The 129,094-nt window shown below is 42.6% G+C and overlaps 4 protein-coding genes and 2 long non-coding RNA genes across 17 annotated transcripts; all 6 read right to left on the bottom strand.

Moving 5' to 3' along the window:
* Positions 1 to 2,287: 2,287 nt before the first annotated feature.
* Positions 2,288 to 10,595, bottom strand: LOC128084057 (uncharacterized). Of its 2 annotated transcripts, none has more exons than XR_008208317.1 (5): positions 10,265 to 10,595; positions 8,657 to 8,769; positions 4,703 to 7,806; positions 4,393 to 4,539; positions 2,288 to 3,550 (listed from the first exon to the last, which is right to left on the bottom strand). It is a non-coding gene; the product is annotated as an uncharacterized LOC128084057 (long non-coding RNA). The 2 variants fall into 2 exon arrangements; XR_008208318.1 differs by having other exon boundaries at positions 4,393 to 4,554; positions 7,625 to 7,806; positions 10,265 to 10,535.
* Positions 10,596 to 12,166: 1,571 nt separating this feature from the next.
* EGR1 (early growth response 1) lies at positions 12,167 to 15,183 on the bottom strand. The gene is made up of 2 exons (XM_052689845.1): positions 14,824 to 15,183; positions 12,167 to 14,502 (listed from the first exon to the last, which is right to left on the bottom strand). Exons 1-2 carry the CDS (start codon positions 15,053 to 15,055, stop codon positions 13,205 to 13,207), a joined length of 1,530 nt encoding a protein of 509 aa, XP_052545805.1. The 5' UTR covers positions 15,056 to 15,183; the 3' UTR covers positions 12,167 to 13,204.
* A 25,060-nt stretch (positions 15,184 to 40,243) lies between these two features.
* On the bottom strand, positions 40,244 to 54,201 carry REEP2 (receptor accessory protein 2). Of its 8 annotated transcripts, XM_052689779.1 has the most exons (10): positions 54,019 to 54,066; positions 53,580 to 53,652; positions 52,978 to 53,341; positions 51,244 to 51,351; positions 49,421 to 49,497; positions 47,970 to 48,090; positions 47,266 to 47,379; positions 46,740 to 46,887; positions 46,265 to 46,422; positions 40,244 to 45,377 (listed from the first exon to the last, which is right to left on the bottom strand). In XM_052689779.1, exons 4-10 carry the CDS (start codon positions 51,247 to 51,249, stop codon positions 45,303 to 45,305), a joined length of 699 nt encoding a protein of 232 aa, XP_052545739.1. In that variant the 5' UTR covers positions 51,250 to 51,351; positions 52,978 to 53,341; positions 53,580 to 53,652; positions 54,019 to 54,066; the 3' UTR covers positions 40,244 to 45,302. The 8 variants fall into 8 exon arrangements, with proteins under 8 accessions (XP_052545739.1, XP_052545738.1, XP_052545742.1 ...); XM_052689778.1 differs by having other exon boundaries at positions 51,244 to 53,341; XM_052689782.1 differs by having other exon boundaries at positions 47,970 to 48,026; positions 51,244 to 53,341.
* Positions 54,202 to 58,284: 4,083 nt separating this feature from the next.
* KDM3B (lysine demethylase 3B) lies at positions 58,285 to 107,887 on the bottom strand. Of its 4 annotated transcripts, none has more exons than XM_052689348.1 (24): positions 107,617 to 107,887; positions 97,447 to 97,614; positions 95,016 to 95,129; positions 94,519 to 94,624; positions 90,757 to 90,881; positions 89,610 to 89,678; positions 88,119 to 88,697; positions 82,980 to 84,207; positions 82,096 to 82,297; positions 79,914 to 80,128; positions 78,733 to 78,885; positions 77,054 to 77,107; positions 76,337 to 76,464; positions 75,404 to 75,683; positions 74,177 to 74,433; positions 73,241 to 73,507; positions 67,863 to 68,034; positions 64,948 to 65,038; positions 64,711 to 64,841; positions 63,074 to 63,193; positions 62,458 to 62,597; positions 61,938 to 62,114; positions 61,263 to 61,397; positions 58,285 to 59,614 (listed from the first exon to the last, which is right to left on the bottom strand). In XM_052689348.1, the coding sequence occupies exons 1-24, from the start codon at positions 107,785 to 107,787 to the stop codon at positions 59,534 to 59,536; spliced, it is 5,163 nt and encodes a 1,720-aa protein (XP_052545308.1). In that variant the 5' UTR covers positions 107,788 to 107,887; the 3' UTR covers positions 58,285 to 59,533. The 4 variants fall into 4 exon arrangements, with proteins under 4 accessions (XP_052545308.1, XP_052545307.1, XP_052545309.1 ...); XM_052689347.1 differs by having other exon boundaries at positions 77,000 to 77,107; positions 107,617 to 107,886; XM_052689349.1 differs by lacking the exon at positions 107,617 to 107,887 and adding an exon at positions 96,243 to 96,371 and having other exon boundaries at positions 77,000 to 77,107.
* A 3,427-nt stretch (positions 107,888 to 111,314) lies between these two features.
* On the bottom strand, positions 111,315 to 122,485 carry LOC128083801 (C-terminal-binding protein 2). The gene is made up of 9 exons (XM_052689351.1): positions 122,305 to 122,485; positions 121,573 to 121,727; positions 121,337 to 121,481; positions 118,587 to 118,793; positions 117,779 to 117,993; positions 116,856 to 116,986; positions 116,578 to 116,705; positions 115,885 to 116,005; positions 111,315 to 114,854 (listed from the first exon to the last, which is right to left on the bottom strand). The coding sequence occupies exons 1-9, from the start codon at positions 122,351 to 122,353 to the stop codon at positions 114,683 to 114,685; spliced, it is 1,323 nt and encodes a 440-aa protein (XP_052545311.1). The 5' UTR covers positions 122,354 to 122,485; the 3' UTR covers positions 111,315 to 114,682.
* A 4,021-nt stretch (positions 122,486 to 126,506) lies between these two features.
* On the bottom strand, positions 126,507 to 127,201 carry LOC128084066 (uncharacterized). Its single transcript, XR_008208319.1, has 2 exons — positions 127,010 to 127,201; positions 126,507 to 126,799 (listed from the first exon to the last, which is right to left on the bottom strand). It is a non-coding gene; the product is annotated as an uncharacterized LOC128084066 (long non-coding RNA).
* Between the last annotated feature and the right edge of the window lie 1,893 nt (positions 127,202 to 129,094).

Raw genomic sequence — 129,094 nt, 5'->3', positions numbered from 1 at the left:
CGTGGCCAATGCGCGAAACGGCCGCTGCGTCCCACAAGCAGCACAACGCATGCGCGTACAAAATGCGGAAGTGGCATTCTAACCGCTCTGCGCAGCTAATCCGCCACTCTCTACGGTGATCAGTCCTCCAGCTAATAGCGAAGATGCGCCCGGCAACTTAAAAACAGCAACTGTCTCGAAAAACCACTACGGCTACGGGCAAGCAGCCGATTCTTGGACTGCCGGCTGAGCGATATTTTCCCCTTCTAATCCAGGATGGCCCTCATCTATTTCCACTGTTTTATGCCCGGGCCCACCCGGGAATGGGTGGGTTTGACTCACACATGCTCCTCAGCGCCTCGCGGCATCCAATTTGCTCGCCGCAGCATTGGAATAGCAGGCTTCCCCTTCCACTCCAAGCCGTGCACCATCCCCCAGCCATTTAAAAGCATTGTCAGCAGGAGTGAAACACGATCAGCTCAGAGGTTCGCAGTCGCACTAGTGGCGTGCAGCACGGCACAGCACCACAAGTGTCAAGAAACCAATACACATGTATGAATCTAGAGACTACACTGCGCATGCAGCGGTTTCTGTACTGCACTATGCAGGCTCAATTCTCGAGACAACAGTACGCATGCACCAGGCTCGGTCCCGCACTGAGCATGAGCAGGTTCTATATGCACAGCGCATGCGACATTCACGACACAGTGCTACGCATGCGCCTGTCCTTATTAAAAAAAGGCACTACGCACAGGATTCTGCACAGCACGGTGCATGCGCTCGTCTCAACCCCGCAATGCGCATGCCTGAGCATCGACCCAGCACTGCGTACACCCCATCCTCGGCCTCGCAGTGAGTATGCGCTGGCCTTGGCACTGCAATTGCACATAAGCCCATTGCATGGTACAGTGCATGCACCAGCTTAGGCACAATAATGCGCGTGTGCGAATATTGGGACCAGAGAATGCATGAGCCATCTTTTACACTGTACTGTGCATGCAGCTGTCGCATCACCATGCTGCACATGTGCCGGTATTCGCACGACACTGTGCATGTGCCTGTCTCATCACTGCCAGCTATGACAGCATTGCATATGCACTGCTCTTGGCCCTGCACTGCGCACGTGCCTATCGCAGGAGAGCATTGTGCATGCGCCATTGATCGCACTGCACTGAGCATGTGCCACCTTCCTGCATTGACGTGTCAGCCTTTGTAGCTCACTGTGCATGTGGCAGCGTTCGCTCTGCACTCCGCATGTGCCATCCGCTGTCCCGCAATGCCCACACGTCGTAGTCTGCACATGCGCCAGTCCCAGCACTGCACGGCGCATGCAACACACTGGGCACCGTACGATGCTTGTGCCATTGTTAGCGCTGTACTGGGCACGTGCCAGCCTTGGCTCCGCACTGCGCATATGTCAGTTTTCACACCGCACTGCACTTGTGCCATTTTTGGTACTGGAGTGCACACGTGCCAGTCCCAGCACAGTACTGTGCATGCACCTGCCTCAGCACTGGACTAAGCACGCGCCAGCATACTCCCATGATTATGTATTCTCATTTTCGGATACACACCTATGCATTCAGTTTTTTCAGTGCCTCATTACGCATGCGTCAGATGCATGGTCCGCTGGGAGCCTAAATAGTCCGTTCTCGAAATAGACTCAGGCATAAAACCACCCAAGAAAATAGACAAGGAGCACTGCGGGTTGGAAGAGATAAAACCATTGCTAAGCCAGAGGTCCAAGAATAGACTGTTCGCCCACATCTCAGCGCTTTGAAAACATGTACGCTATTGAAAACTTTCTAGCGCATGCGCATTGCTGCCTGGAGAACTAAGCAAAACCAAGATCGGCGGATCGGCTGCGCAGAAGGACGAGAAGGTGCGCACGCCACCTCCACGCGCCTAGGCGCACGCGTCCTGCTCCCTGCGGCAACATAAAAAAAGCTGCCGCAATTCCCCCGATTGGCCACGTAAGGACACCAGAGAGCGTGGAAACAGCTTCGTCGCTGTTCCTCCAAGTGACCACGAGGGGGCACCACAGACCGCGGAAATAATTTGGACGTAGTTCTGCCGATTGGCCACGCGGTGGCATCGGAGACCGTGAAAATCATTTCACCTGTAGGACTGATGGGCATCTGCAGCACGGCACCCAGCAACCCTTTCTCTTTTAATGGCAGTGGAAAAACACAGGAGAGAAAGGGGGGGAAGAAGAGACGACACAGAAAATGAAGGACATCTTCGACAAACCCACTGAACCTGCGCTACGTGCTTACAAATATCTGCCAATAAATAAATAACCAGCACATTGATGTTGTCATGCTTTTTATTATTTGGCTTTTTTCCAGACAGAGCCTGAGGCAATAAAAAAAAAAAAAATGGTATCAATCGGACAGATGTGTGCAGCCAAGCCCAGGATGGCTTGGAACAATTAACCAAACCTGATTTTTGTTACACGTTTGTGAGAAACACTGCAAGTCAAAAATTTCAGGTTAGACAAGGATCTTACTGATAGCAACAAGGTTCATTTATTATTGCAGTAACGGGCGCACACCCCCGTTAGCAAGGGAGTAATTGCACACCAGTCTTCAAAATTCATTCTGTTCTATACACTTGAACCCGACGCAGGCAATGCTCTCCTGGCGCTCGCATCTCAGGTTCACAAGCTCTCCAACGCTGCTGCTGTGACTCATTTCCACATAAGGTCCATTACCAACCTGTTGTTTCTTGGGTATGTTTTGTACTCTTCCATGGAGGGCAACAATTCCAAGAATGAGCACGTTTGTTCTGTCCTGCTCTCTCCACCCTGCGTATTTGCCTTATTTTGTGCCTGGCTCAGTTCTACCCCCATCAGAATGCCCCAGATCTTAACTTTTTACTCTGTTTAGCAACTTACTTAGCGGAAGGAAAACTGCTATTTCACAAAAGGGTTGTAAGTTCAGCATAGACCTATACTACATACAGAAAATACTGGAAGCTTCTACTACAAAACCACAATCTACCTCTCATAAGAGCAATGCAAAAGAGCTGAGCAACACTTAGAAGAAACACTGTAGTAGCAGCTTCCAGACCTGGCCTCACCACTCTGAGATCCTGTCTGGATCCCCCAAGGCTTGTAAATATCCACCAGATCGGTCGTGATATCAAGCAATTTGTCATCAATTCTTTCATTCACAAGTGGTGCCAGGAGCTGCCACAGGGCATTCTGACCACAGGAACCACAGCCAAACTATTTTAATAACAGTGAGACAGTTACTCAGTTTTATTTCAGCCTCCTTTCAAGGATTTGGTCTGCTTTTGACCCAAAGGAAGAATTAATACAAAACGTGAGGTATGCATGAGACGTGTTTCTCAGCATCACCTTTGGGAAACAGATAATGGAGTTGTCATAAAAGTCTCGGTACAGCAGTAACATGCAATGCTGTTTAAGAAAAATACAAGAACACTTTGCGAGAAGGCAAGGAGCTCGATGACCTCCCTCTGGGAAATGCAGCACCGTTTGTCCGCAGACTCCTCTTTGGCAACTGTTCTAGATCCAGCTGTACATTCTGTTCCAGAGCACAGCTCAGATCTAGGAAGGAAACAAAGGGAGTCTTACATAAGCAGAAGAAAAAGAATGGTATACTTCCTTCAGCATTTAAAATAAGAAAGTAAGCAATCAACAGTAGAAACCATCCCTACAATACCACTATAGGAAACATAGCAGCAGGGAAGAAAGCATCCACATTTCTCTGAACCACTGCTCAAGAAAAGAAAAAAAGAACAAAAAAATACATTTCTTTTAGACACTACTTGTTTGAAGGCATATACCACCCTCACACTTTAAAAGCATTAAAAATATACATATATAATGCATAGAGTAATCTCCTCCAACAATATCTGTATTTGGTCTAGGCAGCAAGAGGTGCAGCTCTGTATCATAAGAACTGAAGTCATAAGCACCAAGCCGACGTGCCTATGGACCAACAGAATCTTGAAGTAGGACAGCCAGTGAAAACATCAAACAAAGCACCTGATTCTCAGCCTTCTGATTCCTTTTTTAAAACCCAGACGCCTCCTTGTTAGCTTCATCACTGGCCTGTAACGCCCCAGCCTGCAATCTGTGGGCAGTCCTTCTTACTAGACAGCAGAGAATTTAGATTGAACTGAATTTCAGAAAGGCATTAAGTTAGATCAAAAATAGTGCCTTCCTGAGCAACAAAGTAGGGGCTAAAGACAAACAGATTAATTCCTAAAGAACAAAGTTAATTTCTCCTTTCCAGATTACAGAAAGGACTAATGTGAAACGGGATAAGCAGAATGCAGGAAATTATCTGCAAATTAGCACAGGACGTCACACAAGAATGGTTTCCATTCTAGAAACTGTCCAAACTGAGGCAACACAGCAAGGCTGTGTCCTATGCTACAACATACCTGATCTCCTCCAGAAGCGCTGTTTGGGAAAGCTGACACAGCAGATATTCCTCTCTTCGTCTGGACACACAGTTACACAGCGTGAAGATGACCAAATCCATGAGCTCTGCATTTGCTTTTAGGCATCTGAAAAAGTCAGCTTGCCAACTACCCTGGGCTAGTCTACAACAAGAAGAAAAATGCTTCATGCATGCATCCACAAAGGCCAGCGCCACAAAGAATTACGATGCTGCAACGCTGCAGCGCACTGCCAAGACTGCACCGGCACAGGGAAGCCTCTATGACAGGAGGTGTGCTCTAGGAGCAGCACGAGAAGCTGCGTACCTACTAAGGAAGTAGAAAAGATGTTGACAGGCTTCCAGCTTTCTTCCCCCCCCTTCTCTTTGCTCAAAGCTTTCAAGTCTCCCTTTTGCTTGTTCAGCGTCATCATGTCAGAGCTGCTGCTTGTTCTCCTTAGAAAGCTTTTTGCTGTGAGAAATGACATCATGCAAAGGACAGAGAGGGACAGATTCCACACTTACACATTCCAAAGTAAGCAACACTGGAAAAAGTTGCACCAGAGAGGCTGCTTTCTTACATGTAGAAAAGACAGAGGTAAGGTACGTCTGGGCTGATGAAGAGGAATGTCATTCGTTGGAGTAGGGAGTTCTCCATGCTGTCCCCAAATTCCTGAGTTTGTTGAGAACCCTAGGAGGACTGACCACTCTGAGCAGTGATTACTATCAGAGCTGGTAGCGTCCTGACGATGCTTGAAAACCCCTTTCTTTCTGAACTGAGCTTCAAGCCCCAACACCTGTTTTCTATTTTGCTGCCTCACTGCCTCTACATACTCAGAACGATGGCACTTGTTGCTGCCAGCACCAGCCTGAGAGTTGGAGCCTCCTTCAGAACTGAACTTCACTGCCACAGCTCAGAATGCCACTCCAGGTTAAGCCTAGCGCCGTGCTATTCAGAGCAAAGGAAAAGGAGACCGGATCTCCAGCCTGAATGAAAAAAGGAACCGCTGCATCAGCGATGCCACTGAGCTTTGGTGAAATTAATCGTCAGCAAAGTGACAGAGGGGGCCTCCATCAGCCAACCAACACCAAGCGGCCAGAGTACTTTTCCTGCTCTGAAATCTCCCCTCCACCCTCTGCTACAGCATCCAAAGTGTGAGAAATTAAGGTGTGCAAGTTCATGACCAATGTAACCACAAGTGAACAACAAAACAATTCTCAAGGCCTTCCACCATTCAGTCTGCTGCCTTCATTGGGTCAGCGCAGTTTGGTGTGAGTTTTCCTTTATGCTCCTTTGTTTGCTTTTAAAATGCTTCAGATCTTGTTCCTTTTCCTTCTACAACCATCTCCTAGGGATACATGCTAAGTAAGTGTAACAGAGTATGAATTCAGTGGGAGGAAAACCACCAAGTCTGGAGGAACATTCTCCAGCAAGTCTGAGCAGGTGAGATCCGAGGCCAGGAACTCTGCACTGACTAACTGCCACTGGCCTCAATTCATTCTGCTCATCTCCTAATAGTACACTTTGATCCTGCAGCATTATTTTGTTCTTCCACTAGCAGCCATTTTGCTGTCCATTAAACTGAAATCATTTTCAAGTTGCTGATTGTACAGTGCAGCTTACAACTTCCTCGCAGAGTTACATCAGCTCAAGGTCCTCCTGAAGATGTTGGTCAGTGATTTCAGCAAGTGGACAGATTTCCGAACCATACCCATTGGTGGGTTTTCAGCATTAAGTAAAAATAAGTGACCAAACTTCAGAAAATAGATTATTACCTTGAGAATCATAGAACTGCTCATGTTGGAAAAGGCCTTAAAGATCAAGTCCTAACACAACCTAACCATACTACCCTACCTCTAACAACCCTCTGCTAAATCACGTCCCTTAGCACCGCATCCAGATGGTTTTTAAACACATTCAGGGATGGTGACCCAACCACCTCCCCGGGGACCCCATTCCAGTGCTTAACAGCCCTTTCTGTATAGAAGTTTCTTCCCGATATCAAACCTAAACTTACCCTGGCACAACTTGAGGCCATTTCCCCTCATCCTGTCACCACTGAGAAGAGACCAGCCCCACTCTCACTGTAAGCACCTTACAGGTATTGGAAGAGCAATCAGGTCTCCCCTCAGCCTCCTCTTCCCCAGACTGAACAGCCCCAGTTCCTTCAGTCTCTCCTCGTAGGCCATATTCTCCAAGCCCTTCACAGCCTTGTTGCCCTTCTTTGGACCTGCTGCAGCACCTGCATGTCCTTTCCAAACTGAAGTGCACAACACTGAACACAGTACTCGAGGTGAGACCTCACCAGTGCTGAGCACAGGAGCAGGATGACTTCCCCAGTCCTGCTCACCACACCATTCCTGATAAAAGCCAGAAGCCATTGGCCTTCTTGGCCACATGGACACACTGCTGGCTCACACTCAGCCAGCTGTCCATCAGCACACCAACGTCCCTTTCCATCAGGCAGCTTTTCAGCCACTCCTCCCCAAGCCTGTAGGGTTGCCTGGAGTTGTTGTGACCAAAATGCAGGACCCAACACCTGGCCCTCTTGAAACTCATACAGTTTACCTTGGCCCATTGATCCATTCCATCCAGGTCCCTCTGTTGAGCTTTTCTCCCCTCTGGCAGATCAACACTCCCTCCCAACCGGGTGCCATATGTAAACTTACTGAGAGTGAACTCAACCCCCTCATCAAGATCATTAATAACGATACTAAACAGAAGCGGCCTCAGGTAGGCAGAGACCTCCAGCAAGAGAAGCCCTCACCTCCACTGCCAACCCTTAAACGAGGTCTGGGAAGAGGTGGATCCTGGCTCCGCTCCTTCCAGTCACTCAGATACACTGCTTGCACCTGAGCTCTCCTGTTAGCCTTGCCTTCCCACCAGGTGCTCAAATCACTGTTTCAGGCCATAACTTAGCATTTCCACTACATAAACTTCATATTGTCCTAGTTCCAAAACACCAAATGAGATAGTGAAATGACAGGTGAACATTTCTCAGATGTGCTTTCTCTCTCTCTCTCTGTTCTGCTTGAGAAGAAATTATGGCTCATATATCATTAAGAGAAGTAACTTACACAAAGATTTTTTGGGAGAAGGAAATGCCTTTCAGTAATCCACAAAATGAGAAGATATCTAATTGTGTGGCAACTCTTTGTGTTGAACAAAACTAGTCAATAAGTGTGCATATAGAGAGCAACTAACAATTTTCTAACCAAATTAAAGGATTTCATACCTGGATGTGACTGATTGCTGGAACTTCCTTCTTCAAAAAACTCACTCTGGAGACAAATTCCTGACAAACAAGACAGCCTCAACAGCAAGCCTAAAGCTTCACAATCAGGTTATCATTGGACAGCCACAAATGCTCTTGGTTGCATGCCATAGTGACTCCAAACACTGTGCTCTGGATTAGCACTATGGTACGAAAAAGACAGGAAGAGAGAACAGAGATGCAAGAAATGGGATGTTATACAGTGGTTTCTGTATGGTGCTCAAGAGGAACTTACAACATGTCTTCTAATAGACAGCAACACCACAGTCCTTTATCCAATAGAATAAATTTTGTGAAATAAGACAGAGGTTTGACATGCAAAGGTAGGTGACACACAGCAAAATAACTTTAAAAGCTTGTTTAACAGTACTATTGTGGTGAAACACTATCTCTTAAAGTTGTGATAAGAACTGAAACGGTGGCAACTTCATCTTTAGAGAAAAAGAGCATGTACTCTGTCTGTATCTCCTGCCATGACAACTCTGTCACTGTGCACAAATTCAGACAGAGCATTCCATCCTCCCTCTTTGGTCTCCTGGTTATGATAACCATGACAGTCTCCTCTCACCCAGTGTTTCACCTATTCACTGCCATTGCTTTTCAAAAACAGAAACTGCAGCATGTTGAAAAAAAGACAGATGTCTGTCCTTCCCATATAAAAATGCTGCAATAAGGAAATACATTCACAGAGGTGCCTTCCTCCAAGCAAGAAAAGGAACACGTGAGACCCAGTGAACTACTACAAGAACTACCTAAACACAACACATTCTACAAGTGGGGAATGTTTTACTGTTAACTTTTTTTTTTTTTTTTTTTTTAACATAAAGACTTTAGTTTACAAGGCAGCCTCAATTTCCTGTAACACAAGATTCCAACAAGACACCCCATAATGCACAAGACTTCTCCCCAGAGGCTTTTTTTCCTCTCTGGTTTCCATTATACGTGCAACAATCTTGAATTTACTGCACTAATATTTAGTTATTTGAGGTTCACCTGTTGCCATATTTCCTCTCTTCTGCCGACTCTTGCTGCTTTGTCTCCACATTCTGGAGTGACTGGAGCGATCAGATCACTGCTCAAAAGCCAGATGGAATGTTTGGAAATATCTGACAAGTAATAAAGAACATAGGAGGCAAAAATATATACTTCAATTAATCTATATTCATCCTACATCAGAGAATCACAAAACGGTTTAGGTTAGAAGGAACCTCTGGGGGTCATCTGGCCAAACCTGCTCAAGCAGGGACATGCTGAATACTGCAGATAGTGCAGGCCTCTACTTATCAGAAACAACAAAGGAGAATGACACGAGGTACAGGAAAGGATGACAGGAGGTACAAACCACTCACTTTACAAAACAGACACAGAAGCTACAAAACTTGGTTTCCCCTATCACAGAAACTTTATTATCTTCACATTCTGCAGTAAGTCTTAATAGCAATCAAACTAAATTATGAAGTAGAGAGTTTAAGCACACAGAAGTTTCTACTTCTGACAGCACCTGGATACACTAATACTCACCCTTCAGTCAAATACCATGAATACTGTGACCTTGCCCAACTCCATAAATCATCTGGATAGAGTCACACAAAAAAAAACCACCAAGAGAGGCTCCAGCTCATGAAATTTATTAGCCACAGGTCACAACTGCTAGAAGAATATTCCAGGACTACCTCTGACAACAGACCAGAAACTGAATTTCTTTTGATCAATTACAACAGTTTTCTTAGCAAGTTTTTATCAACATTTGCTTACTTATTAGCTATTCCATTTTCATGCTGACACATTTTAAAAAATAAAGATCTTTGTGTGTTCATTTTATGACACCACAGGCCTCTGGCATGTTACAGCCACAGCTGCAACTCCTGGGACCTGGTTTTGTTCACAAAACGTCCTCATCCTTGAGAAGAATGTCAGAATTACAGAAAGCTTCTGCCACTAAATTCATGACTCAGAGCTGCTTTCCAGTTCACCTGAGTACACCTGGAGTTTCTCACCACCTCAAGCTTATTTACACAAAAATAAGAATCACAGCTGAAACCTTTAACCAATAGAATCAACCAAAATGCTGCTGTGCTTTCCTGAACTTTATGTCAGATTTCTGACTACATATGAGCCGCCATCAGAAGTGCTAGAACTAAACTCATTCTCTACAGAGTGTTTGTCTTTCAATCCACAGCTGCAACTAAAATTGCTTTACAGTTGTATTTCACAACTGTTATCTCTAGTAGCATTTCCAGAACAAAACAAGGCACAAAGCAACAAGGCCACATAGCACACAAGGGGAAGGTGGGTTCTTCAGAATCACCAGAGCCGGCCTACAGCCCAGAAACACATTTCTGAAGGAAAAGCGACTGAAGAATCTATTCATCTAGAAAGATTCTGAGGCCACACAGCGCAATTAAAGAGCAAAACAGCCTCCTAGGCAAGGACCGCCCCCACTTCCCCAGGTGAACAGCAGCTTATGAAAAGGCTCTACAGAAGAAAAGCCTGTCTGAACGCGGGCAACGGCCTTTTCAGCACTCCTCGGGTTAAACTGCACCGAACCTATTTCTGACGGACGTACACAAAGCGACAAAGCTTCTACGAAAGAAACCGCACCGGAACGCGGAGCGAGGAACGGCCCGGGGCCCTCAGCCGCAGATCCCCCGGGTTGGGCGTCCGAAAGGCTCCGGGCCTACTGGTGGGCCCTGGGCGAAGCAGACGCTGCCCAAACCCAGAGCCGCCCGCAGCCAATTCAGGGCCCGCTGCGTGCAAGGAACCAGCCAGGTCGCCCCCGGGGTGAGGGCGGAACCGCGCCCAGGCAGCGGCGGCTCTCAGGCCAGCGGGCTCCCGGAAAATCTACCGCGCAATCCCGGGAGGGTGGAAGCAGGAAGCGCCTTTTTTGGGCCTCGGAAGTACCATAAAAGGAGAGGTGGAAACGCCAAATATGGTGGTCCTGCTTCCGGCCGCCACTGAAGCGGCGTTTCCGTTCGGCCTTGGCGGCCCCGTGCCTCCGTGACGCGGCTCAGTCCGCCGCTGGCGGCGCGCTCCCAGCAGTGGCGCGGTGTGCCGCTGCCCGGCCCGGCCCCGGCGGCGCGGTGCCGTTCCGCGAGCAGTCGCTGTGGGTTCCCGCGGCGCCCCCAAGACCAGCTGGGCTGCTGCTAGCGGTGACGCACGTTTTGTTTCTCTGTCGCTAATGATCACAGCTGAAGCTAGTCACAGATCACAAACCGCTGAGGTTTAAATCAGCCAAACGAATTTTCTGACAGTGGCCTGTGCTACCCCTAGTGTGCTTCTTGTCCAGCTCCAGCTGGCATTTACTCACAAGGGGTGAAGTTTCCCAGCTCCTGGTAATGCCTGCTGCTTCCCTGGGAACAGCCTCCTTGGGAGAGAATCCTAACTGTGCTGCGGCCTCCTCAAAAGAAAATTCTCACGCTCCCAATAAAACTAGGGAGTAAACTTCATAAGGCTTGTCCTCTTCAGACCAGCGTGAAAAAAGAGAGCTTCACAGAATATGCACAGAAACCCTGAAATATACTTTCCTGTTACTGGACAAAGGCCACAAAAAGACCAGGCACAGAAGGCCATGTGTTTTCTTTCATTCCTGTCATGCATGTGGACAGACAATTCAAAGTAAAAGTTGCCACAGTTGAGACCAAAATCTAAGGACTGCATTCAAGAGGAACTAGCCAGGGAATTCAGCTTGTTGCACTCCTGAGCCTGTGGACTTGACTTTGGCAAGTATTAGTGTGTGCCATCTGCTACAGAAACTGCTTCCTGTTGAACATCATGCCAGATACAGGCATCAACTCCTGTGTTTGCTTCTCAGCTCCTCACAACTCCAGATATCAAGTACTTTGTAAAGAACCTACTTGGAAAGACTGACACTAGACCCCTCCTTTAAATTTGTACTGCTACTTTTCACAGCTGCAAACTCCTCTGAATTCACTCTGTAGAGAGCTTGTGCACTCTGAAATATATTTAAGCCATCAAATAAGGATGCACTTTCCTTCTCCAAACACTAAAACATTTGTACTATAGGCCATCAAGTACATGCACTTCTTATGCCATGCGCTGTGTAACAGAAGCTATGACAATTCTCATCTCCCTGCCTCCCGTCCATCAGCCACGTGTACTGAGCTTATTTTATTTTCAGCTGGAAACTATGCCATTGCCTTAACATACACTTTTTACTACCCAGTAAGGTCTTTGCATATTTGAGATTCTGACTTTTAAGCCTCACCTTCGGCACTGGGAGCATTGTTTTGCTTTCTGGAGAAGCCAGAAAACAGGAATTGTGATTACTTCCAAACAGTAGATGATGCAGCCAATGCAAGGGCATTTGCTGTATCCACACCTTTGACAGCACTCCTGGACACAGTCAGGAGTGACTGATACTCCTTCCTTTCTTCATGCAGATACTTCTCCAGGAAACAAATAGCACCCATTACTTCCTAGCAGTCAGGTTTGCTGCAGCAGTCTTCTTATGTGGCAGCTTAAAGGAAAATGTGAAAACTTACATGATTTGATTTTGCTTTTTTATTACATTTTCTGAAGGGTATTGGTACACCAAATATCCCATTTGCAGGAAAGCGCATTCAATGTATTTAGAAGCCAAACAGTCACTTTCATTTTAACAAACACAATTACAAAGTAAAAATAAATCACAAAATAATGAACTGCATGTTCATAACATACAAAAAAATTGCTGCCTACTCAGTAGGTAACTACAACATTCCAACTCCTGAATATACATACTTATAAATTTACATTTTTGTAACAAAAATAGACTTTGAGAAGTGGGATTTTGTTGTTGTTCTTCTTAATTTGTTTCCTATTTGTTTCTGTGGGGTTTTTTGCTTACATTCTGTCTCCCAGGGCATACCAGTGTTCCCTTCCCCACACATTACCTGCTTTCTCTTACATTCTTTGCATAACATCCCTTTTGCTTTAAGGCAAGATGCAAAGCATCTATTCACACAAATGCATGACATCAGCAAGGCTTCACAAAAAGGCACCAAGACTTGTAACTTTAAAAGCAAAACTTCTGCCACATTTGAGTGTCTTATCAGGTGTTTTTTACATAACATCACTCTTACATGCTCAAATACAGTAAGTGCTGTACCCAAAGAAGTTTTAAACTCATTACAGCATTGCCACTAAAATAGAATTAACATTTACAAAATATGGCCCTGCAAACTCCAAATAATACAACGTGGATATGCAAAACTTTTTCAACATCAACAGTACCTAAAGGAAAGCAAAACCATGGCACACATACAATTTACATCAGCTATGTGCTTAATTAAAGGTCCTTTCCTCTTAATAAAATACTATCGTTTGTTTATGGGGAAAATTATACTGAACTTATATCCACAGTCCATGCAAATTAAGTTAATCAACAGTGGTGGAAAACTTAAACAGCAGTTTTTTCAGGCAGCTGAATTTTAAAGAAATATTAGATAGCCTTGCAACATACAGTGTTGGGGGAGTAACTGAAGACTCCATGTCTCATAGTGCCAGTGGAAGAGGTGAACGCTCCTGTTCCAGAAGGTGATCTTAGCAAATCTCAATTGTCCTTGGAGAAAAGGTTGTTGTCATGTCTGAAAGTGCTGAAGTTACCTGTGAGCTGAAACTATTGGTAACCCCAGGAGATGGGAAGGAAGTGGCCACTTGGGTCTGAAACGTGGCAGTGACAGAGGGGTAAGTGGTTGCTATCGATGGGGATGGGAATGCTGTGTGTGCAGGGGAGGGATAGGAAGAGGAAGCAGGGGAGGAATACACTGTGCGCACTGGTGAGGGGTAAGTGGTGGCTACGGAGGAAGAGTAGGACGTAGCCACAGAGGATGAGTAGGCAGCAACAGGGGAAGAAGTAGTTGAGGCTGAAGCTGCCTTTTCCACTTTCTTGTCCTTCTGCCTAAGATGGATTTTAGTGTGTCTCTTCCTCTCGTCACTTCTGGCAAACTTTCTGCCACAAATGTCACAAGCAAATGGCTTCTCTCCTGTATGTGTGCGGATGTGTGTGGTCAAGTGGTCACTCCTGCTGAAGTTCCGCATGCAAATGCGGCATTGGAAAGGTTTCTGTCCAGTGTGGATGCGAATGTGACGAGTTAGTTCATCAGACCGTGAAAATCGCCGGTCACAGGACTCCACTGGGCAAGCATAGGGCCGTTCATGAGGAGGTGTCTTGCTGGGACGATTAGGGTATTTCCTCATCCTGCTGGGCTTGATCAGCTGGGACTGATAGTTAGTGTTGAGGGTCTTCAACTCCTGAGAGCCAGTCTGTGTGGCAAATGCCTTGATAGTGGACAGCGGTGTGAGGGAAGGCTGCTGTGCTCTGGTCTCAAGGGCTGAGAAGGGCTTCTGATCAGCTGAGATAAGGTTGAGCTCACTCTGTTGCTGAGAGAACAGGTAATCCGGGATCATTGGTACCTGGAAGTTGGTTTTAGCAGTCGGATAAGCTGGAGGTGGATATTGGATGGGAACTCCAGACGGGCTGGGAAAGGACTGGGTCTGCGGTTCGGGGAAAATATCAGAGGTGGAAGTGGGGAAAGTTGGTGCAGCTGAATAAATCGGACTGTTCTCACTGGCTTGGACAGAACAGCTCAGGGGAGTGCTCTGTGAAGAGGAAGGAGAAGATGAAGAGGATGTAGAGGTGGGAGGTGCATTAGCCATGCTCACCAGCCCACTGACAAGGCTGAAGAGGGGCTCTGGCCATAAAGAGTTGCTACTGTTTGGGGCCGGCTCTAGGGAGAAGCGCCCCGTGTAGGTAATTGGTGGTAGCCGTGTCGTTTGGTTGGAATAGCTGGTTTCTGGCATGGCTTTCTCGTTGTTCAGGGAGATCTCAGGAAAAGTGTCTGAAAATAGAAGAGAAGTGATTACTTCTAGCAGCCACTGCAGCTCTGGAGCTGCTGCCAGTGCTTCACGAGCCATCCCCACGCAGTGCAGCCCCAGATCTTTGCTTCTGGTTAATTAATAATTGAGTGCAACATATTGCAGCGCCGCTGGCAGGTCTCCAGCAGCAACGAGCCCAGAGCCGCTGACGCACAGCATAGGAGATACCCCCGCGCAGCCGCCGGGTCAGAGGCATCGCTGCGTCTCGGAGCTCCCGTGGGCGCTGCCGCCTCCGCGGTTGACCAGGACTCCCCTGCCCGCCCGGGCGAGGCCATCACGCTTACCTGCCGCGAGGTGCTCAAAATGTTGCTCGCCGGGCTCCCCGGCCACGCCGAAGCCCGCACTCTCGGGCGCCCCGGAAGGCGCAAGAAACTGTCCCCCGCCACTGAGCAGCATCATCTCCTCCAGTTTGGGATAGTGGCCGTCCATGGCGGGAGGCGAGTGCGGAAAGACGCCGAAGGGGTCGGAGATCTGCAGCGAGGGCAGGAGCTGCATCTCTGCCTTGGCCGCAGCCATGAGGGAGCCGGGTTCGGGCTCTGACGGGTGATGCCGCCGCCGCGGGCCCGATGGATGGGCCGGCTGCGGCGAGGCGGCCGTTGCCTGCTGCCTGCCCTTGCGCCTCGTCCACCCAGCGCTGCCCGCTGGAAGCGATCACCTTCCGCCCACCGGACGGCCCGGGGCTTCCCCCCGCTGCCCGCTGGAAGCGCTCGGCTCCTCGCCCACTCCGGAGCCGCCTCTATATATCGGATCCCACCAGCCGCAGCCCGCCCCGGCCCTGACGTACATGGCCATATATGGGAAGCAGGAAGCCCTTATTTGGAGGCGAGCCGGAGGACCCCGCCTGGCGTCAGCGCCTGGCACCGGGGAAAGCCGGGCTGTGGGGGCCCCACCCGCCCTTGACTGAGAGACCCGCGCCCGCCACGGCCCTCACACCCGCAGCGGCCCGGTGTCCCGCCGCGAGCAGCATCACCTCTGCTATGCCTGCCCTGAGGCCCGCGCCGTCCGGCCCCCGCCTGCCCCGTCCTGCCCGCCGGAAGCCTCGGCCGCCCTTTCCATATAAGGAAGCGGCCATATAAGTCTCGGTTCCGGCGGAGACATCCCTCTCCTTATTTGGCGATTCCGGTCCCGGCGAGGCGGGGTCGGGGAGCCCTGGCGCGGGAGCCGGGTTGCCGCCGGGACGTGCGCGCTCCCGCCCGCCTCCGGGCCGCGAAAGTGCGCGGCTCCGCCGCCGGGAGGACAACGCGGAGGCACCGGGGACCTCCCGGGTTGTCTCAGCCCCGCCGTCGGCAGCAGGCTCCAGGCAGGGCTTTCGCTGCCGCCTCCTTCTCGGCTCGCCCTGCTCGCTTCCCCGGTGCCCGTGGAGGGGCCGCGCGCCGGCAGCCGCGATGCGGCGTTTCCCGGGTGCTGGCCGTTCCCTGAAAAGGGAACCTCCGGCACTTCGTAGCTCTGCCGAGATCGAAGGAGCTCTGTACGCCGCCCCGGGCCAGGACTCTCTGCGTCGCCCTCACGCAACGGAGAGCAGGCACCGCACGGCTGCGGCACCCGCTGTGCTGTGCGTGCTGTGAAGCGACACCGCTCGGGACTCCGCTCACATTCCCCCAGGGTATAAACCGTGAGGACGCGCCTTATTACGGCCGCGGCTGCTTGCCGCCCCGCAGCTGGCTCTCACTCTGGCTCCGCACGGAACCGCGGCTGTTTACCAAGGGGCTGAGAGCTTCAGCTTCCGCCCGAAAAGGCGCACAAGAGAACGCTCCGCGGGCAGCAGGGAGGCTCCCGTGTTATAAATAGGCGGTCGACGCGGCCGCCGCTCCGCCCCGCTGCCGGCGCGGGGCTCCCCTGGCGCCGGGCCAAGCGGCACCGGCGACGCAGTGCGGTCGCAGTACGCATGCGCAGTGTGGCGGAGAGGGTTTCCCCGCATTGCGCGGGGTTTCTGTCGGCCCGCGAGCGGGGGGGGAGATGTTGCCGCGGGCGAGTCACACAGCGCTCCCCGCTGGGGTATCTGTGCCGGCGTGCTGCGGCCGGCCCGATCGGGTTGCGTTGGGCCTGTGACGCTGCGGGAAACCTGGCTGCGCCGGTTCCCTACCGCTCCCGTCTCCGTGCTCTGTTAGATCTCGTTTCGCCGCATAGATGGAGGGGTGCGGAGGGCAGTTCGCAAGCGCTCGCTTTTGGCACGGCCCGCAGCCCGGCCCGCAGCGCTACGCGGCCAGCATCAGAGCTGGTGTTTCCCCGCCGAAATCCTGGCGCCGAGCAGCGCGGATGCTAGGGAGCCCTCCTGCGCCACGGGAAGGCTGTTGGGTAACTCAGCACCAGGCGCTGCTGCCTTTTTGATTTATATTCAAGGTGCGAGCGACAACAAGGCTCAGTCTGCCCACTATTATGGAAGGTTTACACCTCTCTCGTGCACTATTTTATCTGAGTTGCTATTTGTAGAGCCAACTGGTCTGCAAGACTGCATTGCCTCCTCCACTTGTGCGTTCCTACTCCTAAAATCAGCTATGGATTGCAGCCAAGCAGTGCCTCCAGGAAGCGCATGAAAATCTCCCTCTCATCCGCACCCTCTGTCTGAAAGGTAGTTAACATGCATTTGTTCTCTGATATCGACTCTTTAGGGAGATAAATCGCATTGTTTTTCAAATGTCATTTCACCAGTCCAGACCTTTACTTTAAATGTGATTCAGAGATCATCCTTTTCTAACAGATTCAACTTTCTGCTGCAAGACTTTTGAGAAGTCTCATACATGATGATTGCAGCTTGTCTCGGGTTTCCACTAGCACACTGCGGTTTAGAGTCCTGTTAGAAAGGATCATTCTAATGCTATAGGTCTTACGCAGAATCAAGTTTGGAAGTGTCATCTGTAGATCATCTATTCTACTGACCTCCTCAAAACAGGACCAACTACAGCAAGCTGAACAGGGCCTTGTCCGATTGAATTTTAAATAACTCCAAGGATGAGGCCTTCACAACTTCTCTGGGCAACCTGTCAAGCATTCAGTCATCTCCATAGGAAAAGAAAAAATAAAAATAACAAAAATCCACACCTTTTATTTTAAATTGTTTTTTATTATTTTTTTTTTCCAGTTTGTGTGCATTGCTTTTCACTAGACACCGCTGAAAAAAATTTGGCTCTGTCTTTTTTATATCCTCTTGTAGGATATTTGTGTGTGCTGATGTCAGTCTCTTCTGAGCCCTCTCTTGTCCAGACTGAAGAGACTTGTCTCTCAGCCACTCATATAACAGTCTTATAACGTTAAAGACTGGACTACTCAGCAGATAAGGAATTGGTTGGAAGGTCATAGCCAAAGTGATACAGCCAATGGCTCTGTTTCCAGATGGAGACCAGTGATGAGTGGTGTCCCCCAAGGGCTCAGTTTTGGGACCAGTACTGTTTAACATCTTAATCAGTTTTACAGATGATGGGATTGAGTGTACCGTCAGCAAGTTCGCAGATGACACCAAGTGCAGTTGATATGGCAAAAGGAAGGGATGGCATCCAGAGGAACCTTGACAAAATCAAAAGGTGGGCCAAAATAGACCTAATGATGTTCAGTAAAGCCAATTTAAAAAGTGCTGCTCTTGGGTCACGGCAATCCCGGATACACATAATGACTGGGAGCAGCCCTGCCAAGAAGGACTTCGGTGCTTGCGGCCCAGAAGGCTAACAGTATCCTGGGCTGCACCATAAGAGGGGTGGCAGCAGAGCGATGGAGGGGATTGTCCCTGTCTTTGCCCTTATGAGGCCCCACGCAGAGCATTGCATCCAGGTCAGCGGCCCCCAGCACAAGAAAGATGTGGAGCTGTTGGACAGAGTCCAAGAGGAAGGGCACAAAGATGATCTGAGGGCTGGAGCACCTCTCCTGCATTGACCAGACTGAAGGAGCTCGGCTTGTTCAGTCTGGAGAGGAGAGGGCTCCAGGGACACCTCATTACAGCCTTCAAATATATGGGGAGATTATAAATAGGAAGGAAATAAACATTTCACACAGGTAGATAGTGATAGAACAAAGAGGAATGGTTTTAAACTAAAAGAGGGGAGACTTAGATTAGATATTGGGGAAGTTTTTAGCTGAGAGGGCGGTGAGGTGCTGGAACAGGCTGCCATGCTGATGCTCCATCCCTGGACATGTTCAAGGCCAGTACCTAATCTAGTGCTTGATCTAGAGATTGGCAACCCTGGCCATGGCAGGGTGTTTGGAACTAGATGATCTTTGAGTTCCCTTCCAATGCAAACTGTTCTAGAATATGCTCCTGTCATATAATTGTGCTAGCAGCCCTTTGCTGGAGTTGCTCCAATATGCCCACGTGCCGTGTTCTGGGGAAGAGAACTTCAGAACTGCAGACAGAGTTGTATGAACAGCTTGAGCTACACGTAAACTATTGTTTAAAAAAAACAAAACAAAACTACTTTGCTATGTGACCCCTACCATTCTGGTGAGGCTTTCTGGGTTCACTGAAGCACTGAAGAGACAGCTACATTTGGTCAGTTGTTGTTCTCAGAAGTCCTATATGGGGGAAAAAAGGGTTTTGATTGGTAAAACTCAAATTTCAACTATATCTTTCTGATCAATAATCATTATGTTCCCATTACCTTTTTTTTTTTTTTTTTTTTACTAAATGAAAGAATCTTTTGCATTGCCTTGTTGAGGTTTTATGATATATCAGCTGAGTCATCTTTTCTTTCAAAGATGTTGTGTTTCTCTAGATATGTAGTAATATAACAGCAGTGTTGATAATTTTGCTGGGTCTCTATCTAGTCATTCAAATTCACACGCCTTTGATTTCCGTTATCCCAAGCCTCTGATGACCTCATTCATTTCTCTGTTTTATTTCTATTCGGTACTGTATTTAATATTCCAAACTGTGCAAGTTTTCATAGGCACCCCCTTAAAAATTTGTATTATTCTCTATCATTGTATATTATATTGTATACCCGAGGAGTTAAAAACAGGAATGAGAATTCCAGCTTTTTAAATGAATACTGTAGAATTGTTTTCACTCCCTTCTACCTCCCGGAAGCAAGCCTTAAAAAGCTGTTACAAAGTTGTGCTGTAACATATTCTATATGTCTATATATAGATAGATATTTTAAATGTATGTGTTGTTTTGTTTTACTTGAAGTTAAAATCATTACAAGAAAAGGCTTTTGGATGGAGGCTCAAAAAGAAGATAATTTAAAATTTAACACTACTTAAATTTAAGTAGTCTTTTCAATACTATGAGAGTGAGAAACAGATTTGATCTTTACTTTTGGATGTATGGCTTTGCTCTGAAATGGAAATCCCCATGTTCGCTGCAAATTCTTACTGCTTTCAGGTGTGTCATTTCCTTCATTGTGTAAGTAGGTCTGAAAAGCACTATGCACCTCCTTTGTAGCGGTGTATCTAACCACAGGAGGGAAGTCTTCCCAGTTACTGTTTCAGGACATGGACCTGGTCTGCGGAGTGAAGTAAAGCACTGCTCACGTGAGAATCGGTTTATGTAGGTATTGGTTTTTTTGTTTATCTGTTCGTTTTTCCTTGCTCCTCAGACGTTATATATGAGCAGAAAGTTGGAATCACAGATTTTCCTTGGAAATCTGGAAAATCTGAAGAGATTTCCCTCAAGTTTTGATGCTTCAATTTAAACAAATCCTTGAAGATCTTTTAGGATGCATGACTCAGTAGACTTCAAAAGCCCATGAAGCTTGTGTCACTGAAAAAAAAAAATTGCTATACAGTACTTGAAGTATTCAAACCTCTGTCCCCCACTGCCTGAGAGGACCTCTGCTCTGCTAAGTTGTGCTCTTCAATTCTGATAGCTTGATCAAGGTTGCTAAGAGACACTGCATACCTTTGTTCACCATTTGCCCTGTGACAAATGGTGTTAGGTCTCCTATGGACATCAGAACAATTATTGTTACCCACACATAAGCCTCTTCTCTTTTGTCCCTGCAGAATTATTATATGAGAAATATTGCTCAAAGTAAAGGTAAGTAGTAAAAGAAAAGCAAAGCAGTCATGAGCACTGTAAGATTCAAAAGCTGCAATCAATAAGCAGAGAAGATAGATGAGTATAGCAGTGCTGGGATCTCACTGTTACTGTGGCACAGTCATTTTCCAGCTGAGTTGTCCTCAAATCAAGAGGTTCTAGTGAAGCACTGTGAATATTAGGTTAAGTAACAGAAAGCATGTGCTAGCAGCATTTAAAAAGCAAGGGCAGTAAGAGTTGTGTGCCTATGCACTACTTCAGGGTTTTTTTCCTAATAATTTTTTTAATTCTGTATTTTATGCATCTTTACGTCACAGATGTGATTCTGAGGAAGAATCAGAAGCTGAATGGTATGGGATTCTTTTAATTGTTCTGCTTAGCTGAAGAAACACCAAGTTCTCAAAGTCTGTTCTTTGTTCTGCAACTTGTATTCATGGATGAAACTTGCAAAACTGCCCTTGTTGAGTTTCTTTTTAGACTTCTTGTCTGCTACTGTAATCAATTACTATTTTGGTTCCAGGCTTTAGAAGATATTTTCAGTTAATAACTGTCTTAACCATAGCCTATTTTAAGCTCCTGGATGCATTTCCGAACAAGTGAAGTACAGTTTGGGATACAGTAACTTTGAATTCCAACAGCAGCATTTTTCTTTCATGTTTGTTTCCTCCCAAAACAAACATGGTATTATTTTTCTCTGCCTATGAAGCTGAATATATAATATATACCAGAATATATAAATAACAATATAAATAGGTTGGCATGAGAAGCTAATGAAAGTTTTAATAAAGGCTGATAGGAAGAGGTGCTCTGCAGCTTGCAGGAGCAGGAGCAGCAGAGCACAGCTCCAGGTGTTGAAACAGATTCTGCTCAGAAACACTCGCAGTTACACCATTTGTCTTCATAGATATTATTAGAGTTGTTCAGCCTGTAATTGGAGGACTGGTGCATGGACTAAATAAGGTGATGAGTTTTCCCAAATCTCCAGAGTAGAGCAACTAAAAATCCAATGCTAGCTACTGCTTTGAGTCAAATGAATTTAAAACTGCACACAATCACCAAATATTGTTCCTCTTTTTCTATATCCTACGTGTTTTTAAATTAGAGTCCACAGTCATCAGCATGTTTTGCACTTAACTTCTAAGGACTAGAACTAGAATTTGGCTTTTCTGTATTAAATTTTTAACTGACAAACATTTCCACCGCATTTGCTCCGTGTTAGTAAATGCATTGCTACAGTCACCTGGATGAACAGTCGCTACATTTAAACAATGTGAACCCTTGCTGTCATCATAAGAGATTGTCAGAAGCTCTGGTTTCAGCCTCTTCCCAAGTTTCAATCCGGCTTGTTTTACTTATAATCATAGCTTAAATTTGTGCAAGTTTCTTGCACTTCTTGTACACAATTTTTAAAGTAAGAGGATAATACTTTTTCATTCTCTATCCATTCCTCAAATGTTTATTTGCCCCTTTTTCTTTAAAAAGAGAATGAAATGCTGTAAAGACCCTCCCTTCCCAGTAACAATGACAACAAAACAAATCACAGCAGTATCAAAAAAACACCACCACCAAAAAACAGAAACCCCAAACCTCAAGGCGTTAGGAAGCAAGATATAGCAAAACCTAGCTTATGTTTCCTATGAGCGTCAATGCTGCTGCTGGCTCAGTATCCATGGAAACCTGGTCTCCTATCCTGCTGCAGGAATTAACTGAAGAGCGCAGCCACTTATTTGAAGAATCCCTTTGATATCAACTCACATCAAGGTTTCAGGTATCTCAAATATTCTATTAATTACATTATAAACGGGGGGGAAAAAAGGGAGGGGAGGAAGGGGGTTGTATTTGCTTTTACCAACTTAAAGGAAAAGGGCAATCTACCTCTTTAATTCATCAGAACTAGGGCATAATGCATGAATAATATTATATAGTATAATATAATACTAATACTATGAATACCTTTCTCCATCCCTAGTTTATGCTATTGAAATAATGTGAACTATGATAGCATGAGCTAGGATGTCAGTTTGGTGGGAGGAGGATCAGGGAAGCAAAGTCCCTCCTACTGTAAATGAAGATCAGATTCATGGCCACCTGAGGAACCTGAACATCCAGAAGTCTATGTGTCCCAATGAGACGCACAACAGAGTCCAGAGGGAATTAGCTGACGTGGTTGCCTGTCACCGTCAATGATATTTGAAAAGTCGTGGCAATCAGGTGAAGTCCCTAATAGCTGGAAAAAAGGAAACATCACACCCAATTTTTAAAAAGGGTAGAAACAATGACTCCAGGAACCACACACCAGTCAGTCTCATCTCTACGGCATGGAAGATCATGGAACAGATCCTCCTGGAAGTCGTGCTAAGGCACATGGAAGGCAGGGAGGTGATACAGGAGAACCAGCATGATTTCACCAAGGGCAAATTCCTCTTGATGAACCTAGCAGCCTTCTGTGATGGTGTCACTGCATCAACGGGCAAGGGAAGAGCATTGATGTCGTCTTCCTCATCTTCAGTAAGGCAATTTGACATGGTACCTCACAGCATCCTTCTCTCCAAATTGAAAAAAGATGGATTTGATGGGTAGACTCTTTGATGGCTGAAGTACTGGCTGCAGGACCAGGTCCAGAGAGCAGTGGTCAATGGCTCAGTGTCTCAATGGAGATCAGTGACAAGTGGTGTCCCCCAGGGGTACCTGGAACTGGCGCATTAACTCTGTAAGTCCCAGTGCACTACATGGTATTATGATGTGGAATACTGATAACAAAAAGTCGTAGAACCATGACAGCATGCCTCTTAGTTTTTGCTAATCCACAAGATAACGATGCAGAGCATTGTGTAGAGCACAACCGGTACTTCTGTCCAGTTACAAGAACTCTGGCTCAAATAGTTTTCCCACAATTGACATACCACACTCAAACACCCAGAAAATGTTTGCATTCCTACAGGAGAAAAAGGTGCATGGAAGATGACATAGCTTGCATATGCATACCTACCTGTGCAACTGTATTTGTGAGAGACGAACTCCAATTACTGAACATGGACAAGCCCACCGATGGGTGTGAAAATAGACTATTGCAGATATCACTGTTCGGGTAAGAAAGGGGATACATTCCAAGTATTGCAGTTTCTTCCCATTTGTGAAAATGTGAGCAGTACATAACCTGTTCAAGAAAGCTGCATAAGAATTGTCTGTTTGTGATATGGACAGAATGTTTCCAGATACATCAAAGCAGAAGCTGGAATCAATAATACCAACCACACCTTTCACTGAGACTGAAGCTGGCCTTGTTACTATCTATCCGTGTGGAGAGCATACATTCAGAGTATGTTGAAATACATCATGCTCAACTGCATACCCTGTTGGAGCTGAAAACAGTATACATACTTTATACATTGAAAATGAGGGGAATTGTACCATTCTTCATTTCCACACTGAATGACCTTTTTATGGCTGACAGAAATGGTGAACCAAATTCAGCTCACCTTTTCCGCACCACAAATAGAAACTGTGAAGTTCCTGTCTGTCATTCAGAAGAGTATTTTCTAAGACTGAAAGCCCCCTCTTCATGGCTCCTCTCTGCAGAAGTTCTCTTCTTATGATGGCAGAATGTACAGACACCCTTAGAAACTGAAGTACTATAGTCTTGCATCTGTAGTGGTCCTTCCATTGCCAGTTTCGCAGAGGCAGATTGTCATCAACCAGATGGAGGTAGGGTTGATTTCAGGAAAGCCTGAATAGTCAATTATGGAGTTCCAGGAAGACGCAGGGGTCAAGATTCAACGGGATTTTAAAAGTACTTTTTCTCCCTCAAATCCTTTAGATCAAATAAAGTTTGGTAACAAATCTGATGTTTATGTAACTGCCTCTCCAGCAATTTGAGGCAGGCCTCAAGAATTTACATGGTGTGATAGCTGGCTCAGAAAGAGGTGCTAAATAGCTTAAAGTACGCAGATTCTACAGCTAGTTTCCCATTTCTTCTGATTGAACAGGCATTGCCAAACATCACTAAGAGGTGAACACAGACACATGCTGTCTCACTCCAATTTATAGGAGGGAGATGAGGTTCTTTTAATATCTGTATACCCAGCGTGAAGAAACAACAGTTCATATGTTGTTCCATCCAGTTTATTACCAAACCTAATCAGGGAGACAGGGAAGGGAAGGAGGGCGATAGAAAAGATGGAAAAGAAGCAGGAGTTGCGTAAAGCGGGGATAATCACCAGCAGGATCCAGCAGCGTCCCGTTGCACGGCGTTTGAAGGTCCGGGCAGACGCGGCAGGGGGACGGGGAGCAGCAGAGTGGCCGGCCTTGGGCAGCAAGCAGGTAGATGAGGAAGTGGAGGAGCCAATCCTTGAAGCAGTAACAGCGGTCAGGCAGCAGGCTCAGGAGAGTTCGACAGCATGCAGGAGTCACCTCACGAGGAATCTGATCATCAGGAATCACTCTTCTTCCTCATGAGGAATCTGTTATCAGAAACCTCTGTTCTTCTTCATGAGGAGTCTGCTGCCAGAAACCTCCGTTCTTCATGAGGAGTCTGTTGTCAGAAACCTCTCCTCATGGTTTTCAGTTCCTCTTTTATCCTCCTTGTTCTCCTGCCTATGTGACAAGGATGAGCCTTGAGCAAGAGTCATTGAATACCCCCTTGAGATGGCCATCATCCTGAGATAAGTCCACACACAGGAGCACTTCACAGCTATTTAGCTGCAGCTCATCTCGCTCTCCTTGCCCCTGGCCTTGCCCATCTGCGTCCCCCAGAACAAAGAATCTCACAACCTTTGCCCAGGACTTGCCTGCACTTGTTCATCTGTGTCCTTCAGACAGAGGATTTCACAACCTTTGCTCGGGACTTGAACAAGTCCATCTGTGTCCCCAGCAAGCTTTGAGACACAGACATTAACAGAGTAATATCTTACACATGCAGGCTGGCATGCACAAACAACTTGTCATTCTCTCAAACATATCTTCACATGGTGCTTCAGAAGAGGCATGTGGACAAAAATGCAGATGCTTTTATTAACAATTTCTGAACTAGGATACCAGCAGACATTGCTGGTTCTCTTTCATGCAAGTCCACAAACCTACTGTAAGATTTGTTGATAATACCTGATCCTCTTAGTGGATGAAAGGCAAGAAACCTTGCTTTTCTCAGAGAAGCAGATTTGTTCTACCGGCATTGTGATTATACTCATTATCTTAGCTCACAAGGACCAGTATTTTTATGGGAAAATAGTTTTCCCTTCAAACTAAAGTAAAAAATACCACATTGTATTTAATTTTTATTCACCACCAAGACTGAGAATTCCATCTATGATTCATCAGTCATCAGTTTCAGGGGGGCTCAGGCTAGTCTCCTGGAATCAGACTCTTTACACATCAAGGGATTTGAATATTGTCAGAGATGAGAGCTAGCCAAACACAGATATTCAGGGAGAAATCAGTAGGCAATCACTTGCATATACACATATATATAGATGCACACACACTAGCTAGACCTTCTCTGTGTTCCTCTTACTGTAAAACAAATAAACAGAACAAAACAAACAAAACCAACTAGACAAAACCATCAGCTGTCTTCACTCAGCTCGGGCTGCTTAGACTTCACAAAAAACGTGAAAGAAATGAAGCTAACCAGCACAATTTGATGGGAGCTTAGAATGAAACCGGTAACAAAATGAAACAATGAGGTAGCTAAAAAAACAAAACAAAACAAAAACAACTGTCTGTGTTAATACTCACATAATGCAATTTAATGCTGGATAATGCTACAGAAGCCAAATAGAAATGATTACAAAACAGGCTACACAAACTAATGAAGGGTTACCTAGTGGTTGCTATTAAAAAACGTTGAGACGTAGCTCCTGGCTCAGGCATCATTTAAAATCATCCTTTAAAAGTATATGATACTCTAGGGAACAGAAGAAATAAGAATTACTCTGTGCTTGTTCTCTTGGTTACACATTATCAGCATCTACTGGGAAATCAGAACCAAGAATTAGATGGGTTAAAGAGATCTGATCTGGCAATTTTCATACAGCAAAACTGTACTCAAGAATTCTCAAAGTGCTCAGAAGTCTTACTTTTACAAAAGGAATAATTAAGAAGCACCAAGATGATTTTAAAAAGTGTTATAAGATGCAAATAAGAGATCTAAATATATCATCCTCAGAATCTAAGAACAGGAACACAAAGGAAATATACTTCTGCACAATATTCAACCCATGGAATGTCACACACATCCAGCAGGAGAAAACACTGAACATTACACCTAGTTAAAAACATGTTTTAAACTGGACATATTTTAAAGACAGACTTTTCCCTCTCTGACCATGACTGCTTCTATACGGCATAGCACACATTGCTGATTTAAAGTATTTTCAGTTCCAAGATTTAAAACTAAGCTATATTATCCAAGCCAAGATAGTTAACAGCCCTTGCAATTATCTACTTCTGAATCACTTGGTACCATCAGAGATATGCTCATTAAACAATCAGCAGCTTCTACTTCTGTTTTCTTATCGAGTAAAACCCCAAAACATTTAAACAAAATGTTTACAGAATATAGAAGTACATCAATAGCAACAAAAGCTCCAGAAGTGCAGCATGTTTATCCTCATGGAATTGGGTTCCTGCCCTAACACATCAGTTCCTTCTGTACTCTTGTTGAGTTTTGATTTTATTTGGGAAAATATTGTCCAGTGAAGATTCAGAGAGGAAAAAAAAGAGAGAGGATTTAGTGCATAAATGCCATTAACAGAAACCCACAAATATATGGGCAGCACAAATGTTTTTCTATATTTTAAGAATGATTTAATAATAGATTTAGCAATATTTCCAGAAGTGTTTTTGGTTACATGTGACATTTAACTGTCATTTTTTTGAAGTTGTTTTTCATGCAAGTCTTTAATGCATTCTTGTCTTTGCATATTTGCACCTGGCAATGGGGCAGTTAGCTCCAGCTCAATTCTGAGAACCGAAAAGCAGGTAAAACTATTTCCAAGTAGGGCTGCTTTGAGTTAGATTGGAAACTGTAGTAGCCCTGAATGTTATTGCTAGTTTCCAGAGGCAACTGTTATCCTTCTGATTTTAACATACTCTAAATTCTCTGGATATTTTACTTCATGGGAATTCATTTGTTACATATTCTGCAAGCCTATTTCTTGGTAATAAAATATGCTTCATCTAATATTTTGTACAACTGAATAAAAGTAATTCTGTGAGATTAATATATGAGGGTTCATATTAGTTTTGTCTCTTCACATAGCAGCAATATTACTCCTGGACAGTGCAAGAATTTCAAGTTCATCTCTGAAATGCATGTGTTAAACATGCAGTAAAGAAAGAACGCAACAGCTATCTTGAACGTACAAGGATGAGGCTACTGTTGCCTCATGCTAAAAGTAAGCTTGCATTTATACACTTTAATAGCATAAAGGGCTTACTATAATAGACAATTAGACCAATATGTGTCTCATAGTTAATGAGGCATTCTGCCTATTTAGTGTTGTGTGTATACAGAGCACAGATGAGATAAGAGGAATGACCGGCCTGACTGCAGCTGACACAGAGGAGGCTGAGGTACTTAATAACACTGTGCCAGCTTCCGCCTGGGAGCACGCTGGCCACCACAGCCGGGTGTCTGATGTTTTGCAGAGGACGCCAAGCTGTGTGGTGCAGTCAACACGCCGCAGGGAAGGGATGCCGTCCAGAGGGACCTGGATGGCCCTGAGAGCTGGGGCCTTGCAAATGCCACAAAGTTCAACAAGGCCAAGCAGGAGGTCCTGCGTCTGGGCCAGGGCAATCACAAACATGAGAACAGGCTGGGCAGTGAGTGGATGGAGAGCAGCACTGCGGAGGATCGGAGGTACTGCTGAGCAAAAAAATCTGCTGCGGAAACCTTTCTGATGCTTCTGATTAACAAGTTGTTGTCGTTTGAGGCAAGAATGGTTCATAATGCACTGTGACTACATTGTATGAAAACTGCATTGAGTGTCTGTTCAGAAACTTTCTACTCACCTCCATTACCACTGTGCTATTTCTGGTTCCTGTGGGGCCGGGGGACAGAAAGCATTGCTGTGCTCCTTGCCGGTCATCAGGAGCAACAGGTGTGCTGTACGAGCAGCGGCCTCACAAACGCTTTGGGGCAAAGGTTCTTGGTGTTGGGCACCTGCGGAGTACAGAGCTTACAGCGCGTGTGCCGTCGCTCACACCTCTGTGGTGCGCTGAATGCACAGTGGGCCGGGTCTGTTGCCTGTTATGGGACTGCAGCAACAAGATAACACTGCTGCTAGCATACCGACCATCTGCTGAGAATGGAGAAGGAAGGAAAGAGGAGTAGCTGTTGTTTCCTGGGATATTTTTGCGTCATGATTTACTGTAGTATTTTACATTGGAATAATCATGTTTACCATAAAACAAATCAAATGTTTAAGTTGAAAGCTAATAATCCCCTCATTTTTAGATATTTTTCCAGCATTGATTCCACAGGTTAGCAAATATGTTAGCAAATAGCAAAAAAGTGTTAAAAACTCCTGCATTTTGGAGACCACCTTTGGTTGTTGCAATGGAAATAGGTGTTAACTTTTTCTTATTCACAGAATAAGAACACATAACACAGAATTAAATGTAATGTGGCTCTTTCACACTGTTAAGCTTGATGTTTGCATTTCCCAAGACTTAATTTTAGCCATTCATTTTTTATTTTTCATTGGTTCGTGAACAGAAGCTGTTTTTCATTGCATTCAATAACATCTTAAGTACTTTGAAAAATAAATGTCACAGACAACTTAGCTAGCTCTCCATTCATACTTCTCAACAGGTTATTGCTCCTGATTGCATATTATTTACTTTTTATTTCTCAAGATTTAACTATGCTGGAGAGTCCAAAAAACCCCACAGCTTTACTTCAAGGAAAATCTGAGAGCAAAGATCAATGCCAAAGCCTACAGTAAGTTAAAAATCATTATCACTGGATAGAACAAGCCTTGCAGATATGAGACTAGAGGTTGGATTGTACGCACAGAGATATTAAAGCTTCATCTGATGCCTACCTGTACTCCTGCAGTGTACCTTCTGTAGCAGAAACTTTGGACTTGATCTCGAAGTCCTTTCCAACCCCTGCGGCTCTGTTTCATTATTTTAATCCTGAGTTCACTTTAACGGTCCTACTGCAGAATGTTGAACAAGAACTCTAGAATTAACCTGAGTGAAAATGGGAGCTCATTGCTGTTTTTAATCTGATTTATATTCCAGAAGGTCTGTGTGACATTTCTATGGAATGCCGCTGTGCTCTTGGGACTTCAGTGCAGAGCTGCCTGGAATTTCTAGAAAACTTCAGCCCATCTCACTTCTCAAACAGTTTCCTATTACCAGCCTGTCACATAAACTAAAAATAATTACTTTGTCGGCAATAATAAGGGAAGACCAAAATTTCACAGCACAGCGTGTGCCATGCAGCTTACTAGAAGGCAGCAACTGTGCTTTCAAAGAGCGGCATGAAATGTTTCTTTTGCTTTTTTCTGGGAAAAAAAAACAAAAAACAAAAAAAACCAAAACAAAACAAAACAAAAAAAAAACCCAAAAACAAACAAACAAACAAAAAACCAACAACAAAGTTTGAGTTACAAACTTTACAAATTTTGATAACACTCAAGCCAAAGAGGTCTGCAAATAAATCTCCTGAAGGTCAGTTTGACAATGTATGCTCCTTGCTCATCATAGTTTCATGGAAGAACAGAGGTCAAGGAAAAGGCTGTATTTAGAACTGGACTAGTAACTGGCAAAACAGACAAAAGAAAGAACTGGAAGTCTTGCACAGTATCAGAAATTAGTGTAAATTTGCTCTTCAAAACACTGCAAGTTTAGAGATTACCATGAGTCAGTCACCACAGAGTAAATGATATTTAACAAAAAAGACCAACTTCAGTACAAAACACCTCACTGGACCTCTCAAAGTTCAGAAACTGTCACCTACCTGCCTAAAGATAGATAGACACTGATCTCTATTCTGTGCACATGCCATTCTGCAATCAACCTTAATTTAGCAGCAAAACAGAATGAAGACAAAGACAAAATAAATTGTGGGATCTACAGGTAAGAGGCAGTGAAAGACTTTACTAATGTTCTTCCTATATGAAATATTTCTTCTGAAACAGGAGATAGAAACGTAATTACAAAAGGAACGAGAGTAGATAGAGCTGAAATTGTTTGCCTACATTGAACGCAGGAGAAAACAAATGGACAAAATGTAATGCATAGAACAGGAGTACTTTCACAGACGTTGGAGAAGACATGATACTATTGAGTCCTGAAGTTCAGCCATAGAATAAGCACCCACCACATTTAAGGTACTGAATGAGATCTTTGCCTCGGTCTTCACTGGCTGCCAGGACTCCTGTGCTCCTCACGCGCCTGAGCTCTGCATCCCTAAATCTCCAGGTGGGGACTGGGGTGGTAAATCCCCCCCCACTGTGAGGACAGAGCAGGTCCAAGACCACCTCACAAGAGTGAATGTGTACAAGTCTATGGGCCGGATGGCTGCATCCCAGGGCTCTGAAGGAGCTGGCTGAGGTGGTTGCCGAGCCGCTTTCCGTCATATTTGAAAAGTTGTGGCTGTCAGGTGAGGTCCCAGATGTCTGGAGGAAGGGTCACATCACTGCCATTGACAAGAAAGAGAGCAAGGAGGAACCCAGGAACTACAGGCCGGTGAGTCTCACCTCTGTGCCTGGGAAGATCATAGAACAGATCCTCCTGGATGACATGCTAGATCACATGAGGAATGAGCGTGTGATCTGAGACAGCCAGCATGGCTTCACCAGGGGAAGGTCAGGCTTGACCAATCTGGTGGCCTTCTGTGATGGAGTGACAGCATTGGTGGACAAGGGAAAGACGACCGATGTCACTTACCTGAACTTGAGCGAGGCCTTTGACATGGTCCCTCACCACATCCTTATCTCCAAATTGGAGGGATGTGGATTTGATGGGTGAACCACTCGATGAATAAGAAACTGGTTGAAAGGCCACAGACAGAGGGTGGTCATCAATGGCTCTGTGTCCAGGTGGACGCCGGTAAGGAGTGGCATCCCCCAGGGCTCTGTCTTGGGACCGGTGCTCTTTAACATCTTCATCAATGACAGCAGTGATGGAATCGAGTGCACCGTCAGCAATTTGCTGATGACACCAAGCTGAGTGGTGCGGTCGACACAGTAGAAGGCAGGGATGCCATTCACAGGGACCTCGAGAGGCTGGAAAGGTGGGCAGGGTGAACCTGATGAGGTTCAACACAGCAAAGTGCAGAGTTTTGCACTTGGCCCGGAGGAATCCCAGGCATCCGTACAGACTGGAAGGAGCGGTGCTTGAGAGCAGCCCTGCGGAGAAGGACCTGGGGGTCTTGATAGATGAAAAGCTTAACATGAGCCAGCAGTGTGCCCTTGCAACTCGGAAGGCAAATGGTGTCCTGGGCTCCATCAGCAGAGGGGTGGCCAGCAGGGACAGGGAGGTGATTGTCCCCCTCTACTCTGCTCTTGTGAGGCCCCATCTGCAGTACTGTGTCCAGGTCTGGAGCCTCCAGTACAAGAAAGACAGGGAGCTGTTGGAGGGGGTGCAGAGGAGCCACAAAGATGAGCAGGGGACTGGAGCACCTCCCCTACAAAGACAGGCTGAGGGAGCTGGGCTTGTTCAGCCTGGAGAAGAGAAGCTGCGGGGTGACCTCATTGCAGCCTTCGGTACCTAAAGGGAGCCTACAGACAGGAGACGAATCAACTCTTTGAAAGGGCAGATAACAGCAGGACAAGGGGAAATGGTTTTAAGTTGAGGGAGGGGAGATTGAGGTTGGATGTCAGTGGGAAATTCTTTACAGAGAGAGTGGTGAGATGCTGGAACAGCTGCCCAGAGAGGCCGTGGATGCCCCGTCCCTGGAGGTGCTCAAAGCCAGGCTGGATGGGGCCCTGGGCAGCCTGGGCTGGTACTAAGTGGGAAGGTTGGCAGCCCTGCATGTGGCAGGGGGGTGGAGATTCATGATCCTTGAGCTCCCTTCCAACCCTGGCCATTCTGTGATACGATGGACTTTCCCAGCCACCAGGGCACAGTGCTGGTTTGTGGCCAACCTCTTGTCTACCAGGACATTCAGATTCTTCTCTGCAGAGCTCCCCTCCAGTAGGTCATCCCCTACCCTGTACTGAGATGCATGCAGTTATTCCTACACAGATGCAAGTCTCTGCCCTTGCTCTTGTTAAATCTCATCAAGTTCCTCCCTGTCCAACTCTAATTTGTGCAGACTTTGTTGGGTGGTAGCACAGCCTTCTGGTGTGTCAACCTCACCTCCAAGCTTTGTATCAGCAAACTTGCTGAGTGTGGACATTGACAATGAAGATGTTGAACAAGACTGTCCCTGGCACTGACCCCTGGGAATACCACTAGTTACAGGCCTCCAACCAGCCTCTGCACCTGTGATGACATTATGCCCAGTCAGCCAGGTCACAATCCACTGAGTTACTTCTTTAGGGTGGATGTTTTCTTCTACCACAGATGTGTACACCTGTGTGCAATGACTTTGCTCACGTAGTCTACGTTCCTCTTGGTTATCTGCTTGGTTGCACCTCTGCTAGTTATTATCAATTAGACTCTTCTTTCTCCACTTCCGGTTTTTGCTCTTTTGCTGCATGGAAATTTACCATAATCCCAGCATACATGTTAGCTCACTTTCTGAAAATAATCTGAATTACTTTGGCAGGACTGTATCTCCTGCTTCACTTCTAGAACATAGATTCAATTAAGCCTGTAGAAGTCAATTAAGGTCATGTCTGGTTCTTTTTTTTTTTCTTCTGTAAGCTGAATACCGGTAGCTTTTGCAGTGTTCCACTGTGATGATGGCAGAATCTCCATAGCAACAACACGTTTGCATTCCTATAGAGTTTATAGGCACAATATAATGTCTATCTGAAAAAGCTTTTTGATAAATATAATCACAGTTATGTAGTTTGTGTTCTTAAGGATGTATTCTCACTAAGATAATAAAATTGTAACTAAAAAGTTTTGCTTATTTGCTTCACATTTTCACTGTTCTATCTTTATTGGAGGGTAGAACAACATTTCTTTCATACTAAGTAATTGGAAGTTTTTACCTCCTTCCCCTGTAATTCACTAACACACAAACATGCGTAAGAGCTGTCTGGATTGTTTAAACAAACTTTCCCTGAAATTTTTTTTCTTCTGCAGAACCTCTGATTCTTTTCTTCAGATGTAACATTTCAAGAAAATCTCCACCCACCATCCAAGAAAATATTTTCATGAAGTACACACAAGTAAACAAAACAGATTAGAAAAAAAGCAGCCAAATGGTGAGGTACAATTACACGAAATACAACAATTCACACACAACATATATACATTTTAAGACTGGAATCAGAACATCATGGGTACCATCCTACCCTAAATTCTACCACTTCTAGCAAGTGGACTAAGAGACTTTAAAATGAAGCTCGCTTATTTTTTTTCTTTACCATCACCTGTAGCATGATCCAGTAGAAAGCAGGCCTGGTTTCACGTGTCAAATCCAGGACAGAAGCACAAAGACTTTACACTCAAGTCATTTCATTTGTTGGTAACCTTGTTTTCATTTCTGATTCCCTACGTGACTAAATGATATCTGTGATTAGGAAACAACTCCAATAGTTCCTAGATATTTCAAGAACACAGATTATTTCCCTCTCCAACCAGTAGAAAAGAGCATGCCAGCTCAGGACAGGCTGAATTTTGGCTATGCATTTCAACTCAAATCAAACACAGAGACTCAGCCAGTTCATTGTTGCAGTTACTAAGTTTAGACACAAACCATAGTCCCTCAGCTCAAGAACCCAGGTACTATCCAAAGCACAAAGTAGAAAGATGTCAAGAGAACCCCGCTAACCGAACGCATCTCTTATTACGCTCACTATATAACTGCTTGCCCTGATTATCTGCTTTACTGACTAGGACCAACCATTGATGCCAACCACTGAAAGTTATTCCCATGGTCCTTTTTTCCCCCTCACCTGTTAATTTCACATACCCTCTCTGCCCATTTGTTAGCAACACAGGTGCCTCAGTAAGTTTGCTGAGTTCTTGCTACCTGTTCTGTGGGACTGCAGATTTATCACCAATATCACACAAGTATTCTAGCTATGTAGCACTGACTAATAATTCATGCCTCTGCAGATGATATTCACCACTCTCCAACTCTGCATATGTATATAAATCCTTTCATTCCTCTATCCCTCCTCCTCCCCCCCAGAGTTATTTTAGTTGCCACTGAGGTGGGTCTCTCAGACACATTTCAGTAGTAGCACTTAACTCTACCATGACCTGTACCCGCACAAGCAAAAAGGCCATATATATATCCAAGTCTTCATTTAACAGTTAGAAAGTGGAATCATTATTAAATGGCAACATATAAATGAGGAAACAAACCAGATTCTTTAAATTTGCCTTGATTTGTATGTAGCAGAAATAGTAGGATTTTGTATTAATTTTCATATCTTCATTCAACAGCGGAGGGGGAAAGATAGAAAACTAAGCACAAGTGAAGGACATAGAGAAATTTAAACTATTTAGGACAGTGCTTTGAGAAACTAACAAAACACTAGCCTTTGAAAGAAATATGCTCAAGCACAGGAAGGAGGAACTTCTGGGGAGTGGGAGGGGAGAGAGGAGGGCAAGAAAAGAAAATATAAAGGGAAATATGTAAGCTCAACAGCAAAGAACGAAAGGGCATACCTGCAATTATCTGCAAATTTTTTCTAACGACAGATTTCCAATGTAAGTTATACAAAGCATTTAACTAACAAAATAAATTAGAAGTGAAAAGTGAGTAAATCAACTTCATCCTCTTCCCCTAAATCAAATAACTAACTTCGACTCTTTTAAAACAACATTTACTGAACAATGCCACCTTATACTTCTGCTTGGAGCACTACTTGGAAAAGAGACTCCTTTAAAACATTAGCAATATGCAATATTCAAAATTTAGTTTTTGATGATGCCTTTTTGCCTTGTCAGCTATTACAGCCTACAGCAAATGGATGCAGCTTGAACAGATGCAATGCAAGTGTCCTAAAGACTCTTTAATCCTCGCAGAAGGGCTGTATTTACAGATTCGTGACCCTTATTGCCAGGGAGAAGGACCTGACCAGGAAAGCTGCTTTTAAAAGGATAATCAAGTGAATTAAGAATTAGTTGGTACCCTCTTGAATGAAAGCACACACAAACACACACAGTACAGTACTCTGGAGAGAAAAGGAAGGAAAACAAGTCCTTTGGAACAGAAGGGAAAAAAAAAAAGAACAAAATAGCAAGATATCAAAGAGATAATACACAATGATCTTCCTTAAAAGAGCCTGGGTAAGAAAGCAAGTATGACACAAGATCTTGATGCTTAGGGTTTTGATATTTAATAGAATATTTGTAGAATCACACAATGACTTGCGTTGGAAGAGACCAAAAGACCACCTAGTTCCAGCCCTCACGCCACCACTTTGCAGCAATTAACCAAACATTTTGACTCTACAAAAACATTAGAGAAATAATTTAAAAAAAATCCTCTATCATAAAATCAAATCAAAACAACAAACCAGTCCTTAAACACCACAATGCTTTAGAGCATGAGTAAAAAGATGACAGGGTCAGGAAGCAGCTTTTCCAAGACGTGTGTTAATTCCACACTACCCACTGGTCATCACATGAAGCGAGCAGCACCAGAGAGAAAAGACAGGACTATTTGAATCAATTCAGTTTGGCTTGGTGTTTTTTTTTTTCTCCAACTATTTTCTGACTTAATGGCCTGGGAGCACCTCAGCGACTCCATCGATTAGCTGGAGCAACCCTGTGGCAAATGCAAATCAGTCAGAACAGCTAGCTTTTACAGAAGTTAGCTTCTAAATGAAGTTTCAATTCTATTTAACTAAGGACATGCCCAATATTTATGTGATAATAGCAATACCTTTATGTCTATTCAGTTTTCAGACAAGGCCTAGGGAAAAAGAGTAAGCTTGAAAAATTCTGCAATGTGTCTTTGACCAAACTCATATCCTGCATATTTCCCTTTAAAAGTTAGGCGTAGTGTTGGTAGTACGGAGATTTTACATTATCTCTACGCTAGCACAGAGCCATTTGCTGCATGAAAGATTTAGTCATGAGAGTCACTTGTACCTCCTTTAACATCTATCTACTGTAAATATTCCTACAATCATTATTCCTTCTTGCAGTGGCTTGTAACGTCTCTTGGGGTCTCGACTGCTTCAGAGCAGCCAAAACTTAGCACTGATCTGAAAGCGCTGTGCTGTTTAGCTCTCTGATCTCACGGTGGAAAGGTGGAACAGAAACATACCAAAGCTATGCTACACATTTAATAACGTTCTCTGTTGCTGTACTAAACGATTCTCCTTCCTACAGCAACTTCCTGATACATCCTTCACCTGTCTTGAATCTAAATTTCTGTGTATGACGTAGCAGGTAAGAGAACTCTTCTTTCTCAGAATCACAAAGATTGCACATAGTTTTCCTATACGCCTATTAAAATTCCAATATATTTTGGGATGGAAATCCCTTGTATTAATGCAATCCCATATGGTTGAAAAATGAAGTCATTGTTTTTCCTGAAATATTTGTGCTGTTAATTAGCTTGTTGATTTAAAATGAAACAAACATACAAAAAACCTTAACCTCTATCAGTTTTTCAGAATGCTACCTCTCTGTTGCCATGGTCACAAGTTACCATAGAAACTATTAGACTCATCTGTATTTTTAGATTAAACTTACTTCTACTTTCACAAAATATGGATTAAATCGATGGAAACTACTGATTCTTACCAGGAAATACTACAAAATTCAAGCCACAAATTAGAGTGACACTGCTGAGGCACACATACACAAAGAAATAGTTTAATTGCAGAGGAAACAAAGAGTTGCAATCACTACCATTTACAGAGCTCCTTCATGAGCTAGAAAACAGTCTGAATGGACAATTAAAAGCTCTAAGGACAGTTACTGTCTACTACTGTTGTAGCCATAAGCTTTGCTAGAACATGTTTAAATTAAAAAGCCCAGCAAGTTTGAACAGCCTTTTTAGATAGGAGATAAGTGCAGCATTACTTCATATTTCTCTGCTAATGCCCCTCCCTTTTTTTCTTTTTATTTTTTAAGGTCGATTTTACTTATTTATGCTCTCCCTTTCTAAGCAGGAATTTCACTGACATGATGTTCGACCAGTCACACTCCAGCTATTTCCAGGCAGGTCTTTGCTCCCCCACTCAGTGATTTCATGTTGCATCGTGCCCTCTGCTGGGCAAACACAAATTCACAACCCTGCGAATCAAATGCCTTTAGATCAGCACCGCGCTAATGGGAAACTTCATCACGAAAGCGTCATAGCAGAAACAAGCATTATTATGTAGTCTTTAATTTGTGCACTTCAAGGAAGGTGACCTTCGCCTGGCCAGATTCATCTCAGCTTTTCCATTTTTCTCTCTGGACTCTCATTCAAACAATGCTAGCTTATACATAGCTCAGCATACCTGAAGTTGGATGTGAACTCAGGGTCAAACGTCAAAATAAGTTTCGCCTACCTCTGTGATTCTCACAGAATTGTAGGGGTTGGAAGGGACCTCCAGAGATCATCGAGTCCAACCCCCCAGCATTTGAGAAATAATATGAGCAGGAAAATCAGAAGTGATGAGTCCATCAACTCAGTGATTTCCCCAGGAGGCAGCCCATGAATACAAAATAAGGTTTGAAGATCTGTGTTGTTTAATTTAAGAAAGTCATCTAAAGAAATTCAGCTTGCTTTCTTGTTGATAAGTTTTTTATCTGAAGTAATGCTCAGTGACGTAGTTTCTGTGTAAAAACATTGCCTAAGTTGTAAAATCTGGAACTATGTGAAGCAAGCAATGGCGCAGGTAATCCAACAGCAACAAAATGCACACAACTGCTGATTTCTCAATTTATTAACGGAATCCTGCTACTCCTTAACATTTTCTTGATCGCAAACTAACTTAATTTTCTATTTTAAATCCTTGTTGCATATTTTTGTCATAGTTCTTCAAGGTAATCTGCTGCAGTTCTCTCAGTTGTATCTTCACACAACTGCTTTCCTGACTTTGTAATTTTCCAGCAGAATCTTTTCTTTCTCTACTTTACATCTCCATTGACATAGAATGACTAGCAGTAACTCAAGATTGCAACTAATGCTAAGGAGAGCATTCTGGGTGCTGACCTGCATACTGAGCAGAAGTTTGCCTTACAACATTTTGTGCAGCACTGTTTACACTGCTCCTGAAAGCTCTAAGAGTCAGTTGGAATACTTAGTGAGAGTAAATAATGAAAAACATTTCCTCAAATGAATTCTCTCCAACCCCTTTTTGGCAAGGTTCCTCTGATATTCCATACAATTTTCTCTGGCTTTGACTTTTTTCTCCTCTGCTTGCACTGGGAATTAATTTTTGAAAATTTAGAGTCAAAACTACCCGTACTCCAGTGGAAAATGTTCTCTGATATTCACAGAATTACAGTCTATCACGAGTTGGGTGGGACCCACAAGGACCATCAAGTATATAAGTCCTGGCTCCATACAGGACCACCCAAACCAACCAACCAACCGCATTACATCTGAGTGTTGTCCCAGTACTTCTTGATCTCTAGCAGCTTGGGGCCATGGTTACTAACTACCCTGGGGAGCCTGTTCCATGCCCACCACCCTTTGATGCACAACTCTTCCCAAATATCCAGACTGACTCTCTCCTGACAAAGCTCAGCTTTGTTCCCTTGAGTCCTGTCCCTGCCACCATAGCTCAGAGCTCAGCACTGCCCCTCCGCTCCATATGAAGAATCATAGGCCACCAGGAGGCCTCCCCTCATCCTCCCTTGCTCTGGGCTGAGCAAACAAAATCTCCTTGTCCGCTCCTTAGACACCTTGCCCTCTAGACCCTATATTATGGTCCAGAGTACAGTTGGCCATTTTGTCTGCCAGGCCATGCTGCTGACACATGTTCAACTTGCTGTCAACCAGAACCCTCAGATCCCTTAAGACAGGCAGTCAGGTGCACATGCAGAAGTGATAAGCTGTGTAAAAAGGTGATAATCAGCAAAATATTGAATGAAGATGGTAAAACATTGTTGGATACTTTGAACATCCCTTCTATTTGAAGAAATTTATCTTACAGAGGCTATCATACTGGCTTTCATTCACACACAAAAGCTAATAATTTGTTAGGGAGTAACCATTTTGTTCTTACAGTCCCTGACACAGTTTTCTCTCTAGAAAACCACAACATAGAATTAAGATATTCATACTTTAATTCTAACTTACCTTTCGTGAAATGTGCCAGCTGGTTAGTAGAAATGCTTCAGTGCTCATTTATGCATTTCTGATGTCCGTTGTCATGAATATAGATACCACAGTTCTGATACATTGTGAGTCAAAAATCTTCATTACCTCTTGCAAATTATAAGCAAACAAGATAAGCTATACACAAGTGCTTCTTACTCTCAATTTCAGAATATTTTTCAGTGCATTTTAAACACATAACCGTCTGCGTGCCAATGAGGCATTTCCATCAAAGCTTCAAGAGAAATATCTCCCACCCTCAACAGTGTAAGCATGCTTGAGGCCCATCTCCTGTATGACAGAACAACACTTTGTCCAAACTCTGGATAATAACCAGAAAACTTATTGTCTCCTACTGTTACCAAAGCAAAGAAAACTATAGGAAGTTCGGTTGTTTTTTTTTTTCTTTGCTTGTTTTTTTTTTCCTCATTTGTCTGAATGGGTGGAGAGAATAAAAGCAAAAAAAGAAAGTTTCTTTAAACATGTTGTAATTGTCCACTGTTTAAATACACAGACTATAGACACCTATACAAAGTTTATTTGCATGGATGAGCTAGGCTAATCTTCCTTGTCAAGAAACAGCCAGTTAAATTTTGCTGCAAGTCAACTACTGTGTATCGATACTCACTTATGCATACCCAAGCTGCTATTCCTACAATACTGCTATGAAACGTCCTCTGGCAGTACTGCCTACATTTGTTTGCCATTTAGCAGAACTCTCCCTTTCCGACCTGCTGCAAAGACTATGACTAAATTTCTTATCTTTGATTAGTCAGTTTAGCACTGCATTTCAGCTGCAGCAGCAAACATTTCAGATACAGCTCAGAAAGCTGCCCATTATATGAAACTCTGCCTATCGGCCACCAAAAGTACATTCAATTTCGCATCTTCTCACAAATGTTACTTCTAGGTTGTCAGAGCTGAGAAACAGAGCAAGAAAATAATGACTTGCCTGTTATATGGTCATAGAAAAAGTTCAGGAAAAGCAGCAGCTACAACCTAATTACCAGGAAAAACAAAACAAAATAAAAAGCATGCTTATCACTGTTTCTTTTCACTTCATGTTATTGTGATTCCAGTTTTTCTTTACAAACAAAACATTGACAATTATGACATGGAATTTTTGGGATTCTACAGATAGCTGGTACATGACTGTAGCAAAATCCAGCATTTAGCTAAAAAGGTGCATAACACAGGCTTTGTTTGCACATTCAATTTCCCAGATTAACCCATCCCCTGGAGCTCCTTGCTACTGTTTTCCCAGTAAGTCTACTACAGAGTGCTTGATATTTATCAGGTACTTTCCACAATCTGACTGACCACTGAGGAAAAATTCAAACTCTATGGTTCTGAGGTGATGAAAGGCTCAAGAATCTAAATACACATAGGTCAAGCCCAGCTTAGAAAGGTGGATGGTTTCTGTAAGAGAGAAACCAGATTCCAGTCTGTAGAATACAGAGCTGAAGTAAGGTCAGAGGTTCAGAAAACAGTTGTCACTATTTCCTAGACAAATCTGTACTGCACATAACACATTTTCCACCCTACCCTACCTCACAAGACAGGTTCTTTGCTGCTGTGAAAGCTCATGGTCTTCATTTACCTTCAAACTATTTGTTCCCACAAGTTACTCTGCACACTCCTTAAGATCTCTTCTCATTTGAAGCCATTAGGCTTCATAGCAGCACCTTAGAAACAACATAAAACCGAGCTGTTTACAGCATCTTGTAATAGTGCCAAATTCCAGATGAAAGGTGACTGTTCTCCGATCCTTTCTCCTTGGTAACTCTAAAGTACATTCCCATGCTTCATGCGCATTTATGCATATACAAAAACATTAAATTCAACCATTAATAAAACATTAAATTCAGTAGGCTCCAGACCACGTATAGCACAGGAACTCTTGGGCAACCAGCTCTAAGTAGCCCTGCTTGAGCAGGCCTGTCAGACCAGACAACTTGCAGAGATCCCCATCTGAATTCAACTCTTCTCTGAACTCACACAGCCTCACAGAATATTTTGCAGGTTTTCCATGTGTGTTCACAGGGCAACTCAAAGAGCAGCACAAGATGTGTCAGCCTGGTGGTTCCCAAAAGGAATCTAAGAACATCTCTAAAACTGAACAATTACATAAAGGAATGTCATTCAGCATCTCCCTGGCAAACAGCAGAGTAATATGTCAGTGCAGTGTCTTCATCAGAAAGAAGGATAAGAATTTTCTCCCTCTTTCCAGATTTCTCTCTTAGGCAATAACCCATACTTTCTAGAATTGCATGCAAGTTTGGAAGACAGAAAGAAAAACTCAGAACAGCTCAACAGTTGCTCTGAGGCTCATGGACACTACATAGTCAGCACATAAGCCGCCTTCATACAATGTTCTGTTCTGCCAGAGAACTAGCAGCATGTTCCATGACCACCCCAGTGTCCTCCTAAGGCACACATTTCCTGCCTATCAAGACGGCAATAGAGAAATAAGATTCAAAAGTACCAATTTCTGGAAATCCAGGGTTCTCTAGAAATCTCTGCATTCCTTTCTGTGTCCCAGAGGAAATTATGTTATGAGGAAAGAGGTACAAATGCTTACTGTACTCAGTGGGTTCTACTGCTAGTTACAGATTAAACCATTTGCTTAATTGCACAATCAAGCTCACAGAAGATACTGAATAGAAACTACATTCCAGCATTTCCTGTTGGAAACATTGAACAACAGCTGTTAAAGCATTTTATCAAAACAGCACATTCAGCACTCTCATTAGCAAGAGAATTTCTATGCAAGACCATGTCATCCAATGCAGAACTATATCTAGGAATTCACTAAGGGTGGTGGCAGATCTGCAGAGGCTTTGATCAAGCAGAGCGAATTCTAGCAGTCACATCTGTACTGGAAGAAGAAAACAAGGTCCATTCTAAGACATTATCTTGCTCTGGGCCAAGTTCTGCTGCCTAACATCATCAGCTCTGTATCTCACACACTCCACATAGCCTGTAACTACTCCAGATTCTTAATTTTAAAAAGATATGATTTAATCTCCCTATACAAGAAGTCAGATCGATTGAGCCATACTTACCCAAAGGCTATGATATCAAGCATCAATGTTAAGTAAAAGATACTTAGTAAAGCATCTCGTTCAGGAGGACAAAAGCAAATCCAAACACCAAAATCGAATCTTCAGAAATTCTTCTTGCAATTAAAAGCAGGACAAGTTACTGCAGATGAACAGAATCTAGAAAGCATTCTGGAAAGTCACTGTATGAAAACCTAATAATCAGAGACTATCAAAGCATGCACAAGAAGGCAGAAAGATCAGCATAAGGACAGAGTAATTAATCCCTTGCCTCCAAATCAACTCCCTCACAATGATTTAGATAAATAATTTGCCATGGAGATTTTTTGTTGGAAAAGAAGAATATAGAAATATGATTATAGAGGTATTTTGAGTATAGAGAATAATAGTTTCTTGCGTCCTAGAGTTTCTTGTACTGAACAATTCCTCACAACTTAATCTTCCTCATATTCAATAAGGAGAGGAATTTCCACTGGGAACAGAAAGAATTCTTGCTGCAGTACTTGCCATTCCATGTACTAGTGAGGCACGTATACAATGCTTTCTAGCAGAAGAAAAAATGAACACTTTCTACTTCCCCTTCCACCCTTTGCCTCCCCACCTCAAATCCCAAAGTAAAATCAAAGATTTTCTACTGGATCCTGGGTAAGAATTTGTGCATGCTTTAGGACAAGTACTAATGACAAGATGCAAGTTTTTAACACAGTCAGTCAAGGTTTAAAATTTTAAAAGCGACAAAGAAAAGTAAAAGCAACTTAATTGTTTTCCCCAAACATTGGGTAATTCATAACAATTTGACACCAAGACAGTATGAAATAAAAAATTCAGCCTCAATCTTCAACTTTACAAACTTCCGAAGGGCTCTTCCTTAGGACAGAAATATTTGTGGAATCTTACAGCAGGGCTTCCATACATCGTCAATAACAAAATGCTGAGTCTCTGTAATTTGAATGAATCTACTGTAATTTGAGAAATATACAGCACGAAACACAGGCAAACATGAATGTCTGCATCATGAGCTCTCTGTGATGGTGCTCCCCCATTACAGAACTCAACAACAGGAGAGCTATGCATTTCTGTTCATCTTTTCTCCGCAGTTTCATTCTCACAACATATATTCTACATGCAACGTAATTCTGTTCTAAGCATTGGATGCTGCTCAGGTCTCAGAACATTGATAAGCATGGCTAATGGTCCAAAAAGAAAATTTGTGCAAGAGCTGGAGTAGGATAAAGCAGGATGACTGATAAAGCAGAATAGTGAGCCCTAGTCACCCCACCCCTCTTTTATCCTCCATAAATCGAATTCTGCAATAAGACAAGGTTGTACATCAGCTATTTGTCTGTTCTTGTACTCTGAGAATAGATCTCCTGAAGCTGAAAGACAAGGGCTTCTGGAGCTCTCTAGTATGTCTGCAGACTACAGCGAGTCAGATTTTCCCCAGAAAATCTGCTAGAAAGTAAGAATTAGTCTGTAGAAAAGCATCACTGTAACACGGAATTCAACAACTGGCAAACTGACTGCTTTTCCCACTGCACAGAAATGCTCTCACTCTGATTTTATAGGAATCAAAGTGAACAACAGAAATAAAACTCAAGTAGCTTTTTTCTTTTTTTTTTTTTTTTAAAAAAAAAAAGAAATTGCCAAAATCTTATGAATGATCACCTTTCCTTCTCAACAGCCACCTCCCGTGGATATCTGTATCTACTCCTTCATGTATGCAGATAACAGCACATTTTCTTCATAACTAACCTTACTAATTTCATCACTAACCTTTTAGAAAAATAAAAACAAGCTCATCTTCCAGTACTAAAATCCATAATCTGGTTTACTCCTCCCATGAGTGAGTCCTTTACATTCAAAAGCACTCAGCATACACCATTTTAGTCACTTCTGGAAGGGGATGGACATGACAGTTGTGGTCCGTTCCTAAGACAGATGAATCGTTGTGGGCACTTCTTAACACAGCTGCAGAAGGATACCCAGAGCAAAATAAGACAATGTGGGGAGCCACCCAACCCCGAGGAACTCCACTGTCTGATTATTTTTCCAGCATCAGTGCAACACGTATCTCTAACCCTGGTCAGTTCTCCTCATCAAGATTCTCTCCAGTTAGGGTTACACGGAAGGAATTTCAAAGCAACAGGTTATGTACAGACACATTAGCACTTTCTCCAAGAGGGGGATGAAAAGGAGAAATTTCCTGAGGATGTGCATCCTCTATTCCACGTTCTGAATCCCAGCTTCCCCCCTTGACCTTAGAACGAGCTCTACAAAGCAGTATCTGTTATGTACATTAATCTCAGCTCCCTTCCTTAGGAGAGTTTCCACTCAAAAGCTACAGGCAAATCCTGGGACAGAGATGGGTGTTGTGGAGGGGAGGGCTCCTTAGGATGACTCCCCAGAAGTAAGAGAACCTGCAGCTTTCTTCTTAGGGCGGGCTTTCACACTTTTTACAGGCAGCTGAGGAGAAAGAAAGAGGTATCTTAATTTACTGCAACACCGAGATGTCTAACAGAAAGAGACAAAGATGCAAAGAGAAAGTAGGACAAAAAAGCTACAGCACAGTGACCCTATTCACATCATCTATTGTTTCAAAAACACTATTTAAATATTTATGTTGTTGCTAATCAGCTTACTCTCAGCATATCCTTCAGAAAACAATAAGGAAAGGAAGACATCATGAAACAGGAAATGCAATAGCAAATTGAAGTAAGTTGTCTTGGCAAAACCTTAGACATCACAAAAGTTCTAAGCAGTAACACCGACACAGCATTTTCACTGCATTAACTTTTCTGCTTTCTGATGACCATTCCTAATAGCCCAAATCGTAGAAACATCTTGAATTAGTAATTCAAACTAAATAAGCCACGTATGAAAAACAATATGCTTACAAAGGGCTTTACTAGAGTTTCTGTATTCACAATGAATGGCAGAGAGTCATTACAGCCTTTTCACAACTTCTGAGTCACTTCAACAATTTCCCACTAGAAAACATTTCTCCTTATGTTTCCCTGCCCACTTCCACTGTACTATGGAAGGAAGTAGAAGGGTCAACATAGGAGTAAGCCTTGGAGATTTAAGAAAGACCTATTTTGAACACTCTAAAAATATCTACTGCCTAAATATGAAAGCAAACCTAGGTCCTGGCTTATGTAATAAAAATACAAAAACTATAAAAGATGACAGCAAGCAGATGGCAAGTCCTCTGATGTAGGACTCTAGCAGCAAACTCTCCAACAACGCTTATAAAAACCAGCTATTAAACACACAGACTATGAAGCCAGAGCCTTCTGACAAAACCTCAGGAATCAACGTCTGTGTTGGAAACAATTTATACACCTGCTCACCTCAGATTTTGTCATCTTCCTAGGAGCTTTGAGGCTCTGCGAACGTTTTGGCAGTTTGTCTCCTGCATCTTCATCTGATGGGTCTGTTCTAATCTCTGATGGGGTTCCATTAGGTCTCTGTACCACGCCACTCTCCTCTCCTGAGGAGTAACAGGAAGCTAAGAGATGAGAAAAAGGTTTTTTTCAAATGTTTTTGAAAAGTCATATTCAGATGTGATTTTTAGACTTTACGTGCTGACATCTAATCTAAACTGTCCCATCCTTAAGGACCACATGGAAGAGAGATGTCAAAATTCCTTCAGGAGGACAATCCAGGTACAAGGATTTATTAGTAGTTTGGAAGGAACAAGGAAAAAGAACAGTTTCTCCCAGATAATTTGCAAACTTGTAGTCTTTCAGAGACCTGGTGCATGAAGTCCATTGCTGGCTTACCAAGTGAGGCCTCACACAGTGGCCCAGCAGGGATTTTCTGTACCTGAATCCTCAATAGTTTCAAGGAGGCTTCCTCCAGAGGGGCGAAGCTGTGACTCATGGCTTTGCAAATGCGCAGCATCTTCGTCGCGGATCAGAGTGAGATCCTGCATGCTGAAACTTCGTAACTTCTCAGACAAAACTCCTTGGCCCTAAGCACATAAAAACTGGGGTCAAAGACACTTCACCAAAATCATCTCATTCAGAAAAAGGAAGGTGCCACATTCCCCACTACAATACTATAAGACAAGTACAAAGAAACCAACATCACCAGAAGAAGAAGGAAAAAAGTATGCTCCCAAGACCAGGGGAAGAGGTTAGAGCAAAATCCGTTCCACTCTACCTCTGCTCGTCATAAATCAAAGGACGAGATTTACTGCAAGGCAAACTGGTGTTAAGGTTAAACAGACAACAAGTACTAGCACCCCTAACTAACACAACTAATGCCTGGTATACACAGCTAAAGTACTGCCGAATTCCAGAGGGTCACAGAAGGTTAAACCACGTTTGTAGTGCAGGTGTTGCATTACCTTTGCAGCTGCAGTAACTGCTGCATTTGCAGCCAGATTTAATCCTCTTTTGCCAACTCGCATCATGGTTTCATAGCTTTTGTCACGAGCCTGAGTAATGTATTCATCAATTTCCTAAGAAAACAACATGCACCACAGCATTTAGCTACCAATGAAAAATAAACAAACCAACAAATGCAAACACTTGATCAGTCTTCCCCGTCATCATCTTTAAAACTCACCGCTCATCAGGGCATCTTTTTTTTCTTTCAGTCTGCCAGACTAATCTGCCATAGATCAAATAATTGTATTTTTTCTTCTACTTACAGAAAGCTTACAAATGCAACTGTAACTTAAGGAATGCAATCTCCAAATTATCACATTTGAAACAAAGCAATTGCTTACAGTGAGAATCTGAAAAAACAGCCTGGCTACAGAACATATGGCTACTAACATGATTGAAAAAAATGTAACTACTGATAGTAGCCGTAAGGGCTAAAGATGCTGGGACAGCCAAACACACTTTCTAAGCATTAGGCAAAATACTGGTTACATTATATTCTTCAGTAGGCTGCAGAATGACATAACTGTCAGAGGCAACCATTCTATGCCTACACACATCAGCAGAAGCTCAAATTATGCATCTGAATTTTCATTAAGATTCACAGCTGAACGAAAATTGAATCAACTTCCAGGCAGGTCAGTATGTTCCAACACGTGAGTACCTTCTCCTTATTGGAGAGCGTTGGGTGCACAAACTTCCTGTAGAGGACACTGGAGCCCTTGGTGTAAGGGGAGAGCAGCCAAATCACAAATGCGATTTTCAACTCGAAATAAAAGGGAAACCTGAGAGAAAGAGAGAAGGGAAAAAAAAAAAAAAAGAAAAAAAAAGAAAAGAAAATAGGGAGAAAGATGGAAAACTGGAATCAAGATCATCACAGAGACAGATGGAGATAATTGGTAGACAGCAGCACAGGCAGAATGAGTAAAGAGAAAGTAAGGACTCAAACATAAAAGAATAATAATAATCAATATAACAGGTCAGAATAGCAGAATCCTCTCTGGAATCCTTGGACGCACCTTCCTGGAATTTCATTCAGTCTGGCATGCATAGCCACAAAAGCTCCATGAACTGGGCACCTCTCGCCCTGCAAACACGCTGATCTCATCGCCACTCACCATTCTTTAGTTTGTTCAAAGACTATCTGCTGAATGCTACTATTGCAGCAGCTTCGTTTATTGGAGTTTTCAATTAAGTATCTCTAGAGCTCTCTAGTTGTTACTAACGCTGGTGGCTAAGAACAGGCAGCATGAGCCTTTCATCACTACTTCTTACTCAGTAAAGTCTCTGGGAAGATACAACAGTGGAGATTCAAATAAGCGAACACAAAATTCCCTGTCTCTGCTGGTATTAAGAGACTTCTGTTTTCAGCGGTTCACTTCTAAGGCGAAGCTCTTGTATTTTTCAGATCTTTGCTTTCCCAAATTTTATGCAGGAAGGGGCAAAACAGTGGAGCATATGTAAAGCATGTGTAGCCACTTCTTATTTCTTTAAAAGACATAACTCTGACTGGTTTGTAATCTTCCAGATGCATGCAAGACACGGACACTAAAGCAATTAAGAAAATGATATTTTGTTGTCACTGTTGAATGCCTCTGTTTCAATACTGCCACGCATGACACACAGTACTGAGGGACGAAAAGCTGCCTCACTCCACCCCTGGTAGTGGAAGACGTTTTCATCATGCAAAATCATCATCTCAGAGCAAAGGCATGCATCCAATCTGCTCCTCCACACAACAGGCTTGCAAAGCAAAACAGGTCCTTTCCTTCTACCATCCTCCCCCCCAACCTTTTTTTTTTTTTTTTTTGTGCCTCTAACTTTATCACTTCATGGAACAGTATCTCAAAAACGTTTCATGTTATGAATGGATGAAACCCTCTTAAAGAGGCTGTGTCTATCCTAGCTGTCTGAAATTAGATTAAACAGTTAAGACAGCAGCTGAGACACAATGTTTACAACCCCGCATACTTTATGGACATTGAAAACTCCTGCACAAGAGAGAAAGCTTATTCTTAGTACTACCTTAAAAAAAAAAAAAAAAAAACAACTAAAAATAATAACAAAAACAAAAAAAACCAAAAACAACCCACCACACGCTACCAAAGTACTCACCAAGAAAGAACAATGTCTGTGAGTGTTTCTGCAGTGGTGAAAAAGGCAAAAACAATCCAGTACATCATCCACTTTACCTGCAAAAGAGCAATCACTCACATCAGAAAAGAGAAAAATAGCAAAATGTCCTCTCATTAGAGATGACTCATCACTTCCACACACTAAGAAGTCAGCAGAAACAAAAACCAATACATATATAATCGGCAGTATAGCTGCCAAATGTTACATTTAGTACAGAAAACTATGTAATATTAATGTTCACTAAACACATCAATATTATGTAAACAGTAACATAAAATATCAGTAGATATATAACATATAATAATGGTGGATGGCATCACTCAAGGGTTTGCATAAGGAATGGAACTATTTAACATCATTATCAGTGACATAGAGAGTAGCATTGAATGCACATACAGCAAGTTTGCAGAGGACGCCAAGCTGTGTGGTGCAGTCAACACGCCGCAGGGAAGGGATGCCGTCCAGAGGGACCTGGATGGCCCTGAGAGCTGGGGCCTTGCAAATGCCACAAAGTTCAACAAGGCCAAGCAGGAGGTCCTGCGTCTGGGCCAGGGCAATCACAAACATGAGTACAGGCTGGGCAGTGAGTGGATGGAGAGCAGCACTGCGGAGGATTCGGGGGTACTGAATGGAAAGCTGATGTTGATGAAGCTGGACTTGCAGCCCAGAAGGCCAATTGTATCCTGAGCTGTGTCAAAGGATGCATGTACAGTAGGCTGAGGAAGGTGGTTCTCCCCTTCTGCACTCTCATGGGAGCCCACCTACACACTGCATTCGGATCCCGGGTCCCCAGCATAAGAGAGACAAATTTGTTTGAGCAGGCTCAGAGAGTGGCCACAAAGATGATCAGAAGGCTGGAGCCCTCTGATCTGTGAAAACAGGCTGAGACCTAACAGTGGCCTTCCAGTATTTACAGGGGGCCTACAGGAAAGACTGGGAAAGACTCTTTATTGGAGTGCAGTGGTAATGACATAAGGTCACAGTTTTAAGCTGAGAGAGGGTAGGTTGAGATTAGCAGTTAGGAAGACATTCTTTGTGTTGAGGGCTGTGAGGCACTGGACGTGTTGCCCACACCTGTGGATGCTGCATACCTGAAAATGCTCAAGGCTGGCTGGGTCTTTAGGCAACCTGATCTCGTAGTACATGTCCTTGCCCATGGCAGGGGGATTGGAACAATGCAATCTTTAAGGTCATTTTATGAGTCAATGATTACATTTGTTCAGAAAGGGTCAAAGTTAATTTGCAGATGACACCCAAAATATCAGACTTACTCTGCTGCTAGAAAGAGACAAATTATTTACTTATCCCCAAGCTACACTATCCCTACCTCTCGCTACACTGCTTCCCTATAGGGGCTACAGAGTCACTACAATGTTTCCAACAAGCTTATATAAACATTAAAATATAGTACTGTTGGAGATAAAAGGTAAGGACTCTTGAGGATTAACAGTTGGTTCAAAGACACAAAAGAAAAGACAAAAATGGAAGGAAAAAAGACAAAAGAAAGGATAAAAATTTCATTTTCAGAAAGAAAACAATATCAGAAAGAGGTAAGTACCATGGTTACATAAGTTAGCTCTTGACACCCAGAAATAATCACAGTAGACTATAAAGCTAAGCTCTGTCTTACCAGACCTTTGTAGTAGTAATGCAATGGTCAGGAGAACTGAGTGGAAGTGTGAAGAAGTAAAAAAAAAACATTGCTATGTTACTGTTCAAATGCGTGGTACGTTTAAATGTATGGCATATTCTCATGTTCAATAAGGGAAATGGATCTGGGCCTTGCCCTCTTCTCCTCTTACCATCATTCATTCTACCCCTCTACCCGCAGAGGAAAAGAAACGCAGTTAAATATGGCAGAGGACTGAAGTTCTAGGTCTAGAAGTCACTGAAGCGTACATCCTCAGAAGCTAGAAAAGCAGAAAGCATGGGGAGTGGCAGATAGGGAAAAATATTTCTTTATTTTCCTTATATTTCTAATCCACAGATCACTAACATCTTCAAAAAACTTACAGTTAAGCTAAGCTATATTTGTTCTTTGATACATTAAAGAGAAGTCAGGTCCTTGTTGCTCAACAGATGAATAAACACCTATTTCAGCTGACTGCACATATGCACATAAATCGCTTCCCCAGTTTGCACCAATAACCTAAATCAACTCACTAAGTACAAAACCATAAATGAAATGTAGATCTATCAAAGCTACACACTACATGTAAAAGGAAAAAAAAACCATTTAAAACAGCGTAAGGTACCAGAGGCTGTCTGTCAAGGCTGGTTGAGGACTTGAACCTTTGTCACGGCGGGTAAAAGCAATTGCACTGTACTCGAACACCATTGCTGACCTGCATCTGGCGTCTCAATCTGTATCACGGTAGCCTTCAGTGCATCATACTCTCCCCATAGATATATCTGCAAGGTCTTCCCTCACCACCTGTGTTGGTTCTTCAGCATTATGAGCAAGTTGTAGTGCACAGACACAGCTAGCTTTATAACCACGCATCACAGCATTCAAGCTTTCCACTGACATTTCACATGAGTAGTTTGAACAGATATCATTCTCCCCTTTACTACGTTTAAACAAAACTTCTTTGTTCTGGTCCCTCTGCTTCTCTTGAAAAACACAAAGCCCTCTAAAGATTAATGATTTGGACAGCTGGAATCTATTATATACATGTTTAGTTCTGATATAGTCCTCTTAAGAATAAATAGTTTAAGAAAAGATGGATTTTGTTATTTCAGATGTGTTTCCTTGAATCAAAGATCAGGTTACTAACATGTAATTAGCTGCCATTTTGGTTCTAAAAACTTAATGAAACTAGTACTGTATTTCATTTCTTTTTCATCACCAGATTAAGCAAGACCTGCTGCAACATAGGTAACATTTACCAAAAGAAAATCAAATCAGTGCAAGGTTTATAATCTGCAAGACATCGCGTTTCTGTACCTCAGCAGTCAACCTACCCACAGAAAATAAGCCAGTTCTCACTGTAAAGTGTGCCTACAAATTCAAAGACTACTTGGGGCCATGAACTCCTTAACTCTAACCCTAAGTTCAGTAAGGTTCAAAGTATTCCTGACTATACCTCTAATGCCAACTCCTAAACGCTCTTCTGGATGTCAGCGCACACTGAACATTGACATTTTTCCTTCTCTGTTGAAGGAAAGAAAGAAAGAACGGAAAAGTAAAAATCAGCTGAGCTGTTGTTTTTAAAGCTTTCTACTACGAGACAATTTCACATCAGCCTCTATTACATTCTAAACCCCATGGGCTGAATTTTAGGTAAAGGCACAGGAAATGTCTAGGCAGTTTTATAAGACTAAAGCAGCATAAGAAAGATCCTGCAACATTTATCACTGACGTGCTGTTTTGCAAGTAGCAAACAGAGTTGGTTGGATGAAGAATCTCAGACTATACTGCAAAGCAGCATCAGTAAATTATGTCCTACTCAGTCACATTACCTCTCTTCTCTATCTGACTATTCATTACCCTAAACAGAAATGAATCCATCCTACCCATAAGCCAAATAACTTACCTCCACTAATCACCTTTGAACAACAGCACTTCTCTAAAGGTGGCACATTTCATCACTGAAAACCCCGTGGTGGTTTAAATAACACAATTGCAACAATAGCATAGGCACAGACAGAGAGAAATAATTGCAGGAAGGAATGGGAATGAAGACCCGACCAAGAGAAATTGTTGATAACAGCAAGGTAGGTAAGAAAACACAAATCAGGCAAGATTGCTCAGGCCATTAGAAGAAAACAGAAGCAGTACTGAAAGAGATGTAGAACGACAGTGCATAAGAAAAGAGTTCAAGAAATAACTCGTCCCTGGACTTTCACGTGCTTCCAGACTGCAGTGTTTCCTCCCACTTCTCCTTCCTCAGACATTTCCTGGGAAAACAAAAAAACAAGCCCCCAGCCCACATTTACAGCTTTAAGCCTCCCATGTCAGCACGCATCCTTCGCCAGCAACTTCTCCAAAGCCCGTCGGGGCTGCTCGTTAGGCAGCCTGGCCGACCAGGCAGCACTGCGGGGCGGGCGGCTCCCGGCACCACCGGGTCGAGCTGTGGATCGGCAGGATGAAGGAAAGTGGAGGAGAGCGTTGGTCACACGGCGAACCCATACTCACGTATTCCTTCACGTTTTTCGTCTTCACGGCCTTGTAGGAGGAGTAAGCGGGGTAGAGCGTACCGAATATCAGCCTGCAAGAAGAACAAACCCCTCAGCACCTCGCGGCTCCCTGCGTCCCGCACCGCCGTCGCCCCTGCCGGCCTCCACGGCCGGGAGCCCCCGGCGGCTCCCACTCCTCCGCGGCCGCCGCAGGAAAGGCTCGGCCGCCCCCACCGCAGCGGCGCCGCCCTTACAGGAGGCCGCCGCTCCAGGGCCGCGGAAGCCTGCGCAGAGCCGCCAGGACGCACCGCGGTCCCCCCCAGGGACGCGGGGTTCTTCTCCGGGCTGCAATCCGCGGCACCGCCGCAGCTCCGTTCCAGGCGGCGGCCGCGCCCGAAGCGGGGCACCCGGCCCTCGAACGCCCCGCGCATCCCTTCCTCCCAGACTGCGGTACTCACACCACGAGACGGGAGATGATCCAGGAGACCATGGCGGCGCCGGGCAGGGTCGGGCGGCGACACACGGCTCCGCGGCGGCGGGAGGCGGCTCTTAAAGGGCGGGTCCCGCAGCGAGCACCGTGCAGCCCCGCCCCGGCCTCCTACAGGGGCGGAGTCGACGGGCCGCATCGCGCCCCCAACCTCCCCGCCCCGTTCGGGCGGTGCCCGCAGCCGTTCGCTCCAGGCGCGAGAACTGCGCGCTCCCTGGGGGCAGAGCGGCCTCTCCCGGGCGCAGAAAGGGGAGGGCGGCGTGGCTGCAAAGAGATCCTGCCGGAAAGATGGTAGGCGAGTAACATGCACGATGTAAGAAAGGCTGCAGAAGAGGGAGCGATGACTTAAGGTGACAGATGCTTCAGGAGCAGCAAAAGAGACTATGGATAAAGCAGTCTTCCAAAGACAGAAGTTACCTGCTCTACAGAGTGCAACACAACAGCCAAAACGCTGCTAAAATCTAGATGACGTAAATTCAAAAATCTTTCCAAGGCTCCCATTTCCCAGGATGCAAAATTCAACTAGTTAACAGACACGAGTCAGTGTCCTCAAACTAAGGGATGAAGGCTGGTTCCAGGATAACTCCACAGTGCCTGGTTCTCTTGCTCTTGAGAATCACTGTGAGGCCTAGAATTGCCCAGCTATCCAAATAAAGCTGTAGAGGAGGGGAGTAAATATTATCCATCTGCATATTTAGACACAGCAGCATACCAGAAAACACAGTAGCAAAGACCGTTTTAACAACTCAACCAAGAGTGCTGTTCAGAGAATCCTTTCCTTCAAGAGTTAATTAACTGACTGCTTTGCACCCCCTAAGTAAACTAGAGACAAAGACTGATCAGGCTCTGCACACTGATCTTTGAATCATGTTAAGATGATCATTAGATAAGCCGTTTTTTAATTAAAAAAAAGATTTGCTAGAAAGCCTAATGTAGCTTCTTACTACCAAAACATAAATAACAAAAAGAACCCAAACAACAAAAATATATTAAAAAAAGGCAGGAACCATGGCAGAATCTCATTACTTGTGAAAATAGCCCTTCTGAAAAGGGAGTAAACCAAAGACCGACCAAAAACAATGAGTTGCTAGGGAATAATTTTCTCACGGATGCATGAACCTCAGCATAATGAGCAATGATGAAAAACACAAAACATCAGCAAATTTCCATTACATCTAAGACCTGAAAACAAAACTGTTGCTACAGACAGCGACAAAGAGCATTTTGTCACAGTCTGCTCGTGGATACAAATGGCCACAAAATGATTGCATAAGGGACTGCACAATTTACAATACTGGCAGCACAAATTACCTACAGATGGAATAAAAGGAATATGCTTTCACAAGTCCAAGCAACAAAACGTGCACTTCCCTCCTGAGAATGACTGTCTGTTTATTCCCACCAGTTTCCTATCAGCTTACAACAGCTCTGGTACCTGAACTGTGCTCACATCTAAGTGAGCAAAAGATGCTGACAGAACAGGTAAAGTTTGGAGACATCTTGGGTACAACGTATGAAGAGAATGCAGCATGGGTGAGCAGCAAACAAAGAAGTGTGCCGTAGCGTTTTACGTAGTTCAGTGCATCGAGGAACAGTCTGAACATTTGCAGTGATATATTGACATAAACAACAAAATACAAACATCAATATTAATAAAGCAAGCAGACTTACAAACGTCATGAGAGCTCACCATTAAGTGGCAAACTGAGTTTAGAACAAGTTTAGCAGAAGCATTTAAGACAGCAGCATATAGTTAGTAATAACTTTATTTCTTTCCAAAGAATGATAAATTAATCCATTAACTTACCTTCTAACGAGGAGAAGCTGTTAGTACTGAAAGGCTACTTTTGTAACAAAAGCTGGCTGCAAGACAAATGTAGTAAAGAGTACGATTTATTGCTAGTAGTATTTTATTGTTACTTACACAGCATAATGTTGTATAACTGAGACTGGAAGACTTATCTAAGAGCGGAAGAAAAGTTGTTTTCAAATTCAGGCTGTTTTTCTATCAGATATGCTACTGCTGGAGCAACTTGTGACAAACGTATTCTACAAATGCTTAAAATAGCTGATTATTGGCCATTATAGCCTGAACAATCAGGCAAGGAAATAAAACCCCCCCTGAGTAGAGAAACTTCAGCAAAACTACATTTAGACCGATGCCAGGTCAGATGTGGAGATCCTGCCAAATAGAGGTTCACGTAGAAGCTGATGTAATTAAGAGAAATAACAATTACTCAGCATCAAGAACACAACAGTGGCTTTGGATGAAACTTGCAGAATAATTACGGGCCCTAGTAAGAAATTCCTCTAAGATACACTGTCCACGGGTGTTTTCATACTGTGCTCCATTCACACGTGATGTAGCTCCACACACCTTTTCCACCTAAGCAATACTTTTAAGATAGGCTAAAAGGCTGAGCAAGTCACTAATACATGTCGTGTACCTCAAGCACTAATTATTAACTGCAAATGAGGAAAAAAAAAAGAGGGAAGTGCTATACACACAGGAGTAATACATTTTAAAGAATATTTGTGCATGATAAATTCTTTCATCTTACTCTTATTTCAGGTAAATCCAAATTACTGTTTGACACCCAACTTCTCCACTACAGTTCTGATTCCACATCTTCAGGTTCTAGAATAGATTACCTCAGAGCTGAGCATTAGCAAATGGGTCACAGCCATCAACATTTTAGTTACTTTTTTCCATACTTATTTTGCCTCAGAATACAGTTTATAAACAGAGAAAATATTAAGTTTTGCAAAGTTAACCTTTGCAGACTGTTGCATTTTTTAACCAATACCAAATAAGGAAGCTGGTGAGTTAGTGAGAGAGATCTTCAGAAGGGAGATTTTTTTCATCTAGGACCAGAAGAGACGCGTACATCCCACGTAATGTTTTGAAGACTGAAACAGCCCAAGGACAGTGCTGAGCATTGCCCTCGCGCGGGTAAACACACATCAAGCCTTCTGCATTGTGAATGCATTCTAACTTCACGTGGGCAGGTATACAGCCATAAAAGCCTGTATCCCTGCTTCCAGTTGATTCCAGTATCACAGGATTCCAGCTAAAAAAACAAGCAGAATGTAAAGCCAATATTGAAAATACTGCCTGCCCACTGTCTTACGCAGCTCCATCCTGTAACAGAAAGTCAGCATTCAGTAGCATTTATGTCATGACTGCAGCAAACAATTTTAAGACTTGCAAATCAAAGTTTTTATTTCCCCTCTGCTAAAAAAATTCATACCCTTTTATTTGATTATGATTCCATGTTTCACAGATGCTGCTTCTAAAAAAGATCATAAGCAGAAAACCATGAGATAAAACTGCTGTTTGCAGATCTTAAAACAACTTCATGATCACCTCAGTTTGCTAGTTTTGCTCTCTATACGAAGCAGTTACAGGAGATCACAGAATCACCAAATGGCTTCATTTGGAGGGGACCTTAAAAACCATTTCAACTCCCCTGCCATAGGCAGACTTGACAACCACCAGATCAAGCTGCCCAGGATCCCAACCTGGCCTTGAATACGCCTCCAAAGATGGAGCATCCACAACGCCTCTGCACAAACTGTTCCAGCACCTCACCACCCTCTCACTGAAAAATGTATTCCTAATACCTATCACCTAACCCCAATATCTATCCCTCTTTTAGTTAAAAGCTATTCTCCCTTGTCCTATCACTATCAGACAGTAATAAAAGTCGGTTCCCCTCCTGCTTGCAAACTCCCTTCAAGTACTAGAAGGCTACAATGGTATCTCCACGAAGCCTCTTCTCCACACTAAATATGCCCTTCTTCCTCTATCTTTCTCCACAGAAGAGCTCTTTGATGATCTCTGTAAGTCCTCTGCACTCAGTCCAGCAGATCTGCATCCTTTCTGTACTGGGGGCCCGAGGCTTGGGCACAGTATTCCAGATGGGGCCTCACAAGGGCAGAGCAGAGGGGGACTACCCAAAGCCCAACCTCGTACAAAGATAACAAAGAGGCTGGGAGCACTGCACAACAGACGAGGTTTATGACGAAATAGATCCTCTTCCCAAACTACCTCTGAAGAAAAAAAGAATCTGCAGGCAGACTGGCACGCTCCCATCCACACATAAAATACTCAAGCCTTCTAGTCAGATACAAAGCAAGAAGTTGTCAGGCAGTTTACGCTACTCAGAGGCAGAAGCTGAGATAACTTCACAGCAGGAATATCAGTGTCCAAGTCTGAAAGAAACTGTCCAGACTGTTACAGTAAATGACTTTTATTTAAAAAAAATGAAATAACCGTGAACATATTAACAGGCCTGCAGGTGGCACTACAGTACAGCTGGATATAAGGTAGATATATTTCCCCATGTACCCAGACAATGAAATTCATTGCATCAATGCTGACATTAGTAAAATCTGAATACAGTTCTATCAAGCAGGAACATTTTACTTAAAATAGTTCTGGACAAAGTTGATACTCGAAGGACAACTTTTCCTTCACTTTCGAAAGGATAAATGTTTTCAGCTAGCACTGGTACTCGAAAAACTATTGCCTGTAGCTACCAGTGCAGGTAGAGATGTACAACATCTCTATGGGAGAATAGAGCTCCAACTCCTTTTTACTTCTCATTCTGTGGAAGCAGTGGGGAGACGGGAGAAGACAAGTGAGGAATACGGGTAAGGAAGGTGGGCTTGTCAATTTCTATTCACTCTCCTTTGGCTGTTTTTGTGCTATTTTGGACTGCTTTCTAAAAATCACTTCTTGATTTTATTGAAAGGAAGACTAAACATAATACACCTTTCCTTGAAAATCCAAGAACAGTTGTGGTACTTCAAAAATACTAAAAATATCTACTTTCATGAAATATTAACTGTTTAACTACAAACCTAGTTTTTCACTAAATACACAATTCTCCTGTTTCTGGAGTCTCCTGGGGAAAAAAAAGTGGGTTCTCCCTTTAGTTCTGCAACTCTACAGTGTATAGGGAAATGGCTGCAAAAAGGGGAGTGCAGAGAATAGCTTTTTCCTTGGCCTGTATCTCACACGGGAAATTTATGTAAATTTCTGCGGTTGGGCTACTGTTACTCACACTCTTTCAGCAGCTACCAGCTAAGTCTGCAGTAGAATGACCCACCTCCAGCAAATTTTGCTACCTTCAAGGAGACTAACTAGGCATGAGGAAAGACATCCACACTCTTTTCACCATTTCTGACCATAATACATATGAACACGAAGTGGTTTCCATGTTCTCCCAATTTGCAAAAGGCCACAAGAAAGGGACATGTCACCTTTCATTTGAATCTGGAATTCTGCATGTAGAAGTGCAACCTTCCATTAGACCTTCAGTGTTGAGGCAGCGTAGAAAACAGTAGCTGAAGAGTGTATAATATGAACCACACCAGCTCTCAGCGAGAAGCCTCTACTCCTGCAGAGGCAGACAGGTGCAGTCCCTGTATATACTGTGAGCAAAAGGCTTACTTCACAGGGTTCTTGGACACAGCAGTTCCTATGATCTAGCTAGCTTGGATTCATGAGCTTTCAGTGTGCCAACAGCGTCTTTCACTGCATGGTAGATAATGTTCTTCACCTGTAAATAGGAGAAAAAAAAAAAATCAACTTCTCCACACAACAAGGAGTCAACTCTGGTAGCTGAATTTGTGATTAGTTAGCAAGTATACATCAAGTAGACTATTACAGCTTCAGGATATCAACAGCACAAAATTTAAACTGTTACCGCAGAACTATCTCAGAGACCTGCACTGATTTATCTACAGATCGTTTAGTCACCAATTCATTTACCTATGTGAAGATAAATCATATGGCTAAACTGCCTAAGTTAAGAAAATGCAACAAATCATCCCGTTGTTTTTGCATGGAGCCCAGATATTCTTTTAATTTGTGCGTTCTCCAGAAGGCCAAACAAGATCAGAGGTGAAACCATTGCCCACAGCGTTCTGCTTCATGTTTAGCTACCGAAAGCTGTACCTTATTTCTGACTTTTCTGATTTACGTTTATTTGATTTTAGGTTCTAGCTACTGAGCAGAACAGTTTCATCACTAAATGTGCAGCTTTTTCCAAAGCACTACTATGTGAAAAACAACACCAGTGATGTACTTAGGATCTCACAGTATTTTGTATTGAATGTGTGACAGTTTAAGGACTTAGCCTAGTTATTCTGCCTCATATCTATAAAATTTAAACACAAAAACAAGTGTATGAAAAATGCACATAGTATTATACGAAAACTGAGAAATTGAAAGTTACAAAGATGTAAAACCAATCCATTTACAGGTATGCTTCCACGCCTGTATAACTACAGCTGAGCAGTGTTATTCTTCAAAATTAGAGCTGAGTTTTCTGCTTTACTTTAAGAATATATGCAAAAAAATACAGAAATCTACAGCAATTTTTCAGTGAATTCTTTGAGAGAATTAACATGCAGGTTCTGATGTTTGTGGGCAACATTCCTGGAAGAAAGGCTGGCTCAATACCAAGTACCCATTTTCCCAAGAACGGCCATTTCGGCAGATCTTCACCCCCCTTCATTCTACATGCATGAGATTATAAATAAACAAATATGCTGACAACATTCGCAAACTACGCTGTTAATTAAGTCCTTAGGAGCATACATCAGTGAAATCAAGAAAGGTCTCCTTATAGTCTTCTCCATGTTTTCAAGGCAGTAAGTCCTACGGTGTACTTTTCCTGTTCAGTGAATATATTTTGTGCAGAACTACAGTTCAAAGAGTTGCATCTCTTCAAAGCACATTTCTTGAAGCACATTCCACTTCCCTTTTCAGGACTGACTTAAATAAGCAAGTCTTCACTTCCAGAGCAACTTTTAAGCAATACAGAAATAAATACAAGGTTTCCTCAGTAAAATAAACATCTATTCAAAGCACAGCATTGCTTTTTCCTTTTTTTTGGTAAGGATTTGCTTCCTGCTATGTGTCACCATTATTTAGGATTCATCCAGTTATAACCTAAAACTGACACATGCACTAGTTTAATAGTGGGAAAGTTCTCTGGGAAGTCAGAAGTTTATTATTAGTTTTTGTTTCTATAATACTGTAGACATAGATACACTGACTACCTTTTTAAGTATTTACCAAACAAGAACCTCCAAAATTGCATAAAGTTGTTTCTGGCTTGTTCACTAGTCACAGGTTTCAAATACTGAACAAACTTGGTGAAACATAGGGCATACTTGGGACTGTCACTCCAAAATGGTTACCTGTAGTTTATCCTCATGGTTTGTATGAGTATTAGACAGGTGTCTGAACTCCTGGGTCAGACGAAAGCAGTGCTTCACATGTTCTGGAGATACAAAGTCTTCTGCCACTTTAATGCAACTGTACAAATTATGAACCTGGAGCAAACCATACAGTATTAGTAAAAAAAAAAACAACCAAAACACCTGCAAACACATGTCAAGTCCTTTTGCATTGACTCATCAGAAAAATTAACTGTAACCTATTTTCATACAGAACTGTATGCCTAACACAGAAAACAGAGCAAATGACCTGACATCTCAGCTGCCCTCTTATCCTCCCTCATCTATTACTATATGCTGTTGTTTCCTGAAGTCATTTTCTTCTGAACTCCACAGTTTTTCAGAATTCTGTTCCCCAGGCTGAAGATTTACAACACAAATGCTTTCCAACCATTCATCCTAAGTATTTATTTTCCCTAATTCTATCACACCACTGTAAATGTATAATTCAGGTATTTGTATTGTTTTTACTAACAAAACAATGACAGTTCAACTCATATAATTCCTGTAACAGCTGAACACACACAGAAAGAAGTTTAAGTCAGCAATGATAACTACGTTATTTGGAAGTCAAAGTTCTACTGTGCTTCAAACTTAATTATATCTGCCCACATGTCCTACAGTTGACATACTTACCTGATGGGGAGCACCTGCAGGAATGAACACAGCATCTCCTAGGAACTGCACTATTGCCCAGCCTTGTACACCGTACTCATCATACAGTCTCTTACGTAAGGTCTGGTCCAAATACCAACTTTGGTCATGAATAGGGTCATGATCTGGGGGATTTTCTTGGCCTTGTTCCTCTCCAACCTAGGGCCAAGATACAAACAGGAAAAAACATCATGACACAGCACTTTTATACCGCAGGCTCAGAAGAAGTTAGGCACCAACACACATAACGCAACCTTAAACTACTTCAAAGTGGGGCACTACTGGCAACAAGTTCATTTAGGTCTTAGTGAGGTGCGTGTTAACACGAAGACCTTAGACTGAACTAAAATCCAGGGAAAAAATTAAACTACTTATTTACACTCACAGACAGCATTAGAACATTTCTGCACTTGATGCCAATAGCGATTTATAGCATTTAGCTGGTATAATAAAGCTTATCAAGAAATCCTACAGGCTCAAGCTTTCTTTGCCAGAAACACACCTTCCGGAGAAGTTCCCGTATCTTTTCAGCATCCTTGGCAGCATAGATATGCCACAATGCTCCAGGTTTTTCCCTTCCTTCATGGATTCGCTGCTTTGTTACATCATCAGCATCACCCTCATCAATTGTTTTCAAAACTTCTGCAAGGGGAATCCACATGAAAGCAGTATTACTATGAAGCTTCTGATTTCTGACACACAGAACAGGAAGCAGCCTTTTGAAACACTAAATTGCAGCAGTTGCAGAATTGTAGAGTACCTTAAGTGCCTCAAGCTTCATCTTAACAAAATTCAAAAAAGCATTACACTGACAGCTAATCAGAAGCCTTAGCAATTAGTTCAAACCAAACTAGCTACAATTTATCAAATACAAGGAAAAAGAATAATTTTTGTCCTACTTTATACAACCTAATTCCTAACAGAATTCTGCTCCTTTCACAGCTAGGAACCAATTCAAGATTACCACACTTTTAAATATGCACTACAGACACCCCAAACTGCCTTAAATATCTGGGTTATGTTTCTCTGTTATGATAAGCTTAAGCAATAATATATAGTCTTTCTCAATGACGTAATTGATTTTTATTGGACAGAAAGCAGCTTTCCCCAAACGTTACCATCATCATGAGTCCCTTCTCCAATGGGAATTCCAACATACACCATGACATTCACAGCATCAGACACATCCAAATGCAGATTTGTTGTACCAACTCGTCTGTCTTCTGCAGTGATTAAGCCTATAAGAGCGTGTAAAATAAAATCAAATTCTACCTGATCTCCTAACAACTTACCTTCTTGAAAAATCTGTAATGATCGCTACATTAACGCAGCAATGAAAGCAGGAATAGCGATTTTCATATCATACGTGGAACTAGTGAGAAGCTTATTCATAATTGGTTTTTGTTTTTGTTTTTAAACAGGAAATAGTATAATTCACCCCATCATAACAAAACCATTTCAAAAATAAAGCCTGAATTTATAAAGCAACAGTTTTGCATAAATCATCCTTAGAGAAACCATCTATGGTAGGGAACTTGATGCTTACAATACAAAGGTAGTACACATCCTCAGGCACTGTTTTCCTTTGGCTTTGAGACTAATACAGCAATTAATTCAAGCAATTAATTAATCTATCATATTTAGCCGTAAAATCCACGTGATCCACTGAATTCACAGTAGTTACAGTCCAATTCATTGTTAACATCACAGATTACAGCCAAGTAAAGAAAAACACACACAGACTCCCACGTGCTTACACCTTTATGCATTGGATGATCTCACTCCTCAGAAATGGCTACGACTCATGGTTAGAAAGGGATCTCAAATGCTTACTGTTCAATGCTTTCACTTCCTCATATAAGAAATCCTGTCTTCCTCTGATCCTTAAATAGCACTCTCTACTTCTAACACTTCCTCTAACAAGTGACAAAGGAAAGAAATTTAAGAGATTACAAGAACAGTATCAAACATGAACAGATGACCACTAGTCTACCACTACACTTCAGGATCACCATCACCATAATCTGTTTCCTATTCAGAATACAAGTTTTTTGGAACAGAGGTTAACTCACTGTAAAGTACTTATCAGAAACCACCACAGCTAATTTAGACAGTTTGTAACATCGTAAAATTGTGCTTTAAGAAAGCACAATTGCAATACAAATATGGATAAGTATCACAAAAAACAGAGAGTTAATTACTGATCTTAGGTAAGGGCCCTTACAGCACCCAGATCCCCAAAAAGCCAGCGCTTTGCCAGATACAGCAGGTCATCCTTTCCTTAAATATTTTCTACTGTTCTAAATCACACAAAATACGCTGGGAAATATATCATCAATAGCAATTCTTCTTATGTTAAACATTTTAGGTATTCACTTATAAAATTGGTGAAAATTTGAGGATCTTACGCACACAAAACCTGTTGAACAGAACAGGAATTCTTCATGGCTAGCTTCTATAAATGTGTGTTTTTATTTAGGTAACTGATTAACACTACATTTCACTCACAGTTTTCTCATCTTGATGCTTGAAAATACTAAGCACATGAAAGCCTCTACCTCCCAACTAAGAGCTTTTCTCCACTACACATTCAAAAAACAAAGTCAAATATTTACAATTGTGACATTTAATAAACAGGATCAACTCAAAAACCACAAGCATGATGTAGGATAAGTTCTCAGAGTTTTGGTAACACCTCTTCCTTCCATGAGGACAATGAAGAGTCATTAAAATCTGCACAACTATTCTCACGTACCATAGGCATTGTACATTTTGGGACCTAAGTCAGGACGAACAAAGTAGCTCGGCAGCCTGGAAGCCAAATTCAGTCTGCCATCTCTCTTTGTATATTCAGGAAGAGGAAGATTTTCCATCAAGTCCTCAAACCTAGAGAACAAAAAGAAAACAAAAGCATATTTTCCTGAGCTCTTTGACCAATGTTTCTGTAGTCTCTACAGCACTTTTGTACGTACTGATGTTAAGATTTACTTACCTTGTAGGCATCATATCTCTGAAGTCTTCCCCTGGAGGCCAATCCTTTAACTTTAGTACCATTGGCTGACCATCCTCTGACCTGAGCCGCTCTGCAAGAAAAATTAAGATTTACTCATGTTATATCTTTTCACCACAACCCATTACCCATTACCTTCTTTAAACTATATGTGTTTTGTATCAAGAGCTCCTACACTGCACAGCAAAACCAGTCCTGATTTTCGGAAGGTTCTTAAATACTATTGTAATACCATCAAATATTCAGCATTTAGACAGCTTATATCATTGTCTACTGCAAAGGCTCAGACCTTGCACAACTGACAAGTTTTTGTTCAACACTGAAAACAAGCATTTCCAAATTATTCTGCCTTACTGCTTTCAACAAAGTCTAAAGGAGTTTTATCCCTCAATTCAAGAGAAGAGGGGTTTCTATAAAATTAAAATTATTGGCTAATTATCCGAATAAGTCCTAACTTAGGTATAAAGCACAGACCACGATACACCATACTCCAAAAGCTAAATGGCAGATAGTTACATAAAGAAGATAGCCTTCAGCTTCAACACCAACTGCTGTTCTGGCTCAGATATTAGAATGGCTACGAAAATACCTGGAAGCATGTATACACAGCAACTCAGAAGACTAAGCATAACAAGTAGAGAGAAGCAGAGTTCACTCTAACAGATTTGACAACTCCATAAGAAACTATCAAATGGAAAACAGGATAGACCGCAGCTTGTCATCTCCATATATCTTTTCCCCAGAAAATAATACTCTTCACCACTTTCTACCACAGCATTGACTGCCAGCCAAAAAGCAGCTAGCTTCATCCAGACTGCAGAACCTAGCAGAGCTGCTGAGAGCACCAATGGAGAAAATACACAGAAGAAACTAGGACTTAGAAACCTAAGTGAATCACTTCTGTATTATAAATTAAGAAGCTACACAAGACAGCTCTATTTTGCAATGCAAAATAAAAATATGTTATTTAATTTAAAAGGAACAAAGAACTGAAGGTACATAAAACAAAAGTATGATGTAAACAGAACAAGCATCGATGAGCAAGGCGTTTTAGAAATTCAAGTGAAATGAAAAGCTCATGGATTTAAACTTAAAGATGTTTCAGAACTTGTAGTATTCAGAATTGTGAACTCATTACGGATCTTTATTCTAAAGCAGGAAAGGAAACTTATAGGAATGGTACTCAGAAATGACAGAATATGAAGTTAATTAGAGGAGAACATAAAAGACCTGATAATTTAAGGATGAAAATCCAGAAAACTGTTTCGCAAAGACAGACAGATCTAAGAATGATCCAAACAATTACAACTGCCAGAGGTCCACTTCAAACTCACAGATGTTAAAAGTAAGCAGCGCAAGATTAAAACTTAAAATATCATACAGCTTAATTTAGGGACCATCTCAATACCACCTCCAAACCAAGAGGCTGCTCTGTAGCTCTTCAATAAGTAACTGACAGTCTGGTTAAAAAATCCAGCAGTTTGAGAAAACAAAAATTTATTTGAAGCAAAGAGATCAGAATCATTATATAATTCCCGAACAATTTTCATATGACTTTGTGTGTGAAATCTTGGGACTAGTATCAAATACTACTTCAATGTAGAGGTTGCACATGGCTGATACAGAAAATGTCTTTTAAATACATTTGCAAAACTGATAAGGTTTTCCATCCTAGAATCTGAATGTTTCTCAAAGAGAGGAAAGGGCATCGTCTAAAAGGAATGCAACAGTTGATTTTGCTGAAAGGGGCATATTTGGATAATATGCAAATAACATTTCTCAAGGATAACTTGACTCACAAATTCATTTTTTTTATGAATGGCCCTTGCAAAAAAAAAAAAAAAGTTTGTGAAGTCCACTAATTGCAGTTAATACAGAAAAAGACCACACCATTATATCCTTCTAGACTGTTTATTTCTGAGTAAAAAAAGAAACAGTATGAAAATTAACAGTACAAAATACAAGACTGTACTTGGAACAATACAAATACAAGTCAAAAGCTGGGATTTCTTTGACTGGACGATTATTGGGGGGAATATTGTCGTTTTAAAAGTCTAACATCTTATTTGATATTGAACAAACATACATTTCATTAAGTTGTTCAGCATTTCACCATTTTTCTTATGTGCACATAGCAATAAATACAGAATCCACTTTGTAGACAACGCTTCCAAAAAAAGTGGCAGCCTTGCAACGAACTGTCACAATGCTAACATTTGTAAGTGTAAGAGCACTCTGCTGGAGGTGTGCACAACCTAAAACAGTGCCTCCTGCTTTTCAGAAGCTCTTTAATTTGACCAGCACAAGACAGATCAGTTTTATCCCCAATAATTTAGGTGGTTAACTTGCACATCCACACTTGACAGAAGGGTTTCTCAAAGCAGATCTCGAGCATCAGCAATGAGTTATCACATAAGCTATGCATACAGCATTGCTATTCATTATTCATATAAAAATATATTTGTACTTGCAAAAGATCTGCTATGGAACTACTTTGTAACTCCCAGTTTATTTGCTGCAGGTTCCCTTCAATTTTACATTAAATGCTGATGCTGGAAGGAGAGCAAGTGTAGCCAAATTACTTAGAATCTTAATAACAACAATGGATAATTAATTTCATTCAGGAAAGTTAAAAAAAAAAGTTTCCCCTTATATGAATCACCTTTTGACACATCAAAATAACGTGCCTAATTTTTCTTCAGTAGTCCAGCTCTTCACCAATAGAATACTTTGTACAGTTCACAACAACTAAGGAGAAATGGCTTCTTTGGATGATGCTGATAACTGCCAGGACTGTTTTTTTGTTGTTGTTTGAAAAAAATACCAAAAAAGGAGAAGCTGAAGGAATATATACTGCTCAGTTAAACTATAACTAATCAGCTGTAAGTATTACTTACTAGATATTATTTCAAAGCCATCCCAGAAGTCACGCACTTTCACGTCTGAAATTATGGCACAGTTCCTGCAGTTCACCAAATCTACATCTTGATCTCCAAATTCCAGGCTGAAAGCTTCTGGTTTCCAAAGCTCTGACTTCAACTTCTTATGAACACCAGATACCAGCACGGGCTGAGAATACAAAGATGCATGCTTACTCCATTATAACCAATTTTTTTTTTAATTTATTTTTTTTACATATGTTGCCAAAATTTAAGAGGTAAGACTCCTAGCTATCTTTATACAAAAGACACGATAAACCTATTTTCATTCACTTCTGTTTTTCACGCATCAAACGTATAGCCAGAACCAAAGAAAATTTAAGGCCATGTGCAGCTGCCTTGTAAGTGATATTGCATTAGGCAAGTGTATTGGGTTTCTGTGAAAAGGTTTTGGTAGCCATGAGACTACAAAGGCCCAGCTCTGCGAGATAAGTTCCAGCCAGCTTCAGGACAGGCCCACCATGGAACCACTACAGATGCTGGTACCACTTCTGTGATAATACATTTAAGAAAGCATACAAATCACTGCAGCAGCTCTAAGAGAAGAGTGAGGGAAAGACTTCGAAGGAAACAACCCCACAGACACCAAGGTCAGTGAAGAAGAATGAGGTCCTTCAGGTGCTGGATCAGAGATTCCCCTGCAGCACATGGAAAGGACCATCTGTGATTGCAGGCAGCCCCCCATAGGTCATGGACAGCCAACAACAGAGCAGATCTCCATGCTGTACCTTGTGGAAAAGCCCATGATGGAGGCAGGTAGATTTGACCTAAAGGAAGCTGCAGCTCATGGAGAGCACAGGCAGCGGAATTCTCCCAGTGGGAAACACAGCCCCACAGAGAGATCACAGGAGCAGACTTTCTGGCAGGACTTGCATATGTGGGGGACGCACACTGAAGCAGCCTATTCCTTAGAGATTGCACCCCATGGTAAGGACCATGGTAGAAAAGTTTATTCTGTGGGAGGGACCACATACTGGAGCATGGGAAAAGTGTGAGGAGAAAGGAACAGTGTAGAAATGTTATGAACTGATTGCAACCCCCATTTCCTATAACTCTGCATCACTCAGTGGGGGAAAGGTGGGGAGGAGTGGAAAAAGGTAGAAAAGAAGGGAATGAAGGAGCGAAAGTGAGACTGGGAAGTAGGAAGGGTGAGTGCAGTTAATGCATTTTGTGTGTTTTTCGTTTCTCATCATTCTACTCTAATTGTCAATAAATTAATTTTGCACAGGTTACACCCATTTTTGTCAGTGACCGATAAGCGATCTCCATGTCTTTATCTTGATTCACAAGCTTCTCCATCTTCCTTCCTCCTCCTGTCCCATTGTAGAAGGAGGAATGAGAGCAGCAAGGTAGGAGTCTGGCAATCCAAGTTCAATCTCTGTAGAACTGTGTGTTCCAGTACCCTCCTTTTTTAAGCAAAAATGTAACTACCACTAGAAACTGCATTTGTGTTAAAACATACACAACATCTTCACATTCTAGTATGTCTGTTTTTAACTATTTCCTTCATTTTTGTATACAGTTATGGTTCATCAGCTCTTTAATACAAAATCAAGGAACGGATAAGTGGCTATTTACATTAAAAAGGTACACCAGGCAATTCTTCCCAGCACTGGCCAAGGACTTGTAAGTTTACAATGACTTGATTCTCTTACTACCTTTTAACTGCTGTAATCTCAAGACAGTTCAGACTTTGAGAAGGGAAAATGAAAAGAAAAAAAAAAAAAACCAAAAACTTAAGGTTTAGTCACTGCTGCCTATGTAAGCTTGAATCATCTTCAAGTTGTACCTTATATATTAGCAATGATTTAAAGGTGGATCTGTTTTATTTGCATGAATAAAGAACTCTGTGCAATTGAGGAGAATATCCTAGTATTACCAGAGTTCTAGGCAAAGATAACTGGAAGAGGTGAAGAGAAGTGATTTTGAAAATACACTCTTTAAAAAACACTTCAGTAATTACCTCTGCTTAACCTGGATTTAGCTGCAAAGGCCTACAAGACCCATCCTGTTCACTTTACCTCACACTGCTTGCTTGCCAACCCAGTCAGCTAATTCCTTTGTGGATTGCTTGTCATCCTCTCCCTCCACTGCTGTTCCTAGTTTGTAGCTCTCCTAATCAGAGTGGCCAGCCTGCTGGCAAGGGTGTTTTTATCCCACCTGGATAGATCCTGTCACCTCCAAGCAATCATTGATGCTCAAAGATGTCCCCACAACAACAAAACCCCAAAATTCTGTTGCTAAAACCTGATGCACAAACAACAGTTGACATGGAGGATCAGTCCATCTCTCTTTGAGGCCTCTGGCCTCACTGACAACAGTAAGAACACCAACTGTCCTCCTGTGCCTTTGACCACTACTTCCAAAGCCATATAATCACTCTTAATACTGCCCATCCAAATCTCCTCCCCAGCAGAATTGTATGCACCAATATGAGAGCACAGTAGCATGGATGAGGGAAAAAATGCATTAAAAAAAGAAAAAAAACCAAAACCCAGTACCTTTAATAGAATCGGTAGACACTCCTGCCAGATGCAAGCTGACAGATAAGCTATTCTTCTTCAGGACAGGTAAGTAAAATCATATTTTGTTCCCTGCTGTATTCACTTGACCACCTGAACGGTAATATCAAAAAACGTACTACAAACCTAGCAGAAGCCTGCTCTACTAAGCAGAGAATTTCCCGTGGAAGAGAAACAATGTTCTCCCTCTAGTGAATAAGGCAGCTAAAGCTGCAAGATAAAAACAAACAAGAAAGCAGTGGACTTGTTTTCTTCCTGCTTTTTGGGGGCAGATGTCTGGCAAACAAATTAAAACCTCCAACACCACTCCAAATTTTAAGTATCTCAAAAAAAAAAAAAAAAAAAAGAAAGCCTAGCACGAAAAGACAAAAAGCAACAGGTTTCTCTCAGATAAGTCATGTAACGGTATCCCTAAATCCCTAAACAAGCAATAACCACGTGCAGGATAGCAAAGTGCTCTTGAAGAACAGCTCCAGAAATAAATAATCCTACTGCCTCTCCAGCAAAATAATCCAGCAAAATCTGGGTTAAGACAAAATTTAACTTAATTATCATCATTCCTAAGACAAAAATAGCTGAAAAACGCTGCTGCTCTTGAATGACACTGAAAGAGCACTATTTGTTATCCACATGCGAAGGGAAAATAATTTCCTCTGATACCAGTTTGGAATGCTATGGTGACTAAGATAGTCATATGTCTCATATCTAGGGCACAAGTATGGGCCAAGGGGTAGTCAAGAATTTTACTTATTAACCTACTTCAATCCACTGAAGGAGGAAGGTGAAGGTGATTTTTCAGGGGGTAAAAATCATGTTGACTTCAAAGGTGCAGCTGGACTGTACATGGGAATCCAGTTGATAGAGAATTGTGATACAGTAGAGTATGCTGAGAGAATCTCTGCTTGAACAATTTCTATTTACAATGGCCTTGCCAAGACAGCAGCACCTAGGTCACTGGCTTTCTCCAGTGCTGGAATGAAAGGGCTCCAGTAAGCCTGCTGCCTGCACCTCAGCAGTAAACACAAGCGAGTGCAACATGACTGGAGAACCCTTGAATAAGGAAGGAATTCCACTTGCTCGTTGCTATGTCTTCTGAATGATAAAATCATGCAAAAACATTCCTACCATCTCCTGGGAAAAAACCTAAAAATCAAAGTTTACTAAGAATACATATGACATGGTCAGAATCAATACTGACTTGGAAGGTGAAGCACACTGCAAGCTACACCACTGACAAAATTCAGTAATCCTGTCCCTAGATTCTGTAAGTCTCAAGATTCATTAAGTATCTCACGGTCACAGGCCGCATCTTGCACCTAGTGATAATCTTATCTGCAGAGGTACTAATGAGCAACTCTTTCGTCAAATTATTCAGGATTGTCCTCTGAGTGAGAATATTATTTGCTGACAAGACAACAGGAAAAGTTCTGAGCATTCTGACCAGAAATTTCAGAGCTCTTAGCTAAGACAGATGACTGACACCACAGCAGTGCCAAACACTGAACTGAAATCCAAAGACATCAAGTTCAAAAAAAGATGAGATCCCTGTACACTCCAAAAAGAACAAGGATAAGAAAACTGCTACAGTTTAAGGGAAAGCTGTCAATAGCAGCTGTAGGCTATGTTTCTAGACAGGCAAACGAAGCACAGTGGCCTTCAGCATTTATTAGAGAGCTGCCTAGGGACAGCAGATCTGTAGTTGGCAGTGCTCCATCTCCCCAGATTTCACGGGTATCTGATAGTTATGCTTGTGTCCAAGGGATGAAAAGAATGTCAAGTTCCATAGGACATGCTGAAGTTAACTGAAAAGCATTCTTCCACTGACAGGAGCAGATCTGAGCTACAAAGTAGCCCACTGTGCTCCCCCATTACAGCTCAGTGGTGTGCATGACTTGTGAATAATCCATAATAAGGCACAATAGTGCCAAGAATGTTAGTATAATAACAGTAGCAAGGCTGACAACAAGGACTTCTCCGGAATAGAAGATGAGGGACGTATTTGCCTTGCACCGATGGTCTTAATTTTGAATAGTCAGTGAAGGTAACAGTAGCAGAAGTAACCACAGAACCCAAATGCTAAGAACATATGTTGAACACCAACAGATATCAGATTCAGTCAGATTTATTGGTACGCTTCCTCTGCAACAGCAGATGCTCATCCATTTCTTAAGCTTTAGCTTATCAGATTAGGCCAACCTTAATGGCTCCAGAGATGTCTGCTGTAGCACTACAGACTGAGATCTGAAGAAATGGCTATACTGGAAGCAGTTCTAAGGTCCTGTTCTCTTGACTGCAGATCTAACTTGTCAATGACCACTAAGATAATCCAATAGAGAGCTCAACACATGACACGAGGAGTCCAAAACAACATGTGGGTTCATATAATTTGCAGGTTCAAGATAAGATACTGCCTACAACACACCCCAAAATTTCAGCACAAGTTACTTTATGGAACCCTCGTACTCTTGTACATGCTGCAGCTGGAAAGAATGGACCTTCCCCTGAGGCCAAAAAGCATCAAGTATGAGGTAAATGCTAGGATGCAAGCAGGAATCATAATGGATTCACTAAAAGGATGTGGCAGAGCAGGTATAGCACAAATCACACTACAAACACACATACTTAAGTCACTGCAGCACAGAGTGGACAGGACCACTGCATTCCTTGTTTACATTGCTACAATTTAAATATTTGCTCATCATTTGCACCCAGAAGCAATGGGCCAAAGTTTGAACGGACACAATAAGCAAGGTACAGGTTAAACTGCCAGAACACTTTCAAGAAATAATGAGTTGGCAATTTGTAATCACCCACCTGGCCTTGTTTCCAGCACTCCCTGAAGATCTTCCAGTTGTTTTTGTTGCTAGGATCATGAAGGCAAAGGAGTCTACCATCACACAGCCAGGAGTGGGAAGTGTGCGGATCCAGCACATTCAAGCCCATTACCATTTCCTTCACATCTCTTTGCGTGTCCGCTAAATTACTAGCGCGTTTTGCAGCATCAGATGTCTTCTTATTTTCCACCACAGAAGCAATGATATGATCTAAGAAGTTAGGCAGGCTGGCTTTACCTTTGGCCCCCTAGAAGATGTAAAACCAGACGTAAGTTTAGTCTTGCAATGCATATGCATTAACGTATAGCTGCTCTCATGCAGCTTTTAGTCATGAACATTTGCTACCAAAAAAAACCATGCAGAAGTAACATGCAGCACAGAGACAGGCATGGATTCAGTAAGAACTAAACCAGATATCTTGTTTTATTATGGTAAAGTTTAATACAAGCTGCTCTAGGCTACCTAGAAAAAAAATATTACAGAAAACAGTCACAACAGAAAATTTCAGCAGATCTATCCTCTGCTGCTTTAACAGTATGGATAGATGATACTGTTCATGCTCACAAGATTTTGCCTTTCTGGGGGTACAGCCTTACAGTGTTTTCAAAAATGCAGAATTTAAGTGAGCTTTTATAGGGAAGTGGATCATCAATTGAACAATTTAAAGGCCATACTTAACTCACTTTCACATTCTCTCAAAAAGAACAGCTTCTCATGGCAATAGCAAATCAAATCACAAACTAACAACTAGCATCAAGATGATCTACAACTTTCTGGGATGGTAGACTTGGCTAAATACTGTATTTGTTTCAATATTTGAGAATAAGATACTACAAAAAAATTTAAACAAAAACTGTTGGATCACAAAATTCTTTCCTAGAACAGACACTGCTGAAGGAATTACAGAACTACTTACCGTAGAAGCTGCAGAAAAAACTGGAGGAAAGGGGATTCCTGTGTCTAATGGAACCTGAGGAAGCTTTCCTGGTCCTGTGTGTAGGAGATCTCTGAGGCTGGAGCCTTCAGCTTTGTTGCTAGATGTCACTGGGCCCAACAACAGGCTATTAAATAGCTTTGGGGTTAGTGGGGAAACCTTTGTACTGGAGTTGAAGGAATCCAATCCAAAGGGTGAGTGGGATTCTTTATTAAGCACTGATCTCAGCGACCCTGATTCTGCAAGAAAAATAATGACACTGAGGAAAAAATAGAAGGCAAAGTTCAAATGATCATGAAGTTCTCTGAGATAAGTTGCTCTTGCATCAAATATGATACTGACAGAATCACGTGGTAAATCATCATTCCAACAGTGAATATCACCTCAAAGAGAATCACAAAAAAATCTTATTTCAGACACATTTTACCCTTAGCACACTGTTAAGGTTTTGAGCAACACAGTAGATAATCTGATAGTAATGTTCAATAAGCCACAACTTTATAATCTGCTTACTTATAAAAAACTGCCTTGACCTTCTGAATTAATTTTTCAATATAAATTACTTCAAATGTTAACTGCTAACCCGTGCAAAACTAGTTAGAAATTCAAGAACATTCCACACTAACATATGAGGAAGTTTTTGCTAGACAGTTGGACAAGAATAAGTTCTGTTAGTTGTGCTGTGACAACTGGAAGGTGTATATTCTAAACAACTATTTTCAGACTGGTAATTATAGTTAATCTACTGAATACTAAAAGTAGTTCTAAGCTTTCGTTAGACTTCTCCGATAGGCTCTAATTGCTCAATACCGAGGAAATGCACTCTTCATACAATGCACTGAGCAGATTTGTTTACTTCAGAAATTAATACACAAATCTGCATCTAAAATGAATCATTATCATTTTACATCAAGATACCAGCTGGTTATCACTTAGAAAATAAATATACTGGTAATTAGATAAACTGAGGAGTCACAAGATAGTATTTTTCTCTTCAGCTGTATCATTATCATCCTAGTTTTCCATATTCCTAAGCCTGTAAGGAAAACAACTTCAGGTTTTTTTGAAGAAAAACATTTTCTTCTTTCAACATGAACTGAATAAAAACTTCTATACTAAGACTAAGCACTCTCGTGAAGAATAGTAACCAAGCAGCACATCAACATTTATTTTTTACTTCCACCCCCAGAAGGTGTGTGTTCTGCTCACCTTTTGTTTCTTCCTTTGCTTTTTGTGTTGCTAAGTCTGCAAGCCAGTGTAAGGCTGATGACGGGGCTGTTTCTGAGCAAAGTGGTCTGTTGGTCTTTGTTTCAGCAGTGTTACTGATTGATAACGTCTCTGTTTTTACAGGCTCTTCTATCCTACTGTCATTTGCTTCAGATTTGGGAACACTGTCCATTTCTAACTGCCCCACTCCTGCTGTTCCTGCTCCACTGGAAAAGGCGCTCTCATTTCCAGAGACTGATGCACTGGGATTAACAGTTGGAAGCTAAAACATAAACATAAACATCTGCTAGAAGCTGAATAAAGGGAAGAACTCACCTTGAAAACATTTATTCAATACATTGGGTTTTGGTTGGTTGGTTGTGTCAAGTAAACAGCAGTGTTCCTTTGTGCTTATATAGTAGCAGAGTACAAAAGCTTGCTCTCTGTGTATATCAGACCTTGTGCTGTAGCCTCAATTTATCATTTACTGCTTAGCAAGTTGTTTTTTTATTTGTTTGTTTTAAAAAGAAAAACAAAAACACAAGCTCAGTCTTTCAAATTGTTTTTTTTTTTTTTTTTTTTTTTTTTTTCCAGGAAGTTGTGGGTTTGTGGTTTCTTTGTTGTTGTTTTTGTGTGAGAATAGTAACAAAACTCCTCTAGCTTCAGCATAATTTTCAGGAACTGTAACAAAGTAAATGCACATGCTGCAAGCTACTTGCACTGGTTTGTTCTGATTCATGAATGGCTTTTTAATAGCCCAGATTTCCACTTGGTAAATAAGAGTTTCAGCGCACAGTTCTGAAAAGTTCCCTGGAAGATTTTTTGCTAACCCAAAACACTTGTAACACATACTGAGAAAAGAAAGCCCATATTTCACAACAGATAGGCCTAAATGATTTAACAGTATGATGATGATTTCAGTTCAAAACAACGTACCTGTGATATTCCATTAGTGACAGCTGGTCTCAATACCGATTTATTCTGTCGATTGATACATGGACAATTGGCTTTTATACCCCATTTGCCTCGTGCTGCGTGAACCATGTCTCCAATATTGTAAAGGGCTGGAATAACATTTAAATCTTTACAATCACATATAAAGAAATCTAAAAACATAGCTTTGACTATCAAGTTCAATGCCTTCTATTTCTTTTTGAATTATTATTGATAAGTACCTTTAAAACCATGCATTATAACATGACATTAATCTCTGAACAGCACAGAAAACTGTGCTAATTCTAGCTTCTAGGACCAGTTATGTGAAGGGTCAACACTGTTTAACTTCCCATGCCATCCCTCAAAAGAAAAACATCTTTCTTGAAAAATAATCAAGAATAGTCTTGAAAAACATCAGTCAATTATTGATGAAAATAGCTGCGCATGAGTAGTCGAAGTTATAACCAGAAATTATCACTTCGAATTCACAACATCATCTCACTTGTGCTACCATTCCTTCAGCACTTCTGCCAACAGAAAATGGAAGCCTCCTCTGCATCTAAGCTAGAAAGGCAACAGCTAGAAAACAAACTGATTTTTTTTTTTTCCACTTGTTTGCTCAGAACTGGGACAAAATTGCACCTTTCAACCTTCAAGCATTACCTGTACCAGGAATGATCTGTGTTGGCATAAGGTTTTCTGGTTCATGAGACTGACCCTTTGCACATTTCAGCCACGAGAAGACTTCCTCATCACCAATCTCCTCTGTCTCTGGAATAAAGATTAAAAAAAAACAAAAACCCACACAAATTTATTTATTTAAATACATTTTAAGAGGTTAGGACTGGAACTACAGCAACTTCTATTCCCCAGGTTATAAAACTACCAAATTCATTTTCACTTTACTAGTATCTTAGTTCCCTTCTTGCCTCAATTTCTGAGGATCATATCAGTGTTCTCATAGGGTAAGTCTAACTTTTCCAGTAACCATCTCAAGTTTTTTCCACAAGGAATACCTGCAGATCAGTTTGAAAAAATAAAAAACCTATATGCTTTCTGTGATTACATCTACTTAATAAAGCAAAAAAGTTACTAAAAAGTGAATAGATGGAAAGTAGCCAGACAAATTTATATTTCATAGAATTACTCAGGTTGGAAAAGGCCTTAAAGATCATCAAGTCTAACCACAACCTAACCATACTACCCTACCTCTAACAACCCTCTGCTAAATCACGTCCCTAAGCGCCACATCCAAACAGTTTTTGAACGCATTCAGGGATGGTGACCCAACCATCCTCCTGGGGAGCCTATTCCAGTGCTTAACAGCCCCTTCTGTAAAGACTTAAACTTACCCTGATGCAACTTGAGGCCATTTCCCCTCATCCTGTCACCACTGACAAGAGACCAGCCCAGCTCCCACTGTAGGCACCTTTCAGGTACTGGAAGAGAGCAATCAGGTCTCCCCTCAGCCTATTCTTCCCCAGACTAAACAGCCCCAGTTCCCTTTAGTAGCTCCTAGTAGGGCATATTCTCCAAAATTAGATTGAGTCCATAAATGCAGAAAGAATTCTTTCAGCTATTTCCATTACATCCTGATAAAGAACATCTTGAACACTACGCTCTTTTTTGGTGTATTCTGACAATAATTTCATAGGTTGCAGTATGCAAAAATAAGGAAAGTTAATTTCAATAACATGTTACTTTTATAATTAATTCGGTTCTCTCTGGCAACTTATTACAATAAGTAGACAGTGGGACTCATATTTACAAACATCCTATTTGGTATATCGGCTTCACAGAGCAACATAACTGTCATTAGTAGACCTACATTTATTAAGATGGTCTACTGTCAGCATACACTCTACCAAAGCTGTCCCAATGCAAATGCACACAAAAGCACCAGATAATCACTTTTGTAAACACAGAGTACCTTTATTTTTTTAGCAAGGTTCACTTTCCTGCATCACAAATCTGAGCATAACAAGGAAAAAAAAAAAACTTTCCAACAACTCCTTTGTACAGAAAGCACTTCTCCGCAGTGTCTGCTTACTAGTCCATCTTGTGATAGCTCAGAATAGGCTTAGTATTATTTAACTCTTATATCTTCTCTAAGGAAAACACAGAACTATGCAGCAGTCTGTTTTAGTACGTACCCTATGCCTACTGATGTTAAAATTTTAATATAAGAGCTCTAATCAAATAGATGAAATACAGGTTTTAAGGAAACACAGAATGAACAGCATCACGTAGGACTGCATTGCTAAAATTCCAAACCTAAAGATCCCCATGCTGATACTTACCAACTCTTCCGCAAAACCTTCAGCAACTACCTACAAACCATCCCCAAAAGCCAGCTATTTCCTAGATTACAGTAGGAAAAAAAATCCAGTTCTCACCACTACGTGGACGATTCTTCCTCAGCCGGTAACAGTCCAGACAAACCCCGAATCCACACTTGCGACAAACCCAATGAATATTGAACAGAGTCGTCTCACATACATCACACATTTCCCGCACACCCCGCACTGCTCGCTTCCACGCCACTTTCTCTACAAACAGAAGGAACATGAAGAATTATTGCTTTGACATTCTATATTTCTCCCATCTAATGAGAATATCACAACATCGAGAATCAATTCACAGACACCTGACTTGTGGGCAGAGCATAAAAACACCTATTTTTTTTTTTTTTTAATATCCAGAGACATCTTTTGTGTCAGCAGTCTCTTGACACTACTCACATCACCATTTTTAAGTTGCAAGGCCAAGTCACAAAACACACGCTACAGGAAAATTAACCATTTTGCAGAGTTCTGCAGAAACCGAAATTCAAGCAGCACTTAAGGAAGTTACAGGAAAACAACAACAACAAAAAAACTTCCGCTAGTTTTAAGAACTAATAATGTGAGCCTATATGACTGAGTATTTAATTTTCTTGATTGGATGAATGTCAGTTCTCTGAATTTTGAATGCATTTGGTGAAGAATGGCTCCTGCTGCACACTTCAAAAGTGAGAATGAAGAATCAGAGCTATCCATATAATAGGCTGAATTGGATACATTGAAGAAATTTATTTCAAATTCACTTTCCCTCATAGTGGCAAGCTGTCAACTAGTTGCTCAGCTGAGCCACTGCAAGCTGAAAATACAAGCTGTTCCTTACATGGAAAATCCTGTGCTTTCAGGATTCAGGAACCCTGAACATCAGAGGGACAGGAGTATGTTAAAAAAAAAAAAAAAAAAGTTGCTCATTAAAAGGAAGTTGGTCTCAAAGTGATAAAGTGTTCATTTTCTTTAAAAAAAAAACAAAAACAAAAACAGGTCAGATTTGTAACTTACTTTTCAATAAGCAAATGCAATGATGTCTGGGAAAGTTACCATTAGCCTTGGTAGAAATACTACACTGATCCAAAAGACAACCTCAAACCTGGGTCCAACAGTTACACACCTTAAAGTGAGTACGGCTGCCTTTTTTGGGAAGAGAATATTTTTAACAAGAAATAACATTATTTCACTGCATTGTCTACACACTACACAGAGAAGACAGATAAACAACACGCCAAAAGCCCTGCGCTTACGATGTGGCTCCACCATCATCATTGCTTCCTTTTCTGACATAACGAGCTGGCAAAACTGGTCTCCAACATTGGCAAGGATGTATTTTGAAGTCTCCAGGTCAATACCCTCTGCAGGGGAGGAGGAAGGAATCCACAGACTCATGGCATCAGGGTCACTCTGTTGTGGGTTCAAGAAACCCTCTACTCTTAAAATACCTTTCCGGGTAAATATAAGCCTGCAGAAAACAGGATGAAGTAACTGGGAATCTGCTCAACAACCTTTAATTAATTTAATTAATGCCATCTACATTAGAATATAAACACAAAGGAAAAAAAGGCTTGAGCTACAGCAGTATAGTAGTAAATCTATAATGCAAACCCAAATAAAGCAGGGAATAAGACACACAAAGGCAATGGCAGCAAAACCCAACAGAATGAATTTCTAGGTCTCGATACATGTTGGTGGGAAATTCACATACAAGAGATTGTTCACAGCTTGCCACAGTTCTATGCTATTAATAGAATAAGATGACAAAACACAGATTACTTGGGCTGCTGAAGATACTGCCTGTAAAATCATGTATGGTTCACACTATATTTAAACTCAGTAGACAGTTATTTCTCAGCTTTTGGGAAACCAATATTTTAGTTCTAGCTAGTGCTGCTAGCACTTAAAAGCTGTTTAAGCCATTCACATTACAAGACACACAAGAATATTTATTGTACCTATTCTTCTTAATGCTGCTCTTCATACAGATGAGAGAACTACTTTTTATCCGTAACAGTTGACACCAATAGTTCTCATGTAAAACTTTTGACATATTAGGAAAGCCTGAATGACTTCAGCCATTATTAAAAGTAACTTCCTTCTTCGGCAAAGACGCTTTAACCTCAATGCAAATTAATTTTCAACAAGTTCAGAATGCAGATATAATCCTTACGGGATAGTCGGCACATACTAACATTTCACTTCATTTCAAAGCCTAAAAGAAAAGGACTTTTGCTTGCAAATGATGCCTTGCACTCACTAGAATGGGCAGATGAAGTGGAAGAGAAACTGACTGGTCAAAGAACTGACAGGAGCATAAGGTGGACAGGAAACTGGACATGAGCCACCAGCGTGCTTGCAGCATGGAAGGCCAACTAAATCCCAGGTCACTTTCAAAGAGGAGCGGCCAGCAGGGAGAAGGAGGTGATGTGATTGTCTGTCTCCACTTAGCCCTTGTGAGACCCCATCTGGAGTACTGTGTCCAGGTCCGGGGTCCCCAGAATGGGTCTAGAAAAGGACACTAAGATGATCAGAGGGCTGGAGCACTTCTCCTATGAAGAAAGGTTGAGGAAGTGGGCTTGTTTAGCTCAGGGAAGAGAAGGCTCTCGGGAGACCTCATTGTGGCCTTCCAGTACTTGAAGGGAGCAAACAGGAGGAGGAATAACTGTTTACAAGGGTGGATTTTACAATATTACAAGCAATAGGACAAGGGGGAATGGGTTTAAATTGAGACAGGGGACATCCAACCTAAACCTCAGGAGAACATTTTTCACTCAGAGGATGGTGAGGCACTGGCACAGGTTGCCCAAGGAGTCTGTGGATGCCCCATCCCTGAAGGCATTCAAGGCCAAGCTGGATATGGCTCTGGGCAGCCTGCTCTGGTGGCTAGTGACCCTGCACATAGCAGGGAGGTTGGAACAAGATGATCTTTGAGGTCCTTTTCAACCCAGACCATTCTATGATTCTATCATGATTCTATGATAAGCACTACAGAGAGAAAACACAGGTGATGTCCATTCCTCCTCGGCATCAATTCTGTACTCAACTTAGAAAACCTAGTAAAACATTAGCTTCGTCATGACAATATTGTCACTTGTTAAGTAAATTAAAACTGTATCTCTATTCTGAACTCATTATGATAGAGTAAAAGAGCAGCATACAAACTGTTATCCAATAAAGCAAATTCAATCCCCAAGGCTAAGTATGGCAGCCCCCATGGTTCCACACATACAGCTATACTTTCTAGCAGCAGCTCTTCCTTCACCTCTCCAACTGAGAGAGAGGGAATTCCAAGCAGGTGACACAAACACAAAACAGATAAAAATCTTCATTATCATACCCAAGGAAATTAAGTAAAGAATAATTACTTTGTGCTTGGACCTGATCCAAGCTCTACATTTAGACTACGTAGAAAGGAAGGAAGGGTTTGAGCACCTCCGGAAATGGAAGAAGCGACATGCCACAGTTGAGTCATCTTGCTCTTGCTCCTTAAATTTGCGGTACCGTTCCAGACGGCATTCCCGGCACTTGTGCAGATGTGGGGCTACATTGATGCAAGAACCATCTTGGAGAAAAGGCTCACCTGACTGCTTCAGCTTCCTCACCTTACTCATATCCTTCAGCACAGACTGGCCAACTGGGTAAGACAGAGCAGAAGTAAAAAACCCAAAAATTATAGCAATAAAAAAAAATAATAAAAAAAATAAAAATCAGTACACTGCAACAGCAAAAGGATACTGACCCCAGTAAACATATCCATGTTTTTGTAACCATGCCAATCTAACAATACTGTCCATTTCATCAGACAAAAGCTTCTATTAGTCTTTCACATACCATCAGAACCAGAGTTAAAATAAAGTAAGAAGTCTCTGGAAAACGAAGGGTTACCTGGTAAAACTGGGCTACAGACACAAAGTACTTACAATTTATTAACAGACATCTCAGCTTTTGCCCTCAATCTCAACAACCAGCTAATTTGAACGACACCTGTAGCCCATTTTCATCAATCAATGACAGCAGGCACTTTCAATTAGGATGCAAATTGTCAATAAAATTAACAAATTCACACCAAAAATACAAATCTGATGTTTTCAAGTCCACAGGCTACCACAGTTTTGTCCTGACATATTCTTGAATCATTCTTAAGGCAAACACGCTAATTTATATACAAGAAGCACAAAGCTTCAGCCTTGTCAATATCTTGTGTTGGCTACTCACAATAAGCAAGCTTTGTATCTGAGGCTGTTTTACAGAGTTCATTATACAGAAGAAATCCTAGCATCCCACCCCTTTATGTTTCCAAGACATCCTGCATTCACCTTTTAGGGGAGCCGTGCGAGGCCGGCCCTTCGGGGCTTGCTTCCCTTTTCCTTTCCCCAGCAGCAATTCAGCATTGCGCTCTGCGTTGGGACCTAGTTTTGCCATCAAGTGGTCTGGGATGCCCTTCATACAAGCCTTGGCTTGCAACTGCTCTTCAGAGTCACTTAAATCCGAGAGGTCACTATTGGTACTGGAATCTGAATCCTGTTTAGATGTCAAGCTCCGTTCATCTAGTGAGAATCTTTTCACAGCTTCAAAGGGGGCTTTGTTGTCCTGCAGAAACTCAGCCTGTGAAGAGAAAAAGCCAGGTGGATGCCTGCCAAACACGTTAGAAAAAGTTTTCAGAAGAGGATTGTCCTGCTGGCCAGGCCCAACATCTGGTTTTTCTTCTGTTGGGCTAGAGGAAAGCGTGGGCATCTCAATAGGCTGTGTCAGGTTGCTGCTTGGTGAGCTGGAACGGCCATTCCCTGCAGTGGAAGGACTCTGAACACCAACAGAAGCTGCTGAGCCAGGAGTACTGGACATCATCTTTGAGGAATCAGTTGTTATAAACAAGGTTTTCTTCTTAGCTAGAGAGTCTGTAGCTGTGATTGATTCTGGCCAGCCAGAAGCAGTCTTATGACTCACAGATGTAGACAGAGTAGAAACCCCTGTCTGAGCTGATGCAAAGCCACTGAAAGGACTAAGTTCTGTTTTCTCAGCAAATGCCAGGAAAGGGTTTGAGGGTTCCTCTCTTGATAGCTTTGGGGGCTGTAAAAATAAGTTTTCATGACTATCTGGGGGGCGAGTATTCAACAAGCTTCGTGAAAAAGCTGGAGTAAGGGTGGGCATGCACTCCACAGGCAGCTTCCGCTCCACAGAGCTGCCAGACTGCGCGTCCACTGAAAGAACTTTACCTTTGCAGACCCCAGCACCCACGCTTTCTGTGCACTGCTTGAATGAGTCCCGACTAGAGGCATCTTCAGATAAGCTTTCTGAAATGACCGTGAAGTAGTTACTGGAAGGTAGGTTTTGGGTCATACACTGAAAAAACAGGTTCTTAGACAGATCAGAATCTTTCTGAGCCTCTTGTCCAGTATTGCAACCAAAAATGAATCCAGAAGGCTTGCTTTCTGGAGTCACCACTCCATTTGACTGGCTTCTTCCACCTCCAAATGCTAAAGAGTGGGAAGCACCTGGGAGAGAAATTCCAAATCCAGAGGAAGCTGAAAGTGAATTTCGAGAATTCTGAAACAAAATTAAAAAGCATTAGCCTGTTAAAGGATTGTTATTTGATTCAGCAAAACTTTGGCTCATTTAATTATACAATCAGCCACCATGAAAAACTTGTAGCAGAAATATTGCTACATCTCTTTAATCATTCTGTTAGAATGGTTTTTCCTACCTAAAAGGTATTGAAAATTTTGAGCTACTATTATAAAATAATCATTTAATGGGCCCATTATTACTGAAGACACATGGAAAAATGAATACTTAATGACCTGACAGGCTTTAGAACAAAACTGCAACACAAGACAAAGTGGGCTAATTCACAGAAAAATAAGGAATTTAAGATGCTATTTGTTTTAGTTCCAATAGATAAGCAAAAGGCCTTAATTCATATTGCTTTTCAGTCATACGCTCTCCTGTAGCAAACTCATCCTTTCAATCTCTCGCCATTTCAGTATTTGCCCTCCCCTAAACTCATCCTGATCAGTCTCTCCTACTTCACCAGCATCCTTAAAACAATTAACTTAGTTTGTGAAGTTAAACAAACAAAGTCCTCTAGCAGAGGAACAGAGGGCTCCAAATGACTGGAGGCCACCCCAGCTGACAGGCACATAGATGCATAAGAAATGGTTCCTTCCAGAGGACTGCTCAATGGAAAGCACAAACTGCTTAAATTTTTAAATATTGAGAAATTTTCTCTTGCAGGTTTCCATCACCGTTAGGATATTCATTTGTTCTCCATTTCTTCAGATTTAGTAATTCTCACTGTCAATCCTACTGTAACTGATCGCTCTATAATTAATTCATCAGTTCTCTTCCTTTTTTTCAAATTTTCACTTAGAAATCTTCATATAGGGAATACTCATAATAAGGGTGTGTCTCCTCCTTTAAGTGCCAAGGTCCCTTTTCAATATTACAAGGGACAGTAAGAAAAAGGGGGAGCCATAAAAAAAAACAACGAGAGACATAGACCTGACCAACACACGATAAGAGATGCAGTGATAAGAACCAAATCTGGTCAGTCACACTAATTGATGAGGGCATACGAACGAGACTACAAGAGGCCTTAGTTGTGTGAGGCTGTCCGACTGACGAATGTCAGTTTGGGAAATAAGGAAAAAAGGGAAAGCCAGAAAACAAAATATATCAAGACACAGATCCAAGAAAACAAACAAAAAAACCCACAAAACATGGATGCAAGGACAAGAAACAAACTTCCTACTCCTCCTAATTGACAGACTAACTAGAAACTGCAGGCATTGCTTTCAGCATGAAAGCACTTTGCAACTAATAAGACTGAACTTGGGCAGGGGGCAGACTGAGTGCAGAAGTCAACATCACTCTGAAAACTCCTGAGGGAATGTACAGGAAAAGGGAGGAATAAACAACTGAGGTAGGCAGAAAAAGTGTGCAAAAGGGGGCTGTTAGTGCACTTTTCTGGCTGAGTGCAGAGCCCAGTCACTGCAGTCTTCCTTATCTTTGTAATGTTAACTATTCATTTCTCTCCCTTATCTGCGTGCAATGTAAGGACCAAGTGATGGCTACTGGCGTGACCTGCGTAGGGGTGAAAACCAGTGCCAGCTAGCAAAGCCAGATGAGAAGAGTTGGACAACCTTGTCTTCAGGTGCTCCAGGAGCAAGTGTGGGTCTTTTAATCCCAGGCACTGGAGCAGGCATTCTGTGCATTTCTAAAACAGGCTATGGGATGAAGGATTACCAGTAGGAGAGAGGACTCAGGCCCGCATGCCTGGTGCCAGCTGCTGGAGATAAGCTGGAGCAGGATGGAGGTTGTCAGCACCTATTATATTGCAAAATCACATTTACATTGTTCCTTGCTATCAACCTCCATTTGTAGTAACTTTACCAATATATCAAGGTACCAAGTTCTTCCAGATACCAGAATTTCAAATTTTTCTTTTTAAAGCCAAGCAAGAATCTTCCTTCTCTTCCTTAACTCCCTCTTGCTTCCCACAGAGCAGAGGCAAGTAGGGGATACATACTGAAACAGTAACTTGTCTCAATACAAGTTGTGTTTGCCAGTTTAGAATTACTACATTAAACATCCTAACAGTTTTTCAACAGCATGAATACGAATGCAAGCCAAGCTTATTAAGCAAGCTCAAGGACTAGATCACACTGTGATAAAGTCTATAGCCCAGCCCAAAGCAATCTCAAGAACCATAGCTTCAAAAGAAACAACCAAAATTAATTACATCTCAATCAATCAAAAAGACCCCAAAACTTGTCTATGCTAGATTTCCTCCCCTAAAGAAATTACTGTTTGACACAGTGCTTCGGAGAAGAGGAGGCTTGGAGGAGACCTCATTGCACTCTACAACTTTCTGAAGGGAGGTTGTGATGAGGAGGGGTTTGGCCTCTTCCCCAGGCCAAACAGGACCTGACGAAACAGCCGCAAGTTGTACCAGAGGAGGTTTAGGTTGGACATAAGGAAGAACAACTTCTCTCAGAGAGTGGTCAGGCACTGCAATGGCTGCCCAGGAAGCTGGTGGAGTTGCCATCCCTGGCAGCGTTCAAGAGGCATCTGGATGAGGATGATCCAACAAGATCATCTACAAGATCTGCTTGGTGCTTGTGGTGGCAGCGGTGATGGGAGGGCGGCTGGACTGGATGATCTTGCAGGTTGTTTCCAACCTTGCGATTCTATGATTCATTTCTAGCCTAGCGGTCTAACTGCAAAGTATAAAGCCAGAACATTGTTATTAGTTTAAAACCAGTAATTTGGGGTTATGGAGAGTAGGGGAGAACATGCAGTACGAAACTCTCTCAGCACAATCAAAGCTCTTCTTTAATAACAACAGCAACAGATACAATTCTGACCACTCACAGCGAGAACTTGTTCACAACTCTGATTTTGTTTTATTCCTCTGGGCAGAGAAGAGGAGCGAGAATGAACAACAAAAGGTTATGCTGCTATATAAAAATTCCATTATGTAACTTTCCTGACTTCTGCCATCTAATTTCTGCTTTATGTTTTTAAACACTTTGCCATTACTCCATTCATTAGCTAATACAGAAGAGACGAATGTAACTCATTTAACCTCTGGCAATCACCTTGGAATTCCTAATGCATCTTCTACATTACTAACTTCTTTATACTGTAAAAAACAAGTTTCTTCTTTTCTGTCCTCCTTATAGAGATGGGGCTTCGAGTTTGTCTTTTTTTATTTGGTCAGTTGTGTTTTAATTTTTTAATTTGATTTTCCTTTGATTACTTATATATTCTTTTTTTTTTCCCTCCTTGAAAGGCAAAAATAAAAATTAATAGGATTTCTCTTCTATTATTCCCATTGAAAATAAGGGTGCATAACTAAAAGATCCTTAAGCCACTACCATACCAAGCTCTTTAAACAAATTGATTCTGAAGGTACCCATCTCAAGTCTTCCAATTACTTTGCTTTCAACTCTACACAGTGTATGATGCTAGTGGTTCATTTTTCTCATATGGAGTTATCTCTTCTATAGGAGAAACCAGGAATCCATAATAAGTGCTCCAAATACAGCTTCATATAACTTGAACATTCAACTGAAAGCATATTCTCACGAATATTTGCCAACATGAAGAAAAGAGATTTTAAGTAGGCTACGTTCCACGCAACATGACCAAATTGATTATGTGAAGTGCAGTGCTCTAAATCGCTTCAAGGTTGCATTTCGTAAAAAATTGCACTTAAGAAATTAAGGCTGAATAAAGAACAGTGTGCTGAAAAGTTCTCTATCAAAAACTATTTTCTTTTGGATCCTTTCTTAGATCAAATGATTGAAAGATCATTGTCTCTGGAAGGGAGAGATTTATGAAAGAAAAAATAGTTTTCAGTTCATGAACACACTTAGTACTATAGACAAGTTCTAAAAGATCTGATACTGAATGCATATTTCTTCTTGAAGATGGCAAGATCATAGTCTACTCACCTCTCCCTGGGTTTGCGTTCGGCCTGTTTTCAGTTTCTCCTGTCCAGTAATTGCTGGCAAACTAGTATCAGAGATTCTCACAGTTGTTGGTGTCAAAGCAGCTGTACTAACTGTGGGTGCAGAAGTCACTGTGCCTTGGCCAATCTGTTCCAGTGATTTTCCAGCCTCTTTACATCCAGATCCAACTAGCAATGTTTGTCCAGACACAGAGGAAAATGGAGTGAATGGCACTGGTGTGTCACCACCAACTGGCTCATCCTGGACTACCAATGTTCGACCATTCTCTTTGGTGTAAGTAGCAAAGCGAATATTGCGATTAATTTGAGGAACAAATGAAGGCAACTGTTTGGCCCTTGGATCCAGTCCTGTTTCACTACTGGAGACTCCTTTCCAAGGACCTCTGCTTGCCTCACCTCCATCACTACCGTTGCCATCCACCTCACCCCTCTCCTTTAGCTTCTTTGTCGCAGGATCACACCCGGAATCTGAAACATTTTTTCTCCTCCGTCCATCTTTTCCCTCAAAACTTTCTCTCTTCTTCTTTCCTTTAGATGACTTCGACGCTTTTAGTCCCCCTCCCTATAATAAAAAACCCCATACAATCAGTAAACAGAACAAACAAGTCTACCTCTAAGAGCATTTTCTTTGTTAGAACAAGGTTTACTGTAGTCTAAGCTTAGAAACTTTTATTTCAAAAACAAACTAGCAGATCTGAAGAAGGATGCAATGTAAACAACAATCAGCAGTCTTTTTGCAGTTGCTGGAAGCTCTTTATTTTTGCATTAGGGAAGGATCTCCAAAGTAAGCTTGTTAGGTGACCTGCTTTGCTGTTCCACATGCCATATCATAGCAAACTCTATGAAACACACAACACGGACACACTCCAACATAATTCTTGCTCAAGTTAGGCAGGTATTTGCACACTAACTTGTGCAACAAGTCTAATAACTATGGCTCTTTTCAAGGGCAGATCTCTCGCCCATTACCCAAAGCCTGTAATTTTCAATTGTACGATATACCTTATCCTTCAGCCTAGGGTAAAAGCACAGGTCCAAATGTTATCATGGCACCTCTCAATTGCAGCAATGAAATGCCACAAGCTTACCAGCCTCCTTTAGAGAGGCCAGAAGATACTTTTTAGAAATGTCTAGCAGGGTTTGTGGAGAAGCATAGGGTGATCCTGATAAAAGGAAGGCTGTGAGCATAGAGACATTCTTTAGCAGAGCATTATCTCTTAAAACAGAACACAATAACACTGATTACTGAAACCCCCCAAGAGCCATGCTGAAGTTAGTAAAACAGGTCTGAACTAGAAAAAAAATAGATTGTTCAAAGAAAACCAATATCCATTTCTTAAAGTGGTAACTGACAGAGGAAAATTTTCTTCACATTACCAAAAGCCCACAGTAAACACACCATCAGTGCACAGTTATTCTCATGTTCTCTTTTTTCAACACTGTATACAAATAAAGACCTGAAATATTACAGTACCTCACTTGGAGAAGTGTTATCCATCACAACATGAATCAGACGAGGATCCACTGACTTTATTTCACCAGTCTAATTTTTATGCAAATGAATATTGAGGAGGTAGGAGGAAGAAGAGAAGTGGTTATTTTTAAATTCAGAGTAGACAGTATCAACATTAGGAGACCCTAAATACATGCTTGAATTCCTTAGCAATAACTAAAGGCTTTCAGTTTACCTTCCATTTGTTCCATCTCCCTAGTCCAAGAACTTTCAGATTTGATTGCAATCATTGCTTTCTTACATATCTGTTCTAATGAGCATCTCTAGGTGCATTTCACTGCATTAAACATAACTGTCTAAATTTGTTTTAGTATTGTTCTAGCATTTTGTAAATTCATGCTGCTAGACACAGAAAAGACTATGTCAGTTTATGCTAATAATCCTCATCAGTACCTGTGCTAAGGCAGCGATGATTACCCAGTTTTTGTAGCAGTGCATGGAAGTTACCTTTTTATCTGACAGTAGACACATAGTAAATTTGCTTCTTTCCTGGCATGCACCTGCTGAAAGCCTATACTCTACAATTTCAATCTCTCCAAAGTACCAGACTTATTAACCATACATTGTATATTTCTTTCCTGTGAATTAGCAATAGATACAGTATTCAAAGTGCAAGATTATCGCACGTGTGTATAGGACTCAGTGGGCACACTCAGTGCATTTGTTCAGCATGCTTATCGCATATGGAAAAGGCTACAAGGAAAAGAAACCCACTGCTTTAAGAACATCCACACAGACATACAGATTTCTTTCTAGCTGCTCCTGAAAAAGGAAGCCATTAAAAGCAGGCTGCTGGTAAGGCTGAACTACTGTCAAACAGCACACAATCACATAATGCAAACCAAAAACTGATTGGAACAGCCTAAGCTGAAGTACCTCAATTCAGTTTAGGCTAAGACTTCATTTTCTATCATGCACTTATTTCAAACCAATTCCCCGGTCTGTCAGACAGAAGCTGAGAAATGGCACAGGAAAACCACAGCCTAACTGATTCGGAAAGAAGCTTTCCTTACTTCTACCTCATGGAGAATAACAGCTTCATCACAACTTGAGCTTCTGGGTAGAAACTGTATTTTAGGAAACTTAAAGCAGCACTTCATATTTTTACCTCAGTCACAGACACCTCCATGAGACGTGTTATTGGGTCTTGATGGCTCACAACACCACAGAGCCAGCTATTTTCATCTTCTGGTTGATAAACTTTAACTCTTTGGCCTTGGATACTGTAAGGAACTGGAAAAGAAGCACTTTTGAGTTTATTTTCAAGAAAGCTCAGCATCATGCAAGATAAGTATCATATAATAAAAAGAGTTCAGGCCCTAATTATGCATACAGAAGTGTCAGCTTTTGAGCAGAACAAACTTAAAATGCTCAACCTTCTGCCCGAGCCAAGCATTCTGCTCTTGTAGTAACGCCAAGCTACAGTAAAGACAAAATTCCTTCAGTTTACAAGGAAAAAAAACAAGTGAAAGATCAAAATGAACTTGTTCCTTTGACCAAAATAATAATAATAATAATAATAATAATAATAATAATAATAATAATAATAATTTAAAAAAAAAAATCAAACAAGTGTGGGATACTTGCTATGTTCTTTTCCTTTCTAACCTACAGGTCAGTAATTATGAGGCATCAACCCAGAAACTCAGTTCAGATGCATTAAGTCCCAGAATAAATAGTACATAGTTCAGAGCAGAAACATATTTGTAACTGTGAAAATAATAATATTTTAAAAAATCAATATAGATGCATAAAGATCCAGATCAACCATTTTAGTTCCTTGACGTGGGGAATGTCATCTACAGAAAGGTTTACCCCCAACCCACTCCCACTCTCCAAAACAGCATGCAGCGTGTTCTCCCTGCAGATTGAAAAAAAGTTAATATTAGATAATGAAAATTATCATGATCCACCAGTCTGTATCAGGAAGAAAATCAGAAGCCCAATTGGAACTCTACTTGGCTAGTATAGTAGAAGACAATTAAAAATGCTTTTATAAATACATTAGGAGCAAAAGGAGGATTAAGGACAATCTCTAAACTTAACCATACATGAGGGCAAGTGCAGTGACAAAAGATGTGGGCAAGGCTGAGGTACTTCATGCCTCTTTTGCCTCAGACTGTATCAGTAAGGTCAATTCTCACAGTACCCAGCCCATCAAGTTAGATGATGGTGACAAGGAGAAGGATGAAGGCCCTACGATCCATTCACAAGTCTACACAGCCAGATGGGATTCACCCAAGAGTACTGAAAAACCTGGTATAAGAGCTCACTAAGCCACTCTCAATAATTAGCCACCCTAGCTAATTGGGAAGGTTCCAGTAACAAGAGGCTAGAGAACACGAATCCAATCTACTAGAAGGGTAAAAAGGAGGACCCAGTGAATTACAGGTCTGTCAGTTTGACCTCAGTCCCAGGGAAGATCACAGAGCAGATAATTTTGAGATCACCACGTAATCCACACAGGACACTTTAGTGATCAGAAGCAGCTAGCAAGGGTTTATGAAAGGCACGTCCTGCCTGATCAACCTGATCATCTTCTATGATAGAACAATCTGTTTAGTAGACGAGAGAAAGGCTGTGGATGGAGTTTACCTTGATTTTAGTGGTGTTAGGTACTGACTCCCACTGTATTCTCCTGGAGAAACGAGCTGACTAAGGTATGGACAGGAAGATTTGCTGGATGAAAATCTGGATGGACAGCCAGGCTCCAAGTGTCACTTAAATGGAGTTCAATCCAGTAGCACATCCCAGGCTATTTGGGTCCATTTTGATTAACATTTTTGTCAACAATCTGGTTGAAGGGACTGAGTGCACCCTCAGTAAGTTTGCAGACAATATTGAGTTAGGCAAGACCGCTGATTTGCTTTAAGGTAAGAAAGGTCTGCACAGTGGTCTGGAAAGACTAGATTGATGAGTCAAGCACATTACATTCAACAAGGCCAAGTGCTGGCTCCTGCTCTTGAGTCATGAACAATTCTACGCAGCAGTACAAACCAGGGAAAGAGTGGCTGGAAAGCTGTCAGTCAGTGAAGGACTTGGGGTGCTGATCATTAGCAGGCTGAACACAAGCCAGCAGTATGCCCAGGTAGCTAAGGCGTCATCCCAGTCTGCATCAGAAACAGCGCATCCAGCAGGACTAGGGAAGTGATTGATCTTTTGTGATCAATTTTGGGTCTCTCACTACAATAACGATATTGAGTTGCTCAAATGTGTGCAGAGGAGTTGTTTAGTTTGCAGAAGAGGAGGCTGAGGGGAGACCTCATCACACTACAAATATCTGAAAGGAGCTGCAGCAAGGAAGGTGTCAGCTTCTTTTCTCTGGTAACAAGTCATAGGACAGGGGGAAAGAATCTCAAGTTGTATCAGAGAAGGTTTAAACAAGACATTAGGATGAACTGGAAAGGATGGCTTCCAAATGGACAATTCTTAAGTTACTAGGTGTATGCTATAATGGGATGATAATAGCACGGTGGCAAAATCTTTAGCTATAGCAAATGAGAACAAGCCCAAATGCAGCAGCCACAGATGCAAAAATGAAGGAAAAAAAGCTGCTTACCTTAGGAAGGCCTCAGGTAGGCAGAGACCACCAGTAAGAGATGCACTCACCTCCACTGCCAGCCCTTAAATGAGGGCTGGGAAGGGGTTGATCCTGGTTCCACCCCTTCCAATCACTCAAATACATTGCTTGCACCTGAGATCCCCTAGGTTGGCCCTGCCTTCCCACCAGGTACTCAATCATTGTTTCAGGCAATGACTTAGCATTGCCACTACACTTGGTGTATGGGAACTGCTGAGTCACGGCCTGAACCTCTGATGGATCACCTGAGGTGAGCCGTGAGTCAGGCAGAGGAGCACAGGTGAAGGCAATGCAGCTGTGCTGCTGGAAGGGGTGCAGCCAGGCTGCACCTCTCCTAGACCTATTTAAGAGCTGGCTACCAGTGGGGAAAGGATTTCTGCTGGAGATCCCTCCTTCTGGTGTTTTGTGGTGAGCCCATCGTAATGGTAAGCCTTCCATTTATTCTCTCTTGTTATCGTAGTCCACTTTGCCTAACTCTCTTGTTTTTTTTTGTGATTGTAACATCTTGATATCCATTAATCATACACTTGGTCACTCACAATTGATATCAGTGCGTGTTTTATTAAAGGAAAGAGAACCAAATAAATCTCCCTTAAGAATTTTATTTGCCCTCAAATGTAATACAGAGGCCTATGTCTTAAGAGGCTACCCGAACAACAAACCCAAATTCTAGATAGAAAAAAAATCACTTTAGCACCAGATGACCACAACGTGACAAGCAAAAACTATAAAAAGAACTGAATCCTAGAATGCAACCTAGATAAGGGCTACAGTAGTAACACTATGCTGAACAGCCATAGTCATGCAGTATTTTAAACATAGACAATGCATTAAATGTTAAAACACCAGAATGTGAATTTGATGCAACAAAGGAAAATTCTCTCTGATCAAAAGATCAATGAATACAGAGTAACTTAATCTCTAAATTTCCAGAATTTAAGAAGAGCACCAAAACTTAAAAATAAAAAAATGAAAAAATAAATCAAAACAAGCTTTAAAAAAAAAAAAAGTCATAAATACATGGAAATTACAAATTGTATTCTGTACCACTTTAACTACATCTTCAGTGATAAAATACAGGATTTTTAGTTGTATCTGAGCGACACGCTTATTGGTATCTGTCACAAAACAATGCTCCTTTAAATACAGAACTTGAAAAAGAATAGAGAAAAGCGATCTTCCAAACCAAACAGCAACAAATACTATTATTATTCTCCTTTGCAAATCCCAGAATAATCCAATTGTTACACAACAGTCATAGTAGCCCTGAGCAACAAAAATCAATCTTACCTCTACTAAATATCTCCTGAAGTTTCTGGTCACTGAACAATGAATTGACAGATTCTCTTAGCAAAGGCTGCTCCTGTAGTATCTGATTCTGACTTTCTGTTCCCATCTGCCAACAATAAACAATTTTAAATACAAGTAGAATGTTTTAAGGTAAGAAAACCTCCAGTTTTTGAGGGACAGCTCTTCTTGGACTGCTTCCAAAAAACAGAACAACAAAAAAGAAAAAAGTATCTCTGAAACTTCTGTTGCAGTTATCAGCTGTTGACACGTGATGTTCGACTGCTAGCTCATCAAGTGAGCAATGTGGGAAGGAATGAGGACTTCTACAAAGCGGACAGATCAGCATAAGTACCTGGAAAAATGTGGAACGAAGCAGCCCAAGACATGTTGGGCCGATGAAAGGGATCAGACCATAATATGGAAGTAGGTCAGTACAAAACAATAAAAATTGACATGCACAGCGGAAAGTTAAATTTTCACTATATCTGAACAAGTACCTGAAACAATCGTAATCCACTGGCATCAGACAGGAAACGTAAGTGTCTGTCCAGAAGAAACTCCACTGGGACCACAGAGCCTAAACCCAGCTTATCTACTAGAGGAGTAAAGGTCTGTAATGAACCAAAGAAAATGAAGGTTATAGAAACAACTGAACACACACAGACCAACAACAGTTGTCTTCATCTACTACTTACATAACAAAAAATTAAAAAGTTTGATTTCCAAATCCGCACTTCCCAGTACCTAAGTTTTAGTGCAAATTATTATTCTATGTGTGAGCCAGTATTTCTTGCAAGTGTAGCATACTAACAATACAAAAGCAAGTCGCAGAAAATTGGATCCACTTCTTCATTAAAACTCAAAGCAGAACTGAAAATATGTTTTACTGTATTTGATTCTCCATAGATGTCGGGTTAAAAAAAACACCTTTATATACACAGCTTCCTCTGAAAGTAACGCCTCTTATTTGTTTCCATGCAAATAACAGATACAAAAAGCACAGCAAATTCTATTACAAAACACTATTTTTTAACAGTCACCACCACTAGCTATATATTCTTGCCCATGACAAATAAGAGCCTGCATGCTGTGCTCATAAAAATCTACACTGGAGAGGCGCCCCACTGTCACCACTGCTGAAACACACCATCCAACCCTCGCTATGCTGACATCCACTCTTTGGTCTCCCTAAAACATTCAGCAAGCACCGATTAATGTCAATGGATGCATTTTTTTTTCTGCATGAAGGAATTAAATTTCACACCTTTGCTTAATATGCACTTCATGTCAGATGCCATTTTGACAAACTGCCTCTCTACTGCCATCTGTCACATGGCAGCAAAATGTAATGAGACACTGGCAGGAACGTTCAATCTGCTGCCACACCATGAATGTCCACCTTCAACACTGTGGGCCAATATCATAAAATAGGAAGCTTTACTTTTGGAGAAGACCTTGTTTTTCAGGTATAGCCTCTGGAACAGAGGATTTTCATTCCTGCACAAAAGCGTGCAAATGAAGGGAAGTGTTTCTTGCTACTGTTTTATGCAGATTTGAAGCTCATACCAGGTGCACTTCTGACAACCAAACTACAGAATATGTTACTAATGGAAGAATATGCAGCAGACTCAGAACAACTTGACAATGTAATTTGCTGATGGAAGAAGAAATTACCAACCCCTGCAGTCTTGGAAATGTGTAATCTGTCTCATGAATGCACTTACATGGTTTTAACACAAATGTATTTATGACATTTTTTGTCTTTACTGCTCATCAAGTTTATTCATACTCCATTCTCTTGTTCATGACACTGACAATGCACATTTATTTTCCCATTGAAAGGAAAGTTCCACCTACAGAAAAAAAAACACATTCTGTCTACAGAATCTCTAGTGTAAAGGCCTGGTTTTATTCTACCTTAAGCCAACTGCAGTTAAAAAAATATCCCTGAGAGAAAAATGCAGTATCAAACTTTTTGCTTTGAGTTCAAGTGTTCATTTAAAATACCAAGTTCAGATTTTACCAAGTAAAAGGTTTTTAATTGGAAAAAACATTCTAATGAGCCCATGCACAAGATGTATTAAAAAAGTAGACAGTAGCATCTCAAGTAGTTCAAAGATGACAGAAAAAGAACAGAAGAAAGGTAAAATAATAAAAATCAGACTACAGAAAAGCTAGTAAGATTCTTACATGAGCTCAAGAGAAGAAAGAAGGATATAAGGAATCAATCCTCTTCACTGTATGCTACTCATCAGGATGTTTGAAGGATGAATATACTGGCAACTCTGGCTAAAAAACACTGGCTTTAGTCTCCAGTCTCACGGCATCTAAGTGCCATGTGAAGAGCCACATGGATTACAGCTCCATGTAACAGGAGGAAGATCTGTACGTCATGTTAGTTAATGCTGACAACATGGAAATGAATTTTTGTAGTTTACACTAGGAGTATATAACCCATACTGCTAACAGATCAGGCACAGTCCAGAGCCTCTTTTCTTCCCCAGAGACTTTCAGGAATGAGTGTTAAAATGATGTAGCAATCTCTATCACACAGAACTCTACAAAGTCCATAATAAGACCCAAAGGCTTATTCTTTTCGTTTCAGAAAAGCCTAACACACTCCAAGTTCTAAAATTGGGAAAAACAATCATCCATGTATGTACCACACTTCTTCAGATATTCAGATATTTCATTTCTGAAGGCTTTCCATTTCTAGAGCAGGAACTATAAGCAACTGCCTTTACAAGGGCACTACAACTCCTCTACACTACTTTTACTCTCTACAAAAAAAATAATAATAATAATCTGTCTCCAATCAAGTTTTAGTACCTGCAGAATTGAGCTCTGTACTATAGTCACATCTTGTGATTCATAGTCACGCTGATGCAGATCTCTGAAGGATATGAAAGCTTTCAGCCAAATACTCACCAGTGCGGGCCACTGTTTTGGTGAGACTCGAGCCCCCTGAAGCAGAACTGGATCATTTCGAGGCGCCCACACCAATGATCCTTCCAGCAACAGCACTATAACCTCTTCAGCATGGACTTTTACCCAGGCATGTTGCTTCCAGTTACAGCCATCAAATTCCACAAAGATCTGATTTAGTTAAAAACAAACAAACAAAAACCACCATTTAACTTTTTTCAGACACTGGGTAAAATATGTGAGAATACAAGAATATACAATCTCTATCGACAGGGGAACGGCAGCTTTAGTCAGAAAAAAAAAATCAGGATTAGTATTTTAATGTAACCCTGAGAACATCACACCTACGTAGCTATCGTGTTTCAAAAGAAATGGAAATCTAATTCATAGCAATTACTAAACTATGGAAGATGATTTGGTGCCCAAACACACATCACTGGCACCAAATGCAGCATTTCTCCATACAAAACTAAAGATGGAAAACTTCTTTATCCCAAAATACAACTGATGATCCAATGCATCCTTCCTGCACATTGGGAATGACAGGGAGGCTCCTACTTGTCATTTCAACAGACAGCCAGTATCTGTTATCAGAATGGATAATTTTATAGATGAAATTCACCAAAATCCTTCAGCCAGGTAAGTTGGTGTTTGTGAAATCCACACTATACAAGAAGTCTTGTGCTACCCTGTACATTACACTAAGCTCTCTGAACCAAATGTAGATATTTCTGGCATGAGATTATCCAGAAATACCTGCTTACCAGACTTCATGACCTGATAAGTACATGCAACAATACGAACTGCACTCCAGGTCTATATCATTGTTCTCAGATATCTTTTTCCCCCTATCACAAAGGGTACACATTAAAGCTACACGCAATTGCACTGCAAGAATGCTAAGCAAAGGAGTGAGCTACAAGCCTCACTTGGTGCCCTAACAGTAAGGGCCGTTAAAGATTAAAAGATTCACCCTCCAGTCCTTCAGCTACAGAACTTACCTACTACACATATACAATCAAACAGGATAGTCAAAATATGCTTTAGTACAAAGCACATACAAGACCACTGAGGATAACTGGGCACTAACCAGAAACAAGAAGTTCTCTGCTTTACCAATAATCCACATTAAAAGAGGCAAGAGGAGACCATTTACAGTCCTTTTCCTCACCTCTTTTTTCCAGATGCAAAAGCTGCCCAGAGAGAGGGCAGGAATATGGAGCATCACTCCTCATGAAATCTCCAACTCTGTTACTGCCTGAACTGTCCTTCTGAGAAAGAAGACTGGGTTTCTCAAGGTATCCCTTCCTTAAATTCAACAAACTCCAGCAATATAGTGAAAATTCAACTTAGCACCTTTCCTGTTTCAGGATCTGTACCTTTCTTAATATTATAGTTATGCCACCACAGCAATAAAATGTGACAAAGAAAGGACTATCATGTTATGATTCTGTTATCATAAAGATGGTCAAAATCAACTACCTGAACGTCAACTTTGGAATGTCTTTTCACAAGGTACTTAAGAATTTTATTAAAAGGAGGATTTTATAAGAGGCTACACAGAGAGACCACCTCTCTGCAGCACGTACACTCGAACTACGTGGCAAGGATCACTGAAAGCAGACAACATAAATTCAACAGCCATTAATTCAAATAAGCAGTGAAGCACAGCTTGCTTCCCAAAAAACAACATCTATTAGCTTAATTTTTAATTCATTGCTTTATACGCAGCTCAAGGCAATTTATTGTGACAGACATGAAATCAGGCTACATGGAAATTTCTTCCAGTCTTAACCTACAACACATTTCATATTTCTACGAATTATTACAAATTGACCCAGTGGAAAAGCTCTACTTTAGCTGTAAATTTAACAAGTTACTGGTTTAAAAACGAAAACAAGGCTCCACAATCCCAGAAAAAATAGTTTTTGATGAACTTCAGGACGGACGTTCCACATTTCTTTAAAGGTGCTTGCTAAATATTGAGACAGGTTCTGTGATTGCCAACACTTACAAAGCAGCAGCAATGCCTTCTGTTACTTAACTCTAAAGCCAGATCTTAGTTTCTCTTATTGAAATCTCAGATCCGGAACTGGAGCTGGGCAAAAAGTCTTATGAAGCTATTATACCACACTCACCCCTCTTCTCTATAAAACAGAAAAGTTGTGGCATTTGTTTTACACAGTTCATGTCCAGTGCTCAGTTTTATTCCACCTTTGTATGCATAAGAAACTGAGTCCTTCCAAACTTTGATTTACAATCATAGAAAGCCATAATTAATTCTAAACCAATACCAAGTAGAGTGCTTTACTCAACAGAAAAATGTAGGGCAGTTCCAGGCCCATGCAAGACCACACATTATATCAGGAGAAATTACCACTGTTGTTTTCAACAAATCATATCAAACTAAAAGGGCAGCAAGCCTCAAGACAAATAGCTGTATTCTCAGCTTCTGCAACAGAAACAGTTTTCCTGTGTACTGGGAGTGGCAACAAGCAGAAGATGACTTGTACAAAGTATTGTTTGTGCATGCACTGCCTTGTGTGACTACAGGAAATTAACTACACGATGCATGAAGAGAGGCCAACACTCAGCATAAGAAAACTGCTAAAGGAATCCTGAAACATAAGTCTAAAGCAAGGGAACTCATGACAGACTTTTGAGTAAATAGTACTTATTTGCTTTTAATATGTAAGTGGCAAAAAAAAGTTCTACTTTTGTTATAAAACTCAGAAGTTTCAAGCAAAGCTGTTACAGTATAACAGAACCTCCTGATTTTTCTCATCTTAACTTGAAAATCCTGTAGTTCTGAGTCAAAGGGAAATGCTAAAGCCATGGCTACCCTAGAAAGAATTACCTCTCCTATGAATCAGTGGTCCTACAATTCACGTAATCACATACACCAACATCTGCTGATCCTTCTAACTTTGCTCACAACCAGTTTAGGCAATCCACTAATAACAGCAATGGTGCTTCACTGACACCAATACTTTTGAAGAGTCACTGATGACAACAAGTAGGTTGTCAGAATAAGTGCAGACATATCCACATAAAATAGTAACTAAAAAAAACCAGATACTGCTTAGATAAAATGCACCTGAAGGATTTCTCCAAGTTCTTCTAACTTTCTGAAGCAATATCTAATTACAAAGAAGCTTGGGTTTTATTAATGTTTTTTTTAAATCTAGAAAAATTCTCTTGCAACACAGAAAGGGCCACAAATATGATAAGGGGCCTGCAACATCTCCTGTACAAGGAAAGGCTGAGTAACCTGGACCTGTTCAGCCTGGAGAAAAGAAGATTAAGAAGAGATCTGATAATTGTCTATAACACTCTAAAGGGAGGCAAATGGATGAGGCCAGGCTCTTCTCCATGGTGTGCAGCACTAGCACAAGGAGCAATGGCCTGAAATTTGAACACTGGAAGTTCCATACAAACATGTAGAAGAACTTCTCTACAGTCAAGGTGACGGAGCACCGGTACAGGCTGCCCAGAGAGGTGGTGGATCTCCTTGTTTAGATATCTGCCAGACCCATCTGACACCAACCTGTGCGACTCATTGTGGGGAACCTGTGTTAGCTGGGGTGTTGGACTCAATGTCCTCTTGAGATCCCTTCCAACTCTTGCAATGTTGTGGTTCTGTGAAAATAGAGAGGGCGCAAATACATCTGTAATTCTCTCAGCCCATCTCCTCACCTTTTTTTCTTTTTTCGGCCCATAAACGTGACACCAGAAAGTAGAGCTGTTGCTCTGCTTCATTTGAGATACAAAGACAACCTAAACTGTTTGCCGAGAAGATACATTTTTTCCTCTAGCTGTTACACTAACGTTCAGGTCTTCACACATTCTAAATAACTACAGGCTGGTTGGTACAAATAGAATTTCTCCCAGTTCTCCAAGGTCAGTTCCTCCAAAAAAGCAGTAACAAAACAAAAGAAGTACTACAGACATATTGGCCTTTTTTTCACCACGATAGGATCCAATCATGACTTATAATAGAAAGACTTCTAGAATCAAAAGGAGGTGGCACAAACTATTAAATGCAGACAGTGATGGTTCAACAGGGAAAGCCTGAAGCATTGTGCAACTGGAGTCACAAGCACAGTGACCTCAGGACAAGAGCTATGCAGAGACAGAAACAGAATATTGTTTGGGTTCTTAAATGGCACTTGGAACTGGAAGCACTGTGTCTACTTAGAGAGTACTCTGACACTACCAAGAAAAGTTACTGTATGAGCAAATGCACACACTGATCACACTAAGAAGCTACTGAGGGACAAAACACCAAGACAATGCACAAAATTGTCTTCTTGGAAAGACATTTCTTCAAATGTTTTTGTGAGATCGTATGGAGCTACATAGAGAATCACAGAATCATAGAATCACAAGGTTGGAAACAACCTGCAAGATCATCCAGTCCAACCGTCTCCTCATCACCATTGCCACCACAAGCACCAAACCAGATCTCGTAGCTCCTCATCCAGATGCCTCTTGAACGCTGCCAGGGATGGTGACTCCACCAGCTTCCTGGGCAGCCATTGCAGTGCCTGACCACTCTCTGAGAGAAGTTGTTCTTCCTTATGTCCAACCTAAACCTCCTCTAGTACAACTTGCGGCTGTTTCGTCAGGTCCTGTTTGTTGCCTGGGAAAAGAGGCCAAACCCCTCTTCACTACAATCTCCCTTCAGGAAGTTGTAGAGTGCAATGAGGTCTCCCCTGAGCCTCCTCTTCTCCACACTGAACAACCCCAGCTCCCTCAGCCGCTCCTCATCAGCCTTGTGCTCCAGACCCCTCAGCAGTTTCGCTGCCCTTCTCTGGACACGCTCCTCAATGTCTTTACTGCAGTGAGGAGCCAAAACTGAACACAATACTCAACGTGCGGTGCGGCCTCACCAGTGCTGAGTACAGGGGATGCTCACCTCCCTGCTCCTGCTGGCCACACCATTTCTGATGCAGGCCAGGATGCCGCTGGCCCTCTTGGCCACCTGGGCACGCTGTGGGCTCACATTCAGCCGAGCGTCACAACACCCCCAGGTCTCTCTCTTCCTCACAATCATCCAGCCACTCATCCCCAGTCCTATAACTCTGCATGGGGTTGTTGTGACCAAAGTGCAGGACATGATACTTCGCCTTGTTAAACCTCATCCCATTCACCTCAGCCCAGCGGTCCAGCCTGTCTAAATCCCTCTGAAGGTCCTCCCTACCCTCAGGCAGATCCACACCACCTCCCAGCTTGGTGTCATCTGCAAACTTACTGAGGGTGCACTCAATGCCCTCATCTAGGTCATCAATAAAGATATTAAACAAGATGGGCCTCAGTACCGACCCCTGGGGGACACCACTTGAAGCGGGTCGCCAGCTGGATTTAACTCCATTCACCACGAGCCGCTGGGCACGGCCCTGTAGCCAGTTCCTTACCCAAAGAAGTGTATATCTGCTCAGACCATGGGCAGACAGTTTCCCCAGGAGAAGCCTGTGAGGGACCGTGTCAAAGGCTTTGCTGAAGTCTAGGAAGACTACATCAACAGCCCTTCACTCATCTATCAGGCTGGTCACCCAGTCATAGAAGGAGATGAGGTTGGTCAAGCATGACCTGCCTTTCATGAACCCGTGCTGGCTGGGCCTGATCCCCTGGACACTGCACACAAGCCATGCAATCTCATCCAAGATGATTTGCTCCATAACTTTCCCTGGCACTGAGGTCAGGCTGACAGGCCTATAGTTCCCCGGATCCTCCTTACAGCCCTTCCTGAAGATGGGAGTCACACCAGCAAGCCTCCAATTCTCTGGGACCTCACCAGTTAACCAGGAGCATTGATAGATGGCCAAGAGGGGCTCAGCAATCACCCCCGCCAGCTCCCTCAGCACCCAAGGGTGCAGCCCATCCGGTCCCATGGACTTGTGATAGTCCAGACAGAGGAGGAGCTCTCTGACTGTCTCCACTGGAATTGCTGGGGGCAAATTCTGAGCAGCGTCCCAGACTTCCAGATCAGGACATAAAAAGCCCAGAGGATAACTGATCTGGCTGTTAAAGGCAGATGTAAAGAAGGCATTGAGGACCTCAGCCTTCTCCTTTTCCTCAGTGGCCACATTCCCTGCTGCATCAAGTATAGGATGAGAATTATCTTTGGTGGTTCTTTTGCCGTTGATATATTTATAAAAGGATTTTTTATTGTCTTTTACTGCAATGGCCAACGTGAGTTCAAGTTGGGCTTTCACCTTCCTAACTTCCTCCCTGCATACCTTAGCTACTTCTTTGTAATCTCCCCGAGCAGCCTGTCCCTTCTTCCAGAGGACATAGACTCTCTTTTTCTCCCTGAGTTTCAGCAGTAATTCCTGGCTCATCAACACCGGTCGTCTTCCCCTACAGCTCGCCTTACGGCGCTCAGGACAACCTGTTCCTGTGCCTTTCAGATTTCTGTCTTGAGGCACATCCAGGCTTCCTGGGCTCCTTTACCCTTATGAAGCGACTCCCAAGGGACCCGCGCTACAAGTGCCCTGAACCGATCAAAGGTACTGGTCTCGGCTGGGATTGGGTTAATTTCCTTCACAGCAGCTGGTATGATGCTGTTTTTCATTTGTGATGAAAAACGCATTGATCAAATCACTCATGTTTTAGTTGTTGCTAAGTAGTGCATAGAGTCAAGGACTTTTCTGTTTCTCACACTGCTCAGCTAGCAAGGAGGCTGAGGGTGCATGAAAAGCTGAGTGGGAACACAGTAAGGACAGCTGATCCCAACTGACCAAGAGGATATTCAATATCACATGATGTAATGCTCAGCAACAGAAGCTGGGCAGGGAAGAGGTAGCAGGAAAGGTGTTTGTAGTTATGGCATTTGTCTTCTCAAGCAAATGTTACACGTGATGGAGTACAACTTTCCATCTGTCTGCTGATGGGAAGTAGTGAGTATTTTGCTTTGCTTGTGCATGCAGCTTTTGCTTTACCTATTACGCTGTGTTTATCTCAGTCCTCGAGTTTTCACAACTTTATCTTAACAATTCTCATCTCAATCCATCTAGGAGGGAAAATTAGCAACTTACATAAGCTACAACTGCAGAGGTATTCCATCTCCCTTATAACATCCCTATTCCTTGCATTTCACTGTAAATGGTTACAGAATCCCTCTTGATGCTTTTGATTCTTGAAAAAAGCAGTCACTGGACACACAAAAGATATTGCTCATCAAAAAGATGAATGCTAATTTTTCACCTCACATGTTGGAAGACAGAAAAGACACCGGGGAGAAAAAAAAACCACAACAAGAATTCATAATACTGTGTACTAAGGCCATCAAGAAAGTACCACGCAGTGAGTGGAGAAATTGTATGCCCACTGCTTTGCAATCAGCTCTCTTTCAAAGAACGGTATTTTACTTGCAAAGTAAGTAAAAAATTCACTGCTAAAAAGTATTCGATACCCTGTTGGTCCTCAAATATTTATTTTACAACAAGAAGCACTATAGATATGCTCTACCTACTGGCCTAAAGAACATCCACCCAGCCCAGCATTCTACCTTCAACTGCAGCAATAGTAATCAGCAAATGAAACACATCAGACCACTTTTTGGGGTCTATGTATATCTTCATAAATCTTTCCAACATGCAAACTCATGTATGTGTCTTGCTAACAGGAAAGATGATCCAGGAATATGGCCATCTTTGCAGGTCAGAATGAAGCAAAGACAGAGTAGTAGAGAAAGCAATCTGGATATCATACAACTCTCCTGGGTTGTTTTGAACCTTCCCACCACCTCCAGAATCCCAGTTTCAACTACTGATCAGCCAACTCATCTTGCAACACTTATTGCAGTATGAATGCCTCCACAAACTTCCCATTCAAACAAATAAGACCAAAATTCTGCAGCAGATGTAAACCCTGACACTACCACACACGGCCAGCATGTGCACTTTTTCTCCACATTTTTTCTTATTGCCAAGAAGGCTTTCAAGTAACATCTCAAAACTGATAGAGAGCATGCACACCTAAATCCAGCCCCGCAAAGTTGCAGCATCCTTACTTAACATTAAAAAAAAAAGATTTGCTCCCATAAAGTCCCTTATGAAGACGACACTTTAGACTACAACATGCTTTTTTAGTAATACTGCTTTTCCAGTGTTAAAATACTATTTTAACAGCTTTCTGAAATGTTTGAAGTTCCCTGCTTTCCAGCGTTCTCCGTTTTCCTGCTTCAGAAAGGCAGAGATATAAAACTGTTCCTTATTTCTTAAAGGTGAACATGAGACTATGGACCACTAAGAAAAACCTTCTTCACAGGATACCATGAGAAAGCACAGTCCTAATTCAAAGTGTAGATGAGATTTTTTTTCCAGTCTTCTTCAGACCCAGCTCACGTCATTATCTTAGAACAGTAATTCCTGAACTGGTGCCAAGTACTCACTTCTGACTGAATGAATTTTAAAAAGATGACACTTTCCTAACAGAACATCATTACAGAATAGAAAACTTCTGTTGGAATGGACCTTAAATCATCCAGTCCAACTATCTGACCACTGCAGAACTAAACAAAAGTTAAAGAACGTTACCGACGGCATTATCCAAAAGCCTCTTGGACAACAGGCATGGGGACATCAACCACTTCTTCAGAAAGACGCTTTGGTGTTGACTCCCCTCACAGAAAAGAGGTTTTCCCTGACGCCCAGTCTGAGCTTCCCCTAGAGAAGCTTTGTGTTGTTCCCACACATCTTTTCATTGATTACCAGGGAAAAGAGACCAGGACCTCTCTCTCCACAAAAATGCAGAGGAATGAAGTTGCTTCCAAGCTCTTTTTCCAGACTGGACAATTCAAGTGTCCTCAGCCTCTCATCTTTCCAACCCTTTTACTGATTAACATTGTCAAAGCAGTGTCCATTATACACAGAAAGATTCATTTCAATACTAAATATTCCACAGTACAGAACTAAGAAGAATTCACCGTGTGTATTTTAAACAGTTTGTATTCAGTAGTTCTTGTAAAGACTTGGAAAACATGTTTAGAGACAACTGTATCATTAAAACAGTGTGAAATGGAAAGTTACTGATGAAAAAACTGGGTTGAGAACAGCAGCATTATAAGAACGCTATGAATTCAAATACGTCAAAAAAACCAACAAATTATTTCCTATGCTATAAAGCACAGAATTTGATTTTTTTTCTTTGTTAAAGTAGTCTAACAAGTGTCACATGACTAATGAGGAAACAAATGAGTTACTTTTAGTTATCCAAGCAAAACTCCTCCAGTTCACACAGCTAAACAACAGTAGGAACTGGCACTACAAACACTCTTTACATCATAATCACATTTGTATCAGATGGGACCATAATACAAGGGTACCAATACACGTCAAATTCAGTCTGTTACCAAAGCGGCTTTCCAGACCAGACCACAGCCCTAATGTGTTTCCACATTTCAGACAGACTCAAACACCTCTCCTAATTTATTTCTCAATATCCCCTCTCCTATGTATTTATTTATTTACCTCCAGCTTAAATAAACAGGGCAGCAATAGTGCATCACCCAATCCTTTGAGATGGTTGGTAGCTGCCAGACTAGAGTGATTTGCAAAGCATGCCATCAGTCACAACGACTTCTAGGAGAAATGGCATGCACAGAGAAACGGACAGGCTGTCTGTCCAGAGTTCTTTCCACAATCTCTACCCGAGTGTCTCACTGCACTACACCAGAGACAAGCAAAACAAAACCAAAAGTGTTTAAACGCATTACACTAAATGCAAATTGCTGCAGCTGAAAACAGAATCGAAGACCTGAAACCACCAACCCCGACAAAGAAGTACGTATTAAAACAAGAAACCTCACTTAGCCTGATCAAGTATACTTAACGTCTTCCCAGGAAACAGCACGGAAAAGTTGCGCGCACACGCAGCCGTACTTCAGCCATCACAAATCACAGCAGCTGAGGCCGCCGGGCTCCCTTCATCCGACCCACGCCCCGCCACCGCGCTCCCGCAGGCCGGACCACCGTTCCCCGGCCCGAAGCGCGTCCAGTCAGGCCCACGGGCGGCGCGGGCAGAGCTCCGCAGAGAAGGGCCGCCAGCACGGCGCAGCCGCGGCCCGACCGGGGGGGAGGCAGCGCTCCGCGGCCGCGGCCCGTTCGCCCCGCGGCCCGGCCCGGCCCGGCCCGCGCCCCGTCGCCGCTTCCGCCACCGGGTCCTCACCGCCAGGTCCTGGGGCACCGCTCCGCTCATAGCCCGCACCGTGCCGCTCCGCCAGGCCCGGGAGGGCAGCGCAGGCCCAGAGTCCGGCCCCGCCGCCTCACCCTCGCCCGGCGCCGCCGCCAGCAGCAGCAGGAGCCGCTTTCCCACGGGGGAGGCCGCCACGTCCGCCATCCCCGCCGGACAGGAGCCTCCTCCGCCGCCGGCCCGAGCCCACCGACCGCCGCGGCCCGAGACACCGACGGAACGACCGCCCCTCTCCGGGCCTCCCAGCGCCGCCCGCCCCAATCCCGGCATGCACCTCGCGAGGACGGCCTTCCCTCCCTCCTTCCTCTCCCCCACAATGCCCCGCGCAGCCGAGCTGGCTGGGACGTTCTGGGACCGGCGGACGGACGGAGCCCTCCGGCCGCGGAGCTGCGGCGGCCGCGGACAGAACCTGGAGCAGTCGCGGAGCCGGGGGCCGATCGGCGGCCAGGTGCCTTAGGAGGAGGAGGCCTTCCTGCGGCAGAGATGCTTATGAACTCCAGGTTCAGTGTCTGAAATAACAGAAATTAAGGAGTTTTTACCTAAGTTTTGAGGTAAATGGACATCATAAAAAAGATACAGTAACAGCTGTAGAAGTGGGGCCTGAGTTGCTTCAGATGGTTCTGAGTTGGCCCAGTAGTAAAAGCAATATTGCTAGTCTGGGTTCTTCCCTGTTAGCTGATGCATTTTTTTAATGGCATTATTAGGGGATAATTATGATATATCGTACCGTGTGGAGATGGGGTCAGGAAACCCAAAGCACAGATGGGACTCTACTTGGTGAGGGACATGAAAAATAACCAGGGATTCTACAGGTGTGTTGGTCAGAAGAGACAGGCCAAGAAGAGTGCATCCCTTCTGATAAGCGAGAAGGGAGAACTGGAAACAGACACAAAGAAGGCTGAGGTGCCCAACTAGCTCTGTGCCTCAGTCTTCACAGACAGCCAGAATGCATGTTTCCTTGAACCTCTAGGTGGGAACTGGGGATGCAAATTCCCTCCCACTGTAAGAGAAGAGCAATTTGAGAAGAGCAATTTGTTTTTGAGAATAAACGTGTACAAGTCTATGAGGTCTGATTACATGCATCCCAGGGACTTGAAGGAACTGATGGATGTGGCTGCCAATCCATCAGTTTTGAAATCCATCATATTTGAAAAGTTGTGGCTGTTAGGTGAAGTCCCCCATGACTGGAAAAAGGGAAACATCGCTCATTTTTGTGAGAAAGGAAGATCTGGGGAACTACATGCTAGTGAGCCTCGTGTCTGTGTCTGGGAAGATAATGAAACACATCCTCCTGGAAGACATATTGAAGCACGTGAGGGACAAGCAGATGATCTGAGAGAGCCAGCATGGCTTCACCAAGGGCAGATCATTCCTGAACAATCTGGCGGCCTTCTATGATGGAACAACAGCATTAGTGAACAAAGAAAAGGGCAACTTATGTCATCTACCTGGAATTGTGCAAGGCCTTTCATGTGATCCTGCACCACATCTTCATCTCTAAATTGAAGAGAGATGTGGGTTTGAAGGCTGAACTATTCAGTGGATAAGGAATTGGTTAGAAGACCAAAGCCAGAAAGTTGAGGTCAGCAGCTCTATGTTCAGGTGGAGGCCAGTCATAAGCAGTGTCCTCCAAGGGTCAATCTTAGGATTGGTACTCTTTAACATCTTTAGCAGTGACACAGATGATGGGATTGAGTGCATCCTCAGCAAGTTTGCAGACGACAAGCTGAGTGGTGCAGCTGATACAACAGAAGGAAGGGATGCCATCCAGAAGGACCTGAACAAGCTCAAAAGGCAGACCCATGTAAGCTTAACGTGGTTCAACAAAACCATTGGTAAGGGCAATCCCAGATACATATACAGACTGGGAGAAGAACTCAGTGATAGCAGCTCTGGCTGAGAATTTAGGGACTTGCAGCCCAAAAGGCCAACAATATCCAGGGCTGCATCACAAGAGGGATGGCCGCAGAGCAAGGGAGGGAATCATCCCTGTCTTTGCCCTCATGAGGCCCCACACAGAGTATTGCATCCGGGTCAGAGGCTCCCAGCACAAGTAAGATGTGGAGCTGTAGGAGAGGGTCCAGAGGAAGGGCACAAAGATGATCTGAGGGCTGGAGCACCTCTCCTACAAAGGCAGACTAAAGGAGCTTGGCTTGTTCAGTCTGGAGAAGGCTCCAGGGACACCTCATGTGGCCTTCCAGTACTTAAAAGGAAGATTACAAACAGGAGGGAGACTGACTTTTTATACAAGTCTGATAGCAATAGGCCAAGAGGAATAGTTTTAACTAAAGGAGGGGAGATTTAGATAAGGTGTGAGGGGGAAGTTTTTCACTGAGGGTGGTGAGGTGCTGGAACAGGCTGCTCAGAGAGGTTGTGGATGTCCCATCCCTGGATGTGTTCAAGGCCAGGTTGGATGGGGCCCTAGTGCTTGATCTAGCGACTGGCAGCCCTGGCCATGGCAGAGTGGTTGGAACTAGATGATCTTTGAGGGCTCTTCCAACCCAAGCCATACTGTGATTCCAATATATTAATAGGATGCTGTTGTCATGATTACCTAATGCGTTTCAACAGCCCTCATGTAGAATAGTGCAGTGTCCTTTTCAGCATGCTTGTACAACAACTTAGATCTTTAGAAGTCTACCTGCAGCTTTACACCTCTGTTCGTGCATTCAAGACACAGTAGCACTGATTGAAACTAGAATGAGTAGATGCTACTCTTGACATCAGAACAGGGATGTTCTCGTGAAAATCATTTGTTTTTTTCTTTACTGTTTTCTCTGAGTCACAGTTAACTTGACAGTGAATCACGATCAGCAGAGACAAATTGCTTGCTTTCACCTACGTCTATTCAAAATGATTGTGCCAGGTTGTTTACACTAAGTGGCAGTATTTCATCTTTGTTACTTTCTTACAGGGATACAATGTTACTTTCTTTGTTACTTTGTTACAGGGATACAATTTTAATAGGAAATGGATACAGTGATGCCCAAATACCAGTTTGCAGATTGCCTGTCCTCAGAATTGTATTTCTTTATCCCCTTATCTGTACTCCTTATCAATTGTCTGATGTTAGCCCTGATGTGGGATGCTGATAAAATAGCGGACAGATTTCAAGACAGATTATTTTATTTAGAGAGAGGCTCAAAAGACTCTTTTTTGCAAGCTGTGTCTGCCCTACTTATTTTAAAGAACTATGAAGAACTTACAAATTTCTGCAATAAGACATAAACCCGTAACTGGAAAAAAGAGGAATTGGTTATTTTTCAGCCTTCTTGAAACATCTATTTAACCTAAAACTTTGGAGGAGGAAAAAAAAAAAAAAGCCACACATTTGACTTGTGAGAAAGCAAGTAAGTACTGAGTACTGGGCTACATCCAAAGCTGTCTCTTAAGCCCTGAAGATGACTGCTTTTTTCAGTCTTTGTTGATAGTGAGTCTCCAGAATCCAAAGTCATTCACTATTGGGATCGAGGGAGTAATTATGTGGAAAATCAAACCCATCTTTTGTGATCAAAGTGGGACTGATGCAGACAATTATATGTACATGCTTTTTTTTGTTTGTTTTTTGGTTGTTTTTTTTTTTTTTTTTTTTATACCCCCTCCCTCTTCCCACTCCCTTCAATGTATGCTGTATTTCAGGTTTCAGGCCACCACTTCCACAGACAGCAGCCACATTCTTTGGAGAAGTTTATTAAAATATATCCAAGAAGTAATCAAACATTATCTAATAAGTCAGGAGAGAACTGAGCGAAACATCTGTACAGAGGACAGTGCTGTAAGCTTTTGTTTTACATGCTTTATTTCAATGTTTCACAGTTTAGTTATTGTCTACAAAAATATATTTCTGAAACTCTGAGTCCTCTATAAAAAAGCTGGTCAGCAGCAGTGACCCTGACAAACAGAATGTACCTTGGGACAGTATAAGCACCTCCTGTAAGCAGGTTAGTGAAGGTAGGGCACTCCTGCCTCACCCTAGGAAACTTCTGTTCTTTGGGAATAAAGCTCTGCACTAGTTCTGAAGGAGGGTATTTTAAGAGGGGAAAAAAACATCCTTCCACTTCTGTATACTGCACTAAAGGAGGAGCTGTGAGTCAGTTTATCACACATGAGAGGATGCTGTTGAAATAACTTGGCACTCATGGGATGGGGAAGACCACAGTATACTTCGGTACTGGTCATTTTTCTATGAGCTGTCTGTTCAGAACAGCCTTTGGTCTGGTGATGGCAAGATTAGTCCATGCACAGAGGTACAGACGGAATACAGGCAGAGCAATTCTACAAACACAAAGAGAGCCCTTCACTGAGGATGTCACGGTCAAGGTTCCGTTCAATTTTCACCTCAGCATTTTTTGCTGAGGCTCTCATCAAGGGAGATGTTGCCTTCATATCCAATCACTCTGCATGGTGTTGGATAAAGCAGAGCCACTATTGCTGTCACGTTCCACCCATAAGAGGAGAGAAGGGATGCCTAGATTCCCAAATAGAATCACCAGTGCTATCAGCTAGTGCTCCTCAGCATCCATAACGAAGTATTTCTTACATCAATTAGTTACTCCTACATTTACTAGTCATCAAATACGGAAAACTCGAAATGTCCCCTAGAAGAGATCTTCCCACTCTTCTTCAGAGTGCACAGAGCTGCCTGACTGATCTTAAAAATATACAGATAGATGGAAATAGATACGCTGCCTTTAACGAAAAGCATCTACCTTGCACTGTGCTCTAAAATAGAGACGATGAACATACTCTGATTCTCTGTACTCACTAAGGTTGTAACTAGAAGCACCTTACCACCAAATAATCTGCAGACGTTAACCTCTATGCAGAGCAAGAATTTTTAAGAGCAAATAAGGAAACAGTAGTTATGGACAGACTGCTCCCCTAATGCAGTAATGGACAGATCAGCTCTCAGTACCTGAATGAAACATTTCCCCCCCCCCCCATCCGTCTGTCAGAAGAACAGCTTTCTGAGTTAGCAGTTTGCAGAATGTAGGTTAGCTAAAAATTACAGAAATCAGAAAAGAGCTGCTGGTTATTTTAGGTACGATTCAAACTGAACTGCTTCTGACTCTAAGCTTTCATTCAGAAGAATTCTCTTGTCACTTGCACCTAACACCAGTCCCAGTCTGACCTGGTAAACCTGAGCAGCCAAGGAGGTATATGGATTTTAATTAGAATCAGCATGATCCATGAAACACAGAAGCCAACCTTCACTAACACAAATACCTTATGAAAAAAAGACGCTCAACACTAAAGAACAAATATCTCACTCATGATGAACAGTTAGAAAGTGTTAAATCGGCAAAGAAACACCTGAAGCTTACATCTTGCCTATTTTTCTTTCTTGAATTGCCGAAGTTTTCCTGTTTTTGTGTGGTTGGAGGGGTGGCGGCAGCGCAGACTGGCGGGTGCATACAGGGAAAGGAATGAATCACTTCACTGTGTCATTAGTAAACTAGATAGTAAGCTATTATATAAACACATAAAAACAGGGAAGAGCCTAAAATCTTTGCTACTCCGAAGGCTTTGCTCAACTTCTTGAACTGTAAACAGCCTAAACAGATTATTTCATCCACTCCTCAAAGTGCATTTCCAATCTGTTCCCACCTATTCAGCTCCCAGTCACAGACACACAAAAGGAATCAAGCAAGGCAGGTAACACCACACACAGGGTATGCCTGCTGTGTAGCACCTAGCATAACAAGATCAAACACACAGAATATTTAGGATTAAGGAAAATCTCCTGGGGAATCTGTTTTGCTGAGGGCTCCACCCCCCTCCAAGAAGTGAATCGGTTGGGACAGAGAAACAGAAAAATACTTCAGAATAACAATCCTGCCTTGGCTTCAGGTGATAACATAATTGTGTTCTCCTTTATGAGTAAGCTTTTCTCCTACATGAATAAGCATTGTGATACTAAAAAAAAAAGCGCTCAATTTTACTCTGCTCTCTACTGAAGATACAACATATGCTAGTAGAGCTACGCTAACTAGGCTAATTTGGTCAAGCCTTAAAAGCTTTCTCCATCAGCAGAGACTAGTGTCACTAGCACTGCTGTGCTACTTCTAATTGGTGCAGTTATGCCTACACAGCTCTGTAGAACACAGCTTAGAATTTTAACGTCATATACTCTGTGAATAAACAGCGTCGTTAGACTGAGGTACGTGTGTGCAAGGAACCAGCAACTGCAGCTGCAAATTATTGCTACTTGCTGTCTCCCAGTGCAATTTTTTCCTATTTCTGCATTTTCTCATCTTCTCTGAGGTACATTCACATAGGTAAATTATTTTGAAGCCTTGCAAACACAGTGGCCACTGGAACACATTTGAAGACTTTTAAAATTCGTTTCAAATTATTTACAAGGCTGACTTTGAAACTGTTATTTTTATCTTCAGGCCTAGTACTGCATAGACAAAACTTACAGTCACGAACAAGCACTGCTTGTGCTGTCCGTTCTCATAGAAAACCTTAATTAAAACAAGCAAGGTAATGCACAGAGCTGAAGTTGCATTTTACTGACAGCATAATACAGACAAATCACAACTTCTCCAATTTATTAATCTTTTTCTGATATTTCCCATGTCTACACTTTGAGAGGTACAGCCAAAAGGAACTTACACTGCTACAACTGAAAAACATGCCCTGAAATCTGCTGTTAGGGACACTGAAGGCCATCCCTGATCAGGAGGCATTACCTCTTCTATATTCAAGTGCACTAAAACAGTTCCCTGTCACAGACAACTGAGGCAGACACATAGGAAAAAAACACTGGTTAAACTAAGTATTTCCAAGGGGAGGCAAGGTCACTGCTGCCCTGCCCCAGAGAAGGAGAAAGATTCACCAAGAGATTATAACTAAAAGGATTACAAAAATAAAGGCAAGACCTAAAGTTTGCCAGTAATGAAATGCATTGTCCTGCCCTGCATTAACAAGAAACAGTCTCTGCAGGGTGTTAAAGAAAGTCCTAGCAGAAGATACTTTTTTTTTTTTTCTTTTTTTTTTTTTTTTCCCTGCTGCCAGAGAAGAGAAGATAAAGATGCTGCTACTGATCAGCAGGAATCTCTCTGTCTGCATCCAGTTTGCTTGTCTCTCCTGGGGAAGGGGTACGCGGTGCAGAGTGGGAAACAGAAGGGATCCCATGAGCTACAATCCCTTCCACTACTGGTGGTTCTGGTAGCCCAGGGGTGGTTACTCCCACTACTCCTGGAGGAAACCTGAAACCAATAGAAACATAGAAATTACATGCTTGTCTAGCAGTTATGCAAGGGGAAAAGAGATGTGTATGCCCTCAGGCAACTGAATACAAATCCCTCCTTTAAGTAGAGCTGCTCCAAAACAGAACACATGGAAAGTCTCCAGAGCTGAAGAACAGTAGTTACCACCCATTACCAATTTACACTTGTTCTCAGGCAGCTCTAAGTCACCTACTAAGCATTTGGAAGACAGGTGTAAAAATCGGAACCAGTGGGAAACAGCATGAGTCACAGTGTGGAGGCAGCCTGAAGAGCTGGCCTCTCCAACAACAGAAAGAATGCAATCTACCACCTATCTTCCACTGGGCTCCAACACAGAAAAGAGCTAAACTAGAAAAACAGTCAAAATAAGATGAAAAATGGTAAAGACACCTATGAATTGCTAATGAACCCTTTACTTCCATGTGGTCTCCTTATACCTTCCTTCTCCATAAATACATCAGAATCTGCGTAGATATCTCAGAGAAAGGAAGATAATATATTTCCTATTTTACAGAGAGGAGAAAAACAGATGGGAAACAAGCAATCCACAATCCCTTGGCAGGTCTGTAACTGCCTGAAATATAACCCATTTAGGCCACTGCCTGAAACTACTGGACAATGTCTTTTTAAAAGTCCTCATCTGTGATGCAGGTAAGAACCATGTTTTATTTATAAAGCCACAGCAATATACACACCTTCTGTATGTTAAGATCCAGACCTTTTTTCAGGCATCCAGCGGGCTTTCTTATATTAATATATCTATTGGAAAGGTCTTGCAAGCATTAGGAAAAATCAACCAGTGCCCAGCTGGAACTAAGCACGTTTCTGGAATGGATTCAGGAGTACTGCTCTTAAGTTTTTGCACAAAGCTCATTTACAGTGTATAAAGGCACAAAAGCACATCTGCTTGTAGGTACAAGCCGTTCTCAAGCCCCAACAGTGATGGCTGACTTATTGCAGCAGGAAGATATGTTTGGAAGCAGTAACTCAGACAACCTGCATATCTCACCTGTACGCTGCAGCTCCATTGAGTTCTGGGTGGACACTTGCAGGATCAATACCGGACCACTGAGCTGCTAACAGCAAATACTCCTTATTAACACAGTTCCTCAAAGCGTCAGGAATGTGACCTGTGGGAACACCAAGAATGACAAACAAAACAAACAAACAAATAAAAACAGGAGACAAATAGCAGGGAAACAGGAGACAAACAGAAGAAAAGTAAAAAGGAAATGCTCAGTATCTTTTCCATCTACTCCCATATGATAACGATGTTCAGAGGAGTCTCCCTTGCCCAACAGAGGAAACTGATCCTTCCTTACCAGTTCCGTGACCTTGGGTAAACCATTGGCCACATAAACTGCAATTGCCAAGGCTTACCTTCCCTAAGAGACAAACTGCTACTCCAAAAAAAGTGTACAAAGTAACTGTCAAAGGAATTATTGCAAAGGATTTAGAAAACTTAGTAAGAGATTGCAACTCTTATGCCTTCCAAAGGAAGGAAAGTGCCACGTCAGCATTAGTTACTAGATTCTCAAGAAGCAAAGAGACAACTATCAACTTACACTCCAGCTCCAGAAAGTAGTTAACGAGCCGAATATTTAAAGAACAGTTAGCAATTTCAAATCCATAATCCTTGCAGTGAACTAACAAAAAGACTCCTAATTTATCAACAGCTGCAGAGCACAGTCTTCCTCATTACCTGTAATAGCTCTGCGGATCTCTTTAGCTGCATCTTCCCTGGATTCAATGGAAGCCTGCTCGCTGTACCAGGCAGTGTGTGGGGTGCAGATCACATTGGGTGCATCTTTTAAGGGCCCCTGAGCAAAGCTGTGGGGAAAAAAAAAAGAAAAAAAAAGTGGTTTGTGTCCAGAAGTGATGAACCCACATGTCCTCTCAAGTATCACTGTAATTTAAATAAAAAAGAATCATCCACTGCATGAATCATAGGATAACACAGGCATGCAGGCGCAGTTTTACCTGAAAGGCTCGGATTCGTGTACATCCAGTGCCGTTCCTCTGATTCTCCCCTCTTTCAAGGCTTGTGCTAAGGCTTTCTCATCGACCAGACCTCCCCGGGCTGTGTTCACTAGGAAGCAGCCCTGGCGCATCTGGAAGAAGAAAAACATGAAGTGCGTTGATAAAGAGACTTTTCAGGGGAGCAAAGTGAATGCTGGGAAGTCTACTGGAAATGAGCAGCAGCCTGCAGTGATTAGATGAGGCCTGGACGAACTAGGAGTGCTCTCACTGCAAAGCTAACCACAGGGGAAATGCCTGCAAGCAATGCCCAAGAAATTTGCTTTTAAAATGAACAAACAAAAACCACAAAAAAGACAACAAGGGCAAAAGTGGAACTCTCAAGTTTTGCACTCCATATTCATCCTACTACTTTAAAGAAGAAAGAGGACATGAATCAAGTACACAGCTATACAAAACTGGACTGTTGTATCCAGATGCCTCTCATGAAAGCACAGAAAAACATTCACAAACTACTGGAGTAGAGCCCGAGACTGGCTTTGCAGTGGGCTCGAGCAGAAAGACTTTGGCAGAGCAGTGTAAAGAAGCTTATAGTCCCAGCCACAGCAGATCTAGCTCTAACCAATACAGCCAGTTATGAATTCTAAAGGCAATTTGAAATTACTTAATCACTTAAAACATTCTTAATAATAATTCTTAACAAATTACTTGGCAAGAAAATATAATCCTATTTTTTTCTTATCAAGAAATTCTATAAGCACAAAGCACAGGCACCCAGGTCCACATGCTCCCAGCCTCCAAAGGCAGCAGGATGCACACGGTAGAGGCAGCAGGATTCACACGCTCTCAGCCTCTGTGAAAGCAGCAGTTTCTGTTTGCATTCATTTCCACAGTGTTCTGTGGAGGAAATCAAGCTCCTGCTGCACCTGTTTAATAGTGAAGTCATTGATGAGGTGATGGTTATGTTCATTCAGGCTGCAGTGCAATGTGATGCAATCGCTGTGCATTAGTAGATCCTGCAGGGTTCCTACTCGCTGTAAACCCAAGGATCGCTCCACTCCATCCGGCAGATAGGGATCATAGAAAATCACGTTGAAGCCAAAGGACTTGGCTCGCAGAGCCACTGCCTGTCCAACTCGGCCTTCACAAAAGAAAACCCACAATCATCAAGGAAAGGTAAAACAAACTTTAAAGACAAGATACTGGGGTAGACTGGGAGCCTACGCTGGAGTTTACTGTCAAGGCCCAAGATAATGCAGCCCTGAACATTGCTAGGATTGCCATAGCAACCCAGAGTAGGCAATTCAGTGTTGATCCCATGTGGCTAATTCTAGTTCTTCCCCATGCAATAGCCTAAAAGGAGCTCTGTTTTTCAAATCAAGCCTGTACCCTGTTTCAGAGGCAGTAAGAACTTGAAGGAAATGGAAGCTTTCAGGCAGCTTTGTTACTGATACATAGCCTTGTATACAGGGAAACAGTCACTGAGAAGAGCTGCCTGAAAATTCCAATTCTTCTAACAACATGGAAAAAAAATCCCCAAACCCATGACAGATACCCAACTCTTCAAGATGTGCATCATCACAGAATAGGGCACTAGCATTTCTTATGAGTCAGTGTGTTTCACAATGAACAGCTGTAGAATTATCCTCTTTGTTTTTCCTCTCCAGTCTGTGACTCTTTTGGTTCCCAAAGACGTTCGCTTTACTTTTCAGCCTAACGATTCCCATCACTTACCCAGTCCAATGATGCCCAAAGTCTCCCCACGGATACGCACAGCACCTCCGGCCACTTCTCGAATCTGCTCCACACTTGAAGCTCGATTCCCCTCCCGCATGGCCTGATGCAGCCACGTAACACGTCGATAAAGGTTCAAGATGTGGCAGAGGGTGGAGTCAGCAGTCTCCTCAACTGAGGAGGAGGGGATGTTGCAAACTGCAATGCCTACAAAGCCATAGAGTTCATGAGATTTTTACTGTCACATGATGATAAAACAAACCAAAATACAACTCTCTAGGCAGAAGTACTGAAACATAATTCAATGCTCCAGAACTACTACCAAGAAATGCAGAATTCATTTCACAAAGTCGTTCTACAGCAACATAGACAGGACCAGACAGCTTTTTAACCCCAAGGAAATATCATCCCTTCCTTATATACAGATATTAATTTGACACCCTACCCAGCTTAAAAAAAAAAAAAGAAACAAAAAAAACCACCAGGCTGAAATGAGGACAAACAGATCACACAAGTGACAAAGGAAAACTGGACAAGTTTTCTACACTGAAAGATGCACGCATTCCTGTGGTACTCTTGGACAGACTGTGGAAGAATTAAGATGACAGATGGTTAAGGTCTTTCATGCCTCACTGGCCAGATGCTGACTGCAACTAACAGCTTTTCCACAAGCAACGCTAATTACTTAATTCATTAATTGTAAAGAAAAAACACAGAAGTTTGAAATTATTTTCAAAAATAATGACATGTAATATACGTGCTCTAGGAAAACATACAGCCACAAAGGACCATAAGACAAAGGCCAGAGCCACCAGGTAAATTACTAACACCAACAGAGTGAAGGTGCTGCAAACCTTAAGAAAGATTACAGGCGGGAAACGGAAAGATGTTAGAGCACAGTAACAAAACCTGGTCAAGCCTGAACAACCTGCCCCCTCAAGAACACAAAACAAAAATCACAGAGGGACAGGCAGCATATGGCTCCACTGCCACTATCCTTCATTCAACAGCCTTCTGTTGAAAGGCCTTCTACCCCCAACACGGGTAACACGGTAACACCTCTTTGGAAGAGACTTTTTTTAATCTGGCAAAATTTTTAGCAAAAAAAAAAACCAACAACTTGATTAAAAAAAAAAAAACCATGAAGCATGACCCTGGCCACCTGACAAAACAAGCACACTTTTCCTCCTCAAAAGTCCACCAGTATCTAAAAACTAGGGTTAAAATTAAGGTAATCCTTGGAAAGAAATTCAGCAGTGCACCACAAGAGATGTTCAACTAACTTCAGATCACAGCTTCATCCCTAGCCAATTAGGAAAGCAAAAGCTATGCATGATCCCAGCAATGACTCCTTTTATCTATCAAACACTTTGTAATTGTGCCACAATGCCACACATTTTGTTTGGAGAAGATGAATAGAGCAGACAGGGAAACCCAACTAACTTCTTTTAATTTCACTAGTTAGCAGCTCATTCATCTTCAGAAAAGCATTCATTTCTTACATAAGTAGGCACATATTTGTGTTTACACCCAATGATATTTGCATGGTAGAAAGCACACACGCAACCCTTTGGACCAATCAGAGGATTGGGAACAGTAAAAAACAGTATCATACCTCGGAATGAATTAAAGAGACTGGCTAAGCATGGAAATAATCATTAATTGTCCACTGAAAATTTGGCTATGAATAAGAAGGATCACAATAGCTCTCCTTAAAGCAAAAATGGCAAGAAGCAATTTGTTGATGGTGAAAGAACTTTGCCTGTTTAGCTTGAGTGCAGAATGAGGAGGAAAAGGAAAGCTTTGAATCTGAATCAAAAACATCCATGGTAACACTAAGCAGAGAACCCTAGGAGAAGACGAGGTTCGAACGCAACCCTGAAGTGCAATGGCAGGGTAAGAGGTGGAGGCCTTGCAAGGAAATTAGCAATCTTTAGCTGAATGGTTCAGACGAAAACACTCTTTAGACTTCAGTCAGGCACTAGACAAAATTGCATTCTTCATTTGTTTACAGCTCTTCTGTTCCTACAGAACTTGGAACTGTACTGTCTATCACAATTTTAGATATAAATACTTGCACTTAGTTTAAGCTTAATTTAATTTGCATTAAGAAAGTTTTCAAAACAGTGGAACAACCTCAAGACAGAAGGTAAGGGATTCTTAGCTGATCCATCTCCCTACGGAAGCTACAAAGTTTAAAAGCCACACTGCCATATCTTTAGTAAGAGAAAGCAATTTTTGTCACCTGATACAGAGACTCTTCCCATGCCTTAAATCCAAAGTTCTTAAGTATTCCGTAAAATGTTGTACCAGAATCTGCCTGCTATAAAAACGTAAAAGAAACTCACTAAACTAGCATCTACAATGAGCCTCGCCAGCATCAGCATTTGAATGATGTTTTCAGACATCAGTTTGCACAATCATTTTCCCACAACCAATCCAAAACTGCCTCACCGAGGAGTTATGTAGACATTGTATTTTAAGTTCCTGAACTCCAGACAAATTCAAAGAATCTGCCTCTTCAGCAGAAAAGTTTGAGATCTGAGAATCTTCCTTTCAGGACATCCAACAGTTCAGATATTTCCCTGCTATGTAAATATGCAGCTCCATGGGAGCTCCCACTAAGCAGCTCCAAACCTTTTAAAGTAAAGGTTTCAAACGTACTCAGTTATAAAAGCAGAAAAAATGTAGAGTGTTCTGACTCCTCATTCAGTTCTGATCACAAAAGAGCCAACATGGCATCATCATACCTAATTCTGCAGCAGATTTGATGTCAACATTGTCATAGCCACTGCCAATACGCACAATGACCCTGAGGGCTTTGAATTTCTCCAGATCCTGACGAGACAGTGTAATGGTGTGATACATCAGAGCTCCTACTGCTTCATTCAGTACCTACAACAGAAAGAAGTTCAAATCAATCTTTGCTTCCTTACTCAAAGAGACAGAGCTTTACATTTAAATGCTCTCATGTTTTCTTCCTCACCTTCTCATGGATTTCCTGAGTTGACTGAGCATCACAAAATGCAACTGTAGCAACATCCTTCAGGATGGGCATCTCCACAGTGCAATCTCTTCCATCCAAGAGCGCAACCAGTGGCCGTGATGGCATTGGGCCATTCACAGCAGGAGGCCGTATGCCTATTAAGAAAGTCAACAGGAGTGGTTACATGAAAGATAAGCACACTGGAGCCCTCAACAGAGGTCCAAGAAGTCCCTCAACAACTAGGAAATGAATCTAGGAGGAAAAATAAATAGTACTTCCATCATTGATTCAAATTTTAATTTTTTTTAAAGCTCAATCATTAACAAGGTAACGGAAACGACATACTCGCAAGCACATCACCTTACTCGAGAATCCTAAAACAAACAGCACTCGCTTCAGGCCCAGCCTGCGTTACATCGCCTCGCTCCGGCTCAGCATTCCGTTCCGTTTCCTTCTTAAGAGTGCGGAAGGACCCCCGAGTTCATGGCGTCCCTGACAGCCGACCCCCGCCGCCCCTTCCTGGCCGAAGCTCTGCCCGCGGCTCAGCGCCAGGCACGCCAACGGTGCCGCAGAGGAAAGCGTCGGAGGAGGAGCGCGCCGGGGAGCGGCCGGAGGGCCCAGGTCGTGAGGGGAGCGCCGAGGCCGGATCCCCGCCGCATAGAGGCGGCCGCAGCACGGGACCGAGCCGCCCGCAAGGCGCCGCCATGGCCGAGGAACGCCTACCCGCCTCACCTTCACAGATCCGGTCCAGCCGCTGCCGCTTCACTTTGTGCCGGTCCATGGGCCGGGCCGGGCCGGGCCGCGCCGCGCCAAAGCTCCGCGCCGTAGGGGAACGCCGCCGGCTCCGGCGGGAAAGAAGAAGGGCAGGGCCGCGGCCCCGCGCCGCGCGGCACAGCAGCCGCAGAGGCGTCGCAGACGGAGCGCCCCTCGCTTCCGCTTCCGCTTCCGGCTGCCGCCGGCGCGCGACGCCGCGCCCCGCCCCACAAACCTTTGCGACGCGGCAGGGAGGGGAACCGCGCGGTGCCGACGGGTGGCCGTCGCTGCCCTGAAACCTCCCGCTGCTCCCCGCCGGGCCGCACCACCGCTCGACCAAGGCCAGCCCTGAGCCGCCCGAGTCCTGCAGGAGCAGCGTCCGCCGTCGCGCCGAGAATCAGCGCCCTACCCGCACAGCCGCCGCGTCCGGACCCTGCCGGGAGTCGCCCCCCCCTCCCGCGGGTAGCGAAGGGCCGCCCCGCCCCGCGCGTGAGCTGAGCTGCTTCGCGGCGGTGCCCGATAAGGGCCGGGCGGGGCCAGAGGCACCGCTTTAGAGAGCGGCGCTACCGCCTCGGCTCCGCTGGAAGGACGATCGCGGTGGCCCCTTTGTATCTAAAGGCCCCGCAACCTTTGTGGGGCGGCGTGGTTGGGCTGCCCTGAGCTTCGTAATCCGGTGCTTTGCTTCCAGAGTCAGAAAAAAGTCTGAGCTTTTCTTTCTGCTCCATAAATACATGTTCCCACATTTGGAAACTGACTGCCGGCCATATCCATTTCACATTATATTGATGTTATAACCCTTTAAATCAATAAAAGTAAAAGGACAAAAATGAGGGAAGAAAGAAAAAAAAAAAAAGTTTGAGGGTGGAGAGGCAGTAATGTTAAAATCCATACAGATACTGACTTAGATGCACATGGAGGGACTGCCAGAGTGTCTTGAGCAATCAGGGAAAGGCTACAGAGGGAAACACGGAGTCACCAGAACACAAAAACCCTCACGCATCACAGCAGTGGCCAGCTGCACAAACACTGAGCAGTGATGTATGCAATGCCAGCTGTCACAGTACACCTTTCAGGAAGCATAATTTTTGCTCCATCCAGAGCACTTGACCAAAGCCCGTTTTCTCAGAGCACATCCCTGTCCTGCCCATAGTCTTTTAGCCAGTGAACTAACTCTTGTTCAACAAACAAGATTCTCCCCTTCCTCATGCCATCCATGGGACAAACAGTTCACATAGATAAGGGCCGCCATCAAGAGAGACCCAAACAAGCTCAAAAGGCAGAGTCGTATAAGCCTAATGAAGTTCAGTAAAGCCAAGTGCAAGGTGTAGCACTAGGGTCAGGGCAATCCCAGATACATATACAGACTGGGAGAAGAACTCACTGACAGCAGCTCTGGCTGAGAATTTAGGGGCTTGCAGCCCAGAAGGCCAACAATATCCAGGGCTGCATCATAAGAGGGGTGGCAGCAGAGCAAGGGAGGGGATCGTCCTTATCTTCTCTGCCCTCGTGAGGCCCCACACAGAGTACTGCGTCCAGGTCAGGGGCCCCCAGCACAAGAAAGACGTGGAGCTGTCAGAGAGTCCAATAGGAGGGGCACAAAGATGATTTGAGGGCTGGAGCACTGCTCCTAAGACAGACTGAAGGAGTTTGGCTTGTTCAGCCTGGAGAAGGCTCCAGGGACACCTCACTGTGGCCTTCCAGTACTTAGAGGGAGATTTGCAAACAGGAGGGAGACTGACTTTTTATCCAAATCTGGTAGCAATAGGACAAGGTACAAATGCACACAAAGAATGCTCACGCAGTATTGAGTGAAACAGCCTGCCAGCCCACATGGGCACTGTGGAGCTACAGTGTAGAGCTGCTATGCTTGTATATTGCAGCTAGTAATCACAGCTCCTTGTTTTGTTGCACGGCTTGACCCTTAAGACACTTCACTCTCAAAAGATAGTTCCACATTAATTTATCAGTTCTCATGTAACAAAATCCATCTGAGAGCAACAGAGTCTGAAGATTGTGCCCACTAGGAAAAGAAAATCACCTTTTATGCACATCCTCTGGAGATAGTAGATAAACATGGTACTGTTCCCCTTGGTATTTTCCAGGTAGCCCTCTTGGGCCCCTCTGGGCTGAGGTGATTGTCAGGTAAGCCTCCCCTGCCATGCACCCAGCGAGGCTCAGGGCTTCTATGCGCGTGTGGGGAAGGGACCCACCAGGTGGCACTCCTGCAGCACGACTGAGGACCATATTCAATATCTGGTGCAGCCAACTGCTATTGCAGCATATCCCCGCCCCAAGAGAAAAGGAAATAAAGACAGCTCTTTCCTGAAGGATGGCACAAACAGAAATTTCAGAGTGAAGCAGAAAATCTAGTGTTCCTAAGCTGCCTTCGGGCTGCATGATGGGATCTTCTCCCCGAGGGCTTTAGCTGGGCTACAGGCTCCAGCACTAAGGCCCAGGTGTGCACCTCCATCTAGCAGACTTACTGTGGTACTCCTTTGTTCTACTCCCCGGTATCCGTCCTCCCCCATCACGTGACCTCCCAGTGAACAGGGCCCTAGAGATCCAGCTGTACAAGAGGTGCATGAGCATATCTGTGATGGTGCCTCAGCCATTGACACAGCTGCCTTTCAGCATGGCTTTCTTTAAAAAAAAAAAAAAAGTGTCTATATGTTACTACTAAAAAATAAGAGGGACAGCTTTACTCCTTTGGCTTGCATGCAGAATCTCACCTTAACTTCTCACTTACTAGCCAAGCAGATTTAGTGTTAAGGGACCATGTTGCATATGGAACATGCATTTACATTTATGCTGACTGACCTTCACCTCTATGTAGAAACCATAAAGCACCTGTGAATAGTGTATGGTGAGATATCTTCCTAGGCTGCTGACATCATCTTGCTGATAGTTTTTAAGGCAAGCAAATCCTTAATCTCTCCTTAAAAAGGAGAGAAAGGAGGGAAGATGTAAAGGAGAGGGTTTTTTGAGGGCAAAGACAGAAACTGGAAATCCCAGAAACCTTGTTGCCAAGGTCAGAACAGGTAGAGACATCTGGACACAGAAGCTTTGCTGTAGTCCAAAGTCCTACCATGTGGGAGTGGCTCATACCTAGGTCTTTCCTGGTAGACTCTATAGTACCTAATGCTGTTGATAAGATGTAAAGTAAACATTAGACCCTGTGCAGCTGCCCTGCCATGTTCCCATTTGTTTTACAAGCAAAGAGGAGAAAAGCTGCAGGAGTACTGAAAATAAAGCCCTGCTACAAGTCACAGGAAACTGCCACCTCCAGAGCTGCCTTCCACAGTGCTGAAGGTGATGGAGGTGGCAGCAGAGTGCTGATCAGTGATCTTTCCTACTAGGGTGCCTGGGAGTCCTCTGTCTCATAGGTTGATGCAAATGGAAATCCAGACAATTTTCTCATGGAAAACAGAAGTAGGGCTGCTAAGGAATCAAGGGAAAATAATTTAATACATGCTCTGTCACTTGTTTCTTCTCATCTGTTTAAGTAGCTTGTCAACCTACACAAACAGTAAAATAATGTTTTAGATCCCACTATTTTTCTGTAACAATATTTAATATAACACATACCTCTGAACAGCTGCTACCCTTAAGGTACTACAGTACCTTCTCAGCTCTGTCTTGCCATTGCCACATCCATAGTTCTGCATGTTAATTTAGCATTACTTGAGAGAAAGAGAACGCAAGCAGCTGCTCTGACATTATGTGGCATGGATATATCAAAATCAGAAAAACAAGCCAGCATTTGTAGATCTCACAGAGCATCATTTAGATAACTTTGAATCAAAATCTAGTGGAATGCATTATTAAAGTTAATTGTTCTATGTTCTTATCTCTGGGGAAAAAAGGAAACCTAAGGTAGTATAACAATGCTCTCAGAAGGAGCTCCTTTGCTCTCTTGAAAAAAATTTTAGCTTTCTTCTTACAAGCAAGTTTTCATAAGAACTGCTCATTACTTGGGTAGCTCTAGAATCTGTCACTCAAGCAGATGCACTCTAAATACTGCCATGACCAGTTGGTGGGAAGGGCCTCATAGAGTCTTTAGTCCAACATCTATTTAATGCAGTACTACCATCAACACAAAAGAGAGTTGCTACAGCTTTTCCTACAAGTTTTGAAAACGTTTAAGGATACAGTGCATCTCCAACACATCTGCAGATAACCCATTCCAGCACTGCACCAAATTCATTTTTGCAAAAAAAAAAAAAAAAAAAACAACACAAAACAATCTCAAGCAAGTCAAAAGCCTATGGGTGACAGAGACTGAGGCAGCAAAGGAAGTTTTATCATTGGTATCTACAAGAGGCCACCAGGTCAGTCAGAGCCTGTCAGTGAGGCTTCCTACCTCCAACTGCACAAGGCACCACAATCACAAGTGCTCATCCTGCTAGAGGGCTTCAACCACCCTGAGATCTGCTGGAACAGTAGCACAGCGAGCTGCAGGCAATCCAGGAGGCTGCTGGAATACAGGAGGATAACTTCCTGATGACAGCAGCATTTGGGGGGATGCAACACTGGACCTGTTGCTCACAAATGCAAATAAGCTGAGTGATGACATCAGGATCGGAGGCTGCCTAGGCTGTAGCAACTATATTATGAGTTCATGCTTTGAAAGGACATGAGACAGGTGAAGAGTAAAACTAGGAAGCTAAACTTAAGGAAAGCTTACTTGCAGTTCATCAGGGAGTTAATCAACAAAGCACACTGGGAAGCTGTCCTCATGGCAAGGGTTTGGAGCAGAGACGGCAGATTCTTAAGGAGGCTTTTCTCAGAGCACAGGAACTCTCCATCCCCAGGTGTAGCAAGTCAGGAAAGGCAGGCAAGAGACCAGCATGTCTGAACTGGGACCTGCTGGGCAAACTTAAGAGTAAGAAGAAAATTCACAGTCAGGGAAAACAACAGGTATTAGAGGAAGAATATAAGGAAGCAGCTATGCTGTGTAGGGATGGAGTCAGGAACATCAAGGCCCAGCTTGAACTGAACTTGGCAAGGAATGCCAAAAAGAACAACGGCTTCTACAAGTACCTCAACCAGGAAAGTCCAGGAGAGAATACCCTACCTAATAAGTGACACAGACAAGCTGGTAATAACAGACAAGATGAAAGTTGAGGTACTTAACAGCTTTTTGCCTCCAATTTCCCTGATAACTGCTCACTGCACAGCTCTCAAGTATTGGGTTTAGTAAGAAAGGATCAGGAAAGCAAAGTCCCTCCCACTGCAAACAAAGATCAGGTTTGTGACCACCTGAGAAAACTGAACATCCAGAAGTCTATGAGTCCCAATGAGAAGCATCCCAGAACATAGAAGAAGGTGGCTGATATAGATGCCAAGCCACTCTCTCTATTATTTGAGAAGTTGTTACAATCAGGTGAAGACCCCAGTAGCCAGAAAAAGGAAACCTCACATCCAATTTTAAGAAGGGCATGAAAGAACAATCCTAGGAACTACCCACCAGTCAGTCTCACCTCTACGCCAGTGAACACTATGGAACAGACCCTCCATGAAACAATACTAAAGCACACGAAAGACAGGAAGAGACCATGAGAGAACCACTATAGCGTTACTAAAAGCAAATCCTACTTAACCAAATGTAGTAATTGGACAGATCAAAACAAAAGGCACTACAACTGAGGTGCGATAACAGAAGGATCAGCACAATAGAAAGGTACTACAAAGAAAAGATCACTCACACATACCAGAAGATTCAAAGTTTAAAAGGAAAGATCCCTCAAAAAGAAATCTTCAGAAAGAAGCCTTTCCCCAGTGGCAGTCAGCCCTTAAATGAGGTCTAAGAGAGGAGCAGCCAGGCTCCACCCCTTCCAATCACACAGGTAAATTGCTGCACCTGTGCTCCCAGGGCTGACGGCCCTTTCCCAGGTGCTCCATCAGTGGTTCAGGCCATGACTCAGCAGTTACCGTACAACCAACCTGGTTGCCTTCTATGATGATGTCACTGCATCAACAGATGAGAAGAGCCACTGATGATTCTATGATTCCTGGCAAAAACAATTTTCACAGTATTCAGTCTGAATCACCCACATTACCAATTGAGGCTATGATCACTTCTTAAGTCATTTGCCCATTATCAACATGGGTTTGGCAGAAATGCTGAGTCATGGTCTGAAACAGTGATTGGGCACCTGGTGGGAATTCAGGGTCAACCCAGGGGAGCTCAGGTGCATGCAATGTACCTGAGTGACCAAAAGGGGATGGATCCTGGCTCCACCCCTTCCCAGACCTCATTTAAGGGTTGGCCCTGGAAGTGAGGGTATATTTTTCTGGAGGTCTTTGTTCATGTGGGGATTTCTAAAGGTAAGTTTTTTTGTACTTTGTTTTGAATTCTATTTGAATTTTGTTTTGCTGTTCTTCTCAATGGTGCTGTAGTTTTATAGTTATCTTTGTAACTCACCTTTCTGTGATTGTAGGTGGGTAGTAAGCTCCCTTTTGCCAAGCAAATAACCCAGTTTACTTAACTTCTTTTTAATGTGTATGCTGCTTTCTTGGTAGCTCCCTCTGGATCCCTGCAAGTTCCTTTAGATCCCGCTTGAACTCTGGGGTTAGGGAATTATATACAGCATCCTGTGTGGTACAGAATGGGTTGTCTTGTTCAGGATCTGAGCATGCTTGTGTTTGTAGTAACCTCCAGGTCCTTTCTCTGAGGCTGCTTCTCAGCCAGTTGTTTCTTAGCTGGAACAGATTCAAGGGGTTTGCTTTGCCCTGTTACAGTGTTCAGTCTCTCATTTTTTAAGTTCAA

Source organism: Tympanuchus pallidicinctus, unplaced genomic scaffold, assembly GCF_026119805.1.
Source record: "Tympanuchus pallidicinctus isolate F22 unplaced genomic scaffold, pur_lepc_1.0 scaffold25, whole genome shotgun sequence".
Classification (NCBI taxonomy): Eukaryota; Metazoa; Chordata; class Aves; order Galliformes; family Phasianidae; genus Tympanuchus; species Tympanuchus pallidicinctus.
Note: the sequence above shows the minus strand (reverse complement) of the source record. Positions and strands in the feature narration are given on the sequence as shown.

Bases quoted from the DNA above. Each gene is read 5' to 3' on its own strand.
- EGR1 (XM_052689845.1), bottom strand. From the start codon at position 15,055: ATGGCTGCGGCCAAGGCAGAGATGCAGCTCCTGCCCTCGCTGCAGATC. The intron at 14,503-14,823 runs GTAAGCGTGATG...TTCTATTTTCAG, and splicing joins TTTTGAGCACCTCGCGGCAG to ACACTTTTCCTGAGATCTCC.
- LOC128083801 (XM_052689351.1), bottom strand. From the start codon at position 122,353: ATGGACCGGCACAAAGTGAAGCGGCAGCGGCTGGACCGGATCTGTGAA. The intron at 121,728-122,304 runs GTGAGGCGGGTA...CTTTCTTAATAG, and splicing joins GCTGGACCGGATCTGTGAAG to GCATACGGCCTCCTGCTGTG. The intron at 121,482-121,572 runs GTGAGGAAGAAA...TTTCTGTTGTAG, and splicing joins CTCAGGAAATCCATGAGAAG to GTACTGAATGAAGCAGTAGG.
- REEP2 (XM_052689774.1), bottom strand. From the start codon at position 54,186: ATGCGGCCCGTCGACTCCGCCCCTGTAGGAGGCCGGGGCGGGGCTGCA. The intron at 48,027-49,420 runs GTGAGTACTTTG...CCTTACACCAAG, and splicing joins ACAGACATTGTTCTTTCTTG to GGCTCCAGTGTCCTCTACAG. The intron at 46,423-46,739 runs GTACAGAAAATC...CTCATCTCTTAG, and splicing joins TGAAACTATTGAGGATTCAG to CTTCCTGTTACTCCTCAGGA.
- KDM3B (XM_052689347.1), bottom strand. From the start codon at position 107,787: ATGGCGGACGTGGCGGCCTCCCCCGTGGGAAAGCGGCTCCTGCTGCTG. The intron at 88,698-89,609 runs GTACTGTAATAT...TTTTTATTATAG, and splicing joins ATAACACTTCTCCAAGTGAG to GGAGGGGGACTAAAAGCGTC. The intron at 75,684-76,336 runs GTACGTTGTTTT...TTTATGTTTTAG, and splicing joins TCACTAATGGAATATCACAG to CTTCCAACTGTTAATCCCAG.